Genomic DNA, 123623 nt, shown 5'->3' with positions numbered 1-123623 from the left:
TGCTATGGCTGGGCGATATGGACAAAATTAGATTTAGTTAATAAAATACCTCTATCCGATATTGTGAACATATTGTGGGGATGACTGGTACTGCCATCAGTAATTCCTATACAATTACATTAAATTAGTAGAAAATAATATAACAGTTCAAAAAATGACATTATTGTAACACAGCTTTTAAAACCTGGAACACTTTTCACGATATTTATTATTTATATCTGTTCTCGTATCATAATATTGATATGGTATTAATGTATTGGCCAGCCATAGTATGTGCTGCTGTTATTTGATGTTTTGTTCATTTCTGAATCCTTTTCAAATTTAAAACCCATGGTTCTTCAGTGTTTTTTGATGTCACTTCAGCAATCTACTGTATTATGTTTTATTATGGTTTTATCCCCCTGTGTATGCAGCCAGGAGATTGTGGAAACTTAAAGGGATATTTCACTTTCAGTTAATTAATTTTATCGTCTAATCAGGCTTTTATGAACACCCTGAACAGTTTTTAATTTGCTTGATTCAATATTTAGATATTTAATGTAAATGTTATCAGGCCCTCCAGGCCCAGGGACTCTCCCCACACACACCCATTGTTTGTATTTCATTTTTTACATTTTCCCAAATAAATGAAAAAGGTTATTGAAGAAACACGGCCTGCTCATGTATTAGGGGGGTATTATGAGTTACCAGAACAAATAATGGGTGTTTTTAATGAATCTATCATGGTTAAAATGGAGTTTGAAGTTACAATGGGTGTGTGTGTACGTGTAGAAAAGCCCATAAGGTGTATCCCTGTTGAAAGTGGAATATCCCTTTAAGTTAATTTGAGGATTGGATGTTACATGTGGGTCCTATCCTGATGGTTTATCAACATATATGGCCCCAAACCCAAGCTTAATCTACACTGTAGCACCATCTTCTGGTGAAAACTGGTAAAACATATTAGAGGTATTTCTTCCCCCCACATACAATAATCAATCAAATGACTAGGTGGTCACATTAATATTGTTGCTGTCCAGCAGAGACTTTGTATATTTTGATAATATTGTGTAAATGACTGCCCTACTTCATCCTATAAGAGTCTCGCATAAACAAAGATTGTCGATTTTATAAGATCATGACACGGCTACAGTGAAAGTGTTTTTAAGTGTGTCTGTGTTTTATATTGAACCAAATGGCTATGAGAGGGCAGATATATTATCTAAGGACTAGGGCTGGGATGTGATTACAATTTTTAATCTAATTAATTACAGGCTCTGTGATTAATTAATCGCATTTTAATCGTATTTGACCTGAGAAGCATTTTTTTCAAGTAAAACACATTTTGTTGTACGAGTGAATCAACTAGTGAGTTTTTTAAATCTAAATTTCGCATCCACTGGGCCAAGCAAAGTGCTCTGATCGGCTACTTCTCCCTTTGCGTTTGTTGTCTCTTCTTGGTTGGTGCATCGCTATGATCGGTATGCCCGAAACTGAAGGTTCTGTGGTGCAAAAAAAAACGTGCGATTAAAATGTGTAAATTTTTTTAATCACGTTAATTTTCTGTAGTTAATTAATCGCAATTAATCAGTTAAAGTCCCAGTCCTACTAAGGACATATCACTCACGTGCCATCTGACACTTTTTCATAAGGAACTCTATTACTTGTAACCACAGAGGGAGGTTCGATGCACTGCCATATTTCTGAGAGCCATGACTTGGGTTGTAGTGTTCATTTTTAGTTGTCTGTAACAAGGTTCAATGAGGAATGGATGAGCCATAATGTTCAGGACCTGTGGTGAGAGTAGGGCTGTCACGATTATGACATTTTACATGACGATTATGTGTCACTCAAACAATTGCGATTAACAATTTAATTGTGTTTTTGTCGTTGACAATTACATTTCTGCTTTTAAGTTGCACATGGTAGATATGACACATAATTACTGACATATTTGACAACTTTATACTTAAAAAAGAACATTGATTGTGGAAATAGCCGATCTACAAGCTCAACGCGTCGCGATGCGACGTGTTGTGAGCTTGTAGATCTGCTATTTCCACTATTTTTGACCTTTTATTTAAATATATGAACATTTTTCAAAATGGAAACGATTATGACGATTATGAAAAATTATGTCCAAAAATCACGATTAGACATTATGTAATAATTGTGACAGCCCTAGGTGAGAGATAATGTTGCTTCAGTACATACATGGACATGATAGCCTACTGTAACTGTTTTGTTGTATGTGTTCTGTTATTTTGTTTGCGCACACATTAATATGAGGATTTTGCCATCGGCTACTGTTCATGCTACTCTGTTACTTTGGTAATGGAGTTAAAGCAATAAAACAAAAAAAAAAAACTATTGAATTGTCGATAGTGGTCAGAGGGTTATGTGTTTTAAAGCTCAAAATGTATCCATCCGACATCAGAACATACTTCCTATAGGCTATTACGTAGTTCTGTATGGGGCTTTTAAGCCGTGACATCATTTTGTAGTCAGACCTCCAAGCAGATTTATTATCAATAATCTGTCCCTCGCTATTTCAACAGATCCGAGACAAAAATAACGACTAAAGTATAATTCTACCACTTTCCTTTCAACAACAAAGAGAAGAAAAATTAGTAAATAGTAAAAAGTTTCTCTTTTTTTGGGGCCAAAAGTTCTCCTCTGCCTACAAAATGATGTCAGACTTAACAGCCCCTATCACTCATTTTACAGCTTGCCTACCGATTTGATTCCCTCTTGAGTGTTTCCTGGCCTCATATTGTTTTCTCCCTCTGAGTGTTTTCAGTACCTGGTTGGGGAGTGGCAGTTGACATTGGAGGAGTGGCGAGGAGCTTGGGGACACACCTGGGCCTCATTCCTCAATCAACCAGCCAGCATAAAAGCCTGAGATGAACGCCACTTCAGCTGTTCAGCCCTCTTGCCATCTGTCACCTATGCTGAAACCCTTTTGTTTGTGGCTAGTGTTATTGATTCTGTAGGCTGTGTGCCTGTCTGCTGCTTAGTGCTAAGATAGCTTTTAAAGTCAGACAATTCTAACACGAGTGATCATTAGTTAGGAAACTTAGTTAACTGCATTTCAAACCATTTCCATTTAAAGGAAACTGCATTTCAAACCATTTCCATTTAAAGGGAAACATGTAGGGGTGTGCTGTGCTGCCATTTATTTTATCCCCCCCCCCCCCCCCCCCCCCTTTCTGATTGTTTTTGTTTAGGTAGGGAGCTTAGATTGTACTTTTTGTTTTGTGTGTAGTTTAGCTTATTTTTAGTTCCAGGTAGGGCATATTTTGGCATTGGCCACCCTGACGCTTAAGTTTTCCCTGTTTAATTTATACCATTAATCTGATTAATTAATTAATAACTGCAATCACATGCATTCCTATTATCTGTGTCATAATGAAAACTGAGGTTTTAAACAAAATACATTGGCATATTTGCTATATTATCAAAATCGTAGTGTTTTGCCAATTATTTGGGGGACCACCTGCAGTATCCTCATGACCCACAGGTTGAGAATCACTGGTCTAGGCCTCAGAATGATGCTTGTGAACGCATGCAACCATTTGAGTTTTATAAAAAAGAAAGAAGATGTGAAAACATGTGTTCTATTTCTTCTGTTAGGTCTTTATTGCACTTCAACATAGGTTACATAACTTCATTTCCGGCATGTTTAATAATTATATTTTTTATACAATATATATATAAAAAGGGTTTACAGTACATAATAGCAAACACAATTTAAAGATGAAGGCACTTAAAGTCATACAGCAGTTTAAGAGTGGAAATGGCACTAAGCAGTTAGATAAGGCAATTCAATTTAAGCTGTACACCACCAACAATACAATATACAACACTGGATGCTTTACCACCACAACCCTGTAGCGTATGGGGGAAATCTCGCTATTTCGAACGACCGTCATTTCGACAAAGGAGCGTCGGGAGGGTTAGCGACTCACCCCACGGAGGTTAGGTTTAGGGTAAGGGTTAGAGTTGGGTGTCGAACAGATGATACGTAGTAACAGCGAAACGCTAGCATATGGTGACAAATAAAAACATTCAAGCTTCAGTTCATATTATAATTCATAATGTAATTGTGATCAATTTTATTAAAACCCAGTGAAAAGTTATTATTATTCGTTGGCAACAGGAAGTGAACAAGTAAGTAAACAATGTGGGTCCGTCATTTCAATATCTTAAAATGTATAAGAATAAATAATACCCTGGTATTACTACAGTGCGCATTAAACCCATACGATATGATTATATAAATATGGAGGCTTTGGCAAAAAGAAAAATCGTGACTAATTTGTTTTCATATTTTAGTAGCATCAACAAACTTAACTTATTAACTTAGTTAATAGTTCATCTAAGATGGGAGGGACTCTGATCATGAACGATGTCATCATTGCTGAAGGCACAAATGGCATTGTCCCGTGCTTTGTAGGTTGCCATGTTGGCTTTCAACTTCAGCAAAAATAATGGCTGTGTTTGTTACACTTCATTCAATGTCGCGGCAGACTAGCGCAGAAAATAGTCAATCGACAAGATCACAATGTGTTGCTATGATAAGGTGATAACGCATTGTGATCTTGCTGATCAGCTTCAAGTCCTAATGCTCATCATGCGTTCATGAGAGAACTTAGAACTGGCATTACGTTCGTAAGCTCAGATCCGTGGTTTTCAAAGTGGGGTCCAGGGACCCCCAAGGGTCCTTGAGGGGGGATTCCCAGCTAAATGATTGTCTTTAACTCTGAGATTGTACAAATGGAACCAAAACGGACCCGTAATTGTACGCTCCCTGAATCATGGGGGTCTGCCCCCCCAAAAAGTTTTTCTATTGATTACACACCCCATGCAGACTTAAATTAATGGATATTTTTTGGTCGCATTCCTAAGCCAATAATTTGATGACCAGCAGGCAGCAGTGGTTCCCTATGGAGACACAAAGAGCCTGCTTTGTTCCCTACGGAGACACAAAGAATCTCCTCAAATTATTGACTTAGGAAAGTCATTTTGAGGGTGAACTATCTTGCACAACAAACTGATATGAGGGGTCCTTGAAATTACAGAGTTTGAAAACCACTGGTTGAGATGCACGGAATGTGATCATATTCTGAGCTGAGCCATGGTGTCAGAGAGCGAGGTGACACTGTCCCTCAGCTTGGTGTCTTCTTCAGGTCCTAGAGACACTCCGGCCAGACGCGTGGAGCCGTTGGCTCCCAGGATGCAGGGGATGCTGAGGAACACCTCTGCACCGATGCCACCCCAGCCCTGGAGCCACAAAGAAACATCAACGCACAGTTAATGAATGTGATCCACCAGGGGATGAACTTCAGCTCACAATACTGGTACACGTACGTACCACTGTCGGTAGGTTAAACAGGGCAAGGTTTTAATAGTTAAAACTTTAATAGTAAAAAACTAAATAGTAATAGTAAAACTAAAAAAAATATTGTATTTAACTGAAATAAAATAAAAACAAGGCCTTATAAAAAATGTATTGTGTGTTTCTGTTTACAAACAAATTAATATAATCCTAGAATTTTGGATGGTTATGACTCTAGTAGCTTCCAATGTTGTTGTGTATCTCGCCCCAGACAAATACCCCATATTGCAATAAAACAAACCACACTAGAACTAATCAAAATGTAACTAAAACGAACCCTTAAAAAATGCAAAACTATAACCTTGAAACAGGGATGTGCTGGTTGAAATATAAGGTTATGACAATAAAGTGATGAGTGTTTTACTGAATGGTTGATACCTGAGCCAGTGTGGATACAGAATGTGCCTTCCTGCTATCTGTCAGTATACTGCAAACGATGTCAGCAATGGACAGACCCACGGACCACGAACGCTGGCCTCGACTCTTCGTCATTTCCATCCCCCTAAAGGCAAGGATACACTGTGTCAACAGCAAGTAGTGCAACCCCTGATCACTAACAGTAAATGGATGTTTTTTTTTGTGTACTAAAGGCCTATGCTATTCATTTTATGACCATGTATGATTTGATGAATAAAATGAACCAATAACTCAAGATCCATGACAACTGTATGTCCAATAGGGCATTAACGAAAAAGTCAACAAGTCAAGCTCAAGTTGCTCGTGCAAATGTGACACTGTTTGTCGTCTTTACCTATCTAACAGTGGCTTGGATATGCTGGAGGATGGAGCGATCTCTGGACGCTGGCTCAGCCCAATGCCAATGTTACTCATCACAGCAACTTGAACACAAAGAAATAAGCAGACCGGTGAAACCATTATGAGTCATGGCAGTCATGAGATTTGGAGAGAAAGAGGAACTAATGGTCATCCTTGTGTAATACAGAATAAAACAATCAAATAAAAGTGAAATAAAATGAAAGATAAAGAATGTCCAATACTCATTTAAGCACAGTGACATGGGATTACCCTCACTGTCCTCACCTTTGTTGTCCGACAGCTCTCCTATGACCCAGGCCTGTTTGTGTGTGTTCAGGTTGATGTCCAGAACGCGACAGAGGCGCTCTGAATCCAGGTTACAGCCTGCACCCAGCACCCTGGACGGGGGCAGACCGCTCTGTCTCCAGGCCACATGGGTCATCACATCCACTGGAACCACAAAGAGACAAAACAGTGAGTAGTGTGTAGTGTGTGTGTTCAGGCATTCATGAGATAGCAGCCATTATGTTTTCTTCAAATGTAAACAAACATGGATGCCATGTTTGAAAGATGGGGTTGGTATGGGGGTTAAACATGCCAATTTCACGATCGCGATCATGCCCAATACATTTTTTGAGGTCCAAAAAACATTTTTGAAAAAAAAAAAAAAAAGTTTGGCACAGGGGGGGTACCAATACAAACTCGGGAAACTCGGGGTTGGCACCAAACAGGTTAAAATATCGAAAACTGCAGATTAGAGCTATTTTCACTATTTTTTTTTTATGTTTTGGAAGGTTTTATAAAATGTGTTGTGTTGCATTATGCTGTGTTGTGACCTGGCTGTGAGGCGATTAGCAGCACAGCGTTGGGGTTGAGTCTCATCAGGCCAGGGATGATCCCACGGAACATGTCTACGTTAGTCTGGACCACGCTCACATACGACTGCTCATTGCTCCACGCGTTGGCCGTCACCACCACTACCCTGGAACCCGCCGAGGCAGACAGATCTAGAAGAGAACAAACAGTGTGTTAACACAGTCTATGGGAATTAGACAAAAAGAAATCTACAAACAAGAATATCCCAATCTGAGGCAGTTTGTTTTGGTTGTGGTTTCGGACAAAGGACAAGACATAGGTCTGCTATAGTTTGAGGAATAGGATAGGACAGTATAGAATTAGGATGGGTAAATGTGTTATAGACACATACATACAGTATCTGCAGTTAAAATACAATGACAACATAGTGCATACAGTACATACTAAGCTACTTTGCACAACTAGATGGCGGCCACTGCCAGGGATTTTCATAGATTTCCCTTATTTTGAATGGCCCACAGGAGTGACGCGCGTCCATGTTGTGCAATGATACTTCCTTCCATACGTCTTTTTTTACTTGTCTTTGGTGTTGGTATAATAATAATAATTAAGACAGGGGTCTTCAACTTTTTCAGGCCAAGGACCCCTTAGCTGAGAGAGAGATGAAGCAACCTTAACATAGATTCCATTTAGTTTCATTGTTTGACAGCACAATCATCAGTGTATTTTGGATTCATGTCAATTTGTGTTTTCAGATATTTAACCACTTAAACAGTCAATACTTAATAAACTTGACCTTTCACTCTGTACTTAGTCTGCTCTTTTCCCCCTCTACACCAAAGCTCTTTGCCGAAAATAGCAGATCTCACAACGCCTTGCGCTGTGAGCTTGTAGATCTGCTATGTTTGGCTAAAGTTCTCAGAATATATACTAGGGTTCAAGTGGTTAATATAAAAAAGGAGAAAAAAACTTTTTATCACTCAAAGATTTGGAGGACCCCCTAGGGGTCCCGGACCCTCTGTTGAAGACCCCTGGTTTAAGACATTGTAAGAAGTTAAAAAATAAAAGAAAGTAGTTAAATATTTGGTCAGTTAAAAGCAAGGTCATAAAAGTGGGTTTTTAGCTGCCTCTTAAAGTCGTCAAACCGAGGATGCCAGTCTAATATGTAGTGGGAGTAGGTTCCACATCCTTGGTGCATATAGAAACAAGACATACTGTACCTTTGGATACCTCAACCTTGGGCAAATTGAAAATCTCCAGGTCCATGCTGCCACCTTTGGTTGAACTCTCTGCTACGTCGATGAAAACAAGTTTATCCACTTTGCCCTAGATCGCAGTTACAGACAACGTGAAAGAAGAAAGTTGACTGTTACACCAAGGAATTTCAGCGTTTTTTAGATTAAACACCGGGGAGACAATACAAACCAGGATTTACCTTGGCCAAAATGCTCATAACTGTCGCCATTCCCAAGTCTCCTCCCCCGATAACTGAGACTTTGTTGATTGGCTGATCATGATGTCGAACACCACCTGCAACTGCCATTCGATTAGTGACATGCCATCATAGCTTTATGGTGTTGTTATCCATTGTTTGTTTTTTGTACAAATAGTTCCATTTGTACTCAAGAGTTAAATCAGGGGTCTTCAACAGGGGGTCCGGGACCCCTAGGGGGTCCTCAGAGTTACTACAGGGGGGCCGCCAAATCTTACATTAACCACTTGAACCCTAGCCTATTCTGAGTGGAACATTAGCCAAAAATAGCAGATCTACAAGCTTACAACGCCTCGTTGTAAGCTTGTAGATCAGCTATTCTTGGCAAAGAGGTTTGTAGAGGGAAAAGACGAGCAGACTAAAGTATTTGACGGTTCAAGAGGTTAAATGTCTGAAAATACACATTGCTCCAACATAATGACAGTGCTGTCAAACAAGTCTAAGCTGTCTAAGAAACCTCTGGAGAATTGTAATATGTAGTGGGGGACACTGCTTCATCTCTCTCTCAGCTAAGGGGTCCTTGGCCTGAAAAATGACACACCTTGGTTGATCTGGAGGTTGGACACAAAGGCCAGCAGCTCATGGGGATCCTTGGTGTCTCCGGTGGTCTTTGAGGACAGCGGTGGCTCCTCCTCAAACTTGGAGATCATCTCAGATAGTAGACCAACAACAGACGTCTTAGGCTGCCGACAGGGATGTGAGAGACAGACAAACCGTGAAAAGAATACAATGCTGCCGGGCCCCTTAGAAACAAACACTGTTTGTTCTCAAACTTGGGGAACATTATTTTGTGGGGTCGCCAGATGATTAGCTTAATGTAAAACAAATGTCTCACTCAACCTACCAAACCTAGATAAGTGTGTACAGGGTATCTGCACATTTATAAAGTAACAATTAAAGGACTTAGGACCGTTTTAATACCAAACTGGCCAAACTGTCAAATATGATGTAAGCAAGAGGTGTGGCGTTGTGAGCATGTAGATCTGCTATTTTCACAATATTTATCTGTGGAACCGAGTCACATTAAATTAGTATTTAGTAGAGACAGAGACTGCAACAGAGCAGAAAGCCCACAACACTCTAAATTAAATGAAGTCTTTATGGTGCACGGCTCAATAATAACATGAGGCAAAGATCGGTCAAAGACTCCTTCTTTGCCTCAAATTAAATGTAATACCTACAATTCCAAGTGCTTGTCAGGGTGGGGGTCCCCAGTTCATATATGTTTATTTTGGCGGTCACGGCCTAAAACAGTTTGAGAACCCCTGACTCAGAAGAACACAAGGTCTTACATGGTCCCAGTTGTGTAGCTCGGGCAAATATATCCGTCCTCCTGCGTCGACGTGCCGGCCCTCCCTGATGACCATGTTGGCGGTGGGTCTCAGCAGGCATATGGGAGGCGTGAAGGGGAACGAGTCCATTAACCACAGCTGAATGGGAAGGTTGTAGGAGCGGCCTGTTTCATGATGAAAATACACTAAGGGCTTAATACTGATCGCTTTGAATCAATGAATAAAAGATTAGAAATCTTAGAAGACAACAGTCTCCTAGGTTTCAATGCTAGTCACACCATGCGTTGTCTGTGAATTCGAACGCACACTCCTTCCCATTTTCTCTTGATGTAGCACCATCCATTGAAGACTTCAGGGGGAAATAGTAATATTTTGTAACAAAGTGTTAAATAGCTCTTTATTCCCATAGCAATCATTGCTAAAGTGTTTGTTCAGTAACATCTCTCTAGCTCTTTGTTAAACAGAAAATGCATGTTCAGGACAGAATATAGTACCAATTTCATCAGGAGAGCAAACTCATACAGGATAGAAACTTTTTCTAAAGTGTAATTTGAAGTGATGAAACAAAAACCCAAACATTAACAGACAAAGCTGGAACTGGCAAACTATAAAATGGAAGCTGATGGGTACTCTCTCCTAAATTTATAAAATTGATGACCTTCCTAATTGTTTTCTGTTTATTAAAGAGCTGAAGAGACGGGTTAAGTGTTATGTAAAGCTGCACTATGCAACTTTCTTCTTCTACCCAGGAGAAAGACCTTGGGGGATAAATTGATTTGAAACTTGAGGTCAAACTTTTTGTCAGATCCTGTGCCTTTGACCTGATCTAAATGTCTCAATAGAAGAGCAGGGAGACAAACAGGTCATTATTGAGAAATAAACCCTGACAGGGTGATTATCAGACCCTGACACGATAGCGGAGTCTTTATCACGCTGAAGTCACTGGTTAATATTGAGTTATAGATAGTGACTGGTATCAGTCACCTGTCATGCATGGACAGTGCATGTCTTACCTTCATATTTGACAGGGATGTTACCTATCAACCTCAGGAGATCCTTTTGAGAGCCGTCACTGAAAGCTGAAATGGGCGATGAGCGTAATTAGGTCTCAGGGAAATTCAACCGTAAAGTTTGGGGTGTCCTTTTAACCCTGAGAGAGTACGAATGGAACCAAATGGACCCATAAGGATCCATAAATGAACACTGAAGATGTTACTGTGTAGAGAACAGACTTTGACCTGTTCTGTCAGTTAACCTAGGTCTAAACAAATATTGATATTAATACCCTGATTTAAAATCACTAACAACAAAGTAGCTGTCATGTTATGTTTATTGAAGAAGCCTTACTATATGTGCCAGTCTTTGGTTTCATCCCAGGGTATATACGATGTATCTTCTGCAGCTCCTCAATGGCAACATCGTGGAATTTGTACTGATATCACAAAAATAGGGGGGAAAATTAAGCAATGTTAACTGTTGAGAACTGTTGATCAATCGATAACATTCATACATATTGTCAATCCTGACCATTCTGTATGTCAAAGCAAAACCTTCATTTTTATCAATTTGTAACTCAGGGAGAGTACTCATGGCGTGATCGTAATCATGCTATATAGAGTTCAGGAGTCTACCCGTTTCTCCTGCTATTTAATAAACAGAACATACATTTTCAGGTAGGTTGCCAGTTTCAGGAGATTACCAGCTCTCAGTATCAGCTTCACTTTTATAGTGCGTTATTAATAAATGATTTCATTACAGAGGGATTGATGAAAGCAGAACGCTTCCTAGTCTACTGATTCCTCTTCTCATTTTGATGACAATATTATGTTTAGACCCAAGATATTGCGCTATCAATAGTTACTCCCAGAAGTTTTATTGTGTTCACTTGTTCAATTTGTGTTGCCAATGGACAGTTTTAAGTGAGGATTCTTGCCCAACATGTATCTAGATCCAGATTGTCTTGGAAATATTTAACACCATCTATTCATAAATGCCTGCATAAAGAAGACTCTCTGTAGTCTCCCAGAGAGAAAATGAAAGAACCCTGATGAAGCAATTATCAATGTACATCTTCTAGTTCACTGGTTCTCAAAGTGGGGTCCTTGGGCTCCAGGGGGTCCCCAGGAAAAGTAGTTAACAATGCATCACAATCATCATTTATCCATTTATATGTTGGCTAATGGCTATTCAAAAATAGCAGATCTACAAGTGAGCTAAATGAGGAGTTTCAATGCCTGGCACAAAAACATCACTTCCAAGGAATGTTTTATCCAGTAGGAGCGAAATGATCTCGCCCTCTCTCGTTTTATATAAGGAAGAATTTCATTATATAACATAATATGACAGTCTTATATCAAGGCTAATAAGTTCATTGAAACTTCACGCAGACCAGCCCAAGGCAAATTGTGTACACACTTTTTGCTTTAGTCCTATTATGTCCATGAAACCAGAATGTCAGCTATATTGACAGGCTGGTCCAACCTGTTACAGGCATTTGAACATAGAGGCGTTGAAACCATAACTAAACCAGACACAATACCATCTACCAGGACAGGTCATGAATGGATGACATTTTTAACTTTAACTGTAGTTTTCATTTCAAATAATAGCTCTTAGATAAATAACAAACCTTTGACAGTATCTTCTGTGTGGTCTCCGAGCTCAGGTCCATCTATGGAACTAATATGATGAATATCTCTCTCCTCTGTGGGTTGACTGACAGAATCACACACTGGTCACTAGTACACAATAACACAGCTTCCGCAAACTTTGTTGACAAGGAGGCGTGGTTTCCAACTATGACACTTCCTCACAACCATCTCGAGATACGGCAAGCCGAGAGGGGAAAAAAACATGAAGCAGTGGCGTCAGTTCAGAAAAAGCTAAGGTATGGCAACATGACTGGTGTCACCTTAGCAACAGGCACGATGAAAAGTAAATTTTATCATTTCCCCCTGTAGCCGAGGTATGGCAGCTGCCATAGCTTGCCATACCCAATTGACGCCTCTGACATGAAGAGAACCCCACCTCATAGCATAGTTACAGCTGTTTTCAAAGTAAGTGGTGGCCGCCAGGGGGCGGGAATGGACAGGGAAATTACATTTAAAAAATATAATCATTATATAAAACACTAAAACACTGGGTCTGGGTCCTGACAGTGTTTTGGGTCGCAGACACATTTTTATGGGTCCCTTTATTTATTTGTTTAAATTTAGTTTTTAATTGTTTAAAAACATTTTCAAAAAACATTCCCAAAAAAGCAAAGTTTTCATGATTTTTTCCCCAGTAATTTCATGAAGAAATTAAAGAGAAATCAAAGAAATTCCATAAATTAGAAAACAAATGTTTAAGAAGTAGTGAAAATAGCAAATCAGCGGGTTTCACTAGCAACAGGGTACATAAGAAATGTACATAAAACATGGAAATGTAATAACTCAATTCAATATCATTCAAATCCATTTTCAATCTAATGACGCTATTTTGTCAAGGTTCTTCAAAAACAGCAAGAATAGCCGATCTACAAGCACTTATTGAGGGTCCTTGGCATGGAAAAGTTTGAAAGGTTACATTATTATTCACTGAAGTAAATATGATACACATCATGCATGATCCACGCCATTTATTGCTACATGTTGGCTTTAACCATTAATCAAATCACACTTATTTCTGTGTTGTTGAGCAGGTTAGTGTCCGTTTGATTGCACCTTAACAATGGGATTGTCACACTTTGACCAATAGGAAAAAATACCACAAGTAAATAACAGCCATTAGCCATTCAGTTCTGTCAAAACCTTTTAAAGGGGAAAAAAATATATATATTACAACACATTATATGTCCATGATTCTTCCATCATTAAATTATCCATGATTAAATTAAAAAATAAAATGAAGAGTGACGCCATCCTGTTTTGCATGATTTTGAAACGTATGAAATGGTTTGGTTCACAAAATGGCACATTGTCAACTCCTTTTATGTGGTTATTACAATTTTGTATACAAATATTTCTGTCTAGTGTAGTCCACTTTGTGTCTTGATTTTGCAAACCTTGAGGGAAATAAATAGTGTAACGTGAGAAAAAGAAAGAGAATTGTATCCTGCATATTTTCATAAAATGATGTCATGTAAGTCAGATGTCAGTTATAATTCTTTTTGATTGCCATTAACTCTTCTCTTCTTCCACTGTCAGATACTGGATATCGTCACTGTCGGGCAGAATCCTCGTATCTCCAAGTTTCAAATTTGTACGTTTTTTTCCCCGCAAAGCCCTGCTTCATCATACAGGGTCGTTGCACGAAAGTAGTAAAAATGGCAGATCTACAAGCACACAATGCCTCGCGGTGCGAGGTGTTGTGTGCTTGTAGATCGTCTGTTTTCACCAGTTTAAATCATTTTTAAAATGATAAATACAAAACGAACGGTTTTGGACAAGGTTTCTACCCGACTACAAGGATATGCTCCTCGTTAACCAAATGTAATCTGAGAGAAGCACAAAGCAAACTAAAGACACACTAAAGTGGACACAGTGGTTGGCCTTCCAAGCAGGTAAGCTGGCACCCGCCCAGAGACTCCAGGGGTTTTTCTCAGTTCATTTCACGGATAAAAGGAACGTCAGATTTTTCTCCTCTTGGCTGCCCTCTTCATATCTTCCAAATCCCGCTTCTCCTCCTCCAAATCTTCTCTCACGGCCATCTTCAGGCTAAATGTGGACACACACACACAAAGAGAATCAGAACATGTCATGTGATACGAGTCTAAAGGGCTGTCCACATCGATGAACGATAACGTTCTGTAAACATGTTGAACGTGACGCCCCTTCTGACGGATTTTGATGTCAGCTATCAGTGTTTCTATCCATGAAAGAGATCCCATCGTTATCGTTGTGATGTGGACTGCACTTGAATTAGATTGTTTTATGATAGATTTATAAATGTCGTTACTCGTTATACCGTATAAAATTATTCAACCCCGCTCTGCAAATCTGGTTTATTGTCTAAATTCACGAACTGTCAACTGAACGAAATAAATAAATCATACAAGAACAAAGTAAATAGCTCAACAAAAGAAATATATAAATATATATTTTTTAATATAATATAATTATACATATATACACTTATATACACACACACACACACACACACACACACACACACACACACACACACACACACACACACACACACACACACACACACACACACACACACACACACACACACACACACACACACACACACACACACACACACACACACAAATTACACCTGAAAACATCTGTTTCAACTGCAATCGACTAATCATGGGCTTAAACAGTTGCATCAGATGTGCAACCTGGCCAGACTAGAAGTTTGCTGACGTGTTGATTGTGATTAGAGCAGTTAGAAACATGGCTAAGTCTAAGGAATGGTTAGAAAAGTTAAGAGAAGAGATTATTGCTTTGTAAAAAAAAAAGGAAAAGGATATAAAACAATTGCAAAGACACTGAATGTTCCAGAAAGTGTGGTTTTGAGCATAGTTCACAAGTTCTAAGTCAAAGGATCAGTGGCTACAATAATAAACCTAATTTTCAGAGAGGGTTGAATAATTTCGAGCACAACGGTAATTCTTGGCATGGATGGCTGTCAAGAGTTACTCCATATTGATTTATTCACTGTCCTTTCAATGTTACTTTCATTTAACGATTGACTATAATAAGCCTCGCTTGGTTCAGCGACAATTGCCGTTTTGTCCTCCTGCTCGTAGAGTGGGGAAAAAAGCTGACCAATCCAGACCTGGATTGGTCAGCTTTTTTCCCCACCCATGGGCGCGTGCGTTGAAACGAGCATGCCAACAACAAACTATAATAATAATAATGTAATGATAGAGCATTTACCTTCTGGCCTCTTCTTTCTGTTGGTCTCTCCAGCTGCTCTCCATGAATTTCAGTGCATAGTCACTCTCATCCTTGTATCTGTGGTAAAGAGGATGACACAGCCAATCATTTGTATGAGTTATTGGTTGATCTGTAATCCACTTCATATTAAAAATGTTAACCTTGTGTAAATTAAGAGTGTCACAGGCAGTACTGTGGTATCGGGTACCTGTTGCGATCATAGCCGAAGATCTCCTTGATGTGTCTAGAGACTTCATCCGGATCGCCATCTTCGTCATCAATGAAATCTTCCATCTCTGAGTCATATTCATCTTCGTCCTCTTCGTCCCCCAACTGCCTCTTGTACGCGGAGGTGATTGGTGGGAGCGCTGTTCCTGGGAGGAAAATAAAATACTTTCAGCAGTGGCAATTAACCTACTTTGTCACCTGTGAATGTTTAAACAGAATACATGAAGGGGAAGTGTGTGATTTGTTTATGGAGCAAGGAAAAGCAAATATGACACGATATCTATGTTGATGTCCATTTAGTCCTTACATTATGGACAGGGACAAAATACTGAAAATCTGTTTTGTTTATCTGAACACAGAAGCTTGGTCCAGCCATTCCATGGAACTGACCCAAGAATAGTGACAAAGGCTGTTGAGTGCTGCTGGCTCAGTATTCACACACGATCGTTCTGGTACACAAACACTCCGCCCGGTATTACAGTGAGCTCTTTCCCCAAGCTAAATAATATGCTGCTCAGCCTTTTCCAACCACAGCTGTAGAATCACAGACTACAATGACATCTCACACCCTCTCAGATAGGATGCAATTCAGTAATCAGCTGAAATGATATGGATTCAGATGCAATTGAAATGAAAACTGTAGCTTGTCTAGCAGTGAGAGATGAAAACATAAGCCTGTTTGAGACGTAGGTGGCTCAGGCGGTTAATGCGTCTCTGGTTCTTACCTGGTGGTCTCATCATAGGTCTGGGTGCCATTCCTGGCCTAGGGGCCATCCCAGGCCTCTGTTGCATGCCGGGCCGGGGGGGAGCACCCCTTGATCCACTTAAGTCCCTTGTTGAGATGGTCTCAGACACTACAGTGCATTTGGGTCTCCCTGGTCCAGACCCCATCATGCCAGCTGGCCTCCCAGGTGCCCCACTTCCTGGCCGACTAGGTCCGCTCCCCGGGGGCCTGACTGCTCCTCCACCAGGCCTGGGTGCACCCGCAGGTCTTGCCTGAGGCTGGCTCCCTTGCTTTGGGGTGCCACTCGGCGGCGCTCTCACCTGCCCATTATTGGCCGGTCTAACCTGCCCATTATTGGCCGGTCTCACCTGTCCATTATTGGCCGGTCTCACCTGCCCGTTATTGGCAGGTCTCATCTGTCCATTATTTCCCGATCTCACTTGTCCATTATTGCCCGGTCTCACTTGTCCATTATTTCCCGGTCTAATCTGTCCATTACTGGTCGGTCTCACCTGTCCATTATTGCCTGATTTCACCACAGAGCTACTTCCAGGCCTTGATGGTTCTCCCTTAACAGGCTTTTGGCCTCCGCCTGTGGATCCTCCCTTTAATGTGCTTCCCTGACTGGGTCTTGCTTGTCCGGAGCTCCCCTGCTGAGGTCTTTGGCCCATCGAAGATGTGCCAGGCGGCCGCACACCTCCGGGCCTTGCCTGAGGTAATGACGACGTCCCCTTCTTTGCGTTAAGGTCACTTGTGGTGCTGGGCTTGTGGCCGGATGAGGGCCTGTGATCTGAATGTTTTTGTGGAACCTGAGAACTTGCTCCCTTGGAAGGGACTTTACTGCTTAAGGCACCTGAAGAATTAGACAAGCTTGACCTGGGTCTATCTTTGTCACTATGGGAGGTCTTCGGTCTGTCTCTGTCACTAGAAGAGGGTTTCTGTCGGTCTTTGTTGTCACTAGGGTAAGGTTTGGGTCTGTCTCTGTCACTAGGGGAGGGTTTGGGTCGGTCTCTGTCACTAGGGGAGGGTTTGGGTCGGTCTCTGTCACTAGAAGAGGGTTTGGCTCTGTCACTATTAGAGGGTTTGGGTCTGTCACTATGGGAAGGCTTAGAAGAACTTTGGCCTCGATCACTTGATAACGTTGGCTTTGGTCTATTCCCTGACCCACTAGGCAAAGTGGGCCTTTCCGACAAGCTCTTCTGTGACTTCTCTAAAGTTCCTTTTCTAGACAAGCTTGAGCTAGACTGGGACTTGGTTTCCCTATCTCTTTCTCTCTCTGGCCTTGAGTCCCTTTTAATAACCGGCAGCCCCTTGGCTCTGCGCTCCATCTCCATCTCCCTTATCTCCTCAGCCGTGCGGAGTCTTTCTTCGGCCTTGACCTTGGTTTTTATTTCAACTGGCTCAAACTGTTTCTTCTCCGCCAGCTTGAGCAGTTCCGCAAAGGAGGGCGGTGGACCAGCTGGTTTCTTGGGGATGGGCTTGCTCTTGCTATTCCCACTACTGCTGGTCCCACTACTGCTGGAGAATTTGCTTGGCCTCACCGGCTCGGGTTCAGGCTCAGAATCAGATTTCTCATACTCATAGTTGTCCGGATCATCCGGATCCTCTGGATCGTAATAATCATCTGCTGACCTACTCGTGTTCATATCCTCATTCTTGAGCTCTTTCGATCTCCTCTTCTTGGGCTCTTCTACCACTGGGATGCCGTTGTAGCCATGGAAATTGTCCTTAGTTCTGGAAGCCATTGCACGTGCCTTGCGGTCCGACTTCAACTCGACCCTCTTGGCTGTAAGGTCCTCCTTCGCTTTCTTCCTCTGCATTTCTGAAATAAAAGTACCCGCTCAATTACATTAAAGTCATGGTATGTAACTTAATATATACATTTTGTAGACATCAAATGATTCTATGCCAGCGGTTAACAGCCCCTGGAGTAGTGTTGTGGTGTTTACCGGCAGAAACACATTGCCTCTATTTTGGAGTTTTCACTGTTGCTTTGGTAGAATGGGGACTTATTTGAGCGTTACATTTTGAGAGCTTACAGACAATAACAGTGCGGGGGTGTGTGAACATTTGTCAATGGAAATGCAAGCAAGAGGGGAGCCAAGTTTGAATCCTTGTTTACAAAACAGAAAGCTGGAGACGTTACCTTTAAAATAAGAACTGAAGCATTCCATGATATGTTTCCTACCATGCTGTATGTGTGATTAGCTGAATGAAGTGCTTTTAGTTGAGGGTTACCTTTATTTTTGTTTTGAAGTTCTTGTTTCTTTAGAAATGCTTGCACAGCAGAAGAGTTCACGCCTTTTGTCTGGGGGACCTTTTTGGGTGGTCCAGTTGCTAAGCTGTACCTTTTCTGCAGCTGTGTGATAAAAAGAAAAAGAAAAGGTTTAGTAAATGAGAAACATTAGTTGACAAACCACCACTGGCACCTGCTGCCAGGGGCTTTTCCAGGTTGAATGAGACTAAATAAGCGATTTAAACCGTCTTCCCCAACGTAAACTTTTGATGTACCGGTGTTCGGAAAATAACATTCTGGGAGCATGGAAATACCTTTACTTTTTGGATACAATGTCACGAAAACGGTGGAGGAATTCCTCCGCAACGGGCACAACAGATCCACAGCGGAGGGTGAGGTTCTATATGGGCGAGGCTAGGGAGAGGCTTTTCGGCCTCAGGGCGTCATACTGGTAGTATGATAACACATTTCATACTTAGTAGTATAGTATTTAGTATTTTTCTTTGACAACATAGGCTAGTAAGATGACGTTATTTGTGACAATATAGAATAGTATGGCAATGTGTTAATGAAATAGTATAGTGTGCTATTTAATCTATAATTTAAGTTGGACACATCGTTTAGCGTTACCACCTAGTAATGATATAATATGTCATCAGTTGTTGCATGGTTTTGACTTAATTCATTCATTTAATCTGTTCATTTCAATTCATGTTCAATTCATTGTTCATTTCATATAGTTTAGCCTGACTTTGACTTAATATAAAATTGTCAAAATCGATCAAATACATTATCTACTATGATAGTCTTGATCCAAATTGTAGCATTGTGTGCAGACTCCACTCCAGGAGTCCAGGGTAATGGATTCCACCACACGCACATGTTCTTCAACCCTTTTTTTAAAGCCAACCCTGGGACTGGGAGGATCAGCTGTTACTGTTGCATGAAAGGAGCAGTGGGACGCTAGCAGCACCCTCCTAGCCCAGTGGTGTTAACGAAAAGGTACTCAAATGTTTTACATAAGTAAAAGTATCAATCCTGCAATGTGTAAATACTCTGATACAAGTAAAAGTCTGGAATTCTAAATGTACTTGAGTAAAAATACACTTAGTACTTTACACCACCGTTAGCTAGCCAGTGCCGTCCCATTAGTCCGACTCTGGTGACCGTTACCCTAGAGACTGCTACTAGGCTTATGCCTAAACCTAATCCTAACCTCAGTAAAACGAACCAATTTACGACAATTGAGATGTAGTACTAATGGGATTGTGATGTCGGGCTTATGGGCAGTCCCCAGCTAATGTCGGACTTATGGGCAGTCCCTAGCTAGCCAGCGAGGAAGAATCGTCCCATTAAACTAGTAAACAACACATAGCGTTTCTTTTATGCATTCGTTTTTTTTACTCACCTGCTGTACTTCCAGCCCCTGGTTCTGGGAGGCGATGGACAGGATGTTTTCGAAGTCCATGATGGCTTACAGCAGGTGGGGTCTGTTGTCTGGACTGTTAACGCTGCCCCACGGCCACGTATAGTTAACCCTTTTAATTACTCCCTTCAAAGTAGGATTTTAGCTCAGGATTCAGGAACAGTGGCTCCCACCACGTACCCCTCGTCAAAAGTTAAAGAATAAAACGTGTTGCTGGCTACCACGCGATCAGAGAAGAGAGAAATCAGATCAAACTACAAGCAGAGATACCGTTACTCGCTACAGCAGAAGCACCATGCTAACGTTGACGCTAGCCAAGTTTAGCTAGGAAAGATAAGCGAATGTTAGCTCTGACAGACAGCTGGGACCAGCAAAGAACTGGCACTGCTGTTAATCTTTAAACAGCAAACAAATACAGACGAGATCCTTCCTCCCAGCGGTGTATTTACTCATAAAAAACATATAAAGCAATCGGAGCAAAATCAACACGGAATTGGTCGTGACTGACTGATGCAAAACAGATTGTGAATTAAAGGTCCACTCCACATTCAGTTCGGATCCAACAGATTTGGGTAGGAACGCCCCGACGGACTGGATCTTTGGATCAGGACTGCGTCAGATGATCAGAGGAGAACAAAAGTGTAAGTGAAAGTTCCAACAATGCAATCCGTAATTACATTAAGTATTGGGATTCGATTATACATATTTCCTGAATAAACTGATAAGACACGCTTACTTTAATTGCGAATAAGAACCTTTTTCTTGTTGGAGACTGGAGCCGCAGCTCCTGCTGTCTGAAGAAGCCGAATTAATTTGACTTTGACTCTTCAGTAGGCCTATATGTAAAGTTACAAGATGTAACAAAAGAGCCTTTGTCTGTCGGCCTAGGTGTCTCCAATCACATCTGTGTGTGTGTGTGTGTGTGTGTGTGTGTGTGTGTGTCCCAGTGTCCCCTTTGTGTTCCCCTGAGGAAAGGTCCCCACTCCCCAGGACAGACAGTCACACATGTCAGTCACACAGTCATTCACACTCATCCCCCACATCATCATACCCTGAAACCCCCTCCCCCATCTTTCTTCTACCTTGCAATTTGCTTATCTGGCAAACATGAGTGTGGATGATACCATCATCATGTTAGCTAATGGCCCACAGGGTTTATGAGTAGCCAACACATGGAGCTTGCACCAAAACTAATTTATTTGGTTGATTGATTGATTTATTGATTGATTGATTGATTGATTGATTGTGATTGAATACTTTATTAGCAGTTCGGATAGGAAAAGCACAAGACAGTACAGTTCAGATAAGGTCTACTATAGACCTGTTTCTTGTTTACAAACATTGAGACTAAATGCACAGTAGGCCTAATCAATTCCCACCAATCCCCAAACCTGTTGTTTTGGGGAGCGCTGGTTTCATTGGCTAATTTTGGTACCGACCTGCGCACGCATCTAGTTCTTATCAGTGTAACGTGGACCAGAAATGCGTCTATAGAATACAAAGTAAACCCAAGAAAACACTAGGGCTTGTTTACATTGGGGTCCTTTTGTACTCAATTCACCCACTGTTTTTACACCTTTAAACCTGTGAAAGTTTACATATTTATACTGTCTTTACTCTTTAATAATATTATACTATCCAGAATCTTTCAGATCACATCAGATATGTTGTGGACCTCTTATTGGGGGCCTCCCTAGCTCTGGTCCAGAGCATCAGCAGCACTGGACCAGTGAAAGCCTGGTGAGGCGAGGTTACTGGACCAGAGCGAGGGGCCTCCCATGGGTCACAGACAAGGTCAGAGAGAGTAGGATGAGACTGGCTTGCAGAGAGAGAGTAGGATGAGGCTGGCTGGGCAGTGGGCACTGTGTATCAGGCAACCGGAATTGGTGGCGACACTGGAGAGAAAACTGACACTGTGGGAGCCAAATTGTTATACATTAAAGTTAAACAGGCATGAATGTAGAATAACACTAACTAAAACCAAATGAACATAGGCTACTGGGGGAAAAACTGCCTCTTAAAGGAGTAGTTCACCCCCAAAAAAACTTTTTTTCTATTGATTACTCATGCCATGGAGAGTAGAGTTCAATAATATTTTTTGGTTTTTGTCACATTCCTAAGACAAAAATTTAATTTGAGTAAATTTACCCCCATTGATTCCGGATGGTGACCCGTTTCGAAACGGGTCACCATCCGAAATGAATGGGGGTAAATTTATTGTTATCACATTTATGTCTTAGGAATGTGACAAAAAACTAAAAATATTATTGAACTCTACTCTCCATGGCATGAGTAATCAATAGAAAAAAAGTCATTTTGGGGGTGAACTACTCCTTTAACAACAAGTCTGACTACATTTTAAAGTGACAGAAGAGAAGAGTAGGCCTTCGCACCCATTGTCCCAGCATTCACCCATTCCTTTCTAATGGTAAACTCCGTTTCGGTTCTTCTTATCCACACCACACCTCCAGTGTCGTGGCTTTGCGTGACGTGTTGTTCCCATGTAATATCCGTTTAAATCCCGAACTGTGTTTGTTTGCCACTAGATGTCACTGTAATGAAACAAATATGGGCCTACAACATAATGATCTACTCACTCTTGTTTGAGGTGGAAAGTAGAGCTTATCATCACCTGCATAATGTATGTCTATGATGGTTATCAATAGACAGTGCCGTCACAGATGGCAGCACTCCCCCCCCCTTTTTTGTTGTTGTTGTAAACTGAATGACACCTATCAACACGTCCTTTTCTTGTATTATCCATCCAACACAATGCTGGTGTAAAGCACTGTCTGCATGTATTTAAGTACACTTTTATAATGAAATGTTCGATTTTTTTTACAAAACCTAAATTCACCAATTATTCCCTATGTTAGGCTATTCGAATGTTTCAGACAAATTACGTTTACTTTGCTAAAGTAACTTGTTTGATAGCAGTAAAATATAGCCTACTTACTAAGTAGGCTACTGTATATTTCTGTCGCCTTGTGTAGGCCTACTCAATTACTTTTGAATACATGCTTTGTAACAGAGTATTCCTGCAGCATTGTGCTATTTATTGTTACTTTTACCCATGTAAAACATCTGAGTGCCTTTGTCCACCTCTGCAACAATGCAAACGTTTCCCATAAATAATAATTATGCAAACGTAAATAAAAGCCATCTGCTCTCATATAAATGTAAACACGGGCCAGACTCCTCCTCCTGGTGTGGGCGTTCACAACTGCCGCTGTTCCCGCCCACTCGCGAAACCCCCACGTTCATTGGCCCACGGACACCACTGCTCTACCTAGCTCTGAGCTGCACTGACGCTCTGACAGGCGGCAGGTTAAAAGACTACACCGGGATTTCTGTACCTCTACAAGGGCTCAACTTCACTCAAAATAAACAAAACTACTTCGCTACTCACCTAACCAAAGGTAGTTTTGCGTTGTTGAAAGTCTATTCTCCGCGGTGGGAAACCTCTCAGCTCCCAACCCACTCTGTAAATTACATTATTTTTGTCATGAAATAAAACGCATCCAAATCGACCGCAGGTTGTGTCTCTTATTATAACTCTTGTGTCTGCGGCGGCTCGCTCCCGGCTCGCTCGCTCTTGGTGGGTGCGTTTTATTTAATGACAAAAACAATGTATTTTACAGAGTGGGTGGGGTGCCGAGAGGTTTCCCACCGCGGAGAATCGACTTTCACCAACTCAAAACTACCTTTGATTAGGCGAGTAACGAAGTAGTTTTGTTTATTTTGACTGAAGTTGAGCCCTCGTAGGGGTAGAGAAATCCTGGCATTGTCTTTTAGCCAGCCGCCTGCCAGAGCGTCTGGACCAGAGCTAGGCTCCGCCCACATCTCGGCAGCCCCGTTACCTCCTCCTTTCATGCATTATGCCTGGTCTCCGAAAATAGCAGACCTACAAGCTCACAACGCGTAGCGGAAGCGACGCCTTGTGAGCTTGTAGGTCTGCTATTTTTCGAAGCGCGACACCACGGTGCGGCGGGGCATAAATGAGGCTACAGACCGCCCCCCCTTCCGAAAAGAGACAAAAACAATCGGCATCATCATCACGGTAGACACAGAAAACACACCGTACTGAACCATAGGGGAAACTGTCCACCGTTCAAGCCGAACCTGGCGCATCACAAAGCGGCTGAAAAATCATGGTGTCTCCGGTGACAGTGGTGAGTAGCGAGCTTTATACCGGCCGGCCGTCACTGCGTTTTGATGACATGATGGAAGCCACATAATCCATATTTATTTAGACAACTGTCTGTCTCCTCTCCTTTGTCATCAGTGAAGTGACCCGTCTTTTCAGGGCTGTCATTATGTCTGTTATGTCATGTCAGATAGTATTGTTTGGTAACCCGGTTGCGGTTTATTTTCTTTAGAGGATACATTATTTATACCCCCCGCTTTTATCTGCAGACCACCTACCTACGGGTTCCTCATCATCATCACCTCCCCACTTGGCTTTGTTTTATTTTTTATGGCACTATGAAAAATAATTTGTCAGAGAGAGGTGGCAGGCTGGCAGCAGGCAAAATATAGGAACTTTTTTTGTTTGTCTGTACCATAGGGTCTGTACTTATGGTTGCTCTTTGTTGGCATCATGTCCGGACAAAGAGCGAGCGTGAACTTTTCCTGTAGAATAGCATCTCTGCAGGACAGAACAGGACTCTTCCACACATTTCTGAAAGCAGACTAAAAGAACGAGCGAACAGGCTGTCACGTGACCACCCTTTTGTCTCTTTCTTTGGTTCCCTCATGTCGCGCATGCGCTGACTAAATACTGTGTATACACCCCACACACACACACACACACACACACACACACACACACACACACACACACACACACACACACACACACACACACACACACACACACACAGTGTCTGAACCAGTGGTTCTCAACCTGTGGGCCCAGATGATTCATTTAATGTACAACATTGTTTCTCACTCAACAGTAAACAAATCAACATAAGGTGTAAGTGAATGTATAGAGGGTATCTACACATTTCTAAAGTGACAGTTGATGAGTTGAAGGACTTTTTAATACCTCTAAATAACAAATGAAACATTGTCCAAATTATCAAATATTAGAGGCAGACATTTTGTGAGGCGTTTTGAGCATGTAGATTGGCTATTTTCACAATAGAACTGTGTTTACACAAAATGTAATGCCTCAACTTAGTGCTTGTCAGGGTGGGAAGGTCTCCAGTTAAAATTAAAGATTATTTTGGGGGTCGTAACCTGAAAACGTTGAGAACCACTGGTCTGAACCACCTCCATGCATTGTGAGCTTGTAGACCTGTTTCTTTTTTACAACCAACCAACTCTGTCAGTCTGGACTCAGCTCATGGTGGTAAACACCCTCACCACCTATAAGTTCCATAAGAACCCATTTGTTGTGGACGTGACAAGTATTATGATTTAAAGTGCTTCAGTGCAGCCTCCAGCATCCGCTCACTTTGACAGTTACTGCTATGAAATTGCACCTTAGCTATGATGGATGGTGTGGTAGTGTGTGTGACCTGGCCTATATACTCTCCAGTCTAGAAGTTTAGCCTAGCCTATATAATTGTGTTGCCCAGAGGAATGCCTGAACTGACCATGATGTACTACTGTATAGTTGTTCTCAAACGTTTTCATGTCAAGGACGACCAAAACTATATATTTGGCTGCAGGACCTACAGAAGTACCCCCCAATATATACCATTACCCGCGGCTCCCAACATAACATTTTCTTTAAAACATCAAACTCAAGGGGGGGGGGGGGGGGGGGGGGGGGGGGTAAAACACTCTTCGAACACTCAAGTAAGCTCTGATCCAGGAAAGGTTGGAACCACTGGCTAATATACAAAGACAAACAGCAACTAAGCGTAGCACCAAAATAGTGATGAATGGGGAATGTTGTGGAGCCATATTTTCAGAACAAAAACGTCTAGAAAATGAACTCCTACACTAAATAGCCTTGAACTACTGGTTTCCCTTGATTGTTGGTTGTAATCTTTATCTACAGAATATTTTTTTTTTTGTCAAGCTACATATTCATTACTGTCTTTCTTTCTTAACCTCGAATTTTAAAACCAAGTGGCCAAAATGTTCCACATTCCAGGGAACACAGGGAACTTGTGTATTTCTTTTGAACACTGAAGTAAAATATGTATATATGCATAATATTGATTTCTGCATATGGTGGAGAATCAGCCAGTTATCCTGATTGAGGAAAGGCTGTTGTGTAATTTATCATACAGCACAGTACGTCTCACCCAGTATGTCAGGGTTCCCCAATTAGTTTTCCCCAAGGGCCGAATTATGTCTAGGGTACCAAGCCAAGGGCCACAACATTGCAGGGGGCGACGGTGGCGTTCCCACTACTCCAGCGACAGTTTTCGTCGTTGTCGTTTTAAAATCTTGTATGTCCAAAACCGTTTGTTTTGAATTTATCATTTTAAAAATGATTTAAACTAGTGAAAACAGCCGATCTACAAGCACACAACGCCTCGCACCGCGAGGCGTTGTGTGCTTGTAGATCGGGTGTCTGCTGTTTTCACTACTTTTGTGCGACGGCCTTGTATGATTTGCGAAAGAACGTACAAATTGGAGATACAAGATTTCCACCCGACAACGACGATATACTAGTGTTGTTGCTGCTCTTATACCACCATTATTACTGGGGTTGGTGTGGGCCAGACAGTAGCCCCGCAAATGGCCCGCAGGCCGCCTATTGGGGAACCCTGCAGTATGTTGTCATAGTATCATAGTCAGCTGTGTGTTCCAGTGCCACATTAATGTTGCTGCTGTGCCTCTTTGCCAAGTCCCACACACTTGGGGGACGTTGGTCTTTGTGCTTGTGCGTGTGTCATATTCCTCTCAGATTACCTAGGATAGAAGCGGAGATGTCGTCATGGGTGGCTGCTGGCTGTTATTGGATCAAACGTGCTTTTGTTTTCTTGTGGCTGGTGGTAGGCCGCTAGTGCCTCACAGCTGTCTATTCCAGACAGGGTTGTGACTCGTGTGCGTCCTGTTACAAAGGCCTTATATTACACACCAATGGTTCTCAAACCTTTACATTTAAAAGGTCTCCTCTTAACTCTGACGCAAATGGTCATGGCCCTCTTCTAGCGCCACCATGAGGCCGATTCTTGCAAAACACATTTTTGGACACTGCTCCTACAATTTTTGCCCTAAAATCACGCAAATCGGTACACAGTATGTCTACACTCATCCCATCAACATGAATCTCTGCCATATAGCGCCACCTCCAGCCCGATTTTTAAAAACACATTTTTGGACACTGCTCCTACAGATTTTGCCCTAAAATCACGAAAATCACTATACAGTATGTCTACACTCATGTCATCAACATGGATCAGGAAGATTTTGGCAAAACACATTTTTGCCCTATTTGTGGAGATAAGTGACCTACGGTCGCTTATCTCCCGATTAGGGAGTGTTACTGGTCATTAATGATTTAAACTAGTGAAAACAGCCGATCTACAAGCACACAGGTGCGAGGCGTTGTGTGCTTGTAGATCTGCTGTTTTCACTGCTGTTGTGCGACAGCCTTGTATGATGAAGCAGGGCTTTACTTTGCACAAATTCCATTTGTATAATTATCAGAGTTACAGACTTGTAAGGATCCCCCCCTATACTCCCCTAAAATAACCCAGTGAGTCCCTGCAATGAAATCCCCTTTGAGAACCAACCGTGACCACCAACTAGTCTCTGTGGTCGTATCCTCGACGGGGCTTTCTGAAATTGTGAGAGACAGTTTGGAATTTGAATCCGTTCCGGAAAATAAGAACGTCTTGTGCTAGACTGGATTACATTACTTAAGACGACAAAGCAATCTGTGCACCTCAAATAAAATAAAATACTTAATTTGTGTGAAGCACATTCAAAGCGGCCACGGTTGACCAAACGCCAAATTGCTGTAAAACGGAAAACTTTACTCGGATAAAAGACAAAAAGCAGGTTGCAGCATAGGCCAGGGTCAAAAGGAGTAAAAGCCAGGGATAAAAGTCTTTATAAACGTGTATAAAGTGACGATTTAAAAACTGGGCATATCTAATGTGGAGGTTTAGGTAGGTTGTCATATGCTCATGGTACCACCAGTGAGGAGAAGTGCAGCTGCATTTCTGGACCAGGTGCATTAGTGATGCAGGGAATACAGAGAGTTACAGTTGTCTAGCCTCTATGAAATAAAAGCATGAATTACTGACTCAAGCTGGGGAGATAATAGGCCTTTACCCAGGCTAAAAGTCTCAATTGGAAGAATCTGGTTTGGACTACTGAACTGAACCGGTTATGCCAAGGTTCTTAAACAGAGGAGCGGATCTTGGGGCTTTAAAGGGCTCTGGGTGGATTTTTTTTTTTTTTGGGGGGGGGGGTCATGATCGGAAATTTAAATTTTGGTGCTCTCATTGAGACAGAGAAGATTGGTGTCTGCTGTAAGAAGCATAATGGATATCATCAGCATAAAAATGAACATTAAGTCAAAAGCAAATGAGAGCGATCCCTTTCATTTCTCCAGTCTCCTTCATAATAATTCAGAAATAAGTAATTCTACCTGGTCGCCACCAAGAGAGAAACAAAACGCTGTTCACTGGTCATGTCAATTTGGTCAATCATTAAGCCATGTTAGACATGTAGCAGCTGTTGTACAACCAACCAAGTGTGTGATAACTCGTGTTCCATGGTGCGTTTTGTAAACGCTGTTCCATTTTTATTGGGCTCATCAAAAGAGAATATAAGGCCAGCGAAAGGGTCTACGCGTGGTGTTCTCCCTGGGGCGTCACAAGGGGGAGAAAAGTGGGACTGAGTTACTAGGGCCCAAGGTGGAGAGGCCTTCAATATTTAATGCTTTAACTGTTGAAAAATAGCAGCGCAGCACCGAGTGCCGCACTGCGAGCTTGTAGATCTGCTATTTTTTGAAAAGTTGTATAAATGTGTGCAAATCTTTGAATATATGTATTTTTTAAGCAAACATTTGTAACTCAAATTTTGCTTCTGGGGGGGTCCCTAGAACTAAATATTTTGAGATGGGGTTCTGTGGCCAAATACATATCATTTTGGGAGTCCTTCACATGAAAAGGTTTGAGCACCACCACTGACATAGGTTTTTCAAAAAACCTTATAAGGATTTAGAAGACATTTATAGAATCGGGTCAAAAATATTCAAAGACTTGGACAAATTTTCTATATATTTTTTTTTTTCAAAAATAGCAGATCTACAAGCTCACAGCGCGGCACTCGGTGCCGCGCTGTGAGCGATCTGCTATTTTTCAATAGTTAAAGCATTAAATAATGCATTCCCAGTCTAAATGGTTAAACCCCCTCCCCCTATGAAGAACATTCATGGGGGGCCCGCAGTGAATCCTTGTACCCACTACCCAGGGCCCAGAATTTGGTGCAACACCCCTGGTGTTCTCCCTGGCTTCTTTGTAACATTATGAGTATGACTCATCACTACTGTCAACGTCTCCATCAATGTGCCTCAGCTCAGACATACCGGTAGATCAACGTAATGCTAATACCATACCACCATCATGGTGGTATAATATAGGCACCATGCCTCCCCACATCACACACGAGAATTGTAGTTAATGTACACAGTACACACACATACTGTACATGTCACACATACATGCACAAGACACTATCTATACACTCACAAACATCAGAAATAATGTACAGATAATATGTAATCTAAGCATGTTTTGCATGTGTACATGACACGTTGAAGATACAGTAATGTCTATTATAGTATATTGTAGCTTGGGCATTGTCTTATATACTGTACTGTACATGAGACTGATCACTCACCCTGAGAATAACTCTGGTGGATAGAGACTGCTGGGGTGGGAAGATAAGAGCAGGGAGTTTCCACTATCGTTCAACCCACTGTTGGAATGGTTAAGATGGGAATTAAGAGTAAAATGGAGAAAGAATAAAATTACCCCTTACCCACTTGAACTCTAGCATCCAATTCTGGGGGTAGCGGTCGCCGAAAATAGCCGATTGGAGCAAAAGCCTCCTAAACACTGAGGTCACAAAGCTGTCACAGCTGAAAGCAGCCCAGCACAACAGTACATACACAACAACACTGCCAACTGTTGTAAATGTGAGTAGGGAAAGAGGGAATGGAGGCTCTCAGGAGGAAGAGTGAGAGGTTACTGTTGTGCAGACGATCACATCTATCTAGCTGTGCAGAGGTGAACAGGGCAGAGGCCAGACTAGCTCTGGTCCATAGCGTTAGTTGAGTTCTCCCTAATGCTAGGTTCCTCTATCTCCGTATTCCTTGGCAAAACCGGAAAACACAGCCGCCTGGTCCGAAAATAACAAAAACTGTTTCGCCCCTCACCAAAAAGGTATCAGTGGCCAGCTGAAAGCTTACTCTACTTAGTGGACGCAGTCTGGGCCCCCCACCACACGCTTAAAATACATTTCTAGGGCGAAATGAAATATAATCCACCTGACGGAGACAATCTTCCTGGTTGAAGACTGTTTTTACGAAACAGCGCTTCTAACTTCGCTGAGCTGAATAACACTAAGACTAATGCTCTGTTAATGCGGTGCATTTCGGTCCTCTGACCTGCGCGGCAGTAGTGAGTTGGCACCGTGATGGCGACGACAAATAGTGAAAAACTAGAAGAAATGGAGTCTCCAATGTCCGGTGGAATATTTTTCATTTCGCCCTAGAAATGTATTTTAAGCGTGTGGTGGGGGGCCCAGCTTTCAACTGTCCACTGATACCTTTGGTTTGGTGAGGGGCGAAACAGTTTTTGTTATTTTCGGACCAGACGGCGGTGTTTTCCGGTTTTGCCAAGGAATACGGAGGTAGAGGAACATAGCGTTAGGGTGAACTCCACTAACGCTATGGACCAGAGCTATTAAGGCCAGACATCGAAGGGAGTATGAGTAGCGGACGTCTAGAACAGCGCTTCTCAAAAAAAGGATCCAAGGGCAGGAACAGTTTAGGCACTTAATTTACTAACTTTACTTGATATTCGTGTCGTGCGATGCCGTTGTGAGCTTGTAGATCTGCCGTTTATGAAACATTTACAGACATCTTCTCTTATGGGGTTCCATGGCACAAAATACCTTCATATGATTTTGTGTACATATCATTTTGGGGGTCCTTGACATGAAAAAGGTTTGAGAACCACTGGTCTAGATTGAGGGGGCGGTTTGGACCTTGTTGACCTGTAGGAGGAGTGGAAGAGGGGGGAGGTTCAATAAATCAACGGACCGAATTACAGTGCAGGATCAGGCCCGGCGTTCCACTGACCTCTCTGTTCTGCTCCAGCATCCCTGAACCCACCCAAACATCAGCAAAACAACAGACATGAATTCACACACTTGCATGCACGCACCCACACAAACATACTCATACTAGGCTTATCTGTGACTCTCCAAGCCAAAACATAGGACATCAGCTGCAAAAAACCTGCTACATGCCCTCTGTCCTCCATACCGTGTGTGTGTGGGGCGGGGGCGGGGGTGGGGGGGATTTTTGTGCCAGCTCGTGCGTGCGTGCGTGCGTATGACCTAGCTCTGACAGCTCGGAGTCGGTACATTTCTGATCTCTCTCTTCTGAAGCTGGACTTGGTTTAATTAAAGGGCTTAGAAGGAGAATCTCACCTCAGAGACACTGGACTGCAGCCAGAATTGTGTGCAAAGCTCCCTGTAAGCCTCAGCACATTCACCCGTGTCCACTTGGAAGCTACGTATCAGTAGAAAAGCCTTTGCTACGTACTGTATGCTGTGGATCAGTGCTTCTCAAACCTCTTCATGTTAAGGATGTGTTTGGCCACAGACCTCCTTCTAAAAATATGTTGTGCAGAGGAGGACTCCCATACTAGATTTGTGTTGTTAAAATGTTTCTCTAGTCTAGTCTAAGATATTCCAACATTCTTCATTTATATAGCAGATTTGCATGCTCTCGTTCCCTTTCACTTTCCCAAGATGCACCACAATCTTTTATGTGCAGATGTGACTTATGGGGGCTGGTAGTGTTACTGTAAATAGTAATAAAGAAATCGCCAGCTTATTGAGTCTAAAAAAGACATATTTAGTCACTTGTACGCATGCCCCCCACCCACTGAAATCCCTAATCAATCGCTAAATTGGCTAAAACAATAGAAAGCAGTGAATGAAAAGATTTTAACACATCTTTTCCTTTCTCGAATTATTATTATTTATTATTATTATCATCTAAAATATGAACCCTTTAAAAAAAGTTGTCCTTTAAACAGATTCTTCCGATACTTAATTGACTAATTTAGCTCAGGAGTCAGGACCGCCTCTCATCAAAACCACTGAGCTGCTGCTGCTCTGCTGGCCACGGACACAACATGGAAGGTTAAGGGGGCACTGAGAACCACTACTGTAGGTTACATAAAATCAGTACCTCTCCTTTTCAAGCCCTAATGTAGACCTATACCTTTCACCCACATGCTCTGTGATACATAGCTAATGGCTAATGGCTAAGTAGTACGCTTGAGTGAAGTAGTGACACCGGCAGGTCTGACCAGGCTGACTACATTCACGTCCTCTTGAATCAAATCAAAATGTGCAGTTGGCATGCAGGCAGAAATAGATCTACCGCACATAGACTTGTATTTTACGGCCGTTCATGGCACTCAGCCTAATCTGCAGTATGATTTATGACTGCCTCTTACCGAACTAATGGAGACATACTGTACATAAAAAGCAAGTACTAGACTCTCATGACAAAAATAAGTATGTCTGTCTGTCTGTGTGCGTGCGTGCGTGTGTGCGTCCATCACACACTCAGGGGTGTCACAAGGGGTAGGAAAGTGGGACTGAGTTACTGGGGCCCAAGGTGGAGGGGCCCTAATAACTTTATCTATTGAAAAATAGCAGATATACAAGCTCACAGCGCGGCACCGAGTGCCGCGCTGCGAGCTTGTAGATCTGCTATTTTTGAAAATGTGTGAAAATCTTTGAATATATGTATTTTTTAAGCGAACATTTCTAACTCAAATTTTGCTTCTGGGGGTCCCTGGAACTAAATATTTTGAGATCGGGGTCCGTGGCCAAATACATATCATCTTGGGGGTCCTTGACATAGGTTTCTTGCACACATTTTGCCGCGCTGTGAGCTTGTATATCTGCTATTTTTCAATAATTAACATTCATGGGGGGCCCGCAGTGAATCCTTGTACCCAGGGCCCAGAATTTGGTGTGACGCCCCTGCACACATTTATGCGTGAGCAGTTGCCAGCAGCAGATAGTGGTTGCTAGCTCTGGCAGCACTCTCAGATTCAGATTCCACTGTGGCGTAACTCAAGCTGCCCAGCAGTGGTCGCGCAGAACACACAACAAAGGCAAATACACAAAGAATACGTCGCCGTTTGGAGCTCAAGTGTTATGCCCGATGTTTGTGGCATCTCACACCAGCTACATTACGTCCTTAGGATGTCACTTGAACAAAAACACAGAGAAAATAAGAAGCTTGAGGAAGGTGACACTTCTTCGTGAAGGAAGCAGCAGTTCCCAAACGGTGTGCCGTGACATGAGTCCAGCGGTGCCTTGGGACTTGGTGACTAGCCACACATTATTCTTGCAATATACAGTATGTGTTATCATCACTATTTGGTGTGCACTCATTTCCCAATACAGAGGCAAAATCTTTACCCCAAGATATAATATCGCTGTCGGGGCTCTTTTCTCCATATTCAAACTTTTTTTCACCCTACTAGAATATACTACGGCGTCACACAAAAGCATAAAGACTTGCAGATCCTCAAGCCCGAAACGTGTTTTGAGCTTGTAGATATGCTATTTCTTTATTTGAATCCTAAAATGTAACAGTTTTGGAGGTTTCCAACCGACAGAAACAATACATATCGTCGTTGTCAGGTGAAAACGTATGTCCAAAACCGTTTGTTTTGCATTTTACATTTTAAAAATGATTTAGACTAGTGAAAACAGCCGATCTACAGGCACACAAGGCTTCGCACCGCGAGGCGTAGATCTGCTGTTTTCACTACTTTTGTGCAACGGCCTTGTACGATGAAGCAGGGCTTTACTTTGCGAAAGAACATACAAATTTGAAACTTGGAGTTTCCACCCGACAACGACAATATTTTTAATTATTATTATATTATGTTTGAATTCTATTTTGTTTATTTAATTGTCTCCCCACAAATATTTGCGGAGGATCACTTTTTGATCTACAGGCTCACAGCAATGTGTCACGCGTTGTAGATCTGCTATTTTCAAACAGGAGTGCCTTGAGAGTGCGTTCCTTGGGCTAAAAACGGTTGGTAAACAACTGCTCCCTTTCTGCACAAAATGGCTTGACCGTTGTTTCGCCTGCAGGTCATGCGTATCGTAGGGATGAAGGTGGGAGGAGGTCAAAGCGCTTCCCATAGCCTCCAGTCCTGTTCATGCTGAGTTTGAGCACTAATTCTCAGGGTTATATTGTTCGGCTGGAGTTTCCCTTTCCGCAGCTTTTTGTTTAAAGATAGGGGGGCTTGTGCAGTGAAGCAAACACAGGTCATCATGACCAAGATAACATTTGGGAAACATGATGAGCACCTATTATACCAGTGTTTCTCAACCACTGTGCCTGGGGACTTTTGGTTTGCCCCTGAGAAGGGTCAAGTGTGGCCCTTGAAACTGCTTGAAAGCCAGTATTGTATAATTTAAAAAATGATTTAAACTAGTGAAAACAGCCGATCTACAAGCGTGCTTGTAGATCAGCTGTTTTTACTACTGTTGTGCGACAGCCTTGTATGACGAAGCAGGGCTTTTCATTTTGCGAAGAAACGTACAAATTTGAACATTTGAAAATTTTTACACCCCTGTAATATGTTGGTGTGCCCATGGATTCTTGGGACATGAAAAGTGTGCCCATGTAGAAAAAAGGTTGAGAAACACTGTATTATACTATGTCACAATCACTTAAAAAAGAAAAGAAAAGAAAAACAGTATAATGGTGAATTTATTCAGCGGCTTTATCCTTTTACAACAGGGGTCTTCAACAGGGCATCCGGGACCCCTAGGGGGTCCTCAGAGTTACTACAGGCCCAGGGGGTCCTCCAAATCTTTGTGTGATAGAAACCTTTTTTCTCCTTTGTTTTAACCACTTGAACCCTAGCATCCATATTCTGAGAACTTAAGCCAAAAATAGCAGATCCACAAGCTCACAACGCCTCGCACACCGCAAGGCGTTTTGAGCTCTGCTATTTTTGGCAAAGAACTAGAGGGGAAAAAGAGCAGATTAGGTACAGAGTGAAAGGTCTACAAAAGGTTGTGGGGGTCCCTGCTTCATCTCTCTCTCAACTAAGTGGTCCTTGGTCTGAAAATGTTGAAGACCCCTGTCTTACAATGTGCATTACATTCACCCACCGATGGCAGCTAAATAAACCATTAAAGGACCCAACCTGGAGCATTTAGGGGTTAATTGTCTTATTCAAAGACACTCTGACACTAACCAAATGTGAATCAGAGATCAACTCAGCAATCTTCAGAATCTCAAGTGGACTCTCTGGCCTACTGAGCAATATATAGACACTAATCACTACTTAATGGTTCATGACACTTCTCAGAGCCTTTTCAGAGCAAAAGAAAAACATTCACTTAAAATCATAGAGTGATTACTTCCTCTTCCATGTTTGACACTGTTGCTATGAATAGACACTTGTCTTCTATTCATTCATTTCTATGGCAAGTTCAGTGTATTTATTTTTAGCCGTTGCACATTAGGAACACTAAATACCTGTTTGCGTTTTGAGCTTTAGATTTTGAGCTTTAGATCTGAGACTTTTGCTGCTTTTGAATCCTGAAAAGTAACATTTTGGACCACCCGATAGAGATGATATGTACCTCTACCTACTGACCATTAATATCCATTTACGTTTGCTAATGAAAACGGGCTCACGTTAGTTTCATTGATCCAAGCCAGAACACGATTGATTGATTGATTGATTGATTGATCATTCAAATAAACATGCTCTCAAAATGCAGTCCACCCATCTGACCACATTAACACGGCAGCCGATAACAGGCACGAACCCTTTCACGATTTTCAAGCCTAGGCCCTTATCCAGAAACCGAGGTTGGGAGCGGCTTCTCTACAGAGCACAATCCAGCTGAGTGATTCTCAGAACTGTATGGGTGATCGGTCCCGGAGTGTTAAACCTCTCAGTGGCTCTCTTTGTCCTCTTTCATACCCCGATGGGCCCCATGGACAGAGAAGAGAGTGGACTGATACATACAACCGTGAGGAGAGAGTGAAAGGAAAACATCATTATGCCAGAAAAATATGACTCCTGGACCTTGACAGAGCAGAGCACAGTGAAGACAAAGGCTGTCTTGGAGGAGAGACACAGTGGTGTATAAAGTAACTTTAGTACATTTAGTCAAGTACTGTACTTAATTAAAGGGATAGTTCACCCCCCAAATCATTTAGCTTTTATCGATTACTCACTAATAAGCCAATAATTTGATGACCAACAGTGGTTCCCTATGGAGACACAAAAGTAGACTATTTGTGTTTCCGCAGGGAACTGCTGTCTGTCAAATTATTGGCTGTGGAATGTGACAAGAAACTAAAACATATCCAAGAATTTAAAGTCTCCGTGGGTGAAAATACTTTTTCTTTTGGCAAAAGTACAATTACAGGGCAATTTTTACTTTACTTGCGTATTCCGATTTTCTTATACTTTATTCTTTGACTACATCTCTTTTACTCCGCTGAAACTATTTGATGGCTTACTTTGCAGATCGTTGTCGGGCAGTAACCTTGTATCTCCATATTGTGTGTGTGTGTGTGTGTGTGTGTGTGTGTGTGTGTGTGTGTGTGTGTGTGTGTGTGTGTGTGTGTGTGTGTGTGTGTGTGTGTGTGTGTGTGTGTGTGTGTGTGTGTGTGTGTGTGTGTGTGTGTGTGTGTGTGTGTGTGTGTGTGTGTGTGTGTGTGTGTGTGTGTGTGTGTGTGTGTGTGTGTGTGTGTGTGTGTGTGCGTGCGTGCGTGCGTGCGTGCGTGCGTGCGTGCGTGCGTGCGCGCGCGCGTACTGTCAGTGTGTGTGTGTTTGGTGACAGTTCTGGGGATCATTGAAGCAGCGGAACGAACACATAAATAACTCTTCTTTCATTTTCCTCACACACTCCAATCATTTGTGTGCAATACTGCAATTTATACTCTGTAGTACAGTTGGTATGAATTACGGTACTGAAAAGTGTAATTTTATCGTTATTAGTGGGCAGAAACCTCTTATCTCCATATTTAATTTTTTTGTAAATATGTATATGCCCTACTTAATCATACTACAGCGTTAAAAGTGGAGATATACAAACTCGAAACAGCTACTTTTGCTAATCCTGAAAAGTAACACTTTTGGACATATGAGGTTTCCCTCGAGACGAAATTTTGATTATTATCAAAACATTAACCACTTAAGCCATTTATAACGTAGTACACACTGTAAATATATATAGGCCTATAGTATATTTTGATGCCAATGCATCAAAAATATTTTGTACTTTTCCCTCAAGTAAAACGTAGAATACCAGGCTCTTATAGTATTTTTATATCGTGTTATTGCTACTTTTACTTAAAACAAATCAGCGTACTTCTTTCACCACTGCAGGGAAGAGAAACAACAGGAGAGGTTATGGAGAGTCAAACAAAACAGTTCTAGGAACGTCATAGTACCTATCGGTGCTTCTTTCTCACTCTGTCTTTAGCGTCGAGTTTCACTTCGGTTACACAGGTTCATAGTTCCCTCATTTCTCATTTATAGTAACCACTTGCCAGACTTTGGCGCTTTGCTTCCTCAATTAAAGATGAAAAAAATGCTGTTCCCTTTTATTTTTAGCTTAGCAAGAGCATATGTCGGGTCATAAAAGTGCACATAAGTAGATCTGCTATTTTTTGGCAAATATTCCGCCCCCAGGATAATGGATGTTGGGGATATTTTGATTATCACGATAATATCGTAAATCGCAAATTCTTTGGACACAATAATCGTGATGACACTTTATGGCTCTTAATTTGTCTTGCAGGTCAAGAGCGAGGGTCCCAAGCTGGTCCCCTTCTTTAAGTGCACCTGCGTGTACTTCGTGCTGTGGCTTCCCACCTCCACCCCGTCCTGGTTCAGCGCCCTCATCAAGTGTCTGCCCATCTTCTGCCTGTGGGTCTTCCTGCTGGCGCACGGCTTCAGCTTCCTGGGCGCCCGCTCCAGCGCCCGCAAGATCCTGGCCGGCCTCATCTTCTCTGCCATAGGGGACGCCTTTCTCATCTGGCAGGAGCAGGGCTACTTTAGCCATGGTGAGGATTAGGGATGGGACGGTCCGTGATATTATTGTTTATCGTGATAAAAAACACTCCACGATAATCGTATCGTGGAGATTTCATTTATCGTGATATCGTCCTCCATCTTGCTCTGGGATCAATTCACCTTCTATTTGCCGAGCTGCATATCCGGTACCACTTAAACCCTCTAAAATTGGTAAAAGGTACTTATAATATACGTACTTGATAGTCTTTTTTTCACTCTCTATCAATTGTCTTTGGCAAAAATAGCCGATCTCCAAGCTCACAACGCGCTGTGTTGCGACGCGTTGTGAGCTTGTAGATCTGAATTTTTTTTGGCAAATGTTCTGCCCCAGGATAATGGATTTTGATTATCGCGATAATATCGTAAATTATAATTTCTTTTGCCACAATAATCGTGATATGAAATGTTCATATCGTCCCATCCCTAGTGAGGATGTGCTGAATATAGGCCTGTGTTTTTCGTTGAGCCAGAGATGCATATCAGAAAGTTCAAGTCACTGCTGCTCACTTCATTTATTAGATTGGGGTTTGTTTTTTGATCTCTGCTAGCGACACTCATTGAATTAAAGCGGTCTGTTGCCTTCATCCTTCAGGAAGCTTACAGACCTTTTCTTGACACACACACACACACACACACACACACACACACACACACACACACACACACACACACACAGCCAAATTGGGCCAATGTACAGTATTTCACTTCAAATCTTTGCTGTCAGACAGAGATAGTTATATAAAGAATGCCCTACTTGATGATACTACAGAGTCACACAAAAGCATCAAAAGATCTACAAGCTTGAAACATATTCTAACTTTTAGTGTTTTCTTCGTAAATCAATGCCCTACTTCATACCACATACTACACAGATGCTGACAAGCTCAAAACACGTTGCTTCTCGTTGTGTTTCACACTGCGTTGCAGGCTGTGTTGCAAGCTTGTTGTAGATCTGCCATTTGTTATACTTTTGTGTGACGCTGTAGTATGATCGAGTAGGGTTTTAATTTACGAAAAAGCACACAATATGGAGATTAGAGCAGGGGTCTTCAATGGGGTCCGAGTGATAGAACATTTTTTCTCCTTTTTTATATGAACCGCTGAACTCACAACGCCTCGCAACGCTTGAAGATCGTCTATTTTCGGCAAAATGGTTTGGTTTAGAGGGGAAAAAGAACAGACTAATTACAGAGTGAAAGGTCAAGTTTATTAAGTATTGACGGTACACATGGTTAAATATCTGAAAACACAGATTGGCATGAATTCAAAATACACTGATTATTGTGCTGTCAAACGATGAAACTATTATGGAATCTATGAAAAGGTTGTGGGGGTCCACGCTTCATCTCTCCCTCAACTAAGGGGTCCTTGGCCTGAAAACGTTGAAGACCCCTGGATTAAAGGTTTCTTTAAAGAGGTTTACGTTAATTTGCTCTCACGTCTCCCCTTTTAGGGCTCCTGATGTTCGCCATCACCCACATCCTCTACTCGTCCGCCTTCGGCATGAAGCCCCTCAACCTGCGCGCCGGCCTGGCCACCGGCGTGGTGTCGGGCCTCAGCTACGTGTTCCTCTACCCCTACCTGTGGGGGCCCTTCACCTACCTGGTGGGCGTCTACGTGGCGCTCATCGGCTTCATGAGCTGGCGGGCGGTGGCGGGCGTGCAGCTCGCCGGCGACCTGTGGACGTGGACCAAGATGTCGGCGTGCCTGGGCGCCGCCCTCTTCATGGTGTCCGACCTCACCATCGCCGTCAACAAGTTCTGCTTCCCCGTGCCGCACTCGCGCGCCATCATCATGGCCACCTACTACGCCGCGCAGATGCTGATCGCGCTGTCCGCCGTCGAGTGCCAGGACGCGGCAGAGTCCGCGGCGATGGCGCGGAAGAAGAGCACGTGAGGCCGGTGGGGGAGTGCTGCTGCTACGCCCGTCGCCGTCGCACCTCTGGCCTTTTGCGATTGTGGACACGTCTCGACGACGCCGGACGTTCAACCCTTAGCCCGCGTTCTAGTCTGGCACCCTCATACCTCCGTCAGCACGGCGGCGAGCGGCCCACTACCACAGCTCCCTCACGGCCATCGCCACCACCACCGTCCCGCAAACCCTAGTGGTCGTCTCCGTACCGTGGAGATACGGTAGTAGCTGTCTTACAAGCCTCAGTTATAGCTTAGTTGCGTGCCGGCGTTGTTGCCTGGTAAATAGCAGATCTTCCAAGACGTGTCACGAACGTGGCACGTTGTGAGCTTGTATATCTGCTATTTTACGGCAGTGCAACAAAGTATAAATCAGGCTTACAACCTCCCCTAACAACAGTCCTACCTGCCCTTCTTCATTCTAGTATTAGTCTCACTACCGAAACTACTACAGAGAAAAGGTATACTGCTATTAGCCTGCTACGTCTGCCTGGAGCATAAATTGCGTATTTTACTTTTGTCTGGGGGGACCTGTGTGTGTGTGTGTGTGTGTGTGTGTGTGTGTGTGTGTGTGTGTGTGTGTGTGTGTGTGTGTGTGTGTGTGTGTGTGTGTGTGTGTGTGTGTGTGTGTGTGTGTGTGTGTGTGTGTGTGTGTGTGTGTGTGTGTGTGTGTGTGTGTGTGTGAGTGACTGAGGGTGTGTTGGTGTTATTTGAGCGAGTCCCCTCGTTTTAGCTCTCTGTTATGGCTCTCTTCCACTACAAGAACCAAAGTGAAACCAGCGGCGTCAGTTCAGAAAAAGCTAAGGTATGGCATCATGACTGTTGCCTTGCACACGCGCCCCTGCACGCGTGCAAGACACCAGTCATGTTGCCATACCTTAGCAACAGGCACGATTACAGTACATTTTATTATTTTCCCCTGTAGCCAAGGTATGGCAGCTGCCATAGCTTGCCATACCCAATTGACGCCTCTGAGTGAAACGTATGTCACAGGTTCATGGTTTGTTTCCATTACATTACAGCTCTTTTTCAGAAAAGTTTCTCAGAACATCATGTGGGCCGCCCGCAAGAGGTGGAACTTTTACTTTCAAAAAATGTCCAGAAAAAAGCAGATCTAACAAGCTCACAACACGCTTAGATCTGCTATAAAAGAAAATGAGATGAGTTTAACAAAAGAAAAAGTATATTATCACAGACCTTGACAGGTTATGGCAAGTTCCTGTGCTCTGAAAGGGTTCTGGGTTTACCTTTCTCGGTGGAACAGAGCCACACGTCACCACATCGCTGTCTCTTACATCTCTCCTTCATGTGGTCCAATTTCAAGAATGTGTTTTTCTTCTCATAGCCTTTTAAATTCAGTATTTATGAAATTTGTTTTAGTCGATGCCACTTTAGTGAAAAGGGAATTGTTTTTGTTTTCCCTTTTCTTCCCAAGTTCTCTTTTAGGGTAATATTATCTAAGACATGAGCCTATAGTCGCATTTATAAAATTTTTGTCCCTTCCATTTCACTTATAATAACCATACTGCCATTGTTCGCTCCACCTTTTCGAGACGCCAAACCTCATTGGTTGAACGTTAAGTGTTTCGATTATGCTGTCCGCTCCGCGACAGGTCGGGTGTAGCGTGGAGGTATAGCATCATGGATGGAGAAAGGAAAAGTAAACAGCCACACTAGTGGATCTGTAATGTTGGGTACGACAGCGAGGCGTGTGTGTCCCTCCCCACTGAGATCTATCAATAACGTCTGTCCAAGGACAGACGGATGTATATGTGGAGAACTGCCTGTTCCGATCAACTTCACTCTTGGCAGGTGTATTGCTGAGGTTGCAAAGGAAGTGCCAATGTCTGGTGAGAAGTCGATCAGATCGTCTCTGTCGGGTGGAAACCTGTCCAAAAATGTTACTTTTCAGGATTCAAATTCAAAAAGAGCAAAAGTAGCAGAACTAAAAGATTGATTGTGGATCTGCTACTTTTCATACAAAAAAACACAAAAGGTTTAAATATGGACATAAACTAAGCTTTTCACACAAATTAATGATATGAGAGGGCATTTTCAGCTGTATTTAAAAATGTTTGTCGCCAAATCGTCAGGCTGAAATGTTGTGCCTGTGCACCGCAGGCGTTATTGCCTAGCCATGTAGTCAAGGAGAAAGAGTACTAAATCTTTAAGGCGTTTCACAGTTTCTCTCCTGCCCAAAGGTTCCTGCTACACTAAGCTGGTGTAGGCACAAACGTATGTGTGCACACGCACACGTCGCATGCACACACACGGCACCGCCAACAGCTCCCGCTGGTTTGATTATTAGGAAGAAATGGTGGGGTACTCATTGCTTGGAATTGTTCCGAGAGTGCATGGGGTTGCTGGCTCGCTGTGGTGTATTTGTCTGAACAGCAAGGGCTCCAGTACATTTGTTTTAATAAGCGTTCAAAGTCTCAGGAGCAACACACAAGCATGCGCGCCACCCTCACCTTCCCCCACCCCCATAGGGCACCCTGAGGTTTTGCCGCTGCGCTGCCCCGCAAGAACAAAGGGGGAAAGTCATCAAAGTAAAGGGAACAGTCAGTCCATTATTCCAGTTATTCTCAGCTCAGAATGAATCCAGTATAATCCCTCTGGAGTGATTCCCAGACACTTATGTCGATGTTTTCCTCATTGTTCTACCCCGGTGCCTATCTGCATGTCTGGAGTACCACACTGTGCGTGCGTGCGTGCCTGCGTGCGTGCCTGCGTAGCCACACCAACCATAGTACAGAGAGCATGAGGAAAATGAAACAAGGGTTAGTTATGTGTAAGTTCCGCTGCTTCAGTGCCCTCAGAAGTGTCACCAAACACACACACCGCTGACACAGTGCACACACGTAACACGCTGACAGTGCACACACACACACACACACACACACACACACACACACACGGTGCTCTTACACAAGCACATAGACTTGCAAGACACTCACACTTCACAACGTATTTATTTATCACATCATCTACTCAGCCATATCTGCAGGCAGATTATGTTGTTGACACTAGTCAAGGTTTGAAGAATAATATTATACGGTCTTATGTTGACAGCTCGCCCCAAGTATCCCTCCATCCATAGTGCTTTGTTGTGTGTGTGTGTGTGTGTGTGTGTGTGTGTGTGTGTGTGTGTGTGTGTGTGTGTGTGTGTGTGTGTGTGTGTGTGTGTGTGTGTGTGTGTGTGTGTGTGTGTGTGTGTGTGTGTGTGTGTGTGTGTGTGTGTGTGTGTGTGTGTGTGTGTGTGTGTGTGTGTGTGTGTGTCAGCACAATATTTCATCTTAGTCAGACAAACAGGATCTGTCAGTCTGTCTTCTCTGTCTGGTCGTCCTTTCTTGTCTTGTGCTCCATATTGTCATAATCATCTATCTATCTAATGTACATCTTATCACGCTTATCGATCCAGTACTGTGATTGCCACCCAGACAGGAAAAGATCTTGTTGATAATTATAACGCAACAAGCGTCATTTAATTTAAGTCTTTGGTGGTTAGATGGTACAGAAGGTGATGGACTGACTTGACTCGAGTGTCCACACACTGGATCAAGCTCCAAAATGTTATGTATTGTCACCCAGGTCAAATTACCATGCATTTATGACCAGGTATACCTTTTTAGAGCTTGATCCAGTGTGTAGACTCTATTGTTTCGTTGATGTTTGCAACTGCCCACTGCCCAGCACCTGGCTTTTTAAGCTGTGGATGTGCATGCTTTATTTACTTGTCCTTAGTTAACAAATGTTCAAAGTTGCAACTTCAGCATTGACGGAACGGAGAACTCGCCCGTTTGGGGAAAGTAGATTTATTATTAACTCTATTGTGGACTGTTCAGAGCATTCATTAAAAGGCTTACAGCTGGAAGTACCTTGTACTCTTAAATCAATTAGATTTCGTTTGACAGCCAGGGAGAGATTTAGTAAAAGGGTGTTTTCTACAATGTGAACAGTTCTTATAATTTGGGTAACTTTACACGAACTGGTTTTTAGTTATTTCGGTGGAAACCTCATATGTCCAAAACTGTTAAGATAAGAGGTTTCTGCCTGACAGTGACGATATTACACAATGAATTTGAGAAATGCTTTTCTCTGCACTGGATCTTCAAGAATCTCCTCCGCTTCACTGCCTGGCATAGTATTGATTCCAACTGGCATTAGGTTGTTCCTGCTGAAACACATCCTCTTCTAAGAGGCTTGCTTGCGAGGGAACAATAATTCATCCACAATGCAATCATACATCAGTGTTATATATAACTTCAAACCTTTTCTTTGTTTTCTTTTTTTGGGGGGGGGGGGGGTGCAGATCAACATATCGACAAGCTCACAACACGTCGCGCTTGTCGATATGTCGATCTGCTATGTTGTGGTGTGTAGCCTTGAGGAAAAGCTTTATTGAAACACAAAGTTGTCCTTGTTGCGTGGGTGCGTCTTTATGTCCCCATCATTTAATATATGTAATGACTGCAGTGCAGTGTGCTCATTTTAAATAATCAAATACATTAGTTCATTCCTTTTCACAAAGACTGAAGAATCCCGATAAAGTATTTCCCATAGTTTAGTCTCGTTGACCGGACCAGACTTGTAGCAATCTACATAATATCTTGATTCAAGATATAGGGTGTGGCCTCAAAAGGCAAAAAATAATAATAATAATCCCAGACTATAGATCCAGTCACTCCTGATTATGATGCAAATTGTTTAATATTTTGACTACAATGTAATAGGCCATCATGTATTTTTATTTTTTTTCATGCTGGCACCGATAACCAAAGCTCACATAGTGGTATAGAAAACAGAGCTCATTTCTATGAGTATAACCTCTGCAGTCCATTGGAGCCCTCCTCTCGTATCAATCAACCTATTGTCTGGAAGAGACGGTTCCCTGACTGTAGTAGGGCAGGTGCTTTTCAGAGCATGGCATTTTAAAAGAAGGCTATTGTTTTGAAATGCTGTAGCTGGAAGTAGATGAGGTGAAATGTGACACAGGGAGAAGAAGATGGCTCGCTGCTAGCCTGTCCCCCACAGGTGGCAGGCTAAGAGGCGCCTCGCTTTACCTCGCCCCCCCCCCTCAACAGCCCCTGTTGTTCAGGGCTTTGTGTGTGCAGAGAAAGGGACCCGAGAGGGTCAGTGGAAGACCAGTTTAGACAGGTCACATTGTGCACTGTCCAAAGGGCGAGCTGGAAGGAACCCGTAGTTGTGATAGAAAGAGAGAGCTAACAGTATGCGCTTTCACTTGCTCCTCTTACGAAGTTGGCACTTTTTTCCCCCCTCGATTGAAAGTTTCCCGTCTTATCTATAATCGTATTGCTGTTCTTGATTGTGATCATGAGTTTTCTCACCTTTTGCTGTTTTTGCACCCGTTACCATTCAGTGACTGACATTCACACGTAGCTGTAATGTGTTTGTGTTTCATTATGTATGTATGCATGGCCAGGCCGGTACAGGTTTGAATCACGCTTGATGCAAGTCTTGCATCTGAACTGAACAGCTTCACGATCAACAAATCAAACGCCACGCAATAAAATCATGAGTGTATAGCTCGACTTCTGAAAGAGTAAAAACAGACTCTTCAGGATTCCTTTGCTGTACGTGGTATTGCTTTTACGAGAAACAAAAATATTTTACAAGGTATGTTTTATTTTTATCAACTCAATGCAAGAAGGCAGAGACATGTTTTTAGTTTTTATTTTTCACAGTATAATCCTAGAAGAAAAGCTCATAGTACTTACTACTGTAGTACAGTGCACTTTTTTAATTGCCTGACTTAAGGCCAGTCAAATGTCTCTTTGAAACCCAGCCTCTGTCATATTTAAAACAAAGGGTTTGTTGTGTACTGTATTTTCCTTCTAAGTATACACTTCTATTTCCTATCTCCCTTCTCACTTTCTTTTCAAGTAGAGATGAATGCTGTTTTGATGTTTATGCACAAGAAAGTGACACTCGCTCTTGTGAGAATACATTTATATTGAAAACAAAAGGAATATTTAGTTTTTTTCTTTTCTTTTGATGGCATTAATTGCTTTTGAAGTGTTACACCAACCTTATGTATAGAGTTTCCATAAAGGTGTTATCCTTTCTTTCTCAGTAAAAAGCTCTGGAAAACAAAACGCCTGTTGTTGTTTAGCCCCCTAGCATGTAAGGGAAAGAACTGGGATGTTTTTTTCTGACAAATAGCTTTTGATCTTTATTTAAAGCCCACAACAAAAGAAAGGCTGACATTGTTTTATGAATGGATGCTTGTTATTCTTCTGTATCGCATTATTTTACCGTGTCCTCAACTTTCACTTTTGTGATTTATTTTTACCATCATGACTGTATAGAGATTAAGGACCATATTGATCCTTTCCTGTAGTGAACTGCTATGAATGTGAATATGTATTGGAGAAATAAATGCAATCACAATGCAACTTGAACTCTGTCTTCTCACAGCCTCTTTGTGGCTCGTTCTGAATCGGAGGGTCTCGAACATTTTCATGTCAAGAACAACAACCCCCAAGTTGATATATATTTCACTGCAGAGCCCCATCTGAAAATGTTTTGTGCCTGGGACAATCATAAGAGAAGATTTGCGATAAACAAATATTCAAAATGATTCAAAATGTTCCAATACCTTCAAGATCTTTAAAACATATTCAAAAATAGCATTATGTACAAGCTTTTAGATCTGCTATTTCTGAATATAGCCAACATATAAATGGATAAAGTGGTTAAAATGATTGTGAGGCTATGTTAACATTATTTCTGTGACCCCTGGCCCCGGGCCCCACTTTGAAAACCACTGTTCTAAATGTTTTCCCTCGTTCATCAAGGAGGAACAGTCATTTCTATACATAACATGACCAGCTTTGTGGAATGTTGGTATTAACCTACTCCAGTTTCATGACCAAAAAAGAAATAACCATTCCAAACATGTCTACACAAGTTTGGTTTAAACACAAGCCGGACACGTCATACGACGAAAACAGACGATCTACAAGTTCACAATGTGACACGTTGTGAACAAACAAGTGTTTTTGTATATATTATGCCTAGGCCTTGGCTATTTTTGAGAATATTCACCTATAAAGAGTACTAAAGACCTGCTCAAAATATGGACAACCAGAGTTAATGTGGTTATTATCTCTGACTTATATCCATGCTATATTGTATTATCGTACTTAAGCTTTGGCAGCTCAAGTAGCAGCAGTAGTGCGACGAGTGCCAGAGCAGGACAGCAGTCAGTACTGTTCTAGTGACTGCTCTATTACACTCCATTGTCGCCGCAGGGGAAAGCGTCCTTTTTGAACAGAGCCGAGCCCTGTGGGAAGGCATCCAGCTTCCGACCAAATCAAGCTTTCCCTCTTCCTCTCCCTAGGCCGAGCTCCATTTAACTTTCTCCTCTCGCCCTTTCTCTCAAATACGCATAGATGGATGTTTGCACGCGCACACACACATACTCGCACTCACTCCTCGCACACATTTTACTCTGCATTAAGCTGCGCCAGTCTTCCTCTCCCAAATGCATCCTATTCACTGGCAGCCAAGGTTCAACCATCAAAGGGCCTCTCTGTGAGTGCCTTTTATAAAGAAGGCCTCGTGGACAGCACTGAACAGCTCAGCTGAAGTAATGCCAACCCCATTCCCCATGTAGAGATGCTGCTGACACCTCTCCTTTCCAGGCAGGTCTGTGATCCAGTGTGAAAGAGAAAGATTATGTGAGGAATTGTGCCTTCACACTTGGCAGATACAAAAGAGTTTGCATGTTCTACCCGTGTTCCCTAGGGCAGTGGTTCTCAACCTTTTTAGGCCGCGACCCCCAAAATAATCATATTTTAACTGGGGACCCTCCCTCCCTACGAGCACTAAGAGTTGAGGCATTATATTTTGTATAACACGGTTCCATTGTGAAAATAGCAGATCTACATGCTCTTGTGAGCATGTAGATCTGCTATTTTCACAATTTCTGTCTCTAATATTTGATTAGAGACATAATTTTAGAGGTATATACCCTCTATATACACTTAAACCTTATGTTGGTTTGTTTACTGTTGGGTGAGAAAACAATGTTGCACATTAAGTTCATCATCTGGGGACCCCCCAAAATAATTTGGGGACCCCCCTGGGGGTCCCGACCCACAGGTTGAGAACCACTGCCCTAGGGTAGTATACCCTCGCAAAAAACATGCAGTAATCCTGGTCTCTATACTGTCCCCCTGGGGGTCCCCACTCCCCAGCAAAAGCATCACAATCATTTCAATCACTTATCCATATAGTACAGTATAATTATGTTGGCAGCTGGCTATAGTCCTGGAAAATATCAAAAATGTTTGGAAACCTTTGAATAATCTGTATTTTCTTTACATAAAATGTCTCTTCAAAGGGCTTAATTGGCATGAGAAAACATATGTTTACATTGCCAAAGCAGAACTGTACAATACAATACACTATACTCCCTCGCACAAAATCTTTTCAAATGTGAATAACTTTTATTTTATGTTAACATAAGATTTCTCTTCTGGGGCTCCCTGGCACAAAATCTTTTCAAATGGGGGTCCTCAGCCAAATACATATCAATTTGGGGTTCCTTAACATGAAAAGGTTTGAGAACCACTGTGCTATAGGAGTCATGTTGATAAACGACTCATCTCAAGTTGTGCCCAGGAGGGGCTTCACAAGGGGGGGAAAAGTGGGACTGATCTAGGACCCAAGGTAGAGGGGCCTTAATTATTTTATACTTTAGCTATTGAAAAATAGCAGATATACAAGCTCACATGCAGCGCGGCACCGAGTGCCACGCTGCAAGCTTGTAGGTCTGCTGAAAAGTCAAACTCAAATTTTGCTTCTGGGGGGGGTCCCTGCCCCTGGAACTAAATGTTTTGAGATGGGAGTCTGTGGCCAAATACATAATGTTGGGGGTCCTTGACTCCTTCATATGAAAAGGTTTGAGCACCACTGACATAGAAACATAGGTTTGTTTAAAAAACCTTAGAAGGATTTGAAATAAAAAAAGAGCAGATCTACAAGCTCGCAGCGCGGCACTCGGTGCCCCGCTGTGAGCTTGTAGATCTGCTATTTTGAATCCTTAAGTTGTACCCAGGGCCCAGAATTTGGTGCGACACCCCTGGTGCCCAATGCCCAGATGTCGTCTCCAACGACTCAGCACGTCTCCAAAGCAGAAACCTGCTGAGCTGCTATTTGCATCCCCAGTAGATTTACATGGCCTCCTCCACCCTGTGTACCCTCAGTCAAATGTCTTCATGCAAATGAAACCAACAACCACCCAAGAACCATGCAAACAGAACAGAACGCTGTAAATAAAAGACCATTTAGACTTTCACTCCTCCATCCAAACTACGTCCACCCTGCCAAGCTGCCGCTGAAAAGCACAGCGTCATAAGGTGAGGTGTCATTGACGTAGGCTTCTCGGTGCTAAATCGATGTGTCATGCAAGCCGAGTCCACATGGTGGCTCTATTATATCCTAGAGAGGCAGCGAGTGGGAGCCAGGACATTGACGTAAGGATGGCGAGAGAGAGAGAGAGAGAGAGAGAGAGAAAAGGGGTCATAGCCCCTTCCAGGGGCGTCACACCAAATTCTGGGCCCTGGGTACAAGGATTCAGTGCGGGTCCCCCATGAATGTTAACTGTTGAAAAATAGCAGATATAAAAGCTCACAGCGCGAGTGCCGCGCTGCGAGCTTGTAGATCTGCTATTTTTGAAAAATCGTGAAAATGTGTGCAAGAAACCTATGTTTCCATGTCAGTGCATGGTGCTCGAACTTTTTCATGTCAAGGACCCCCAAGATGATATGTATTTGGCCACGGACCCCCATCTCAAAATGTTTAGTTCCAAGGACCCCCCAGAATTTGAGTTACAAATGTTTGCTTAAAAAATACATACATTCAAAGATTTGCACACGTTTTCACAACTTTTCAAAAATAGCAGATCTACAAGCTTGCGCGGTGCCGCGCTGTGAGCTTGTATATCTGCTATTTTTCAATAGCTAAAGTTACTAGGGCCCCTCCACCTTGGGCCCTAGTAACTCAGTCCCACTGTCCTCCACCCCCTTGTTACGCCCCTGGGCCCTTCTCTCAGTCCATTCTGAACACAACACACTCCAGCCTCCAACAATGGTGGTTGAGTGAATGGTATTACTGGGGACTGGGCACAATGTTCCTGAGGATAATGTTTGATTCCAGAATAGACACTGTTACTATAGTCACTCAGCCTGACCCACAGGAAACAGAAGGGTGAGAATAACAGAATAATAGAATAGTGGTTGACTAACCACTATTCAAAACATTTTAAAAAAATACTTAAAATAATAAATCTCAGCAATTTCAAAGGATTCTTGATCTGCTACTTTCGCTATTCATCTTACGACAAGCTATATAGGGCCTAAAGGGATATTCCACTAGAAAAAAAACTCTTGGTCATTTTATCGTCTAATCAGGCTTTTATGAACACCCTGAACAGATTTTAATTTTCTTCATTCAATATTTAGATATTTGATGTTATCAGGCCCCCCGGCCCAGGGTCTCTCCCCATACACACCCCTAACTTCAAACTCCATTTTAACCATGATAGATTCATTAAAAACATCCATTATTTTTTTTCCTGGTGACTCATACTACCCTCCTAATACGTGAGCAGGCCGTGTTATTTCAATAACTTTTTTCATTTTTTTATAATTATTTGGGAAAATAATAAAATAAAAACAAAAACAATAAAAATGTTTAAAAAATGGGTGTTTCAAATGAATTTGTCATGGTTAAAATGGAGTTTGAAGTTACAATGGGTGTGTATGGGGAGAGGCCCTGGAGTTGGGGGGCCTGGTAACATTTCCATCAAATATCTAAATACTGAATCAAGCAAATTAAAAACTGTTGGTTCAGGGTGTTCATTAAAGCCTGATTAGACGATAAAATGACCAAAAGTTCTTTTGAAAATGAAATATCCCTTTAAGTGGTTGGTAAGTAGAAATGGTGCAAAAAGCTGAACTTGAATATAGTTTAGAATGGTTGACAGAAAGAGGATCACCTCTCCCTTTCTTTCAATGTGCTGAATAATGATCCCTCTAAGTTACACACTAGACTAGACTGTCAATAAACATAAAGGGAGCTGGGCTGACCTCTGGTGTCCATTTGGTATATTGCCGGAGAGAGATGAACAAACTGGTCAGATGAAAAATCATCATTCCATCAACTAGCAACTCCACCTCACCACCACCCAGTGGTAGAAAAAGTACTCAAAAGTAGCAATACTGCAACGTAGAAATACTCTATTACAAGTAAAAGTCTGGAATTCAAAATGAGTAAAAGTACAAAAGTATTGGCATCAAAATGTACTTAAAGTACCAAAAGTAAAAGTACAAAATGTTTGAAAATAGAAGATCTACAAGCTAGCTATTTTCAAATAGACAAGGTATAAAATAGGGCTAAAGTGGCTTATGTATGTTTTATAATATTATAATTTATATCCGCAAAGTAACTAGTAACTAAAGTTTTTCAAATAAATGTACCCGAGTAAAAGTACAATATTTGGATCCGAGATGTAGTGGAGTAGAAGTAAAAGTAGGGCCTATTGGAAATTTGAAATACTCTAGTAAAGTACAAATGACTCAAAATCGTATGACTACTTACTTTATATCACTGCCACCACCCGATTGGTTCCCTAATCATCGAACCATCAGTACACCTGTGCAGTGTGCACACTCAGTCAGTCACCTGTTCCCTTTTGACCATGTCCTGAGAGACATGTCTGGGTTTAGCCCTAGAATGTCTCCATTATTCGGTCGAATGATACTCCGTATATTCCCTCAGATCTGGAGCCATAGAACGCTCCCATGGCGGTTAGCAACTAATCTGCGCGGCACTAAAGTGCTGCGCGCTACTTGTGTACTCACCCAATAATTAATTCCTCAGCCTGGGAGAAAGATATTGTCCTGTAGTGTCATATCCATTTGAAAGTTATGGCTGAAAACGTGTACTTTGTAAAATATCTCCACTTATCTCGAGCCAACACGGACGACTTACACGACCGGGCGAGGGGCTCGGAATGACTGCTGGACTGAATATATCAAAACTTCCTTTGGGAAGCACAAAACGTACGGGGCACACAATTGACAGGTGCTTGTGATTGACGTGGGGTGACTAATCGCACCACCTGCGTGATTGCGTGCCCCGTACTTTTGTGCTTCCAAAAGGAAGTTTTGATATATTCAGTCCAGCAGTCATTCCGGGCCCCTCGCCCGGTCGTGTCAGTCGTCCGTGTTGGCTCGTGATAAGTGGAGATATTTTACAAAGTACACGTTTTCAGCCAGAACTTTCAAATGGATATGACACTATAGGACAATGTCTTTCTCCCAGGCTGAGGAATTAATTATTGGGTGAGTACACAAGTAGCGCGCAGCACTTTAGTGCCGCGCAGATTAGTTGCTAACCGCCGCGCCATGGGAGCGTTCTATGGCTCCAGATCTGAGGGAATATACGGAGTATCATTCGACCGAATATTGGAGACATTCTAGGGCTAGTCTGGGTTGTGCTCATAACATTCTGTTTCATTTATTTCTGTTTCTATCAGGGAATCAATGGGTAAGATTTGGGGTACCCTTTACATTTTCACATAAAACACTATGTTAGGTTTGAGTGCCAGGTTTTTATTCATCATTTTGTTTAGATTAGTTATTTTGTTGTTTGGTTAGTGCTTTTTCACCATCACTGCATCAAAAGTAATCAACAAACTATACTATTAAAAACTGGTCAAACATTGGCCAAATTGTCGAATAATATATTAGAGGCAGAAATTGTGAAAATAGCTGATCTATAAGCTATTTATTTTCACAATACATCAGTGGAACCAAGTCAAACAGAATTGAATCCGTCAACTACATTATCATGGGGGGGGGGGAATCTTGTATGGCAGGGTTCTTCAACAGGGCAGGGGGCCCGGGACCCCTAGGGGGTCCTCAGAGTTACTACAGGGGGTCCTCCAAATCTTTGTGTGATAGAAACCTTTTTTCTCCTTTTTTTCTTTTTTTTCCTAGCAAAGGCATTTGGTACAGAGGGGGAAAAGAGCTGAATAAACAGAGTGAAATGCAAGTTCAAGTGGTTAAATATCTGAAAACACAAATTGACATGAATCCAAAATACAATTATGATTGTGGTGTCAAACAATGAAACTATATGGAATCTACGAGGGGGTCCCTGCTTCATCGCTTTCTCAACTAAGGGGTCCTTGGCCTGAAAACGTTGAAGACCCCTGTTGTATGGGGGTCCCTGTGGCATAATACATTTTCTGATGGGGGGGGGGGGGTCCGGTGGCCAAATCAATTACATATCAACTTGGTAGTTCTTTTTGAGAAGCACCACACTGTGGCAGGCCAGGTCGCCCTCTCACATGATCCTCTCTTTGTTTGCAGGGTCAGTCAGGCTCTCCAAGAGGCTGTTGTCATCCTTGTCTGCAACACATGATGGTGGAGAGCAGAGGTCAGCAACTGTTCATTCCAAGCTCCATCTTCCCCTCTTTATCTATCCATACCAGTTCTTCCATGTGTTCATTTAACCTTTTGTAAATGTGTGTACAAAAGTGACATTTGTGCACTCTGAAGTTCCATAGAACCAATCTATATGGTAGAGAATGTTTATAACAAAACAGTGTCTCCCTGCTATGTTCAGACATATACTGTACATCGTTGCTGTCCGGTAGACCTCTTAGCACCATATTTTATATATATATATTTTTTTTCTTCATAAATCAAAGCCCATCTTGATAATTTAGTCGGGGGATATCTTAAAAAGTCCTGGAATAAATTCCTTACCAAAAGAATTCTTCACCAATGTGTTTGTAAAGGTGTCTAGTAAGTAGTAACACATCCCACAAAGACTGAAATTAAGTTTCCCTAGGAGAATCCGTGACAGCTGCTGAAAGTTGGGGTCCCATATTAACTTAATGCTTAATGCAGGATAAAACACACCAAAATAAAAGGTATGTGAGGGGTCAAACTAGGGTTTTTTCATGATTCTGAATCCATTGCAAGCATTTGTTTTGCACGAAAAACATTCCTGGGGATGAAGTCGGCTCCTACAAAAGTGTGAAAAGTGATGACTCATCACTAAACCATAGCCCTTTTTTTTGCCCAAGGAACGTTTTTTTTTTTTTTTTTTTTTTTTTTTTTTTGCAAAATAAATGCTTGCAATGGATTCAGAATCATGAAAACCCCTTAGTTTGACCCCTCACATGCTACTTATCCTGTATAGTATACTTAATTTAATGGGACCCCAACTTTCAGCAGCTGTCAAGGATTCTCCTAGGGAAACTGAATTTCAGTCTTTGTGGGATGTGTTACTAGACACCTTTACACATTGGTGAAGAATTCTTTTGGTATGGAATGTATTCCAGGATATGACACTATTTCTGAAGATATCCCCTGACTAATACTACAGAGTCACACAAAAGCAAGCATGAGAAATAGCAGATCCACAAGCTCGAAATGCGGTGCGAAGCGACGTGTTTCGAGCTTGTAGATCTGCTACATTTGAATCCTGGAAAGTAGCAGTTTTGGACATGAGGTTTCCACCAGACAGATGCTATCCTGTGGGTGGGTCCACTACTGTTAGATTAAATAGGATATGAAAGCTATAGCAACACTCAGGCTTGTTAGAAGTGTTAGCGTACTTACCGAAGACCACCAGGGTGCAGGAGCACTGTGCTGTCCCCAGAGGGTTGTCCAGAACCAGGGTGTACTCTCCACTGTCTTTGACTCCACAGGTGGGGATGACCAGGGTACACACCCCGTTGGCAGTGTTGTACCAGAAGCGAGAGGAGTCCGAGATCTTCACCCCTCCCTTGTACCAGCACGCCTGTAGAACACCGGAGTAACAACAATGTGACACATTGTGAGCTTGCTGATCTGCTATTTTGTTATGTTGTTAAATGTAAATGTAAAACTGAGCCTAGTTGCTTCTGTTGGGCTTATTTCTTTGGCAAAATCTGGCAACAGACAATTCCCTGTCACTTCCTTACTTAGTGAAAAGATGTTTTTGAAGCAGCACACAGAGAAAAACTGTCTAGCACCCTCTGTAAAAGAGCCAGGAATAAGGGGAATACAGTACTTTGTGTTTGTTCTTTGTGCAAACGCGTCATGTCGGCTGATAGCTCTATAATTCATTTTATATTGCATTATAACCCCATTTATATTACATCATTGTTGACTTATGCTTCATAACACTCGTTATAAATGTTTATAATTATGCAAAACAACTTATAACAAAGACACTTTAGCTTAGTTAATTTAGTTATAATGTGCTGTTCCATTCATCTTATAATGCATTAGATAGTGGTTCTTCAGGTGGACACGGTAGACACCAGAGTCACAACCTTTAAGTAAAGTGTTACCTATTTTTTCTCATTTCGGTGTGCAATTTTTCATGTCCCTCATACAGGCACGTGTCGTGCTAGGGCATTCACCAAATATTCGAATATCAAAGTCACTATTCGACAACGTTCACCGAAGTCGAAAAAGTCCTAAGAATGAGTTGTCAATGCCCCTGGTGGATGAATTAGTTAATGCTCTATACCAGGGGTACTCAAACCTTTTTAGGCCGTGACCCCCAAAATAAACATATTTGAACTGGGGACCCCCACCCTGACAAGCACTTGGAATTGTAGGAATTACATTTAATGTGACCCGGTTCCGCAGATAAATATTGTGAAAATAGCTGATCTACAGCATGTAGATCGGCTATTTTCACAATGTTCGCCTCTTGCTTACTTAATATTTGACAGTTTGGCCAGTCCTGTCGAATATTCGACTATTCGAATACTTTGAGGTCGAATAAATCGAATACTAAAAAATCACTATTCGTGAATGTCCTAGCACGTGCACACATAGACATCAAAGTGGGCTTGAGCCCCAGCCCTTTTATCCGTCTTTAAAAAGTGCCTTTTTGCATTTCTTTCTATGGTTAAAGAAACGCCCTCATACCTGTGGAGTAGGCATGCCCTGGTAGGCACAGCTCATGGTGCAGTCATGGCCTCTGCTGACTGCGTGGTTCTTCAGTGGGAGCAGGAAGGTTGGCTTCACCTGGCGAGACGGTGCCTTGTACTCCTTCATCATGAGACTGCTGATAGCCTCTGAGGTACACACACACACACACACACACACACACACACACACACACACAGTGGCGTCACAAAGGGGGAAAAAGTGGGACTGAGTTACTAGTTGTCGGGTGGAAACCTTGTATGTCCAAAACCGTTTGTTTTGTATTTATCATCTATAAAATGTACTAAACAAGTGAAAACAGCCGATCTACAAGCACACAACGCCTCGCATCGGTCTTATATGATGAAGCAGGGCTTTACTTTACCAAAAGACGTACACATTTGAAACTTGGAGATACGAGGTTTCTGCCTGACAGTGCTGATAATTTAGTGATTATGTTGCGAAGAAAGAAATAATAGCCATTTTGGTTAGAACTGACTGAAAATAATTTGTACTTCAAGTTTAAAATGAGACTAAATATTTTTTCAAGTGTCCAATTGAATTCCAAATATTATCAAATGATCTCGCGGCACCCCTGGACTGTAGACGCGGCACCCCAGGGTGCCCCGTCACCCACTTTGAAAACCCCTGCTCTACTCAAACCAGCCACCTTTATTCTCCTTGGCGATCACCGTGGGCTCCTTGGAGTCCAGGGGGTCGCTGTCTCCGATGGCGTTCTGGGCCAGCACCCGGAAGTAGTACTTCCTCCCGGGGAGCAGCCCGGTGACGGTGTACTTGCTGCTGTAGATGCGCTCGGCGGCGGTGAACCAGGACGGGGTGCTGGTGTCTCGCTTGAGGACCACATAGTGGGTGTCCTCGTCATCCTCCAGGTCAGGGCTGTGCTCCCAATGCAGGGTGACCGTGCCTGGGACCTCCTCCTTCAGATACAGGTTCCTGGGAGGCCGGGGGAAGTCTGGCCCCAAAAGGGAGGGGAGAAGAGAGGAGCGTTACCTTTTGGCTTTGCATTCATGAGTATGTGTCAGTTAGGGCATTCACAAATAGTGATTTTTAGTATTCGAATTATTCGACCTCAAAGTATTCGAATAATCGAATATTCTACAGGACTGGCCAAACTGTCAAATATTAAGTAAGCAAGAGGCGAACATTGTTGTGAGCATGTAGATCGGCTATTTTCACAATATTTATCTGCGGAACAGAGTCAAATTAAATGTAATACCTACAATTCCAAGTGCTTGTCAGGGTGGGGGTCCCCAGTTCAAATATGTTTATTTTGGGGGTCATGGCCTAAAAAGGTTTGAGAACCCCTGGTATAGAGCATCAACAAATTCCTATCTAGCCAAGTTTTATAAACTATATATTTTTTAAAGAGAAAACAATTAAAAAAAAAGAAGAAAGCGAATATTCGACTTTTGTGAACAACATTGAATAGTGACTTTGATATTCGAATATTCCAATATTTGGTGAATGTCCTAGCATGTGTCAGTCTGTCTGGAGCTAATCTCCAGGGACGCGCAGAGAATGTTAGAGAGGCAGGGGCTGACATTTCTAAAAGGGCCTTTTGGTGAAAATATAAAAAAATAGCAGACCTCCAAGCTCACAACGCATCACAGCGCGTGAGCTTGGAGGTCGGCTATTGTCGATGCTTGATTTCTACACAGAGAGGGCAATTCTTTCAACATGTTGTTTTTCAATAGCCTGACACTCAGCCTGAATTGACATTTCGTTTCACTCCATTATTCAGTCTGAACTTGCTCTCGTCCAAGGCAATTTCTGGGATGGGCGTTGCCAAAGAGGCAGTCTTCTGCGATTGGTTCACTGTCTGACCAACACAACAGTAGCAAAGCAGATGACGTAGTGTTGTTATGTGGCTGGCTAGTGGCTAGCATGTTGCTTGCTAGTGCTACTTGCTAACCAAAGAAACAGGCAGAATAGGAGCACTACGAACTAGGAATCAAACACAACATAACATGCCTGCTACTGATGTTTCATAGCGAGATCGATACGATCGCATAATACTGCGACGGGCGACGCGATGTGCGGTACCCGTCCGCGGTGCTTGTTTACTTGGAAACGCACATGAGTTCTGGGAAAACCCCACCCACGCTGATCACAAGACGCTGATTCACGACGCTAGTCTAGTACATTTTATAGATGATAAATACAAAACGAACGGTTTTGGACATACAAGGTTTCCACCCGACTACGACGATATGATTCTGTCTGAGATCCACCTTAAGCCATGCTGTTTCTCTGCTGATCCCGAGTAGATCCACATTAGATTCTATTTCTTTATAGTCCGTTTTTTATAGCTGTAAGACGGCACTCTCAATCCGTTAAGTCAAGACATAAACGTCCAAGGATCAAGGTTTCATAAGAAAAGAGCACAAAGAGCTTCCGTCATTGGTGTTTCTCAAACTGCCTCCAGAAATGTGTCCTTTTCAGCGCTGTCGTTTGTCAGGGATTAGACTCACAGTATGACTGGCACAGGATACACACACAAAGCCTCAGCAATGTAGAACATTGGTTTCCTATCCAGTGTGTGACATAAGAGCAAAATGGCCAGCTTGTGCATATTGTCACTGTCAGTGGGGGAGGCGGTGGCACTGCCAGGACCAGCGATCCGCATTCCATCCGGCTCCCTAAAGTTCATCCAGGCCACGTGTAACCAAGGCCCCGGTCCGGCACTGGACAGTGTAATGCTAGAGCCCCTGCCCTATGGGAAAGGTCACCTTCCCATGAACCTGCTGATCTCCAGTGCCCTCCTCACTGTTTCCAGGGGGACCGTCAACATCCCCATTGTGAATGTTGGAGAGGAAGACCAGTGGCTGAAACCAAAAACGTTGCTGGGGTCACTACATCTGGCTGACCTACATGCCCCCTCCCAGTCGATACAGGTGGAAGAGCAGTTGGAGGACCCGGACAGGCAGGTCGTGTTCATCCAGTCCATGGCAGCACAACCCCGTACCCTGTCTCCCTCCTCCCCTCTCCCCCTCCCTGGGCTGCATGAGCTGAAGTGGCCTGACCTGCCCCCTGCTGATGTACAGGCAGCCAAGACATTGTTGACTAAGTATCGAGACTCCTTCAGCCTGTCTGACGGGGAGCTGGGCTGTACCAACTTGATCCACCACAACATTCCGGTGATGGACGAGGCCCCTGTACGCCAGCGGTACCGCCGCCTCCCCCCCTCTCAGTTCTCACTCGTCAAGGCCCATATACAAGACCTTCTACAACGAGACATCGTGAGGGTGAGTTGCAGCCCCTACTCTTCCCCCATTGTGGTGGTCCAGAAGAAGTGTGGGGACATAAGGCTGTGTGTTGATTGACAACTCAACGCCAAGACAAGAAAGGACGCCTACCCGCTGCCACGCATCGAGGAGTCGTTGGATGCCCTTACCGGTGCCAAATGGTTCTCGACCCTCGACTTGGCAAGCGGGTACAATCAAGTACCGATGGCAGAGAAAGACAAAGAGAAGACGGCTTTCTGTACCCCATTTGGCCTCTTCGAGTTCAATAGAATGCCATTTGGACTTTGCAACGCACCAGGCACCTTCCAACGCCTGATGGAGCATATCTTCGGAGACCAGAGTTTCCAGTCACTGCTGCTATATTTGGATGATATCGTCATCTTCTCCACATCTTTCAGTCAACACCTGCAACGGTTGGAGATGGTCCTGAGTCGGCTCCAGCAGCACAACCTGAAACTGAAGATGTCTAAATGCCACTTCTTCCAGCGGGAGGTGAAGTACCTGGGCCATGTCATTTCCTCTGCCGGTGTGGCCACCGACCCGGAGAAGACCAGGGCAGTAGCAGAGTGGAAACACCCATCAACGGTCACCGAGCTTCGTTCCTTCTTGGGTTTCTGCTCCTACTATAGACGTTTCGTGGAAGGATTCGCCAAGCATGCTGCTCCGCTCCACCGGCTGGTGGGAGAGTTGGAAGAGGGTAAGAAGACACCCCGGTCAAGGGTCAGTGTTAAGTTGGAAGGTCATTGGAGTGGACACTGCGAACAAGCATTCCAAACACTAAAGAACAAGCTGGTCACTGCCCCTGTCCTTGGCTACGCTGATTTTAAAAGGCCCTTCATCCTGGAAACAGATGCCAGCCACCAGGGCCTCGGCGCGGTACTCTCCCAAGAGCAGGATGGCGCACGCCGGCCCATCGCTTTTGCTAGTCGGGGACTCAAGCCAACGGAGAGAAATATGTCCAACTACAGTTCGATGAAATTGGAATTTCTGGCCTTGAAGTGGGCCGTCACCGAGAAGTTCAGAGAATACCTCCTAGGGACGACCTTTACTGTATATACAGATAACAACCCCCTGAGCTATCTCCAGACGGCGAAATTGGCAGCAGTGGAACAGCGGTGGGCATCCCAGTTGGCCAGCTTTAACTTTGACGTCAAGTACCGTCCTGGCACAGCCAATCGCAATGCCGACGCCCTTTCCCGACAACCAAATAATCCAGTTCCCCAATCCCTCCCTGCTATTGTGCCTGGCTTCTCAGTCCCCCCACAGGTAGCCAATAGCTCCATACAGCACCCAGGGGGCCCACCACAGCTCACGGCCAGTACCATGGCTGTGGATGCAGCTCCAATGCGGGAGAAGGCTGACCTGCAGGCCCTGCAAGCCACTGACCCAGTGATAAAACCGTTCCTTGTCTACTGGAGGAGAGGGCAGCCCCCAAACAAAGTAGAACGAACTAAGGAATCGGACCAGGTTTTGGAGCTGGCTCGGCAGTGGAGAAGAATAAGAGAAGAGGATGATGTGCTGTACAGAGAAATACAGATGCCCCCAGGCCGAAAGGCAGTGCACCAGTTGCTATTACCAAAAGCACTACAGACCGAGGTACTTACCAGCTTGCATGACAACCATGGCCACCAGGGTGCAGAGAGGACAACAGCCCTTGTCCGAGAGAGGTGTTACTGGCCCAACATGCGCATGGACATTGACCAGTGGTGCAAAGAGTGCGAACGCTGTGTCATTGCCAAGGCTGTACGACCATCAGTCAGAACCTTCATGGGGCACCTAATGGCCTCCAAACCATTGGAAGTGCTAGCCATTGACTTCACCACATTGGAGAGAGCCAGTGATGGAAGAGAACACGTCTTGGTCGTGACTGACGTCTTCTCCAAATTCACTCAAGCATATCCAACGTCAGATCAGAAGGCTCACACGGTAGTGAAAATACTGACTGAGAAATGGTTCTATACGTACGGGGTCCCTAAACGACTCCACTCCGACCAAGGGCGGAGTTTTGAAGGGGAACTACTCAAACGCCTCTGTCAGTTGTATGGCATCGCAAAAACCAGGACAACTGCTTACCGGCCAGAGGGAAATGGTCAGTGCGAGAGGTTCAACCGATCACTTCACGACCTGTTGCGCACCATCCCAGGCGAGAAGAAGAGAAAGTGGCCGCAAATCCTCCCCCAGTTGTTGTTTGCGTACAACACCACAGTCCACCAGTCAACGGGTCATTCACCATATGAGCTGATGTTTGGACAGAAGCCCCAGCTGCCCGTGGACCTGCTACTGGGACGAGCCGAAGTAGAGCAAGCCGCTACCACACCAGATGACTGGGTGAAAGAACACCAAGAGCACCTGGCTACTGTGTATGTGGCTGCCCGAAAACACCTGGACGCAGCTGCTACAGCCAGGGAGCGGCGTCAACCTCCAACAACCACATCCATCCTCCCAGTCGGCACTCTAGTCTATCGGAAGAACTATGGACCAGGACGAAGGAAGATTCAAGATGTGTGGGAGTCGACAGTCTTCCAAGTAGTAGAATGCTTGGACGAGGTGGGTACAGTATACAAGATCCAGTCCCGTGACAACCCAGTACAGCAGAAGAATGTCCATCGTTCACACATGAGGCCGATCACTGAAAGAGGAGTCCTGGTGATGGAGCCACTGGCAGTGCCCACCCTGCTCAGCCACACGGATGACATCCCCCCTCTAGGATCCGAAAGTGAGGAGGATGACAGCTTTTCATCAGGTTTTGTGACCCCACCAAATGTCCCCCATCCAATCCAAGGCAACTCAAACCCGATTGCAGATTGGGAGACAGACCCAGATCCTCTGTCCCCAGACACTGGTGCAGTGTCCATTCCAGAGTCCCCGGAACTCTTAGAGACCAGCCCACATCCCCCTGAAAGGTCGGAGATGACCATGCAGCCATTGGAGCCACAACTAGTGGTAAGGCGCACAAGCAGAACTACTGCCGGCCAGCACTCGAACCCATTTAACCTGCCCCTGCCCTTGGCCCAACATCCCCCACCCCCATCAGTACACTCCCAGCAAGTGACCTTCAGGGCTTCAGGACATGGTACTCATGCCCCGTTAGTCGGACAAGTTATGTTACCGGGACGGCAACCTTTTAAAGTGGGGGTGTATGTGACGGGTGGGACATTAGGACCTGGGAGCCTAGAGCAGGCAGGGACTAGAGCGGAGCCTTCCATATAGGAGAGGTCTCGTATGTATTTGTAATACAGCTTTTCATAAGAGTATCGAATTATTACACTACCTTTTTGATGACTGTATGCTACCCTTCCCTATTTTTATTAGTGTGCAGTGTTTTAAGTGTTCAATTATATCTTTGGGGTGTGCGCTTTAAGTCGCAGTGATTTATCTTTGCAGTGATTTATTCTTATTGAACAGTGTTATTAATACCCCAGTCTAATGATGGTAGTGCGACATGTTTGATAACCTTTGCTCACTGATGCTGTCTAAATAAAGTTGTAAAGCTATGATTCACAAAAGCCTCTGTCAGTCTTCTTAGCCCTGTGTGGGGAGATTTAGTTGGTCATAACGATAACAGAGTAAATGCATAAGTTAGGCGGGTCTCCCACCCTGTAATTGGGAGTGGCGTTGTCACTTTAATATATTCAACAATACTATCAGTGTCCATCTGGTCACACTCTGTTACAAGTAATAAGCCTACAGTCCAGAATACAAAATGTACTTGAGTAAAAGTATGAAAGTATTGGCATCAAAATATACATAAAGTACCAAAAGTAAAAGTACAAAATGTTTGAAAATAGCAGATATGCAAGCTCACAACGCGTTGTGAGCTTGCAGATTGGCTATTTTCAAATAGGGCTAAAGTGGTGTATGTATGTGTTTTATAATATAATCCTTTATATTTAAGTAACTATGTTTTCAAATTAATGTAGTGGAGTAAAAGTACAATATTTGGATACGAGATGTAGTGGACTAGAAGTAAAAGTAATGTAAATTAGAAATACTCAAGTAAAGTACTAATGCCTCAAAATTGTACTTAAGTACCGTACATAAGTAAATGTACTTAGTTACTTTACACCACTGAACAGTGGTTCTCAAACATTTTCATGCCAAGAGCAAGGACCCCAAATGTGTACCATACTGTAGAGAAAAACAATTTTAAGGGCCTATTAGGCCAATTATTGATTCTGCTTTTAAATAAAAATGCTATTAACCAAGTAAGCTGAAATGTTATTGTATATAATTGAAAGAGAGTGACATGGTTTGTTTTTTTGCGTTGAAAATAATGAAGGGCAGACAATAATGCCATGTCTTTATGGGAAAACGTTTTTTCTTTATTTATTTTTTTAATAAATAATAATAATATTGCCCAACTTGATCGGATCGGTGATTGATCGGTATCGGGTGATCAAACGTAGGTGATCGGTGATTGGTGATCGGTTCCAAAAAACCTGATCGGACCATCTCTACTACAAATGCAACCCATGAATTAGGGCTCTTTTTGATTGTCTTAACCCTTTCAGTGCCCAGAATCACCACTAGAGGGCGCCCAATGGCCATAGAATCCACCATAGACATACGCTGTATATGCACAAGCCGTGCGCAGCCATGACGCGCCTGAACACTTTCCTTTGTGCATGAACAGGAACAGGATGAAGTTAGCTTGAAGTTAGCTATTGGCTACCAAGCATTTTAGAAGCCCTATTCTCGGCGATTTAGCCGTGATTAAACCTTGCACACCTCATGGATATGCATGGAACAGAGAAAATGAGCTCTAAAGATCCTGGAATGCATTGGAGTGGATGGCAAATATCGGCGGCGCGACGCTCTCGCGGGCCGTGTAAACAGATGACGGCCGGCTTTTTTTTTTTTTAAAGCCGAACTAGTTCGGGAACGTTAATAAGGTCCAAACTATCCCGAACTAGTTAAGTACCAGCTCTTATGCCTTAACTTAAAGGCCTGTCCATACTGTCTCCGACCACCAAACCTTTCATCGGAAAGGTCCGGTTCAACTACAAAATAACATCACTCGCATCTTCTGAAAAGCATTACCCCGAATTAGAGTTTCTGAAGGGGAAATCTCGCTCTTTCGGCGAGTCATTCTTTCGACTATGAGCGTCGGCAGGTTAGCTACTCACCCGCGAGAGTTTGTGACTAAAATAACTGCTTTACGGGCAATCTCAAAACCAACCTGTCTTCCGTTGTAAAGCTTGTAAAGCATGTACAAGGTTCTCCACCCGACAGCGTACCTGTCACCCGGACGTTGACGTCATAGTGGACCGCTCCATAGGGGTTCTTCAGGTGGACACGGTAGACACCAGAGTCACACCTCTTGGAGGAGGAGATGAGCAGCTGGGAGTGACTCTTGCTCTTAGTGATGGCCTCCTTGCCGCTGGTTCGAACGCCGTCCTTGAGCCAAGTCACCACCGGGGGAGGGGAACCCTGGGAGGAGGACAGGTAAAAAAAAGGGAGGCGGTGGGGGGGTAGATTCATCCATGAAATGAGAATTAACCTCTTGAACCCCAGCATCACTATCCTGGAGGGTGCTGCGATGCGTTTTGTGAGCTTGTAGATTGCCTATTTGTTGTTGGTGAGATTTGGTTCAAACAAAAAAAAATATTGACAAGCTCAAAACAAGTGCTGCGTTTCGAGCTTGTGGATCTGCTATTTTTGAAACTTTTGTGTCACCGCAGTGTGATCAAGTAGGGCGTTAAATTACAAAAAAACGAAAAAGTTTAAATATGGATATAAGAGGTTTCATGCCTGACAACAACCATTTCAAGATTACTCGACGGAGTTTGCTGTTGATGGCATGTCACTGGTGGAGGTCTTTCTTACTTTGAAGCTGAGCTGAAGGCAGAGTGCTGTTCCAGCACGGACCACCATCTGGTTCTTCAGCTTGCCCTGGACGTCAAACCTTGGAGCCACTGCATGGGAAGTAGTGGCACATGGGCTATATGTTAATGTCATCAACATGGATCTGTCCCACTTCCCATATTCCCTCCTGATTGGCTACGATTGCCTTCTAAAGTTTGTGTGGCGGTCGCTTATCTCCCGATTAGGGAGTCTTAAGGTGGTTGCACACTGCTGCGTTTTTTGGGCCGAATATCGGAGTGAGTTTCGGAGCATGCAAATAAAAAAATCAACCTCACGTTATGTCAATCACGTTTGCACACTGCCGCCCGTTTCACGCACCACTCGGCCCCTTGCTCTCTCTATCTCTCTCTCTCTCCTTGCCCTGAAAAACGCATTTCGCAACGAAAAACGCAGCAAAGTGTAGGAAACCAAAAATTAAGGGACCCATGTAAATGGGTCCGCGACCCACAAACCCCTGACCCAGTGTTTGGGAACCAGTACAGTATTAGTCATCTGATCTCACCAGGTGGCGGCGTGGCCAAAACCCCCCGCTCCAGTCTGATGGGCTCGCCCACCCCTCCCTCGTTGACGGCGCGGATGCGGAAGAAGTACTTGATGCGCTCCTGCAGGCCCAGCACCGTGTGGCCCGTGCCGGCGATGGGGATCTTGGAGGCCTTGGTCCACTCTTTGGCGTCCTCGGGTCGGACCTCCAGGATGTAGCCGGAGGGCTCGTCCCCTTCCCCCGGGGGCGTCCAGCTCAGAGAGATGGAGGAGTTGGAAGAGTCCGACACGCGCAAGTCCCTCACCAGACCGGGTGCACCTACAGGCAGTGGTGGGAAAAGTTCTCAAATGTGTTCACTTAAGTAAAAGTATCAATATTGCAATGTAGAAACACTCTGTTACAAGTAAAAGTCTGGAATTGAGTAAAAGTACCAACGTTTGGCATCAAAATGTACTTTAAGGACTTTTTTTCTAATGATTAGTATCGCCATGGAGACTTGAGTTCAATAATATTTGTATTTTTCGCATTCCTCAGACAAAAAATTAGATTAAAGTAAATTTACCCCCATTGATTGATGAATTTATTAGAAGTTTGCAATAGAAAAAAGTACAGTTTCATGACAGTACAAATCACTGGTCAAGGTCAACTAAAATAAGATCCTAGAAAGCTGAGGCTTATTTCCACAGGAACCACACTTTAAAGTTTAAACCATTGATTCTGGATGGGGACCCAAATGCATGTGCCTGGATGGCATTATAGCGATAGGCAACCGCACTCAGCCAAACCTCACCCTGCCAGCGTGTGATTGGCTGAAGTTCCTTTGAGGCGCATTCCGACGCGGAAGCAGTCCCTTGGTCAATATTTACTACATCGTTTCGACAACCAACCCTAACCTCAGTAAAACTATGCCTGAACCTAAACCTAACCCTAACCTTAGTAAAACTATGCCAAAACCTAAACGTAACCCAAACCCTAACCTCCGTGGGGTGTAGCGAGATTCGGTTGTCATTCAAAGCGACGCCAGCCAATCACAGCTCGTCTTTTCCGGGACTGGGGAGAGTGCGGTTGCCTTTCACTATTAGGTGCCTGGATGGGGACCCAAATGCAAGTCCCTAGGTGGGGACACAAGCTCAGAGGCAGAATCAATGTGGCTAAAATGTACTTGACCCTTGACCCTAAATTTACCCCTATCTCCGCATAAACCCCCCTAGTTATGGGGTCTTTGGTACCTACGTATGGGGTCTTTGGTACCTACCTATGGGGTCTTTGGTACCTGGGGTCTTTGGTACCTACGTATGGGGTCTTTGGTACCTAGGGTCTTTGGTACGTACGTATGGGGTCTTTGGTACGTACGTATGGAGTCTTTGGTACCTACGTATGGGGTCTTTGGCGATGACGGCGTTGGAGCTGGAACTGGGGTTTCCTGCTCCCGCTCTGTTCACACTGGTCACTCTGAACTCATACTCCATGTCCTCCATCAGTCCATCCACCACACACTTAGTACCTGGAACACACAAACACGTCAAGAAGAGACTTCAGACAGACAACTCTTAGAACTGAATAAATTAGCATAAATATATTGAGCATAAATATTTATTTTATTTATTTGGTGTCAAGGCTCAATCGGTGGAAGCTAGGGAGTGACTCTGCAGTTCTAAATGCCGCTTTGAAAGCCAGCATCATTGTTTTGTACTCTGTGCGGGCAGCAACCAGGAGCCAGCATCACCGTAATATTTTCCAAATAGATGTTACAGGGAATGAAATAGACCCTGTAGCAACTCATAATGTAATAACTGCTCATAATGTAATAAGGGCTCATAATGTAATAAAAAAAATGTAATAAAAACTCATAATGTAATAATCAGCTCATAATGTAATAAAAAAACGAGCGCATAACGTAATAACAGCTTCTTCAATAATGTAATAATGTAATAATGTGTTACATTAAGAACCTCCACATAGATAAAACTTCATAATGTAATAATGTATTTTTATTACGTTATGAGCTGATTATTACATTATGAGCTTTTATTACATTTTAATTATTACATTATACACTTGTTTTTTATTACATTATGAGCTGATTATTACATTATGAGTTTTTATTACATTTCTTATTACATTATGAGCTCTTATTACATATGAGCCGTTATTACATTATTGGTTGCTACACACCCTGCCAACTTTGTTGATGAAGAATGGAGAAACTATCTGCTAAACATGCAGCAAATGAATACCTATGGCAGGCGTGCCCAAACTTTTTTCAAAGGGGGCCACATTAGAAAATATTAAAACACCCAAGGGCCGACTATATCTCCTGACTAAATTTACTTTCGGTAGGACCATAACAACCCCAGTCTCATACTGTAGTGTACATATGCATCGCAATTACAATATTTAATATCAATGGTCTTATGCCAGGTGTGTGCTCTGAACAAAACACAAATAACTCACAATACCAAATGTAACCAGAGATGCAAGGTAAAAAATACAACATTTGTCCCCTTCAGAATGAGAAAACAGGGAACATGGAATCCTGTCATTATACTGTAAAATGTTCTTGTTTGACGGTGCTGGCGGGCCGTTTATAGTACAATTTAGGAATGAAGTTGCGGGCTGCATACAATTTGTCATCGGGCCGCATTTGGCCCCCGGGCCGCACTTTGGACACCCCTGACCTATGGGGATCATTTAACTGTACAACGAATATCCACAATGTTCAACGTACAGTTCGTGATGTATCGACACTGGTGTTGATACAACATCGATAACACACACTTAATTCAAAGAGTCCAGGAAGCAGAGGAGAGCGCACTGAAGGGGACAAATGTTGTCTTTTTTACCTTGCATCTCTGTCCAGACTTAAAACCAGAGTGAGGTACAGGTCAGGGCCAAGGTGAGGTACTGGGTCAGGGCCAGAGTGAGGTACAGGTCAGGGCCAGAGTGAGGTACTGGGTCAGGGCCAGAGTGAGGTACTGGGTCAGGGCCAGAGTGAGGTACCTGGTCAGGGCCACAGTGAGGGCCAGACTTGGGGCGAGAGTGAGGGCCAGATCGAAGTGATGTTCTCTCCTCTGCTTCCTGGACTCTTTGAATCAAGTGTGTGACTGGTCCATCAAGGCTTACATAATGGTCCCCATGACCTTCGGCAAAGTGGCCCAGAACTAGCAATGGCAGACTGTCGTCATACTGACCACATGGGGATATTATCGATGTTGCATCAACACCCAGTGTCGATACCATCACGAACTGTACGTTGAACATTGTGGATGCTCTTTGTACAGTTAATGGTTCTACACCATGCTTTTAAAAATAACGTAATAATTTAAAAATAATATAACATTGTTTGTGTCCCAAAAAAACGTTTTTCAAAAGGTTTGAGGCTAAATTACCACTCCTGAATACAGAGCCCCTGTCATTTCTGCCTGGCTTTCAGAGCATTTTCAGCTGCAGTACCACCTTGTCCTGAGTGGGAGGACTGCGCTATTGAGACAGTTTTGGCCCCACACTCCTCCCCACCTCCTGCTCAGGCCTGCCCACCCCTCCCCTCCCCAACCCTCTCCCAGCTCCTCCTGCCTCCTTCTCAGGCCTGCCCACCCCTCCCCAACCCCCACTCAGCACACAATCAGACCTAAAATCAGACAGCCCGTTCTGAAACCTGCTTCCATAGATCTGCCCATAAACTGAGAAAGACACAATGGTCAGAAATAGGACTTTGTGAGGATAGAACCTGCTGGTGGGACACCAAAAAAAATACATAAAAATTGGAAAAATAAAAATTCATGGTGTATTCCCTTTAAATGGTCCCTATATGTATTCATTTGCTGCATGTTTAGCAGACAGTTGCTCCATTCTTCATCAACAAAGTTGGCAAGGTTTGTTACCCGCAACCAATAATGTAATAACAGCTCATAATGTAATATTTTTTTTAATAAAAACTCATAATGTAATAATCAGCTCATAATGTAATAAAAAACTAGCTCATAATGTAATAATTAAAATGGAATAAAAGCTCAATGTAATAATCAGTTCATAATGTAATAAAAAATACATTATTACATTATGAAGTTGTATTACATTATGAGCCTCCTATGTGGAGGTTCTTAATGTAACACATTATTACATTATTACATTATTGAAAAATCTGTTATTACGTTATGCGCTCGTTTTTTTATTACATTATGAGCTGATTATTACATTATGAGTTTTTATTACTTTTTTTTATTACATTATGAGCCCTTATTACATTATGAGCAGTTATTACATTATGAGTTGCTACAGACCCCCATAAGGGAATTGTATAGAAACAGGTGGATGCTGGGGTGGTGGTGGTGGGAGCATGAAAAGAACCTGTCATAGAGCAGAGCACAAAGCAGCAGCATAGCAGAGCAGCTGCAGAAAGGCTGAGCTGTGAGCAGGGAGGTTTAAATAGGCCAGTGAGATCAGGAATTGGTTCTCCTTTGGAGTCGTCTGCTCAGAGACGGAGCTTGCAGATCTGCTACTTTTGAGTGACGCTAGTATGATGAAGTAGGGCATTCATTTATGAAAAAAATATATATACTGTATATATTTTTGCCATAATCATACGGCCCAATCACATAGTACAAGGGTCTTCATAGTACAAGGGTACGGGACCCCTAGGGGGTCCTTAGGGTTACTACAGGGGGTCCTCCAAATTTTTGTGTGATAGAAACCTTTTTTTCCTCAGAACTTTAGCCAAAAATAGCAGATCTACAAGCTCACAACGCCTCGTGCTGCGAGCTTGTAGATTATCTATTTTAGGCAAAGATGTTTGGTGTAGAGGGGGAAAAGAGCAGACTACGTACAGAGTGAAAGGTCAAGTTTATTAAGTATTGACGGTTCAAGTGGTTAAAAATCTGGAAACACAAATTGACATGAATCCAAAATACACTGATTGTGCTGTCAAACGATGAAACTATATGGAATCTGTGTACAGGTTGTGGGGGTCCCTGCTTCATCTCTCTCGACTAAGGGGTCCTTCCTTGGCCTGAAAACGTTGAAGACCCCTGACATAGTATTTCCAGATGGAGACTGACCTGTGAGCGGCTCCTTGCTGACTGGGACCCACATGTTGCTGCCTTTCTTCCTCCTCTCCAGGACGTAGCCCAGGACAGGAGCCCCCCCGTCCTGGCCTGGGGGAGACCAGCTCACCGTCATGGTGTCCTTGGTGATGTTGGACACCTGGGGCTGGGACACCACGCCTGGCGGCTCTGGGGAGGTGGGTGGAATCAGTGGCGTCAGTTCAGAAAAGGCTAAGGTATAGCAACATGACTGGTGTCTTGCACGCGCGACACCAGTCATGTTGCCATACCTTAGTAACAGGGGCGTAAGCATTGAGCAACTAAGGGAATCTTCATCGCTTCCGTGTTCATCGCTTCCGCGTGCGTCACACATACGGAAGTCGGTAAGCCAACCAGAGGCAGGTGGGGGCTGGTCTTCACGTATGCAGCCTGTAAGAACAGCTGAGCAACATCGGCAATGGCTCTGTTGAATTGAATTGTAGTCCTTGGATAAGTCCCGGAAAAGACACTCTGTGATTGGTCAATAGTCACTTTGACTGACAGCGTTCCCTTAGTTTTTCCAGGAAGTTCGGACTAGTACTTTTGCACATCGCTCCAATTAACTGCAAAGGAGAACGAGGCATCTAGCTCTTTATATCTGTGAGTAAACGTGCCACAATTAACAATAATGCATTGCACCTGTGCAGCTGACCTGCAGAACCTGGGAATATACCATTTTGCATTTGTAGTTTAGTTATTTTACTGTAATTTAACAACATAATAACCAGCATAGATAGACAAAGAGACATTCATGGATTTATATTTAAAAGTGACTTTTATTTCCCCCCCCTGGACCCAGGGTATGCTGCAGCTGCATACCCCTGCCCCCTTGTGTGTTGCTGACGGCTGTATACATCCCACCAGAAGTGAGTGCATCCGAAGCTATGGACGAGCTGAGCGATGTCATAGGCAAGCAGGAAAATAAGCACCCGGAAGCCATATCAATCGTGGCTGGGGACTTTAACCACTGCAACTTGAAATCGGTGCTGCCACACTTTTACCAGCACGTTAAGTGCCCAACAAGGAAGGAAAGGACGCTGGATCATTGTTATTCCACCATCAAGGCTGCCTACAGAGCGGTCCAACGGCCCCACTTTGGGAAATCTGACCACCATGCGGTGCTACTGCTACCTGCCTACAAGCAGAGAATGAAGAGCGAGCAACCCAAGGAGAGGTCTGTTCAGTGCTGGTCCACAGATAATGTATCTAAACTCCAGGGCTGCTTTGAATCGACAGAATGGTCCATCTTCAAAGACTCAGCCACAAGTTTGGATAACTACGCTGACACTGTCACCAGCTATGTTAAATTCTGTGTGGATAATTGCATCCCAGCGCGAACCGTTCGCTCTTATCCCAACGAGAAGCCGTGGATGAACCATGATACTCGTCTGAAGTTGAGAGAGCGCCGAGCCGCCTTTCAATCTGGGGACGAGGAACGGTACAAAAAATCCAGATACGACCTGAGAAGGGCGATCAGAGACGCTAAGAGACAATATAGGGACAAACTGGAGAACAACTATAGTGGCTGTGACGCACGGCGTATGTGGAGAGGGCTGCAGGCGATCACGGATTACAAACCGAAGCCGGCTGTTATTAACACCTCGGACTCTCTACCGGACGAATTGAATAACTTTTTCGCCCGCTTTGAAACTCACAACACGGACCCAGTTACACCGGTGCGGGGAACACCCGGTGCGGTGGAGCTGCAGGTGACACAACGAGATGTGAGTAAAACTTTTAAAAGCGTTGGGACTCATAAGGCGGCCGGCCCTGACGGGATTGCCTCACGTGTCCTTAAGTTGTGTTTCGACCAGCTTTCGGGAGTCTTTACTGACATTTTTAATATGTCCCTGTCATTGTGTGTGGTACCGTTGTGTTTTAAGGAAACCATAATTGTACCCATAGCAAAGAAAAAACCTGTCGCATGTCTTAATGATTATCGCCCTGTGGCTTTGACCTCTGTTCTTATGAAGTGTCTGGAGAAAATGGTTATATCACATATAACGCACACTATCCCTGCCAATACTGATCCATTACAGTTTGCATACTGTGCTAATAGATCAGTCGATGATGCTATTTCTCTCGCACTACACATTGCCTTGAAACATCTGGAGAAAAGGAACTCCTATGTCAGACTACTCTTCATAGATTATAGCTCTGCCTTTAACACGATTGTACCATCTAAGCTTGTGTTGAAACTCAGGGGTCTTGGTCTTGGCAGTAGTATCTGCAACTGGCTGTTTGACTTTTTGACAGGCAGGCCACAATCTGTACGAATAGGGAACAAGCATTCATCTAAGATATTGACCAGGACTGGAGCGCCCCAGGGCTGCTGCCTCAGTCCCTTGTTGTATAGTCTGTTCACCTATGATTGTGTTGCCAGGTGTGGCAATAATTCTATTCTCAAATTTGCAGATGACACCACGGTTATAGGACTAATATCCAACGATGATGAGAGGGCCTATAGGAGGGAAATTGAAGAGCTAACCCTATGGTGCCAGAATAACAATCTCTCTCTAAATGTTAGTAAAACAAAAGAGATCATCGTTGACTTTAGGAAGTCTAAAGTCAATCACAGTCCCTTAACCATAAATGGTTCACCTGTAGACATAGTGGACAGTTTCAAATTCCTGGGTGTTCACATAACAAACTCACTCACATGGTCTCAAAACAGCGAAGGTATCCTTATGAAAGCGCAGCAGCGATTGTACTTTCTGAGGCGCCTCAGGAGATTTGGCCTGAGCACCAATGAAGGCTCTTGTTAATTTCTATCGCTGTACCATAGAAAGTGTTTTGACAGGATGCATCACAGTGTGGTTTGGTAACGTGACTGTTCAAGACAGTACAGAGTTACAGAGAATTGTGAAGAGAGCTGCCAAAATCATTGGCACAGAATTACCACAGCTACACACAATCTATAACACACGCTGTAAGAAAAAGACAGAGAACATCTTAAAGGACAGCTGTCACTCCGCCCATTCCCTGTTCTATCTCCTCCCATCCAAAAAACGTTACCAGAGCATCAAATCTCACACCACCCGTTTCAGTAATAGTTTTTATGCTCAAGCAATCAGGATGCTTAACGAAGAGATGGAAGCGAGACGTAGGTAGTCATGTGCAATATACGCAGTTTTTAAACTGTACACTGTTACACTGTATGGTTGTTTTGTTGTTTTTGGGTTGTCCTGGGTGACCTGTTGTTGTCTTGTTTTTTTGTGTGTAATAAGGTGAAGAGTGCTCTTGGCACAAGCATTTCATTGTATGTCTATGCCTGTATGGATATGCATTTGACTAATAAACCTGAACCTGAACCTGAACCTGCCATACCCAATTGACGCCCCTGGATGGAATAAAACACATTCAGATGCTGGAATGGAGGCAACGATGAAGGTGACTGGGAACAAGCACATTGCTATATTTAGACTACAAAGATGCAATTGGAAATTGCAAGGGTTGTTTGCCCTGACTATATTCTGCTGCAAGCTAACTGTCATGTGAAGCCAGACCAATCCTCGATTGGTCCACCACTCCCCCATTGAGTTCCACTCCCCCAATTAATTCCAAGGGCACTTTTCACCCATTGAGAATCTGGTTTCCATCAATTTCCAGCGGAAAAGTTTATATAGTGAAATATTACGTTTCCCCCTTCGGGCAACCACACTAATTGTGGGCTCGCCTGAAAGGCAAGAACACTATGTTATCTATTTACAAGTCTTTATTATTTATAGAGTTCCGTCGCGTGAGTTCTGTCGCAGACAGTACAAAGGCAGGGCCCTTAGCCAATGAGGTGCAATTGAGGTGTGGAAAATCTGGGAGTGGTGTTAGCTGGAATATTGGTTGAGCTTCACATGACAGTTAGCATGCTGCAGAATATAGTCACGAGCGAGCCCACACTGTTTCGTAGGAACAGTATCTCTTGTTATAGAGTGAGTTCCGTCGCATGAGTTCCGTCGCGTGAGTTCCGTCGCAGACAGTACAAAGGAAACTACCCTTAGCCAATGAGGTGCAATTGAGGTGTGGAAAATGGTTGAGCTTCTCATGACAGTTGGCACGCTGTAGAGATTATAGTCACGAGCGAGCCCACACTGTTTCGGAGGAACAGCATCTCAAATGTAGCTTTGTGATGCTGAGCTGGCATTATAGGACTAGCAAAAAAGATACATATACACATCTGCATCCCAGCAGCCTGTATGAGATCCAGTCTGTGCACTAGGAATGTTTTAGTCATGCTGCTAGTGTTCATTTTATGAGCCATTCTTTTAATTTAACGTCAGTCTAATTTGTATACCGGTATGATATACACGTATATAAAAAGCATTTTTCTTTTTCTTTATCCTTTTAGATAAACCTTATTTCGGCACGATTCACCGCCCACAGTTTTTGCGCCACACACTCGCGCCATTATGTCAAATCGACCGGCTCATGCCTTCATCGGGAATCATGTGCTTGTATTTTGCTTCTTGAAGGAGCCAATTTCTCAAATCTGGCTTTGTCCAAAGTTTGTTGTAAGCCCAGGGTCACACTGGCCAGACGCAAAGCTTGGCCTACATCTGGCCAACATCCCGTCAGCATTTCAAATGAGGGTGAACCTCAATGCTCTTTTCGGGAATAAATAAAGGTCTCAATCAATCAAACATATTTTCACAAAGCTCCCAAAGTTTGTTGTACGCCCATGTTTGCCACATTGGCCAAGCTTGGCAGGACGCTTACACCGCTCATTTCACACTGGGTGTGATTTTAACTCTATGGGGAATAATGGCACATTGGCCCTCGTAATTGGCCAACCCGACCGATGGGCTTTACAGATTTGATGAGCTTTGTGTGACAGTCTTGCTGTACCAATGAAAGTGCCAGAATGCACAATAGAGCAGCACACAACAATCTTCTATTTTTATTACCGAGATATATAGGTAGATAGATAGACAGACAGACAGACAGACAGACAGACAGACATATTTGATCATGTATGGAACATTCAGTTGCAGGAGGCAGCACAGCAGTTACAGTTACAGAGGAAAGCAGGTACAGCAATGAGTAGCAACAGGACAATTGAGAGCCACAAGTGAAGAAACAATATCAAAACGGTATCGACAACAGGACAGTATACAGTAACACCACCATACCGACATGTACAGTTGGACCGTTGAGCTGGACAGCACTCCAGTGGGAGGCCACCATAGGGCTGTGGTAGTGGGACACAAGGTCTACTCCTTCGGAGGTTTCTTTAACATGTACAGTGGTATGACAATTGAAAACGTCCACATCTTCAACACAGTCTCTTTGCGCTGGACATCGTTGCCCCCGGTGACGGCCAGCAGAGGGCGGTGTCCTCCCAACGCCACCTGCCAATTCGGGTGCCACGCGCCCGTGTTGATTCACCACATCGTCTACATCCCAGGGATCTTTCACGGATATGATAAAGATCACTTTGTGCTTTATGTATTTGACGTGGACACCCACAGGTTGTTCCTGCCCCAGGTTTCAGGGGACGTTCCATCGATGGAAATGCGACGCTATGACGGTTTGTTTGCCGTGGTCTCGGGACAGGTCGTGTATGTCTGGCTGACATACTATAGTGGTAAAATGTGTAGGCTGGACACCATCACGATGGTCTGGTCTTCAATTAACGCTGGAGGAACTCCGGCACCTATTTCACAAAGTCATACCTTTGCTAACATCATCGGGACAAAGATATATCTAGTTGGGGACGGAAGTAAATCGCCATACTACCTGAGCGTGTTCGACATAGAGACCAACCGCTGGCTGTGCTCGCCCTTTTCGCTAGATTATAGAGACGTAGAACGGTATGAATGCGTTGTTGCCTACAATGGAGAGCTGTACATGTTGGGCAGATCATTTTGTAGAGATCTGCCCTTTATCACAAAACAAGTGTGGAAGTTCAACCCGGGGACCTTCACCTGGAAAAGGATCCAGGCCAGGGGGAACAACCCGCGTACCAGTGGTTACAAGAGGAAATGCTGCTGCGTGGTGGGAGACCGTATCATCGTTTTCGGTGGACACGGGCAATTGGCCCATAAACTCTACATTTTAGACATGAAGACTAGTCTGAAGGCGTTATGCAAGCTGTTGGTTATTCAGTACGGTCTGGAGCAATCTGAACTCCCGCACAACCTCCGTTGGGAACTGGCAGCCATGACTACCCAAGAGGAGTAAGGGGAGGAGTTTATTATTTAGGAGATTATTTTATGCAACAGTGTTAGCTGGAGTATTAGCGGAGCGGTTAAGTGCTACGATCTTTCATTTTATGATAAAAGCGTGAAAATTGGCATGAGCAGTCTCAGTGGGTCACTTGACAAGAAAATTGTCCGAGGCAATTGAAATTTCAATATGGCGGCCATTTTTCAAGATGGCCAACACCTTAGTGCAGCATTTAAGTAATGTAATGGTATATTTGGTGATACAAGCATGAAAATTGGCATGAGCAGTCTCTGTGGGTCACTTGACAATAAGCCACCCACAGCCACTTGAAATTTCAAGATGGCGGGCATTTTTCAAGATGGCCACCACTGTAGTGAAGCAATTAAGTGATATAAGGGTTTATTTGGTGATACAAGCATGAGAATTTACATGAGCAGTCTCTGTGGGTCACTTGACAATAAGCCACCCACAGCCACTTGAAATTTCAAGATGGTGGCCGTTTTTCAAGATTGCCACCACCTAAATGGAGCATTAAGCAATAGAATTGTTTAGTTAGTGACACAAGTACGCAAATTGATATGAGCAGTCTTTATGACAAGAAATCACTTCCAGCCACTTGAAATTTCTATTTTCAAGATGGCCCCCTGGATCCTCAAAAGGTAAATTTTCTCATATAAATGTATGTATTTTTCATTAAGGACGATTTGGTGTCATTCCATTTTAGATTATGTTAAAGAACAACTCTTAACACATCAAAATACAACTGTGTGGATCATAGATAGATTAGAAAAGAGATTATCTGCACTACGAGGACACACTGGTGATATATCACTGCTGTTAAACTCAGAATGGGGTTCAATGTCAGCTAATTGAAAGTTAGTATCCCAAATGCTGTCTAATTACCCCAAAACAGTTAGATACTGTAGCTGCACCTGAATTGACAGGTTGTGCCAGCACGGTAGAGCCGAGCCAAGGTTAAACAGTATTTAAATGGCATTGGAAGAACGATTGGACCAAGTGTAGGGTTAAGGCATGAACTTAGTTGTATCCTATACATCAAAGTGCTTGGTAAAATGTGGTTCAAGGATAAACCCTTGGCCTCTGCCTAAGACATGACAGAAGCCATCATAACAGTTGAGAAAACTAACTGGGACAGATGTTTCATTTGTCAGCAGGTCACAGAGGAAAAACAATTCAGCAGAGAGCACAATCATATATTGGTTATGATACCATTGCAAGAAATGTTCCATTATTTCAGAACAAAAAAACATTGCATGGATGCACCTCAGTGATGTAGCCCAAGCTCATCAGGATTTCGGGTCTCGCAACATCATGCCCCTCACTTGGTTGACCCAGCCGGGGTTGATTAAGTCCCGATTTATGTCCCGGTAGCTACCCACCATCAGTCCCATTAGAGAAAGACAGGACCATTCACTCCACCGCTCTGGAACTACTTGCCCGAGACTGGGAGAGGAAAATCTGGCGCATGCATGGAGGGACTAGGCTTTGTGAATTGACTCCTGTCCGGGCCCCTCCTATGTCTCACCAGGTCCAGGACCTGTGCGTTGCACCAGACTCCAGCCCCAGACATTTCACTCAGGAGTGGTGGATTTTGAGCCACAATGGTACTGCAGGCTCCACCTGGCCCAATGGTGGTGATGAATGCAGGTTCCGCTTGTGGCTTGAATGGCCCTCCTAAAGGCTTCACAGTGGGTTTGTTGGGCTTCTTCCTCATGGAAGACACAAGCTGGGGCGCTAACTAACCCAACCTGCTCCCGGATGTCGTCTACATTCCGGCTGTCACCCGTCTCTCTGGTGGTCACCTAACTATTCCTGGTTGTCATGTAGTCTATTCTATGAATCACAATAAATAAGATCAATGCTCTGCCTATCTTACTTAGTCCAACCCGACTAGATGAAGGTCATGGTATAGAAAGCACATTGACAAGACACACGGCAAAATATCATTCAAGCTGTAAACAACACAGAGCTGGAAAGGGCCCAAAAGAGAGCATCTACTGCTGCTGAAGACACCAAAGATATCAAGAGGCCAAGAAGATCCCAGCCCTCAAAAGCTTTGTGCTTTATCTGTGAAGATGACAGTGCAACGTCCCCCTTACAGGACGCAATGACAATGAAACTTAATGAAAGGGTTAATGAATGTGCCAGGAATCTAAGTGACAAGAAGCTCCTTGCAAAGCTTATCATTGCGTCCTGTATAGGGGATGTTACATTCTCATCTTCACAGATAAAGCACAAAGCTTTTGAGTGCTGAGATCTTCTTGGCCTCTTAATATGGATATATTTGGTATCTTCTGTGTCTTCAGCAGCAGTAGTTTATCCTTTTACCACCTTTTACCAAGCACTTTGATGTATGGGATACAACTAAGTTCATGCCGTAACCCTACACTTAGTCCGATCGTTCATCCAATGCCATTTAAATCCTGTGTGATCTGTACACCATCCGGTTTGTGCCCTGGTAGTGCAGATATTGACTAGTATTTTCTAATCTATCTATGATCAACACAGTTGTATATTCATGTGTTGAAAGTGGTTCTTTAGCGTAGTCTAAAATAAAATTTTCCTTAATGAAAAATACATACATTTCTATGAGAAAAGGGATGTTTTGAGGATCCAGTGGGACGCCATCTTGAAAATAGAAATTTCAAGTGGCTGGAAGTGGTTTCTTGTCAGAGACTGATCATAACAATTTGCATGCTTGTGTCACTAACTAAACAATTATATTGCCTAATGCTCCATTTAGGTGGTGGCAATCTTAATAAATGTCCGCCATCTTGAAATTTAAAGTGACTGTGGGCATTTTCTTGTCAAATGAGCCTTTGAGACAGCTCATGGCAATTTTCATGCTTGTATCACCAAATAAACGATTATATCACTTCAGTGCTCCCTAAGGTGGTGGCCATCTTGAAAAATGGCCGCCATCTTGAAATTTAAAATAGCTGTGGGTTGCTTATTGTCAAGTGACCCACAGAGACTGTTCATGCCAATTTTCATGCTTGCATCATCAAATAAACCCTTATATCACTTAATTGCTTCACTACGGTGGTGTCCATCTTGAAAAATGGCCGCCATCTTGAAATTTCAATTGCCTCGGCCAATTTTCTTGTCAAGTGATCCATGGAGACTGTCCATGCCAATATTCACGCTTTTATCATGAACTGAAAGATTCTGGTGAAAAAAAGCAGTTAGCCGCTCCGCTATATTGGTTGAGCTTCACATGACAGTTGGCACGCTGCAGAATATAGTGCGAGCGAGCCCACACTGTTTCGTAGGAACAGTATCTCTAGTTAGGAAGATGATGATGATGCTGATGATGGGGATGATGAGTACAATGGTGCAGTTAATCGATTTAATTGATTTAATTAATTATATTAAAAAAATATGATTTGATGAAATCAAAAATCTAAAATAGCGAAGATGGCTATTTGGCCAATTTAGCTATTTCCATACCTTTGTATGACAAAGTATAAATAAAATATGGCTTAAATAGTTAATCAGACTACTTTAATCAGACTACTTGATTTAAAGTCATATTTGCTGATATATAGAGAAAGGATAAAGCTTCTCGATAGAAGGGCAAAGAAAATAAGCAGCCCTACAATGATGATACTGAACTCACCTGTGGATCTTTAGAAATACTCATTCTCTTGATGATTATGATAATGATTATGATGACAATATACCATATTAAATGGGTTGAGAGGCCATATGGAAACGGAAGGTCCAAGGTTTGATTTCCGGCTCTGGCTACTGATCAGGGACATATCTGGCAGGGGGGACATGTGCGGGACCCTTTGTGCCGTAGACCCTATATGGGGACTTCAAAGTATTTCTATGGGGAAGGGTTCCATCAGCAGTATGCAGCTCTGTGAATGGTTGGGAGGTGGGTGGGATAGATTTGTTTTGATATTATACTGTTTAGACTGATGATAAGTTATTGTTTTACCTATGATCTTCACCTATTTCTATGCATTTGATTACCTCGTATTTTCCTTGCTTACTGTAAATCGCTCTGGATTAACACACGGGTGACTAACAGGTCATTTTGAACGATTTTGAGATCGCAAAGTGCAATAACTCTCCCCGTGAATGTCTCAGAATTGTCCCCTTCCATGACTTTTCCTAAATACTCAAGACATATGTTCTAGTTTTTTTCCCCCTTCTTCCATGGTAAGTTGGCTCTCACCTATGGGCTCTCCGGCGCGCACCTCCTCGGTCTCCAGAGGGTCGCTCAGGCCCTGGGAGTTGACGGCGCGGATGCGATACGTGTACGCCTGGCCCTCGTCCACCGTGGCGTCACGGAAGGCGGTGGTGCTGCTCTCCACCTCGCCCACCTTCAGCCAGGACCGCTTCCCCGCCGCGCGGCGCTCCACCACGAAGCCCGTGACCGGCTTCCCCCCGTTGTCCCGTGGGGCCTTCCACTTCATCCTGATGCACCCGCCCGAGTGCTCCACGAACTCCACTTTACCCTGAGGGGGCTTGGGCCGGTCTGGAGGGAACAAGAATTTAAATAAATCAAGGGTGCGAGCAAGACTCTAAAGTGTCACTCCCACTGAGCACTTATCTATAACTATAAAGATAATTATAACTATATTGTTCGCCGTTGTATTTTTTTATAGTTGGTGTGAACACTGACATCCACTTGGCTTAGAATTATTTTTAAAACTATATATTTTTGGACCGGTGATAGCTGCTTCCTACTTTTGACTTAATGTGTCCCATGTCTGTCCATGTGTATGTCCCTATGCAGCACGAACAGCTGCAATACCGCTGGGTGACCAGAAGTGGCACTGTTGCGCCTCCTAGACACAGTATTTCAAACATGAAGCCTGATTTATGCTTTGACCTACGACCACGCATCTCGCTGAAAATAACTAGTCAAACTAGTGCTGTCCTTTCATAGTTAATTGATCAATCACTCTGTTTGGTCTTAATCCACCAAGACTTTGTTAGTTGATTAGTAGTTTGATACACATCTCTAGATATTAGAACCCTTAGCTTTCAATAGGCAGTAGCCATTATTGTGAAATCATTATTTGAAAGTTCTCAACCTCACCAACCTGAAAACATCCCAGCATAAATGTATGCATCAAGCGCAAATCTACAGATTTGATGATTCAATCAACTAATCAATTAGTCGACCAATTCCTCTAGCTATTAGTCCACTAATGATTTCTTTTTTTACACTTTGCGGTGAGTGTGGCATAAATTAGGCTTGAGAAATGATAAGTCAGATGTGTTGCACGTTCCACCAATCACATTGAAATGCAGGTTGTTTTGACTGACCAATCACATTGAGGTGCAGATTGTACGTTCCGACTCACCAATCACATTGAGGTGCAGGTTTGACTCACCAATCACATTGAGGTGCAGTTTTGACTCACCAATCACATTGAGGTGCAGTTTTGACTCACCAATCACATTGAGGTGCAGTTTTGACTCACCAATCACATTGAGGTGCAGGTTGTTTGACTCACCAATCACATTGAGGTGCAGGTTCGACTCACCAATCACATTGAGGTGCAGGTTGTATGTTTTGACTCACCAATCACATCGAGGTGCAGGTTTGACTCACCAATCACATTGAGGTGCAGTTTTGACTCACCAATCACATTGAGGTGCAGGTTGTTTGTCTCCCCAATCACATTGAGGTGCAGGTTGTATGTTTTGACTCACCAATCACATTGAGGTGCAGGTTTGACTCACCAATCACATTGAGGTGCAGGTTTGCCACGGCAGTGCCACAGTCACTCTTCAGACGGAGCATGACGTCACCGCTGTCCTCTCTGACGCACCTGGATGAAAACACATTGAGTAGATATCTATCAGAGGAGCTCTGATATATTTAACCACTTTCAGCCCGGCATCACTATTTTGGGCATATTTTACGCGAAAGGTTTTTAAGGTTTCAGACATTATCTTTTGAATATGCCTTAAACGGTTAATTGACATTCATGGATTTCAATAGATTGTTGCATATTATGAAGCAACAAAATTTATAGAGTAGGTAGCCAGATCCAATAGTGATTTCTCAACCTGTGCCTGCAGGGGACCTTTGGTGTGCCCCTGAGAATGGTCAAGTGTGCCCCTTGAAACTGCTTGAAAGCCAGTATCGTATTCATCATTTTAAAAATGATTTAAACTAGTGAAAACAGCCGATCTAGAAGCACACAACGCCTCGCGGCGCGAGGCGTTGTGTGCTTGTAGATCTGCTGTTTTCACTACTGTTGTGCGACAGCCTTGAATGATGAAGCAGGGCTTTACTTTGCGAAGAAACGTACAAATTTGAAACTTGGAGATACAAGGTTTTCCTGACAGTGACGATATTTACACCCCCGTATTATGTTGGTGTGCCCATGGATTCTTGGGACATGAAAAGTGTGCCCATGCAGAAAAAAGGTTGAGAAACACCGCAATAGTCCACAAGCCATGTGGCCCCTAGGTCAGGAGCCTATCTCTGTTTGTGTAGCATGAGGCAGCTTGACGCACAAGTACAGTACACCCCCTGGACATGATGAGGAAAGTATGTTGCAGTTACTTACTCTATTCAACCCCTGATGCTGAGTGCCAAGCAGGGAGGCATTAGGTACCATTCTTATAGTCTTTGTTATTACTTGGCCGGGGTGTGAACCCACAAACTCCCAATCACAGGGGCAGACACTCTCACCAGTCACCACTGTGCTCTTAGCTAGTATGTACTGTTACTTTTCAGGATTAAAAAATTCAAAAACAACAAACGTAGCAGATCTACAAGATCGCGCCACGTTTCATGCTTATGGATTTTGTGTGACGCTATAATATGATCAAGTAGGGCGCTAATATACGAGAAAAAAAACGCAACAAGTTAAAATATAGAGATAAGAGGTTTCTCCCCAACAGCAATGATATGCATTATTAATATGTGATTAAAATATAAAGATGATGAAAGGTTTTAGAAATACCATATGCACAGTAGCCTACCAAACACCCCAGTATGAGAGTTTTCGCTGCTTCCTTTACCTGCTGATTACCAGCGTGGTGGAGTCAGCCGTTCGCTCCACCTTGGTCCTCTCATCCTCCGCCATCTCCAAGCCGTCCTTGTACCAGGTCACCTTGGGCGGCGGTCTGCCTTTGAAGGGGATCTTAATGGTGGCCGTCTGGCCCGCTTTCACCATCACAGGCTGGGCCGCCAGCAGCTCCAGCACTGCAGGGTCGATCTCTGGAGGGTCTGGGGGATGAGAGGAGGTTAGGGTGAGGATAAAGCACCACATTCTATTTGGCGTTTTATTTTTCGTAAATGAACGCCTTGATCATACTACAGCGTCACACAAAAGCATCAAAAGTAGCAGATCCGCAAGCTCGAAACACAGTGCGGAGCGACACGTTTTGAGCTTGTAGATCTGCTACTTTTGCAATTTTTTTATTTGAACCCATTAGTCACAGTTTTGGACTTCCACCCGACAGAGAGACCATATAGTTCTTGTACACACATCTACTTCTCACATTCTACTATGCTTGTGGGGACATTTGGTCCTCACAAGTACAGTAATACAAACACATACACACATTGACACTGACCTGCGATGGTCAACACAGCCTCGCTGTCTGCACCCTTGGCTCTGAAGGTGTACTTGCCCTGGTGGGCGTCGCCCACTCCACTGAAGAGCAGCTTGTGGACGGCACCCTGTTTGACCACCTGCACCCCGCTCTGATCCATGATCTGTCATTAACACACAACACAACACAACACAACACAACACAAGGGTTTTGGAGAAATACAGTACTATCATCGCTGTCGGGGCAAATTCTAACTTTTTAGTTAAATTGATGCCCTACTTGATCATATAGCCTATAGCACATATTATGTCAAACTCAAGGCCCAGGGGCCAAATCAGGCCCCTGAATGAATTATCTTCTGCCCGCAGGATGATATTTAATAACTATTAGAACTGTCCCACAATGGTATATTGCGTGCTGAGCCAGTGAGTCATTCTGCTACACATGCACCACCATAATACTACAAGTCCCACAATGCACTGCTAGTGCATTGGCTCGTATTGAGGGCCTGTGACCACAAGCCTGCATTTAAAGGGCCATGAAACAGAAAATCACTTTTTCTATAAATATGTATTATATCAATGAGTCACTTGTGATAGGGAGCAGTGAGTGCTTGGGGATTCAGAGCTTTCTGCTGTCTCTCTAGCTATTTCTGTGTACTTCCAGTTTCTAGGTCGAAAAGAAATATTTCGCACCACTCATTAAATATTAGCTCACACTGTTCTATTGTGCAATGTGACGTAGGCATATCTAATTAATATTAACGTTTGTTTAATATAGAGTTGTATCAAGGGGGGGGCGTGGTTTCATTCTGCCCTCGTTGTGGCGTCTCGTTGTGTTGTTCAGAGCATAGACTGTAGGGCTGTCGCAGTGGGGCACTTGTTGATTAGATTCAACTCCATGTTCTATAACCAGTTAAAATGAGCAAGTATTTTACAAACAAGCTGTCTGAGCTTTTATCCATGGACACACTTTCTCCAGCTCTGGACTGTTTACCACGGAACCGAAGAAGAAGGGACGCTAAGCTATCGCCGATAGCTATTTTCTGTTATTTTGTGTGTGTGTGTGTGTGCGTGTGCGTGCGTGCGTCGTGACAGTGCGCGCACACACACACAACGTCCACACACGAAAAATAGCAGATCTACAAAGTTGTGAGCTTGTATATCAACTACGTAGCTATGTAGCCGAGCTAAATAGCCGTAGAGCCGAAACCAACGTGTTTACATGAGAAGCTGCTGCTGCTACGGCTATTGGCTCGGCTACGTAGCTGATATACAAGCTCACAACGCGTCACTTTCGCGACGCGTTGTGAGCTTGTAGATCTGCTATTTTTCGTGTGTGGACGTTGTGTGTGTGTGTGCGCGCACTGTCACGACGCACGCACACACACACACACAACACAGAAAATAGCTATCGGCGATAGCTTAGCGTCCCTTCTTCTTCGGTTCCGTGGTAAACAGTCCAGAGCTGGAGAAAGTGTGTCATGGATAAAAGCTCAGACAGCTTCTTTGTAAGATACTTGCCCATTTTAACTGGTTATAGAACATGGAGTTGCCGAATCTTTATACTTTTTACACCTCCAATGGCTGGTTTTAAAAATTGTTTCCGAAATGGAAACGGCAACAAGTGGGTCTCTCTGATAGTTCTAACACAATGATGTGCACGCATTACTCCGCCCCCTCCCCCTACAACAGCAGATAACCACGCCTACATTTCAGATTTCTTTTCATGTTCTGAAATCCCATAAAACAAATAAAGAGGCGGGGTTTCTTATCCCTTTAAATAAACATTGAACCAGTCTGGCCCTCGACTTGTACCATTTTTTAAATTGTGTCCCACTAGTGTATTTGAGTTTGACATCCCTGGCCTATATAGCATCACACAAAATCAAGCTAGAGCTTGTAGATCTGCTACTTTTGATATTTTTGAATGCTGAATAGTAACTAAAAGTACGTTTTAGACACATGAGGTTTCCACCCGACAAGTTGAGTGTGTATTCATCCTAAACCGTATGTACAGGACCAAAATGGCTTGACAAAGTATTACATCTGAAAACATATAAATAGACATGGGCTTAATATTGATGACATCAGGGATCTCCAATATATGGGCATAAAAGGAACAAGGACTGACACAGAGGTCTCCATATTTGGCCATTAATTTATTAGTGAATACATTCTCCCCATTGACTTGAAAGGGGAAAATTCAAATGGTAAGCCAAAATTAATTCGCGAAATTCACGACTCACTGCAACCACACTTAAGTTGCAATTTCCAATTGCATCTTTCTAGTTGTTGTACTGTAGTCTCACTAGGGATGGGACGTTAAGCGATATTATCGTTTATCTTGATAAAAAACACTCACGATAATCGTATCGTGGAGATTTAATTGTCTCCACCAGCCGAAGGCTGAGGGAGAGTATTTCCCCTGAGGGAGAGTTTTCCCCTCCGTCCGTCCGTCCGTCCGTCCGTCCGTCCGTCCGTGCGTCCGTCCGTCCGTGCGTGCGTGCGTGCGTCCGTGCGTCCTCGCAGTTTGTGAGCAGCTAATCTCAGTCACTGTTGGCCCGATCGCTGCCAAACTGAGCACACACACTCCCTGGATGCCAATCTAGAACCTCTGCCCCACATTTTTCAAATCAGCCTCATGGTGGCGCTATAACAGGCCGATTTGTGTGGCCTGGTTGTTACCAGCTAATCTCCGGCGCCGTTGGCCCGATCGCTGCCAAACTGAGCACACACACTCCCTGGATGCTAATTCAGAACCTCTGCCCCACATTTTTTTAAATCAGCCTCATGGTGGCGCTATAACAGGCTGATTTGTGTGGCCTGGTGGAGACCTGTGCTCGGAAGAGCACTGCTTCTAGTTTATCATGATATCGTCCTCCGTCACTGGGATCAATTACTTGTACTTTATACAGTCTTTTTTTTCTCTCTCTATCAAATGTCTTTTGCGACGCGTTGTGAGCTTGTAGATCAATAATTGTTTTGTAAATGTTCCGTCCCAGGATAATGGATTTGGATTATCGCGATAATATCGTAAATCGCGATTTCTTTTGACACAATAATCATGATATGAAATGTTCATATCCCATCCCTACAGTAAGTCTCACCTCCACTCCATCCTTCAGCCAGACTCCGTCCACCTTCTCGTCGTCCAGGACCACACACAGCTCAGCGGGGGAGCCTGTAGGACACTTGGTATCTGACATACCACTCTTCACCGTGGCCAGGCGCTCTGCACCACCACACACACACACACACACACACACACACACACACACACACACACACACACACACACCCACACGCGCACACACACACAATTCAAAATAAAAAAAAACAGCAAAAGTATGTTTGATGCTTTTGTGAGACACTGTCACATCAAGTAGTAGGGTGTTAAATTACGAATAAACCCCAAAAATTAGAATATGGAGATAAGAGGTTTCTGCTCAACAACGTCAATATATATATTTTTATGTGCTTCTCTATTATTCGATTCATCAAAAAAGTAATCTCTATAATAATCTCGCCCCTAAAGGGAGAGGTCACGCAGAACGGAATTAACTCTTTTACCGCTTCGAACGTAAACGCTCGTCCCAATTCTGACGGCGGTGCGTTGCCAATACGAACGGCCGTTCTTTTACCTTGTTTGATGACTGTAAGCTCACGAGAGGTCGCGCGGGTTTGTACAGTAAAAACATCTGCAGTAATGCTGCTCCACCACACGTAAACATCAATGGATGTCCAATTCACTTCCTGGCTGTATTCCGTGGACCTGATCTAGATTATGTATTTCTACGCTCTGAACGACGGAAAGAGGGGAGGGCCATTTCATATCCATAGATGGGCATACAAGTGACAAGGATGGAATGCGATGTCACAATTTCTTGTCATAGGTCAGCTATAGACATTGAGGTGTTACCATCTGATGTTACTGACAAGATGTGACGGTTTTTCTTTAACTGCAACCTACAGTCACAATAATATCTAATACAATAATATGTATTTAATAATATGCATCATGTATTTAAGACACTTTATGTATATATATTATTCGTTCCCTTTCCTGTTGTACCTTGCTCTTACTGTACTTACTGTACTATGTACTCTGTTTTTGTTTTTTCTTTTTCATACTTCTCTGTAACTTTGTAAATAACCTTATACTGCTGTGCTGCCTCTGGGCAACACAGTTTCCCCCTTGGGATAATAAAGGTATCTATCTATCTATGTAGTTGCAGCCCTAACTCTAAAATGAAAGGTAGTTTGTGAGGTAATTCAACAAGACCTAGCGAGGGTGCTTCTCCAGTCTTACCCATCACTGTGAGGCTGGCAGAACAGACGTACTCGTGTGGGTCGTTGTCCTGGGTGCACACGATGGCGTACTCCCCCTCGTCCGACCAATCGCAGTCCTCCACGATGACCTCTGCCCTCTTGCCTTCGCGCAGGAACACGTAGCGGGGGTCCCCTGTGATGTCGCGTCCGTCCTTCTTCCAGCGGACGTGAACGTCCTTGGAGCTCATCTCGCACTCCATGCGGGCCTTGCTCTTCTCCTTGACACGCACGTTCTTCGGGTAGCTGTGGAACTTGATGGGGATCCCTGGGGGGGAGAAGCAGGGATCAATAAGTCCATTTGGGGACAAACGTGTCCGTGACAAAGACTTGTTGGTCTTGTCTGTGGTAAATTTTCTATTTTCCTTTTTACACACCATAGTGTTCTCATTTTGATGATCATACTGTATGACCAAGCCTCCAGGTTTTCTTCAGAATATCACACATATTTACTCTGGCACATTAGAAGTCCAACTAGTACTAGTGCTTCTCAAATGTTTTATTTGCAAGGACCCCCTTAACTCTGAGAGTGTACTAATGGAACCTTACGGGTCCATTTGGTTCCATTTGAACACTAAGAGTTACAGAACTGTTATGTACTGCAACGATAAATTTGAGCTGATCTACAAGCTCACAACGCGCTGCAGCGCGGCATCCCAGCTAGGGTGGCATTTCTTTCCTTGGCCTAGTGGGGATGTGCGTACAAAGTTTCACACCTATCGCACGCTGCGTCCATGATTTGCGGCATTTTGTTTTGTTTTTTCCTTCTTCTTTTACATGACTATTATAGACACAAATGTGTACCGATTGATGTGATGTTTGGACAAAATCTGTAGGAGTAATATAAAAACATTGTTTAACAAAAATTGGTCTCCTGGTGGCGCAATAACAGTTGGCCTCCATGGAGTGTGCCGTGCGCAGTTTCTCTGCATGGTATAACCAATAAATAGACAGCAAAAGATGCACAGAAAGTGATAAAGAGTAGGGAAAGTGTCTAATGATGAATATCCAAATTAAGCACGTTCCCAATTACTGAGACTGTGTTCGTGTAACCCCAGAGGAGTGCCTGGTGTCCTTGTGCAGATGAGATAATACACATGTTCCAGCTTGTACCGCCAAGCATCTTGTTAGACATACTGTATATAGCTGTAATAATGAACAGGGACATGCCGGGCCCCTGATTCAGCCTGGGAAAAAAAGAGTTGGAGAGGCCCTCATTGCGCGCTATGGAGAGAGATCTCTCTCTATAGCGCTGCTGCTACTCAAAGATTTGCCATTTCAGATCATGACAAGTGACAAGCCAGTGGACAATTACTGTACATGATTTATATTTCGTCGTCGTCGTCGGGTGGAAACCTTGTATGTCCAAAACCATTTGTTTTGTATTTATCATTTTAAAAATGATTTAAACTAGTGAAAACGGCTGATCTGCAAGCACACAACGCCTCGCACCACGAGGCGTTGTGTGCTTGTAGATCTGCTGTTTTCACTACTTTTGTGCAACAGCCTTGTATGATGAAGCAGAGCTTTGCTTTGCGAAAAAATGTATGCATTTGAAACTTGGAGATACAAGGTTTCTGCTCGACAGTAACGATTTACTTTGTTGGCTGCCCAGCCCCCAAAATGGAACGAAGGCAGACATTTTATTTAACATTAATGAACCGGCCGTTCGGGAGTTGTCCCGCTTTTCCCAATGGCCAGCACGTCCCTGATAATGAATGTGATTTCCAGCCTGTAACCATGGGCTGCTGAGCATCTCATTAGACAGAGCAGTAATACATGTGCCTGTTGTTGAGAGGAGGGATATGGTGGGATTACGTTGGAACCCTGCACTAGAAGAGAATGTTTAATTAGGCTAGAATTACATTCTAGCCTAATTAAACACTGTTCTGGCGCAGGGTTCTACAGTGTGCCGCCCATACAGTACAACCTTCAGGTGCAGTGGTGGGAAGTGAATTAGTACATTTACTCAAGCTTAACTCATTCTATCCCAGGATTTTAAATTCAACCCCCCTCCCCCCATGCCGGCCATTTTGTTTATTTATCGTACCTTTTCAAGTTGTCGCAACAAACTTGGTAAAAAAATAAACGTCATGAGACGTCATTGGCATAGTGCAATTTTGAGGTATATACTATTATTGAGCGGTGGTTACACCGTCTCCTATACGTGGCCGTGTGTGTATGCGTCCGTCCGTCCGTGTGTGTGTGTCTGTATGTAGCCTGCAGGCCTGCAGTACCTTTTATGACCACACATGTTAAGGGAGGGGCGCTGTTGTTCAGGCCAGGCCAGACCAGGCACACACACACACACACACGCACACACACACACACACAGGGGGGAAGGGGGGGGGTAAACCACCGCTCAGTTCACACGGGTGTGATTTTTTTTTTTATATTTTGAACTTTGATACTTACTATCTCAGAGGCAAATACTGTGAAATCTTATCCCCTTATTGAATGGCTTTAGTTACAATTTACTTGCTTAAGAATTGTATTAAGTTTCTTAAGCCTATAACTTCTGCAGAAGGCGATATTACGCTTTTAGCTTCATAAAATACCTTTTACTTGGCAGATTTATATTAATATTCTAAATCTTCAGCTTTTCAAAAAGGTTTGTAGAATTTTGAAAAGTTTGAATACTTGCTTTGGTGTAAGTATATTGTAAATTAATGCCTATAACTTTATACTAAGGACAAAATTTGACTATTGGCATTTTAGTTCTAATTTCTTTATGGTGGTATAGCTACCTTTACTTATGTAAAAATGCATGCATACTTCTTCCACCACTGTACATTTGGGAGATGAAGACGTTGTTTAGCAGTTATAAAATAAATCAGTCACTACTGTCAAGGGAAAAAACGCAGCGCCCGCTCGTCTCCAATTAAAGTCTGTGGGGAACGCTCGCTTCTGTGGCGATGTTACTTCCACTAGACCGGAGAAATGCAGCACCCTTCTGGGACAAAAACAAAACACAACATAAAAACCAAAAATGTTTTTCATGGTACAGCAGTGAAACCAAACACGTACTTTCTATGAAGAGTGGCACGGTGGCCGAGAGGTCTCCGATGCTGATGCTGTAGTCCCCCGTGTCGCTGGACTTGACGTCCTTGATCTTCAAGGTGTAGGTCAGGCCGTCCTCGGACAGGGACACGTCAAACTTCTCGTCTCTCTTCACCTCCTTTCCCTTTACCTGTTTGTTTCCAGTACAGGCAAACACAACCGGGGAACAGTCTTATATAAGGGACTTTGCTGTCATTCCTGCTTAGTTAACAGTGCTGTGTCTACCACTTAAGTGCTCCAGGAACTGTCCAAGAAGCGGTGAGTGCATGGGGCTTTTTCCTCCTTTTTTATATTAACCACTTGAACCCTAACGTCCATATTCTGAGAACTTTAGAGTAGACAAAAATAGCAGATCTACAAGCTCACAACGCCTCACGGGAGCTTGTAGATCGGCTATTTTCGGCAAAGAGGTTTGGTGTAGAGGGGAAAAAAGAGAACACTAAGTACAGAGTGAAAGGTCAAGTTTATTAAGTATTGACGGTTCAAGTGGTTAAATATCTGAAAACACAAATTGACATGAATGATTCATGTCAATCATCAGTGTATTTTGGATTTGTGATGAATCCAAAATACACTGATGATTGTGCTGTCAAACGATGAAACTATATGGAATCCGGGGGTCCCTGCTTCATCTCTCTCTCAGCTAAGGGGTCCTTGGCCTGAAAACGTTGAAGACCCCTGTCCTACAACGACCACGGCCAGGCAAGGAGGCCTACTGCAGTATCAAGGGCAACACCACCAGGTACATGAACAGCTTCCACCCCGGCTACGGTCAGACTGCTGAACAAGGTATGATCACCATCTGTCATCATGCTGGTATTAGATTTCATGGACCTACCTACTGTAACTGCAGATTATATCGTCGTCAGTTTACCTTATGTGGATTATGCGGTTCATGCACTGGCACTTTGCACCTTAATCGCAAGTGCAACCCACTGACCAGGAGGTCCCCAGTAAAATTATAGTTAAAGAGGTGGTGCCATAGTTTTGCACTTTTTCTGTTTTGTATGTGTCTATCTGTGGAGTTAAAGGAGTAGTTCACCCCCCAAATGACTTTTTTTTCCTATTGATTACTCACGCCATGGAGACTTGAGTAAAACAATATTTTGTTTTAGTCGCATTCCTAAGATAATGATTTCATTACAATAAATTATTGAAATGAATGGGGGTAAATTTACTATAATCAAAATGTTACCTTAGGAATGCGAAAAATACAAGAAAAATATTATTGAACTCAAGTCTCCATAGTGTGAGTAATCAATTAAAGACCCTCATTTTGGGGGTTTTCAAAGTGGGTGTCGGGGCACCCTGGGGTGCCGTGACAGCAATCCAGGGGTGCCGCGAGATAATTTGATAATATTTGGGCACTTGAAAAGATATTATTTAGTATCATTTTAAACTTGAAGTACAAAGTTATTTTCCTCGCAACATAATCACAACAATATCGTCACTGTTGGGCAGAAACCTTGTATCTCCAAGTTTCAAATGTTTTGCCCTGCTTCATCATATAAGACCGTCGCACAAAACTAGTGAAAACAGCCGATCTACAATGCGAGGCGTTGTGTGCTTGTAGATCTGCTGTTTTCACTAGTTTAGCATATTTTATAGATGATAAATACAAAACTAACGGTTTTGGACATACAAGGTTTCCACCCGACAACCACGACATGCTATAAATATGAGGTGCTGGGAGTGAACATTTTAATCTAGGGGTGCCTCGGATTAAAACTAATATTTATGGGGTGCCCTGAGACAAAAAAGTTTGGGAACCCCTGCTCTAACAGACCCCCAGGTCCATCCATCTTATCATAAGTGGTTATAATATGGAAATATGTCTTCCCTGTGTGTTTTTGGTTACAGGTACTTCAGTTTGGGGTTATCTTGACACGAAGAAGTTTGAGAAGCACTGAGGTAGAGGATGTGTATGTCTCATCTTTGTAAGCTATCAAGATGCACAGCTTGCGTGGTGGTACCCCAGAGAGACAGTCTACTCCTCTCTCTCTCTATATGAGTTCCGTTTGAATAAATCTTGGTATTTGCGAGACGTGCTCCACCAACCTTCCATATGAGCGGCGCATCTGTCTTCTTGGAGAGACGAACCTCAAACACGGCTGTCTGGCGCTCTGTCACTCTCATGGGCTTAAAGTCGGACAGGAACTTCAGAGGCTCGTCTGAGCGAGCCAAGGAGGCGTGTGTTTGTGAGAGACAGAGACAGAGAGAGAGAGAGAGAGAGAGAGGGGTGTTAGACCATGGGTCTTCAACAGGGCGTCCGGGACCCCTAGGGGGTCCTCAGAGTTACAACAAGGGGTCCTCCAAATCTTTGTGTGGTAGTAACTTTTCTTTCCTCCTGACACTATAGGACCACTCAGGGACCTGCAGAGAATGTTAGGGAGGAATTTCTAAAGGGGCCTTTTGGTGAAAATATAGAAAATCCCTCCCTCCTTTTTTATATTAAACACTTGAACCCTAGCATCCATATTCTGAGAACTTTAGCCAAAAATAGCAGATCTACAAGCTCACAACGCCTCGCGCTGCAAGGCGTTGTGCGCTTGTAGATCGGCAGGGGCCATGTACCAGGGGTCTTCAACAGGGAGTCCGGGACCCCTAGGGGGTCCTCAGAGTTACTACAGTTGGTCTTCCAAATCTTTGTGTGATAGAAGCTTTTTTTTCTCCTTGCACTTGAACCCTAGTGTCCATATTCTGAGAACTTTAGCAAAAAATAGCAGATCTACAAGCTCACAACGCCTCGCGCTGCGAGGCATTGTGAGCTTGTAGATCGTCTATTTTCAAAAAAGAGCTTTGGTGTAGAGGGGAAAAAGACCAGACCAAGTACAGAGTGAAAGGTCAAGTTTATTGATGGTTCAAGTGGTTAAATATCGAAAACACAAATTGACATGAATCCAAAATACACTGATGATTGTGCTGTCAAACAATGAAACTATATGGAATCTATGATAAGGTTGCTGCTTCATCTCTCTCTCTCAACTAAGGGGTCCTTGGCCTGAAAACGTTGAAGACCCCTGGGAGACAATGATGGAATAGCAAAGAAAAAGAGGTTGCTGATGATGAATGAGTCAGGGACACAATGGAGGGGCTGCTGAGAGGGTTGTAGGCATCACAAAATACCAAAAGTAGATTCACACGCTATTTTGTTCTCAGAGAGGTGCATTGTTTCCGGACGCTCTCTCTTTTCCCGGTGTTTTCCCCAAGGTGGACGTGGTTTTGAGGTTAGGTTTAGGCATAGTTTCTGTGAGGTCAGGTCAGGGTTAGGCTTAGTGGTTGTGAGGTTAGGGTTAGGGTTAAGGATAGGTTTAGGCAAAGTCTATGTGAAGATAGGTTTAAGGATATGCTAGGGTTAGGCACTGTGTTTGTGAAGTTAGAGTCATAGATAGGGTAAGGCATAGCGTTTGTGGAGTTAGGGTTATATACTGTAGGCATAACTCTAAATACAACCACCCCAATTGCATATGTTATATCGTATTAAACATACTCTACCATACAGATTAGGGCATTAACGACTTGTGATTTTTGCAAGTCGACTCGACTATCTCGACTCGACTTTATCGTTTGATGACGTCATCACATCACACACGACCCCCCCAATTATTTTGGGGGGCCCCCAGATGTGAGACATTGTTTTCTCACTCAACTGTAAACAAACCAACATAAGGTTTAAGTGTATAGAGAGTATCTTCGCATTTCTAAAGTGCCAATTTAAGGACTTTTTAATACCTCTAAAATTACAAATTAAACATTGTCAAATATATAGAGGCAGAAATTGTGAAAATAGCTGATCTACACGCTCACAACGCCTCGCGATGCAAGGCGTTGTGAGCATGTATCTGCTATTTTCACAGTAGAACCATGTTATACCAAATGTAATGTAGCACTGTAATATTGGATCATTCCGTCCTTGACAATAAGCAATCCTACTGTTTGAATGCTGTACAGATGCACACATGGAGCAAGAATAATGATAGAAAAAAATTCAACTTCGACTTTCGACTTTCTCTGGTGGGAATCGACTTATGAAATCGACTCAGTCTACTTGTCGAATTTTCGTTAATGCCCTAATACATTCATAAAAAGTGACATAGTGCCACTTTAAACGAATAGTCACGATTTTCCCAGCGAAAGAGACAGTGATGAATCTATTACTGTGTGAACAACGGGGGGGAAAGAGTGGTTGTGTGGGGGGAGCCGTGCACTTGCCTACAACGGTGAGTTTGGCTGCCAGACTCTTGTCGTGGACGTACAGGGTGTAGGTGCCCATGTCATCCAGACGCACGGCCGAGATGCACAGCATGTGCTTGGTTCCCATCTGCTTCACCTCGTACTTCCTCTGAGAATACTGGATCCTCAGCAGCTCCGTGCCCTGCATGACAAACAGTGGTGTAAAGTACAGTACTTAAGTACAATTCTGGGGTATAATTGTGCTTTACTTGAGTGTTTCCAATATCCAATACTTTTACTTCTACTCCACTACGTCTCAGGTCCAAATATTGTACTTTTACTTTATCACTATTTTATACCTAGGCTATTTGAAAATAGCCGATCGCTTTGTGAGCTTGTAGATCTGCTATTTAAAAATTTCTTTTACTTTTATTTTGGTACTTTAAGTACATTTTGCTGCCAACACATTCATACTTTTACTTGTGAGTACTTTTTCCACCACTGCACGGATGTTGAGGAGGGCATGCGGTTTTGATGTATGCAAATTCACACCGCATGGGGCACTGGCACAAACTCACACACACACACACACACACACACACACACACACACACACACACACACACACACACACACACACACACACACACACACACACACACACACACACACACACACACACACACAAACAAACACAGACTGTGTTTTTTTTTACCAGGAACCATTGCATCTTGACGTTGGGGTCCCTCAGTTCGAGGATGGTTTCAAAGACAACATAGCTGTCAGGCTTGGCAGTGATGTCTTCCAGGGGTTTGAGAACACGCACCATCTGGAATGAAATGTGGAAAAATATGAAATATGAAAGCCTGCCGTGCATCTGCCGAGACACTCTCGCCGTTGTTTTCAAAAGTTGTACTTTCAGCTTAGGTGACCTTGATTGTTGCTATTATGTTTCGTTACTGCGCTGTAACATCCTTTGTGTTAATTTAACCCGAGACCCAAATAGACCCATGCGTTTACGCTGATGATTTTGAAGCGTGTTGCTGCATAACATTATGTCCTTGACCTTGTTTGACCTTGAGGTATGTTGATGAGCACACTATGAAGATTTATTTACTTATTCTTCTGCACTGCATTTTACTCTCTTATTTTTCTATTCCATTATGACTTCTTTGGTTTTTATTGCATTCAAAAGTCCTTTTATATTGTGTTTTTAGAATAGGTGTTTCCTTGTCAGGAGGTAGGTAGGTGTCTTTGTCTTTCTTAACTCATTTGCTGCTATTTTAAACATAGGCTGAACTGTTGTCCATACCTTTTAACGTGGGCACGTGCACGCATAGTGCATGATCTGTGCGCGACTCATGTAGTAGACCGGTAGACTCGATGACAGCTTTCGAATAAAAAAAATCCATTGGAATAGACAAATCCGTTGCCAGGCTGTTACCCCTTCTGTATCCGCCAGTGTTACATAAGAAAACATTGGAAACAGCCAGCTGTGCGCTATGGTAACACATGGACACGTTCGCGCACATAGCAGACGATATGTGCGCGGATCATATGCCAGGCGGGCACAAGAATCAAACAGCTATCAAATGAAAAAAAAAAAAAAAACGCATTAAAAAAGACGATGATACGACCGAGCAGGATGCTTCCTTGTTTACATGGAAACTTATGGGCCCGGAGCTATGATTGACTCTCAGACCGGATATGGAAACCTAGATCCGGTCTAAACAGGAAATACGACCGGATACAGTTAGGAGGCGGGCCTAAGGTCTCCAAAGCGGCTATATACAGCGACCATACTTTTAATTGTTTCATAATGATTAAAGCGAATTAAATTTCCGGGATCTACGGGCATCGCAGAGTGGTACGTACCACTCTGCGATGCCACCGGAGATGGCCACCGGAGATTTGGGTTTCGACGGGGATCGCAGGAAATGAGTTGATTAAAAAAAAAATTAAATGTCCTTATAGCGTGTTTCTTTTGCTTAATGTTTTTATGTAAAGCTCATTGAATTGCCTTGTTAATTGAAATGTTCTATACCTTGCCTTGCCACTCGAACTCCAGCATTGATATTCTGGGAAGGAACATTAGCTAAGAATAGCTGTTCCTCAAGCGCACAAAGCATCGCAAAGTGATGCGTTGTCAGCTTTTGACAAAGAGATTTGGTGTAGACGGAAAAATACGTCCCAAGTACGGAGCGAACTCAAGTCCAGTTTACCAAGTCTAGAGGGTTTAAGTGGTATTCACGAAAAAAACACACACAAAAAGTTAGAATATGGAGATAAGAGGCTTCTGCCAGACAGCAACGATGTATATTTTACAGGCACGTGCATACTGCATTCTGCATACATCAAAGGGGGCTTGAGCCCCTGCGCTTTTACTCATCTGTAAAAAGTGCCCTCTCCAGACCATGAAAGCAGTTTTTACTATGGTGAAAGAAATGCAAATGCCCTCTTTCCATGCCATACCTGAATGCAGCATTCAAGAGAATTAATTGTCCAAACTCTCCTGAACTTGAATGCAGCATCTTATGTTGAAAGAATTGCCCTCTCCGTCTAGAAATCCATGCAGTTACGCTACATCTCCAGTATTGACTTGATTAGTTTAGTGTGGTACCAAGTACCGAAAATAGCCGACCTCCAAGCTCACAGCGCGACGCGTTGTGAGCTTGGAGGTCTGCTATTTTCGATATTTTCACCAAAAGGCCCTTTGAGAAACGTCAGCCCCTGCCTCTCTAACATTCTCTGCTCCTATAGTGTCAGTGCCCCCCACCTCCACCTCCTCTTTCTTCCTCATCCCCTTCAGCCTGCGCAGCAGTCCTCTGAAGTCGGTGAAGCCGTGCTCCTGGCAGATCCTCTCGTAGTCCTTCCTGTCCGCTCCCGACAGGATCTTCAGCATCTCCTCCTCCGTCGGAGGCTTCTTCTCCTCCCGCTTCACCACACTCCTGCACAGCACACCCACACACAGCCCTCAGAGTGTGTGTGTGTGTGTGTGTGTGTGTGTGTGTGTGTGTGTGTGTGTGTGTGTGTGTGTGTGTGTGTGTGTGTGTGTGTGTGTGTGTGTGTGTGTGTGTGTGTGTGTGTGTGTGTGTGTGTGTGTGTGTGCGTTACTGTACTTGTGAGGACCAAATATCCCCACAATGACAGTAGAATACTGTACCAGTAAGACGCCCTAAGGGCGAGAACTTAAGCGACCTCGCCCTTTTCGTGCTGAAACAACAGAGACTGACACAATATGTCCATGTATGGGCATTCCCAGATATGGGCTTAATATTGATGACATCGGGATCTCCATATGGGCATAAAAGGGACAAGGACAGAATTGCAAGTGTGGCTTGCCTGACGCAAGTCACACTTGCAAATGAATTCTGTCTTGGCCATATATGGAGCGTGACATGAGGCGTGACTGACTGACATGAGCTGCAGGTTTTCATATACTACTGAGAAAGACGTTGTGAGGACCTTTTTCCTGGTCCTCACAAGCGAACTGGTGGTTTGGTTTGGAAAAATCTTTTCATCAAAATCATATTTTTTTATCAGTTATTGTTAGTTGTTAAATACATTAGGATTAGACATTTAGAGGTTTAGGGTTAAAGTATAACATGATCATACATAGTTGTGTGCCAGTGTCGTCTGTGCCTCGAAAAAAACGCAGATGCACAAGCTTGTAGATCTGTTATTTCTCGTTTTACAGTTAAGAATGGCATCAATAAGATCGGTGTCCTAATATATTTATGTCCTCACAAGTTTATACGTTCTGCATAGTTACATCATGCAGTAAGTATATTTTTGATGCCAATCTGTACTTTTACTCAAGTAAAATAAGCTTTTGCTTGCAACAAAATGTTTGTACATTTTGTAAAAATAAATCGGAGTATTTCTTCCACCACTGTAGAAGAAGGAAAGGATCTGCTCGCCAACTGATGTCTTGTTGTGTTCTTACCGTTTATGCAGCATCTTTTTGAGTTGCATCGCTGGATCTAGAAACAGACAGACAAGAACCAATCAGGTACCAGAGTTCATTTCCTCAACTAAAGCTATATGGCAATCTTTTCCCCCACTGTCATCAAATTGAAACAAATGATGTGCTTAAACTGCTGTGGTTCTTAAACCTTTCAATTTCAAGGATCCTCCACATAACTCTGAGTGTGGACCCTTATGGGTCCATGTGGTTATTTTGTAGCCTACTCTCTCAGAGTTATTTGGAACCCCTCTCCAATCAGGAACCCTGAGTGATCCCGCACCCCCACTTTGAGAACCGCTGAATTAATGTATATCATCGCTGTCGGGCAGAAACCTTATCTCCACATTAGGTAGGGTAAGTGATTTCATTATATGTTCTGATGGTACTATAGTTACTATAGAGTGTTTGGTCCATATTTGGACTTCAGCCTGTGAGGAGAAAAAGGCAGTTTCAGTTTTGGTGGAGTTGCTCCACTAAAACTGTTGGGTGACAAGTTTTCCTCCAATCAGGATAGAGTGGGGCCTTCCTCCAATCATGGTCGAGTGGGGGCGGGCCTTATGCGCACCAAGGCCTGCTCCCGCTTGATCATGATTGGAGGAAACTTAAGTGAAATCACTTACCCAACCTTTAAGCATCAGCAAGCTCAAAGTGCGTTGCTTCATTCCGCATTTTGAGCTTGTTGCTTGCTATTTTTTCATTTTAATCCTGAAAAGTAACAGTTTTGGACATGTGAGGTTTCCACCCGACAGAGACGATATTGTCCTTCAAAAAGAACACATGGTCACGTCAAACGGGTCCAGGCTTACTCTCGGTGACAGTCAGAGATACGGAGCAGACGGCCTCTCCGTGGCTGTTGGCGGCGACGCACCTGTAGACATCAGCCTCTTCCAGGGTCAGGCTTTTGATCTGAGGCAGGGGGGGACAAATGCAATCACACCCTGTCAGCAAGCAACTCCAAATGTCTCTGGAGTTAATGAATTCAGTGCTGGTCATGCAACATCTGCAGTTATGACAGGAGACAGACAGAGCAGATTAATCGCCCGCTGAGTACGCTGGGAGGGAGACTAATCGCTGATTTGGGTATTTCTAACGCATGGGGTTTTCAACGTTTTTTTAAGGCCCAGGACCCCCACAGCTGAGAGAGAGATAATGCAGGGACCCCCCCACTTCATATCGTCACTGTCGGGCAGAAACCTCGTATCCAAGTTTCACATTTGTTAATTTTTTCGCAAAGTAAAGCACTGCTTCATCACACAAGGCACTACTTTTCGCACAAAAGTATAGTGAAAACAGCTGATCTACAAGCACACAACGCCTCGCACCGCGAGGCGTTGTGTGCTTGCAGATCGGCTGTTTTCACTAGTTTAAATCATTTTAAAAATGATAAATACAAAATAAACAGCTTTGGACATACACGTTTTCCACCCGACAACGACGATATTGAATATTATGTTGCACATTAAATCTTTGCATATATTTCATAGATGGCTTCATAGACTTGTTTGACAGCATTGTCATCAGTGGTTCATGTTAGTCTAGTGTTGTTTTCAGTCATTTTACCGCAGGGGTCTTCAACAGGGGGTCCGGGACCCCTAGGGGGTCCCCAGAGTTACTACAGGGTGTCCGCTGATCTTTGCGTGATCATATTTGATCACTTGAACCCTAGCATCCCTATTAGCATCCCTATTCTTAGTGGAACATTAGCCAAAAAATAGCAGATCTACAAGCTCACAACGCCTCGCGCTGTGAGGCGTTGTGAGCTTGTAGATCGGCTATTCTTTTGCACAGAGGTTTGGTGTACAGGGAAGAGAAGAGCAGACTAGTAGTAGTAGGCTTGACAGTTCAAGTGGTTAAATATATGAAAATACACATTAATCCAACCTACACAGATGATAGTACTGTCAAGTCTAAACTGTATAAGAAATAATCCATGTACATTTTTAATCTGCAACACAATTTTATTACGATATGTAGTGGGGGGGTCCCTGCTTCATCTCTCTCAGAGCCTGAAAACGTTGAACACCCCTGCGTTAGTGCTAAGTGAACTTGACATTACTTATCTTAGCCTGTCTTCGCTCAAACAAAGGGTTAAATACATTTGTTCTCCTACTATGCCGCAAAAATGTGGAATGCCATACCTACGGCCTTAAAGGAATGTAAATCCATATTCTCCTTTAAAAGCGCTCTGAAGAACACTTATACTGTACAGACTGTAACTCGAAACACGGCCCCTGTAAAAAGTCAAAGAGCCCCCCCCCTGACCTGTTGTGATTACTGCACATATTTGTTTAATTTCTGATTTCTGACTGTTATATATAATGTTTTGCATTGTAGGCTATTGTTGTGTATTTGTAATTTAATGTCTAAATTACATTAATACAAAGGACCCCAATGTAAACAAGCCAGTGCTTTCTTGGGTTCAAATCCTATTAGTAGGCCTTGTATTCTGAACTGTACTGTCATGTGCTTTTCCTATGCGAACTGCTAAAGTGCCATATTCAATCAATCAAAACACCAAACCTCTTTGCCGAATATAGCTGCTGCGAGGCGTTGTGAGCTTGTAGATCATCAATTTTGGCTAAGATTCTCCTCTAAATAGGAATTCTAGGGTTGAAGCGGTTCAAATACTCTATACTTTGGCCTACATGACATTACACTCCTCTGGTCAAAAAGACTCTCCTGCAGTGCTCGAATCAAAACAGCAGGAGGCGCTGCTACGTCAGGAATCATGCTCTTGTAAGCCTTCATCCCATGCATCTTAAAAAAGTCATCCCTCAACCATGAAACAGATGGCAATGGTAGATAGATGCATGTCAGCATCCGCAAGTTCATTGCTTTATAATAGCCATTTAAGCTTCACTTAAGCTCCCCGGCTGGTAAGGAGACGGCATATAAATCCACTCCAGAGTGGTTATGTAGATAAAAGGATCAGAGTTTTTTTTTATTATGTTTTTTTATGTACTTTTTCCACATGATGCATGGGGCATGCTCTATGAGGTGACTGTACTAGGATGGCAGAACGCAGAAGGGGTTTATTATTGGCAGGCTGTTCAAGAGTGTTGGGTTTCGTTCTACTTTCTCTCCCATCTCATGTCTTAAATCAGTAGATCACAACAGTGCTGGAAGACATTATACTCTTTCTTTTCTTATAAATCTTTGGTCCCCAGAAAAACATAACCTCAATAATCGTTTTAACCAATTTATCCATTTATGTTGGCGATTCAAAAGTGGCAAATCTACAAGCTTTGTGCCACGCTTATAGATCTGCTAATTTAGAAATGTTTTGAAAAATATAGAAATTCTTTTACATAAATCTTCTGTTCTATTATAGGGTCCCTACCAAAACCTTTTCAGACAAATACAGTACAATTTGGGGTCCATTTCAGAACCACTGGCCTAAATAAAAGTAGAAAAACCACCATGTAGAAATTCCCTGTTAAAGTAAAGTTCTATTACAAATCTTTTAAAGGTTGGAATTTGGAAGTATTGGCACCAAAACATACCACCACATAGGCCACCAAATGTAAAAGTGCTCATGCAGAATTGTCCTATTTAACAATAACTTTTGGATTGTAATTACTTAGCAAATGCATTAATGTGTTCATCACTTCAATGTTGCTGCTGGTAAAGGTGGTGTCTTAATTTATTTTAACTTTATGTACATCTATAATACATCCAAATGTATCAGTTAATGTTAATGCCTGTTTGTATTAAACTTGCCTTTTCTGGGGGGAACCTTTGACAAAACACCAGATCTACTCGTAAACTAAAGCTGAGAAATAATTATATTCTAGTATTTGCCTCTTAGATGCTCAAGATAGTGCAGTACTTGAGTAAATTGCTTATTAGATTTAGGCTATCTGGCAGAAAAGCCAGTATGTACAGTATACTGTATGTACTTACTATCTACCAGGGACGTGCTGGGCCCCTGATTCAGCCCGGGGAAAAGAGTTGTAGAGGCCCTCATTTCTTTCTTTTTTTATATATATATTTCGTCGTTGTCGGGTGGAAACCTTATACGTCCAAAACCGTTTCTTTTGTATTTATCATTTTAAAAATGATTTAAACTAGTGAAAACAGCCGATCTACAAGCACACAACGCCTCACACCGCGAGGCGTTGTGTGCTTGTAGATCTGTTGTTTTCACTACTTTTGTGCGACGGCCTTGTATGATGAAGCAGGGCTTTGCGAAAAAATGCAGGGCTTTGCGAAAAAATGTATAAATTTGAAACTTGGAGATACAAGGTTTCTGCCCGACAGTGACGACTTTGTTGGCCGCACAGCCCATTTTATTTTACTTTTTTTCCTAATGGCCGGCCTGGACTGGCAGGGAATGAACCGGCCGTTCGGGAGTTGTCCTGCTTTTCCCAATGGCCAGCACGTCCCTGCTATCTACAGTATACTAGAGAAGCAGAATGTGCACGCCGCCGCCATTCTGACATATCTCTGAATTCACGCCTACATAAAGTACTATTACATGTCGTTACTGTCAGGCAGAAACCTCTTATCTCCATATTTTAACCTTTTTTAACATTTTTGGGTAAAACTCCCTATTTGATCATGCTACAGCATCACAAAAGCATAAAAAGTAGCAGATCTACAAGCTCAGAATTTGAATCCTGAAAAGTAACACTTTTGGACATATATGAGGTTTCCACCCGACAGACTGCGTAGGCTATGCGAGGCACACATTCTGGAAGGCAGAAAAATAGCTAAGACCCCACATATGCTCACCAATCATTGCACAGTGCACACACGCATGTTAAAAATAAGACTCTGCTGTGTGGAAACACTGTGGAGTTGTGATTTAAAACCGCATGCCATGCAAAAGTAAGTGGGGCATAGTTACTACCACAATCAATCTTATGACCAAGTGGGGTAGAACCGTAGAACGCACCTTTTAGTGAATTCACTTGCTTAGTGTTGTGTACAGCATTGGTTCTTAAAGTGGGATCCTTGGGGGGGTCCAGGGGGTTCCCCAGCTAAATTAGTTAATATACAGTAGCGTCACAATCGCTTTAACCACTTGAACCATATTTTTTACTTTGGTCATTGAAAAATTGCAGATATTTAATAGTTGCCTACAGGGGCGTCAATTGGGTATGGCAGGGGTATGCAGCTGCCATACCCTGGGTCCAGGGGAGAAAATAAAAGTTATTTTTAAATATAAATCCATGAATGTCTCTTTGTCTATCTGTTGGTTATTATGTTGTTATATTACAGTAAAAAAAACTAAAAATGCTAAATTTATATTGCATTTTCTCCACACCACACTTGTATTCTCCCCATCTTGACAAAATGGTATATTCCCAGGTTCCGCAGGACATTTTTATATTGTCCCATCTCTAGTGCTGTGTACTGTATGTGTAGTTTTACAGGCCAAACCTTGAGTATATGGTGTTTGTTGATGCTGTCGTAGAAAGTGTTGGTCCCGTCAGACAGTGGCTGTCCACTGGCTCTCTCCCAGATCACTGTGGGCTCAGGCTTTCCTGTCACCTTGACCTTGAACACTGCCTTTTCATCTAAAAACAAAACAACACAAATTAATTTTGGGGGTCCTTGACATGAACGTGTGAAACGGTTTGAGAACCACTGCTCTAAAACGACATTAATCCATTCCCTGTAGCTGCTTATTTTTGGCTTGTTTTCGGTTGCTTGTTTTCATGGTCACTTTTAGAAACAATATCTGTGTGACTGTGAACGTAACCTCTCATTCCAATAAGTAAACGTCACTTCAAACACTTAAAGCCTCTATCAGAGTCCAAGGTGAAGATCTATTCACCGCAAAATGTAGGTGTAAAGCTATCCACCTAAAGTGAGAAAACAAGTGGAGGCCATCATAGTCAGTCACGGTGAAGTCCTATCAATGTGACTGACTGGTCTAGATCGACCAATCAGTGAACGGGGTGATGACGGATCGATCTGTCTGAAAGTAAAAACAGAGATGTGTCGGGGTTCGCGGTGGATAGCTCTTCACCACGAGTAATGACATAATGTTGTACTTTTATGACTTAAAAAGACTACACCGCGGTGGATAGCTTATCACCGCTGTGCCTACTATGATAGGGGCTTAAGGGGTATCATAGACATAGTACCGTCTGCGGTGATAAGCTATCACCGTGGTGTAGTCTTTTATAGTCCGAAAACTACAACATTATGTCATTAGACACGGTGAAGAGGCGTCACCACGGACAGACATCTCTCCTCTGTTTTTATTTTCAGACATCTCCCCATCACCCCGTTCACTGATTGGTAGATCTTGACCAATCAGTGTTCTCCCTGGTTTCAGAGGCACAGAGGTGGGTGATAGGACTTCTCCGTGAGTCCGTGACTATGATGGCCATCACAATTTTAGGTGATAGCTTAGCTTATCACCTCAAATTTGAGGTGATAGCTCTTCACCTTGGACTCTGATAAAGCCTTTAATATGCTATAGGCTACATACGTTTGAAAATTTGAATACGTAATAGACATAGGCTACTTTGGAAATGTAACACATGTAAGTAGCCTATTGACAGTACTAAAAATGTTATGTATTTCATGACCTAACTTAGTGGTCATTACTTATCAATTGTAAGTTTGCTAATGAGATTGTGTTGAACCTTAGAGACCAGCGATTATCAGGACCAGAGGTTTTCAACGCTGAAGAGGTGAGTTTAAGATTCTTTCTTTCTTCTAACGAATGCTCGTAGCTAATCTGCAAAATAGCCGAATGTATAATTTGTAACACGCTGCGAGTTTGGCCCCTTGATCTATTAAATCACAGTCAAAAACAGGGCGCAAATGAATAAGGCTTCCAGAGCAGCCCGCAGTGTTTGTTCAAAGCAAAAGCTACACAGAACATCTCTCTCTTTTCCCCTTGCCCAGGGGTCAGCACGAGCACAAAGAAAAGTTCCGAGCACTGCTATACTTTGTGCTTTCATGACTGTGTCTCGGGAGCAGCTTGGGCCTGTTTATAATGTAAGAGGATGAGAGATGCCGGGGTTATGCAGATGGTGCTGCTTTGCAATTTCACGGTGTTTCGAGATGAAAGGAGGGTGGAAAAAAAGAGCGAGCCGCTAACTCACCCTCCTGGGCAGTGACAGGGCGTGGTTTCTCCTCAAAATCTGGGACAGACTCCCCCTCTGGGATGCGGGAAGATGTTTGCACCTGGCTGTACGTCTCGGTGGCGCTGGCTGGAAATTGTCAACCAAATTCACCAACACAGAGATTAAGCACAACAACACACTAGCATAACATAGCCATTTAGATAATGCTGTGACAAATAATTAGTTGTCATAAGTTACCAGGTGGTTAAAAGGGTGGTTTGTATGCAAAACGTTTGCATACCAATTATCTCCATCGTAAAACGATACGATACAAAACAGTGCGATATTTTGCTTTTGCATATCGATTTAGTAGATTATTATATATATTATATATTATTATAAATCAAAATCGATTTTTCGATTCAGTTACTATATCGTTACTATATTAGTTACCATATCGTTACACCCCTAGTGGTTTGGATGGTGGTTTACGCTTGGTCAACGAGTCAAACATTATCGCGACGTGTGCCACCTGTTTTTAGCGTTGCGCTGATGAACAGTGTTACAATTGCAATAAATTAGCTAAAATAAATCAAAACAAGTTCACAATACCATTCAATGAGCCATGATACCATTTACTTTAGCTATTATTGCTAGTTTCAGCTAAAGGACTACTTCACCCTCTTTCCTATGTTCAGCCCACTAGTACTAGTGGTTCTCAAATGTTTTATTTGCAAGCCAAGGACGGAGGACCTCCATAACACTGAGTGTGTACAAATCCATTTGGTTCCATGTGTACAATCTCAGTGTTACAAACCTGTTGTGGTCATTCAGGGCTAGCTCTGTGTTTCTGGTAATATTATTGTCATCTCATTGTTATGTCCGTGGCAAAAATTAAATTATCAGATGGTACTTTTTGGTCTACTCACTCCGTCTCTCAGAGGAGACAAATGCATTTGGGTCCCCATCCGGAATCAATGAGGGTAAATTGACTAAAATCTATTTTTTGTCATAGCAATGTGACAAATACAAAAAAATATTATTGAACTCAAGTCCATGGCGAGAGTAATCAATAGAAAAAAAGTCATTTTGGGGGTGAACTACTCCTTTAACTCTGACTGTGTACAAATGGAACCAATGGAACCAAATGAACCCGTTAGGGTTAGGGTTCCATTTGTACACTGTCAGAGTTACAAACTTCTATGGGTCAATTTTGACCCCCCTAAAGGACACAGGAGTCCCTGGAATCCACTTTGAGAACCACTGGTTTAAATGAGTGGTTAACGCCGTTTCTTGTGACCAGTGTAACGGGAGAAATGTGTTGTCCTTGTCTCTGGAGGTGTGATCCCATACCCTCGGCGGTCCTGGAGGAGCTCTGGTAGACCTTCCTCCGCAGCCTGCCAGGGGAGGTGGAGCTCATGGAGAGAGAGGAGGAGGAGGAGGAGGAGGAGGAGAAGGATGACATCTCGGACACCTGCCTCGTCTCCCCTACCTGCTGCTCCATCACGCCCTCGCTGGCCTGGCACAGCTCTGCTGCCATGGCGGGACAAAGTCACCTTGGAGCTACTTAGAGAGAGAGAGAGGGAGAGAGAGGGAGAGAGAGAGAGAATATCTTTGCAGTCAGTCAGAAACCTTGTATCTCCAACTTAATTCGTCATAAAAGAGACATGAAAATAGCTGATCTACAAGCTCACAACACGTTTTGCTATTGTTCAAACAATTTTGAAAGTGAATTTGTCTGTGCCTTTTTATAAATAATAAACCAATGAAAAATCTTAAAGAGCTTCTGTGGCCAAATACTGTCTGCATAGGGCGCTGATGGCCTAGTTATGGTGCATACCACACACATAGGCTCTGATGCACCCCGACAGTGGGTCGTAGGTTTCTGCCTCCACTACTGGGGGCAGAAACGGCAGTAACGCCCCAACAATATCTTTAAAAAACACAAATAATAATGATTTTATCCAGTGGAACACAGCGTCTTTATTTGCATTTCCAGAAACATATAGCCCATACGGTTTTGGGGACATACAAGGTTTCTGTGTGCTCAGTTAATAATAGGCCTTGATGAATGGCACAGAGTAATTCACACATACTCCACCGGGTCTTGTTACTGTCTAATAGTTTATCTGCATTATATTGTACTGTAGGCTCATATTGCTTCCATTAGATAAAGGGAATTTAATGGGGACAAGCCTAACTGTGTCCTCTATATTCATATACACAGCTGTCCCCAATACCCCAAAGAGCGCTCACAAAGGGAAAAGAAAAGAGTGTGTGCACGCGTGCGTGTGCTGGCATGTGTGCCATCATGGTGCCTCCCTTGGCCTCGCAGGTAATTAGTTTTGTGGCATGCAGAAGCACGCTCCCAAACATGATTGAAACACAGTTTCTCTCTCCGCCCATCTCTCACACACACACCCTGTCGCCAGGGGTGTCACACCAAACTCTGGGCCCCTGGGTGCAAGGATTCACTGCGGGCCCCCCATGAATGTTCTTCATAGGGGGAGGGGTTTTAACCCATTTAGACTGGGAGCGCATTAGTACGTGTTGTTTTGTGTCTTAACTATTGAAAAATAGCAGATATACAAGCTCACAGCGCGGCACCGAGTGCCGCGCTGCGAGCTTGTAGATCTGCTATTTTTGAATAATCGTGACATTTTTGGAAAAAAACTACTGTATGTTTCTATGTCAGTGGTGCTCAAACCTTTTCATGTGAAGGACCCCCAAAATTATATGTATTTGGCCACGGACCCCCATCTCAAAATATTTAGTTCCAGGGACAGCCCAGAAGCGAAATTTGAGTTACAAATGTTCGCTTAAAAATACATATATTCTGTCACTGTTTGTTTGTTTCTGTTTTTCTTTCATGTTATATTTGTACTTATATTATTATTTAATATTACTACTTATATTACTCATTGTACCATATCGCTGCCTTTTTTATATTCTGTTGTTTATAACTGTGAAATTATTCCTTGGTATGCCCAAAACCCAAATAAAAATAGTATAAAAAAAAAAAAAATACATATATTCAAAGATTTGCACACATTATCACGTAGCATAAAGTAGCAGATCTACAAGCTCGCAGCGCGGCACTCGGTGCCGTGCTGCGAGCTTGTAGATATGCTATTTTTCAATAGCTAAAGTTTTAAATAATGAAGGCCCCTCCACCTTGGGCCCCGGTAACTCCACTTTTCCTCCCCTTGTGACACCCCTGCTCACACACCCCTGTCGCCTGCGCTCTCGCCCTCCTTTTATACAGTGTTCTAATAGAACAGTGTCTTTGCCACGCACACTCCGACTAATATACAGTTATGAATGTGATCCACGCACATGCTTGCTGTGTGGGGGGAAATTGCCCGGCGGTCTGTGTTTCTTTGATCTATCTTGAAACGTCGAATTCCCCTCTTGCGTCCATAGTATACTTCATTTATACAGTATCTCTCTCCCTGTGTATTTAAACTGTGTGTGTGTGTGCGTGTGCGTGCGTGCGTGCGTGCGTGCGTGCGTGCGTGCGTGCGTGCGTGTGTAAGTGCGCGTGTGCATTGTGCATGTGCATGTGCATGTGCATGTGCATGCACAATCTTTGGGCCATTGGCTGGTGGTTAAAGCTCCATTGTACAGCCAAAAATAGCTGATCTACAAGCTCACAGCACATCGACTCCACGCTGCGTTTTGAGCTTGTAGGTTGGCTATTTCCGGCACGGCTCCACCATCTTGCGAGGAAATACAAATCCGTATCGTCGCTGTCAGTGGAAATCTCCAAATACTGTCCAAATGTCCAAAACTGTTATGTAAGTTAGTTACTTATTTGCAGGATTCAATTTCAGATATAGAAAAGGTAGTGCTTTTGTGTGATGCTGTATGATAGGGCATTAAAGGTTCTACACCATGCATTTAAAAATAATTTATATAATATTGTTTATGTCCCAAAAATGTTTTTCAAAAGGTTTGAGGCTAAATTACCACTCCTGAATACAGAGTCTCTGTCATTTCTGCCTGGCTTTCAGAGCATTTTCAGCTGCTGCAGTAGTACCACCTTGTCCTGAGTGGGAGGACTGCGCTATTGAGCCAGTTTTGGCCCCACACTCCTCCCCACCTCCTGCTCAGCAGGCCTGCCCACCCCTCCCCAACCCTCTCCCAGCTCCTACCACCTCCTCAGGCCAGCCCACCCCTCCCCAACCCCCACTCAGCACAGCAGTAGGTCCCGATTGTGATGACACAATCGGGCCTGAAATCAGACAGCCCGTTCTGAGACCTGCTTACGTAGATCTGCCCATAAACTGAGAAAGACACAATGGTCAGAAATAGGACTTTGTGAGGATAGAAGGTGCTTGTGGGACACAAAGAAAAGACATGAAAATAGGAAAAATTAAAATTCATGGTGTAGTCCCTTTAATTTACGAAAAGAACGCAAAAACGTTAAACATGCTTTCTGCCTGACAACGACATTATAATAGGTCTCTCCTCCACAAAGCAGATTACCTGCGTCTCTCTGGAAGTCACCCTCCACTAACATCTAACAATTAACATAGTGACTGTCACTCATTATCTCCAAACACTGAGGCACACCTCTACCCTCACAATAGATGAAAGACGCTGTGTGTTGCACTCGTGTGTGTGTGTGTGTGTGTGTGTGTGTGTGTGTGTGTGTGTGTGTGTGTGTGTGTGTGTGTGTGTGTGTGTGTGTGTGTGTGTGTGTGTGTGTGTGTGTGTGTGTGTGTGTGTGTGTGTGCGTGCGTGCGTGCGTGCGTGCGTGCGTGCGTGCGTGCGTGCGTGCGTGCGTGCGTGCGTGCGTGCGTGCGTGCGTGCGTGCGTGCGTGCGTGCGTGCGTGCGTGCGTGCGTGCGTGCGTGCGTGCGTGCGTGCGTGCGTGCGTGCGTGCGTGCGCGCGCGCGTGCGTGTGTGAGCCTCCCTTGTGTTTTATGCTTGCCGCCATTATGCACGAATGAAAGATTGGAACACCAGGCACACAAGCTCATATTCATGAGCCAGTATAGGAACTAAGTGAGTGACTAAGTGCTCATTTTTTCTCAGTGACAATCTGCTTTGAGCACATATAGCCTCAGTCGAACTCGCATTACTTCTCTCAAGCGAACGTGGGAAACTTATAACTCAGAGATTAGTCTCCGAGTGGCAAAACAATAAACACATATTTTCTCCCCCGCGGCAAACATGCCGGGGTTAGAAAACTAATTAATCCTGTGAGCTTTGATGACTCCCAGGGCGGAAGGAAACAAAAATCCATCTTAATGTGGTTGCTATTACAGCAGAAGTCTTTTGATGAAGACTTCATATAGTTTAAAGGTAGTTAACAGAGAATGGCTCAGAGCGACTGAACGGTTTGCCATACTGCTGAAGAGAGAAGTTGACACTCTAAAAACTCAATTTGTCATGCTCTCTCTTTCTCGTTGAGTTTTCTTCAAATGCACTGATATATCTGCACTAGAACTGGCAGAGCAGTCTTTCTGCTCTCCCCCCACAGCTCCATAGGGCCTGTTTAATCTCAGCACAAACGCATATGCACGCGCGCACGCACACACACACACACACACACACACACACACACACACACACTCTCTAGTGCTGGCCTGGGTAATATATCAATATTATACCCTATATATCGTTGCTGTCAGGCAGAAACCTCTCATCTCCGTGTTCTTGTTCTAATAACCTTTTGTGTTTTTCCGTAAATGAACGCCATATACTTCATCAAACTGCAGCGTCACACAAAAGCATCAAAAGTAGAGCAGATCCACGAGCTCGACACATGTCACGAAACGACGCGTATCGAGGTTGCAGATCTGCTCTCTTTTGATGCTTTTGAATTAGAATCCAGAAAAGCAGCAGTTTTGGACATATGAGGTTTCCACCCAACAGAGTATATTTCTGGTTTTAATCACTTAAGCCGTGTATGCTTTCAAAGCTCACCACGTGCGCCACATTGTGAACAAGTAGATCTATTTTTAGAAGAATGTCAAAGAAAATGTATATTATTAACGTCACAATATTGATATCGAGGTATTAGGCCAAATATATATTGTCAGTTTGTCCACACACACACACACACACAAACTTTGTATTACTATCTTTTCTTTGACCTTGGTAGTTTTTAGGTAGCTTTTTGAACCATAACCCTAAATCTGAAAATAGCTGATCTACAAACCCATAATTTGACAAGTCGGTTCGCAACACCAGCGCAGCGCACAATTACAGTAACTCTAAATCAGACGTACAGTACCTTCATCCCCAAACTATAAACCTATAATCCTAATCCCAACCTGGATCATTTCCCAATTGTAATTCAAACCTTAAAACAACCGTCTATCTCTCATGTGAGGACCACAAAGCAGTCCTCACAATGTTTTACTCCTCGAATTCTACTATACTGGCCTGGGACGCTTAGGCCCTCACTAGTACAAGTACCCAGTCTACCCACACAGACTTACATGGTTTTAGCTTGTCCTGTCACCTCTCTACAGGTTCAGTTGGGTCAGGCTTTATCGTCTCCACTTGGGATGCTGTTGTTCCATCCAGCGAGGCTGCTTCTTCCGTCTATAAAGCTACGTTTCTTTCCCGATCGGTCTCTCCTCCTTTAACTTACACTTTCCTTTCTCGGTGGATGAGCAGTGACTGTGGGTCAGGATGTGACTAACAGCCTCAGTCCCTCTTTTTCTCCGGACAAATAAGGCTCTGATCTGTTCTGAGCTGCCCGGGTCCAGGCCGCCCTCCTGGGCCAGAACGGGCCAATAGATCACCCTAATGCATCCCCTCTGGTCAGCTATGAGCTGCCCGGGTCCAGGCCATCCTCCTGGGCCCGACCGGGCCAATAGATCATCCTAATGACCTCCGCACTGGTCAGCAATGTGAGCTGCCCGGGTCCATGCCGTCATGTGGTGATGGGAAAAGTACGTTCACTCAAGTGTTGTACAATTCAGAGGTAGTTTTTACTCTACTACCAGTGTTAATTTTGGCAGCAAATTTTGGATTTAGTTTTAGTTCCAGTCTTTTGAATAAAATGCGATTTAGTTTCAGTCATATTTTAGTCATCTGAAATGTTTTAGTTTTAGTCTAGTTTTAGTCGACTAAATATAATATTTTTGTCGACTAAATGTACTGTTGATTTTGTCGACAAGACATTTTTGGCGGGCCTTGATGGTGTCGTAATGGCTGATTTGACACACTTGGTTGCACTCAGAAAATAGCCGATCTACAACGCGTCGCATCGCGACGCGTTGTGAGCTTGTAGATCTGCTATTTTCTGAGCGCAACACCCGAGTGCAACCAAAAATAAAATTACTTGTCTTTTAGTTCTACTGGATCTCTTCTCCACTAGTCCCTACCGTGAAATTTTAGTCTAGTTTTTATTTGTTGACAACATTGTCAATATATTTAGTCATAGCTTTAGTCATCATAGCTTAGTTTTAGTCGACGAAATCAACACTTACCCAGGGGGCAAACCAGCCTTTTTTTAGGAAACCTGCATTTGCCCCGACATACAAAGTTGTCCACCAGAAATATTATCTATGACCCAGTAGGATCACAACCTATATGGACAACCCGGTCAATTTGTACAACAAAGTCCAATATGGCCGCCTTTAGTTTTAATGGGGGGGTGAATAGGGCAAAATTTTAAACTGAGGGATATTTCCACGAAACTTCACAGGTTGATCAATGGTATACATATGAACATTTTTGAGCGGTGGTCACTCCGTCTCCATAGCGTGGCCGTGTGTGTAGGTATGTATGTTTGTTTGTTTGTTTGTATGTATGTATGTATGTATGTATGTATGTATGTGGGTGGGTCTGTATGTAGCCTCAAGCCTGTGTAGTACCTTTTATGACCACACATGTTAAGGGAGGGGCGCTGTTCTCAGGCCAGGCCAGGCACACACACACACGCACGCACACACACACACACACAGGGGGAGGGGGGAGGGGGGGGGGGGGGGGGGTTGGTGGGTAAACCACCGCTCAGTTCACACAGGTGTGATTTTTGTATTGCAAGTTTCCATGAAATCCAATATGGCCACCACAATATGGCCGCCATAATGTAAGGACCCAGAAAATAGGTTTTGCCTCTAACTTCTGAACCAGATGAGCTAGAAACGCAAACTTGGTGTCTATTTCATGGTGTCTGACCATGGGAGACTCAATGGAATAGCTAATTTTATTATTGGGTGTGTCTGGACCTTTATTGTGTATATTTGCAAGATGGTGGACTCCCAAAATAGAGCTTTAACATAATTTCTACCATGATTGTTGACTGCTTTTGCAAATACAAGCAATATGAATCCATTTGCTAAGATTTATGGCACAGAAGGGACTTATACCTGTATTATTCTTGAGTTTGCATGTTGTCAAAATGGCTGTAAACGAGATATTATATTTCCTGTCCGATTCTACTGTATGTAGTTGTAGCAATGACTTCAGATAAAATCAGAGACCAAAACAATGTATCTATAGAAATTATTTTTTAATTAAAAAAAAAAGAAAAAAAAAAAGAGAGAGATTATCTCAATGAAATGAATGCAACTGCCTTTTTGGGTCTTTCACACAGACATGCACATGCTTTCCAACAACTTCAGCTTCAGGGAAATTATAATGAACACATGATTAAAACAGGCTGCATTATAATGCAAATAATTGCTAGTCACTATCACTGTCATGTGTACCTATCCTGCTGCATCTTGTCTCCAGTCCTTGGCAACGACACCCCGAGTAGCATGCAATTCCCTTCTTCGCACATGAACAGTTTTTCTGGCAGACTTTGATACAGCTACATGATATTGCCTTGTCCATTGATATAGGCCAGGCTGGCTCTGTAGATGGACAGGGGACTGCCTTCCCATCACTGAGAGACCATCCATATTCAGTGAAGCAAGGGATGTCTGGCTTCGCGATGTGTGCAGTTTTATGTATTATGGCTGCTAGAGCAGCTCTTTTCAGGTGCAGGCCAAAGGCATTTTCTGTAGGTGGCAGCAGCTTCAACAGGGTTGATCGGTTATTTAGGAACTTGTACACTCTCAGCTTTGCCAGGTCAAAGTCCTCCGAATGGTCAGCTTTTGATGCATATACAGCTATTGTGAGGTCTCTAGCCTGATTCTTGACATCCTCTGAGAGGGAATAAGAGGAATTTTCACCAAACTCCTGAAGTGCAGGGAGATCTAGACCCATGCTGGTCTTGAACCATGCCTTCTTTCCAGTGAAAAAGGGATAGCTGGTGGTATCTCTGCCACTCAGGCTGTGAATATTGCTTGTATTTGCAAAAGCAGTCAACAATCATGGTAGAAATTATGTTAAAGCTCTATTTTGGGAGTCCACCATCTTGCAAATATGCACAATAAAGGTCCAGACACACCCAATAATAAAATTAGCTATTCCATTGGGTCTCCCATGGTCAGACACCATGAAATAGACACCAAGTTTGCGTTTCTAGCTCATCTGGTTCAGAAGTTAGAGGCAAAACCTATTTTCTGGGTCCTTACATTATGGCGGCCATATTGTGGCGGCCATATTGGATTTCATGGAAACTTGCAATACAAAAAATGTTCATATGTATACCATTGATCAACCTGTGAAGTTTCGTGGAAATATCCCTAAGTTTAAAATGTTTCCCTATTCACCCCCCATTAAAACTAAAGGCGGCCATATTGGACTTTGTTGTACAAATTGACCGGGTTGTCCATATAGGTTGTGATCCTACTGGGTCATAGATAATATTTCTGGTGGACAACTTTGTATGTCGGGGCAAATGCAGCACACCTTCCTTTGCCCAACTGGCTACTACTACTCCTACAGTAGGAAGGTAGGCCCTACTTTGCTAATCGTTACATCTCTTTTTACTGCGCTACAATGATTTGGAAACATTACGTTACTTGTTGCTTTGCATAAAGATTATTACAAAACATACATTAACCAATTAAGCCCTATCTTACACTTCCGCTGTTCAAAAATAGCTTGAGTAGGCCTATAGCTTGAGCTATAAATGAAAAGATTTTAATATTTAAAGGTTTTAAGTTTTAAGTATTTGTTTTACTTTGGTGCTGATTGCTTTGGTAGCCTATTGTGTAGGCTATTTAACTAAGTATACTTTGATGCCAATATTTTTGGACTTTCACACAAGTCCAGGTTTGCATGCAGCATTGTTATATTGTGATGTTGTTGCTACTCTTACTTGCACCATTGCCGGCCAGTCCGATAGATCATCCTAATGCCCCCCACCGGTCAGCTAGTTTATGTTGTGCAGGCCCGGCTCTCCTCCCAACATAATGGCTCTCTCTCTCTGAGGAGCGGGTGGTGATGGAGAGGATCTAGCAGCCTTTAAAGTCCCCCCTGCACTTCTTCTTATGCCTTGGTTACAGGGAGTGTGTAACTTCACATTAGAGCAGGGGTCTTCAACGTTTTCAGGCCAAGGACCCCTTAGCTGAGAGAGAGATGAAGCAGGGACCCCCCACAATCTGTTCATAGATATAGGCCCCGTCCAGACGACAACGGATTTTTAATCCCCGGGGAGGTAGAGCCACGAACGCACATGGGTGTCCACATGCAAACGCATGCAAACGGAGGACTAGCCGAATAGTTTCCAAAACTCTGGCTGCAGTGCATTTTTGTTACCCGGGCGTATTTCTTTTGCCTTGTGGACACCGTAAGCGGAGAAGTTCTTTGCTTGCATGCTTACGTCACCTTGTGCTCCTCGCCTCCTCCTCCTTGCTATGAGAGAATCCCATGGTAGTCTCTGTAGAATATCCATATTTATGAGCGCATTCACGACATGTTAACATTAGAGAGCTCAGCTGTCTTATTTAGGGATGGAGCCCTAATGAATGATTGTTTTAATGATATTTGTTACTCTTGTCAAATGTCATCTTCATAGATGGTGGTCACTGGTCAGCCACGAACTCGCAGTTGCAAAAGATAGGCTACCGTTATGCTTTCCACCGGCTCAATAAGCCGGATCGATAAGGTGCTCATTATCAATAACGAGATACTGCCCTAGTCTTGTTAACGGAGCATATCTGACACGACGCGCCTGCCTCTTCTCTCTCTCTCTCTCTCTCTCTCTCTCTCTCTCTCTCTCTCTCTGATTGATAGAGTTAGCGCACCACACACTCTCTCTCTCAATACAAAGTGATGCTAGCTTGACCACGATGTTCTGATTGATAGAGTTACATTCGTTTAATGCTGAGAGAGAGAGAGCGGCGCGCACCACACTCTCGACGATTCCTCTCCCCTCTCCTGCTCTAGAAATAGTTCGCGAATTTATATTAAATTAATGTTTAAATAGCAATTGTGCATGTTAAAGCATGCGCGCAGGGGGTAGGGGGGGACGGGGGGGATTAACACCTCCACTTTTTTTGGGTGGGGGGGATATCCCCTCCAGTGTTCAGTAGCTCTTTAAATTTTTAAAATCGCTTCATAATTGCCCGATCTATGAGGAATCAATCTGCAGTTTTGCTTTGCTTCATATAGATGCGTGATCGCTGATCGCGATGCGTCATGCCAATTTAGCCAAATAAGAAAAGAAAAAAGCTCTCGAAGCACTATAGGCTATACATGGCATGTTGACAGCTTTTAAGTCTAAATATGTTTTTTTCGGACACACACATGTACAGTAGGCCTATGTGCTACAGTTCAAGGACATGCAGCAGCCGTCTGGCTGCCATTACCTAGGCACTGAATTAAGTAATTAAACAGCCCTATTCTTTTACATCTCTGTCATTTTTGGTCTAATTTTACAAATGTAAATTTCTAAATAATAAATGAAATGTATTTATTATTACTGTACTCAATATCAAACTAAATCAGGTGGGATATGTTTTATTTCGTTTAATTAGGCTACTGGTTCCATCAGATTCCCTTTTTTTTGGCAGGAGGCCGCCGTTCCGTAGCCTATTAATTAATAGGCCACTATGCGTCCATTGTTCACTCAACAAGGCCAGCCTATGTCACACTGACACGCTGGCATGAGATGAGAGAGACAAATAGATATGTGGACGTGACAAAAAAAAGTATTATATTAATATAGCCTTCTCTCTCTCTCTCTCTCTCTCTCTCTCTCTCTCTCTCTCTTTCTCGCCTTTTTTTCTCTATACGCAAACAATGTCGGTTCTAATAAAACAGACCTTATTGAGTGTGAGATATTTACAAGCATGATATCACTGTGATATGTGAATAAGCATTAGCCCCCCCATCCTCTGGTTTTATGCCAGTTAAATGGAATGACGGACAAGCTTCTGATTGGTGAATGTACCTACAGCGGTCATGCCATCGGTTTCCTCACACGTTTCCATGAAAACACACCCATGAATAATTTTTCACGTGGTGAGCGCACAATTACGATCATCGCAAATCACATAATCAGCTGCTGAGCGTTATTCATGCGTCAAACGCGATCGTCGGCAGTCGGTATCTCCTTAGCACGGGCGTTAATTACCGCCTTCTTAATTGGGCCCTGAGTAGTTCTCATTTCAAGGCGTATTACTGCCCTCTAGAGGCACAGTCCCACCAGTGCAGTGCAGTCAGCTCAGCTCAGCTGTTCTGAATGAGTTTAATTAATGCAACGCGATAGTGACAAGCAGGCAGGCAGTGGCAGAAGGAGACCGTCATTGCAGGTGCTGGACCTGCTGCTGGTGTGTGTAGGCTATTCTACCACTTTTTCTAGTCACATGTTCAAATACTGGATTCTGATTGGCTAAATTCCGGAGGTTATGGCAGAACAACCGCCGCAGTTGTGTGAGGACGAGATCAATGCGCCTCAGTGTACATCCGGGGACTTCAGGAGGTAGTCGGAACACCTTTCCCCCAACCAACATATGACGGTCGTAGCGGTCCTATGTTTACTAACGTGCGTACGACGTCGCCGATTTATTTGGATCCAATGCAATCCGCCAACTTTAAAGCCCCTTTTCTCTGAACCTATGCCTTTCTGGAAGCGAACAGCCTCTATTTACGGCCGGAACGGTACTTCTAACTGACGTTAGCTTAGCTGTAAGCTAGACGCATGGATTAGTATGGAGTTGGCGCCATCTGTTGGTGAGTAGAAGATGTTGTTGGTGGAACTATCTGCTGTCTCGCGGAAGTTTTATAGGCAATAATGATTGTAACTTAAGATCCTTGCAAGTTACAACTATGTGTTTTCTTTCATGTATAAGGGAAAAAGTGGTAGAAAAGCTATTTACCACTCGGGGTCGGACATTATGCTCTGATAATGTCCTGTGTGAGGGTGTTATCGGACTCGGCTTCGCCTCGTCCGATCACCCCCTCACACAGGACATTATCAGAGCATAATGTCCTCTCACTCGGGGTAAATTGCTTACGTCTCACATCATTCTCAGTCAAAAAACCAAAAAACGATAACGTCGTTCTTTAAATCAAGCAACAATGTAAGTACCTTTGAACAGATGCATAATGGAAATGCAATTTCGTTTGTCAACACATTTTAAGTTACGTTTCCTCTTGTTACTGTGGGGGATACAGTAACAAGAAAAAAAAATGCCTTGAAATCTGCGTAAAACAACTGTGTAATTCAGCTCAAGTGGAGGGGATATGTCCCCCCCTCCTCGGGGCAAAAGTGGGGGGGATATCACCAAAAGTGGGGGGGATACCCCAAAATTTTTCGCGCGCGCTATGCGCGCGCACATACCTCCCAGATGTGTCCCCTTCACTTTTAAAATGCCTCCTGCGCCCCTGTGTTAAAGTGTGAAGATAGTGAAACTTGGACGATGCATAGCCTATAGTATAGATAGATAGCTGCTGCAATGATTGCATGAGAGAGCAGGGCCACCCGCTTCGGTGACGCACAGACAGGGATTTATAGCGTTTTGATAATACCGTGTGGACACACATATTTTTCTACACGGGCCCGTGTGGAGGCGTAGAGGTTTCAAAACGAAGTCAGAAACGCCCGGGGATTTTTTAGGTATAGACAGGGCCATAGTTTCTTTATTTGACAGCACGATCAACAGTGTATTTTGGATTCATGTTAATGTGTGTTTTCAGATATTATACAACAGGTAGTCGGGCTCTCAATGGAAAACAGGCTCTCCAACCGTGCAGGTAATGAGCACTACTGCACGGTCTCATCAAATAAAAAAATCAGCTGTGTGTTTGTCACAAAAGAGAGCAAGCGCGCCTCTCTCCCCACACTATGCTAGGCGGCTAGGCTAGCGGTTTTCATGTGACGTTCAGGGACACAGTAGCTAAATGAGGCATTAAAAAATTACAAATTCCTATCGTATATCTTAATTACAATGAAATGAAGTTGACGTGTTTTTTTTAAGGGCAACAGTAGTATAATAGCAATATTACACTCGAAGGTGTGGGTGTATCTAATTATTGTACCTTCTGCGCTGCCTACGGGCACTCGCCCTTCGGGCTTGTGCCTGCGGCAACGCAGGCAGTACAATAATTACGATACACCCTCACCCTCTTGTGTAATATTGCGTAATTTAACCGCTTGAACCGTCAATACTTAATTAACTTGACCTTTCACTCTATACTCAGTCTGCTCTTTTTTCCCCTCTACACCAAACCTCTTTGCCAAAAATAGCCGATCTACAAGCTCACAACGCCTCGCGCTGCAAGGCGTTGTGAGCTTGTAGATCTGCTATTTTTGGCTAAAGTTCTCAGGGGAAAAAAAAGGTTTCTATCACACAAAGATTTGGAGGACCCCCTGTAGTAACTCCGAGGACCCCCTAGGGGAACCGGACCTCCTGTTGAAGACCCCTGCATTAGAGCACCACCGATGGCCAGTTTCTATCGGTCTGACAGCGATCCCGATTTTGGAGAATCCTAGACCAGTGTGGTTCTCAAACCTTTCTCAAAATGTATTTGGCAGCCTGCTGACCCCCATCTGAAAAGGTTCTGTGCCATGGGAGGACCCCCATGAGAGAAGATGTATGTAAATGAAATTAAAATAAATAGCTGAGGTACATGCTCGCAGCGTGGCACGAAGTGATGCGCTGTGACTGTGAGGTGTGTGAGGAGGTACATTAGCTTAATACAGTTTTAAATTAAAGTTTCTCTTTGAACAAAGCGCAGCACTCTTCCTAAAAGGCATGAAAGAATGACAATAGAATAGACTGGGTGGCGGAGCATGACTGTGTCTCTGTACTATTTCTGTGCTATCTTTGAATTACACAGACCGCGAGAGTCATAATAGAGCAGAATTCAAAACCAGTCAAAACTCTCCACTCTCTCTCAGTTCTGTGGCAGACAAGGTCACAGCACCATCAATATTTTAAACTAGGAAGCTATCCATTGCTGTTGGGCAGACCCCTATCCACAACTTTCCAACGTCCCATCGTGCATTGCGCAGAAGGCGTGCGGAAGCTTCCGACGCCGCAGCTGAGTGTGATCTACAAGCTCACAACGGTTGCATCTGCAACGCGACGTGAGCTTGTATGTCTGCTGTTAACCGGAAGTGTCCCGCAGATAATGCTACAGTAAGGACATTTTTGGCCAGGGACCTCATCTCAATATTTTTACTTTTTGTGTTCCCCCCCTAAATCAACACCCTACTTGATCATACAAGTAAAAGTCCTGTATTACATTTTTACTTGAGTAAAAGTACACAAGGAGGCTATTGGCATCCAAAGTATACTTAAAGCACAAAAAAGTACGGCCCCTTTCACTATTCCCAATTTTCCTGTTCCCATTTGAAAGTATAAATTGGGACTTAAGTGGTACATTTTTTATAGTGGCACTACTTTTTTTAATGACTATTTTTTAAATTGTGTCCAATATGTATGGTAGAGTATGTTAATACAATATCACTTATACAATCGGCTGTAGCACTTGCCCTTGCCTCGACAACCTTGCAGGCTTATGAAAAGGCGAAAATGTAATTTAGATAGGATGTTACCAGATACCAGGCTGACCTGGCATCCTATCACTTCAATGTACAGATTTATTTTAGTTATTCTACTGTTAGACTGATGATAGGTTCTTGGCTTACCTACACTTTTAGATGACTATTTCTATGCATTTGATGTATTACCTTGTGCTGTCCTTGCTTATTGTAAATTGCTCTGGATCAGGGGTGGACAACTTTGGTGATGGAGAGGGCCACTATATTTTCACACTCACTCCAGAGGGCCACAATGCATGCAGTCAAAAATAGCAAGATCCTGCTGTTTTTTAATTGGAATCCTGAATTATTTTTAGCTTTTTTTTTTTTCAATTGGAATCCTAAAAAGTAAACATGTTATTTAATTTCAAATGTATATGTTCAAAAATATATGTTCTTC

The 123623-nt window shown here is 43.3% G+C and overlaps 4 protein-coding genes across 4 annotated transcripts; 1 reads left to right on the top strand and 3 right to left on the bottom strand.

Moving 5' to 3' along the window:
- Nucleotides 1-3750: 3750 nt before the first annotated feature.
- Nucleotides 3751-12463, bottom strand: uevld (UEV and lactate/malate dehyrogenase domains). The gene is made up of 12 exons (XM_080736544.1): nt 12363-12463; nt 11081-11165; nt 10747-10812; nt 9734-9897; nt 8983-9124; nt 8385-8479; nt 8170-8275; nt 6970-7140; nt 6419-6583; nt 6129-6216; nt 5756-5879; nt 3751-5262 (listed from the first exon to the last, which is right to left on the bottom strand). Exons 1-12 carry the CDS (start codon nt 12402-12404, stop codon nt 5098-5100), a joined length of 1413 nt encoding a protein of 470 aa, XP_080592670.1. The 5' UTR covers nt 12405-12463; the 3' UTR covers nt 3751-5097.
- Nucleotides 12464-13250: 787 nt separating this feature from the next.
- spty2d1 (SPT2 chromatin protein domain containing 1) lies at nt 13251-20722 on the bottom strand. The gene is made up of 6 exons (XM_080736481.1): nt 20203-20722; nt 18797-18917; nt 16560-18380; nt 15815-15980; nt 15607-15684; nt 13251-14430 (listed from the first exon to the last, which is right to left on the bottom strand). The coding sequence occupies exons 1-6, from the start codon at nt 20260-20262 to the stop codon at nt 14343-14345; spliced, it is 2334 nt and encodes a 777-aa protein (XP_080592607.1). The 5' UTR covers nt 20263-20722; the 3' UTR covers nt 13251-14342.
- Nucleotides 20723-24254: 3532 nt separating this feature from the next.
- On the top strand, nt 24255-40968 carry tmem86a (transmembrane protein 86A). The gene is made up of 3 exons (XM_080737301.1): nt 24255-24392; nt 38254-38518; nt 39982-40968. Exons 1-3 carry the CDS (start codon nt 24372-24374, stop codon nt 40422-40424), a joined length of 729 nt encoding a protein of 242 aa, XP_080593427.1. The 5' UTR covers nt 24255-24371; the 3' UTR covers nt 40425-40968.
- Nucleotides 40969-53818: 12850 nt separating this feature from the next.
- Nucleotides 53819-108911, bottom strand: LOC308294251 (immunoglobulin superfamily member 22-like; the record flags this gene model as incomplete). The annotated part of the gene is made up of 25 exons (XM_080736978.1): nt 53819-53883; nt 55105-55285; nt 56410-56558; nt 57080-57382; nt 64913-65105; nt 65502-65590; nt 66043-66339; nt 67397-67525; nt 71076-71249; nt 81466-81768; nt 82986-83074; nt 84279-84486; nt 84837-84978; nt 87925-88049; nt 89127-89411; nt 92171-92333; nt 94262-94374; nt 96416-96578; nt 97092-97205; nt 99153-99324; nt 100323-100359; nt 101150-101249; nt 105729-105865; nt 107411-107518; nt 108725-108911. 25 exons carry the CDS (start codon nt 108909-108911, stop codon nt 53819-53821), a joined length of 4026 nt encoding a protein of 1341 aa, XP_080593104.1.
- Nucleotides 108912-123623: the final 14712 nt, after the last annotated feature.

Source organism: Nannobrachium achirus, assembly GCF_963921795.1.
Source record: "Nannobrachium achirus genome assembly, chromosome: 11".
NCBI classification, from domain to species: Eukaryota; Metazoa; Chordata; class Actinopteri; order Myctophiformes; family Myctophidae; genus Nannobrachium; species Nannobrachium achirus.
Note: the sequence above shows the minus strand (reverse complement) of the source record. Positions and strands in the feature narration are given on the sequence as shown.

Excerpts from the sequence above, each read along its gene's own strand:
- uevld (XM_080736544.1), bottom strand. The coding sequence starts at position 12,404 with ATGGACCTGAGCTCGGAGACCACACAGAAGATACTGTCAAAG. Across the intron at positions 9,898-10,746 it reads CATCCCTGTCAAATATGAAG|GCCGCTCCTACAACCTTCCC; the intron begins GTAAGACATGCA and ends ATCATGAAACAG. Across the intron at positions 5,263-5,755 it reads CTGTATCCACACTGGCTCAG|GGCTGGGGTGGCATCGGTGC; the intron begins GTATCAACCATT and ends TTGTGGCTCCAG.
- tmem86a (XM_080737301.1), top strand. The coding sequence starts at position 24,372 with ATGGTGTCTCCGGTGACAGTG. Across the intron at positions 24,393-38,253 it reads TGGTGTCTCCGGTGACAGTG|GTCAAGAGCGAGGGTCCCAA; the intron begins GTGAGTAGCGAG and ends TTTGTCTTGCAG. Across the intron at positions 38,519-39,981 it reads GCAGGGCTACTTTAGCCATG|GGCTCCTGATGTTCGCCATC; the intron begins GTGAGGATTAGG and ends CTCCCCTTTTAG.
- spty2d1 (XM_080736481.1), bottom strand. The coding sequence starts at position 20,262 with ATGGACTTCGAAAACATCCTGTCCATCGCCTCCCAGAACCAGGGGCTG. Across the intron at positions 15,981-16,559 it reads ACCTATGATGAGACCACCAG|GAACAGCGCTCCCACCAATC; the intron begins GTAAGAACCAGA and ends TTTTCCTCCCAG. Across the intron at positions 15,685-15,814 it reads TTCGGCTATGATCGCAACAG|ATACAAGGATGAGAGTGACT; the intron begins GTACCCGATACC and ends TCTTTACCACAG.